Genomic DNA, 144179 nt, shown 5'->3' on the forward strand with positions numbered 1-144179 from the left:
ACACAACGCAACTGTTGATGGTGGTTTAAAAATTGTAGAACACAATGAGCCTTTGGTCACAGGAATTTTACTTTGTTTAAAAAAAAAAAAAGTATTTCACATTACATGTGAGATGCCAGAATGCTAATACAAAGTTCTGGCATGAAACTAATAGGTCCTTTAACTGAACCTGTTTACAATCATATCATTATCTATAGGACACAGATGATTGGTTCCTGCTGTATTAGTAGCCAATGAGCTTGCGTGCTCAATTTTCAAATACATGACTGGCAATTGTCTTAGCAGTGCAGCGTGCTTCAGAAATCATCTAAGATAAGTACATGGGTTTTTATACTATATCACTTTGTGTTTGAGTAGTCTGCTGTATCTATTCCTATGTCATGTCAACAGTCCTGTTTTAATGCTTAGAGAGAATTACTAAGCATATTAGCAGCTAGCGCATATACAATGTTTTATAAGGATACAGAGACAAGCTTGCTGAACTTTAAGTGGAAACAGGCTTTGCTTTCATATTTGCATATCTAACAGAGCTACAGCAAGAATTCTGTACATCGGCAGCAGCAGCACATGGATAACAAATTCAGATAGCAATGTAGCGAATATCAACAACAATAGAACGCAGCAGATGTTGCAGTTAAGACACTGTGTACTCTAATGCACGCTTACTTCATATATGATGCAACTTTTTGAATGAAAGAAAACAGGAAGAAATGCACTTTCTCTAAGATACTGCCTAATAAATGTATCATTTATGCTGCGCAGCGATTTTCACTTGCAGGTATCAGAGGATTACAAAGGCAGCTGACGTTAATGGAGGAATTTGCAGCTTTACTTGCAAACTACAATTCCTGTTCATCAATAAGGCGAGAAGCAGACCCATTTAAAGACCGAATACACTAATTAATTACATGAATTGATAAGTGTACTAACAGATTAGTAATAAAGATGTTTGCCATCGTAATGCATTGCATGCAAACCGCACTCGAGCCCAATTGAATCGTGCTCTGGCCCACCTCTTTCAAGCGGGCCAGGGATGGCTAAAAGAACCGTGCCCAGGCATGGAACAGAGCGATCACATTTGTCAAATGAACCAGGCTTTGGGGGTCAAGCGCGCTCGGGCACGATTCAGAGCACCTAGTGTGAGTACACCCTTATGCATTGTCGGTATGTTACTGTCATCTTATTAATAGATTTAACATAGAATGATATTTATCATTTCAACTTATGTAGAGTGTGCCAAGGCAGTTCGATGTATTCTCAAACGAAACAAGAGCTCCTCAGTTGATACTTTAATATGTAAATTTGTGTTATAATCATTATTATATAATCTGTGTTTGTGCTCTGGATAACACCAGGTGTTTTCTATATGTGGTGTGTTTTGAAGTGGCGGGAAGTGTAGCTGATTCATGGACACGCATTTGCTGACCGGAGCTGTGGCTGCATGCGTCAGAAATTACTCTCTCTGCTTAAAACGCAGAGGTATTCATTTAACAACAGGAGTGTAAAAAGGAGACTCTTGCAGTGCAGACAGCTCATTGATGTAGCGGCACTTTCTGAGTTCGCTACTGAGATGAGTGAACTGTTTTTGCACGCTCTTGCAGCCATACGTTTTCATATTGTTTATGCTGTAAGGACCAACAGTCGGTTGCACGCTGTGGAATTTAGAACGTGATATCATGGGATTCACTGTCAAATTGCATCGAATTACGTAACCATTGAATGGGACAAAGATATAATATGCCATAGTAATGCATTAGCATGCAAATCAGACAAAATATGTAGAAATATTGATTTTTGAGTTTCTATTAAAATATTATTCAATTAATGACTCATAAATCTAAATGTTTCACAATATGTTGCACTTCTTATGTTGGAGACGTTGCTTGCACAGCATTTGTATTAAAGCACCCTCAATAAAATCTGGGAAATTTCTGGATTCTGGAACTGGGCTGGGCATTCATGTCTAAACACAAACCATTTCTTTTAATCTACGAAACATTAACTATGCCTTATTTGTTTTAGAAAAGTGTTTACAGTCTTGAACTTGATGTAGGAGTAAAATACAAGCATACAGCAGTAGCGATACGTATTTTATACAGCAGCAAGCCATCACTGCAACTAAGCATAGTGGACTTGACAAATGTATTGCCATTTAACAGGGGCTCACCTTATTTGCTAAACTTTCAAGAACACTTCAAGGCTGATGTTTTCATGTACCTACGTGTGTTTCGGGCTGAGTCAGCCGAATGCGTGTTAGAGTCATGTTCATTATTTTTCAGTTTGTCTGAATGACTTTTGAATGACTGATTCACTTTTATAATAGGAGTATACAGGGTTTGACTGGCAATTATCAAATGATACTACATCATTATACTCTTCATTTGCAGGTGGTTGTGGAGGGTTTCTTTTCTCATCTCTTTTAGCCTGCAACGTGTTACCATTTGTTAAAGTCACACATAATGTGCATTCTAATTGGTTATGTTTGAGCCTTTTGGCTCAGGCACACATAGTCATAGGCCACTAGTGTTAAGCCGTTCAGCGTGGTAGCCCAGGCACACATAGCTAGCACACACATGGTTCCTTTGGCTCTTCGGAGCAGCAGCAGTACATATGTTTTTGCGGTAGATCTGCTGGTGGGTGAGGGTGAATCATAATCTTGCCTTCTGAGTGATAGGGGATTTTCTGAAATACAGTACACTTGGCTTGTATTGTTCAAATATCATGTCAACTGCTCTGTGGAGGGTAATTCATGTACGCTATTGTACAGCAGCAGCATGTCTTACTTGCTCACAGCAGCATGTCGTGTATGTATTGGCAGTAGCAAGTCACGTACCTGCTCTGCAGCAGCAGCAATAATCAACAGCAGCAGCAGCAGCAGCAATAAAGCAGCAGCAGCATAGAAGATCTATTCTGCCAAGACCAAACACATCTACATTGTCATACCCATTACCATGCTAAACACTCCAAGAGTTGTCATGACAGAAATACAAAGTTTTGGCATGAAACTATAATGGGCAGGCTATTAGGTCCCTTAACTGAACCTGCTCATAATCACATCATTATATACAGGACACAGATGATTGGTTCCTGCTGTATTAGTAGCCAATGAGCTTGCATGCTCAATCTTCAAAAACATGAGTAGGGTTTGTCTTAGCAGTGCAGCATGCTTCAGAAACCCGCCACCTTCCCAAGCTCCACCTGTATAGATCTGCTACGGGTAATTCATGTACGCTATTGTACAGCAGCAGCATGTCTTACTTGCTCACAGCAACATGTTGTGTATGTATTGACAGTAGCAAGTCCCGTAATTGCACTGCAGCAGCAGCAGTAGTAGTAATAATCAACAGCAGTAGCAGCAGAAGCAACAAAGCTGCAGCATAGCAGATCTATTCCGCCAAGACCAAACACATCTACATTGTCTTATCAATTATCATGCCAAACACTCAGAGAGTTGTCATGACAGAACTATGGTTATGAGGTGTCAATTATTGCAATTTCGGGAGTGAGTCATGTTACACATACAGAAATGATAACTAAAGGGATTCACTCCTGAATCTTTGCAGTGTGTATGTGGCCACTATGTGTTCCATGTGTGAGTCACATGATCTTACCTCAGTATCTCCAGTTTACAGTGAGGATTCTGTAGTACATCAGAGAGGTGCTTCACTCCTGAGTCTCCCAGATTATTGTCAGATAGATCCAGTTCTCTCAGGTGTGAGGGGTTTGAACTCAGAGCTGAAGCCAGAGTAGCACAACTTTCAGCTGTGATTCCACAATCACTCAAGCTGCAAAGAGATGAGAATCATACTTTTTCAAGGCTTGTTGATAATTCTTGAACTGCAAAAAAACAGAATTTTTCAGCAATAATCCATAGCATTTTTCAGCAATATAATATATAATATATAAAGTGAATGCAACTTCACCAAGTACAACATGACAGGAACATATCTCACTTGGCAAAATCAAAGTGACCTTTAGTTAAATGTTGATCTAATTAAATGTAATTAATTTCATTAATAGGCTTGCTTAACATTAATCAACATATTAGGGGATGAGCTGGCAAAAAGTGCATATTTAGATTTAGGTAGAACTATTGTCATAAGCGTTTTTTTCATATATATATATATATATATATATATATATTATATATATATATATATATATATATTATTCCCATTTATTGATTAGATTAAGATTAAGAAAAGATAAGAATTTTGATAAGATTTGTGACCTTTTAACTTTAGTTTTCTTTTTCTTTTAAATGGTGAAGTGGTTGTTTTCAGTGACACTTACTGAACTGATCTGGATTCTTTAATCACGGGCAGCAACTTCTTAAAAAATTCCAGTTTTTCAGATTTATTGTTACCTCCTAAAAAATTGTTAATATTAAACTCATCCAGCTGCTCCTCTGATGTCAACAACACAAAAACTACAGCTGACCACTGAGATGAAGAGAGTTTGGTTTTCCGTACTGCTCCAGATTTCAGATAGTATTTCATTTCCTCCACTAATGAATGGTCACCCAGTTCATTCAGACAGTGGAACAGATTGATGGATTTCTCTGGAGATTCGATAGTCCTGATCTTTTTCTTGATGTACTCAACTGTTTTCTCATTGCTGTCAGAGCTGTTTACTGTCAGTGTTGTTAGATTTCTTAAGAGATCCTGATTATCAGTCACTGACAGTCCCAGAAGGAAACGCAGAAAAAGGTCCAGATGTCCATTTTTACTATGTAGAGCCTCATCCACAGCTTTCTGATGCAGATAAGACAATAAAACATGTTTTTCTGCAGGATTCTGAAACCAATCCAAAACTTTTTTTGGTCTTTGTTTGGTGATTTGGTCAAACACATTTATGCTGCTGTCTGTAAAGGAGAGGTGCGCATATAGAGCCGCTAAATGTTCCTGAATGCTCAGATGAACGAAGCTGAAGACTTGCTCATGATACATGCCAAACTCCTCTCTGAAGATCTGAATGCACAATCCTGAGTACACTAATGCTTCTGTTGCATCAATGCCACACTCTCTCAGGTCTTCCTCATAGAAGATCAGGTTGCCTTTCACAAGCTGCTGGAAAGCAAGCTTCCCCAGTTTGTCAATCATTTCCTCAGCTTTCACTTTCTTCTCATACTTCTTCTCTTGTCTGATGATGGTCTGAAGGATCAGGAAGTGTGTGTACATTTCTGTGAGAGTCTTAGGAATCTCTCCACTCTCTGCTTCGCTCAACATCTTCTCTAGAACAGTGGCTGATATCCAGCAGAACACTGGGATATGGCACATGATGTGGAGGCTCCTTGATGACTTCAGGTGTGAGATGATCCTCTCAGCCAGACTCTGATCACTGATTCTCTTCCTGAAGTATTCGTCCTTCTGTGGGTCACTGAAGCCTCATACCTCTGTCACTCGATGGACACACTCAGAGGGGATGAGTTCAGCTGCTGCTGGTCTGGAGGTGATCCAGATGAGAGAAGAGGGAAGCAGATTTCCCACAATGAGGTTTGTCAGCAGCACGTCAACTGAGGCTGATTCAGTCACATCAGACAACCTCACATTGCTCTGAAAATCCAGAGACAGACGACACTCATCCAGACCATCAAAGATGAAGAAAATATTATATTCACCACTCAATGGTTTCATTTTTTTTATTATGGGGAAAAAGTTTTCAAGAACACCGGAAAGACTGCATTTTTCTTTTTGCATGTTGAGCTCTCTAAAAGGAAGTGGAAATATGAGCTGGATGTCCTGATTCTCTTTCCCTTCAGCCCAGTCCACAATGAACTTCTGCACAGAGTTTTCCCAATGCCAGCGACTCCCTTTGTCAGCACAGTTCTGATGGGTTTGTCTTGTCCAGGTAAGGTTTTAAAGATGTCATTGCATTTGATCGGTGTGTATTCTGTTGCTGCTCTCCTGGATTGAGTCTCAATCTGTCTCACCTCATGCTCATTATTGATCTCTCCACTTTCACTCTCTGTGATGTAGAGCTCTGTGTAGATCTCATTCAGGAGTGAATGAGATCTTTGGTGAGGTGTTGTTCCGTCATACAGATACTTAAACTTCTCCATTAGATCTGATCTAAATGATTCGAGGACTTCTGTGTCTTTCGAGTCACGGCTGTAAAATTAAAATACCACATTAGATAAAGAAGTAAATGTATAATGTCATACAGAACATATCATCAGATTAGTGAATTGTGTCAGTTCTTAATAACGTAAAGAGCATTGTGTCAGTTCTTAATAATGTAAAGAGCCACATTTTTGCATCTACAACAAACAAAACATGCCTTAAATGTAACTGACCGGAAATCAAAACCCAGTCTTGAAGGCTTCTTAGGGACAGGTGGTGGCAGATCTGACCTTCAACATCATGAAGAAAAATTTAGATTGATAAAATTGTTCTCATTACCTTCATTCTACCAACAGATTTTACACTGTTCTGAATGAACTTATTAAAGGTGCTCTAAGCGATCCTGGGTGGAGTAACTTCCTGTTGATGTTCGAAGTGTTGTCAAACAAAACAGAGGCTAGCTAGACCCTCCCTCCTCCTCCTCCTCCTCCCCCTCCCCTCCGTGCTTCCTGAAACAGTCATGAACGCGCATTTAAAATCATTCTTGTCGGTTATTGGCTGGAGCATGTTTATTATGTTTCATGGTCCAGGCTGCACAAAGTAGTTTTTGTTGCCATTTTTGGAGCTTGTGGCGACTACAGAGACTGCGGGTTTTTTTTTACAGTGTGTGTTCAGGGGACAGGCAGCTAGCGGATAGTGAGGAGACGTTTGCTGTATGTGACAAAAAATGTTTTGGCCTAAAAACGCGTGAAATCACTTAGAGCACCTTTAACAATGTGCTTGCTCAAAGACATATTCACAAGTCACCTTTTACATACTTCCACACTATGGAAAACTTCACTGGTAAGATAACAGAACTTCAGTTATATTGTTTTTAACTTTAAATGTAAAACTCTTCAACATCAATTCATCTAAACAGCCCTACTCAGTTCTTGATGATTTTCCCAGAGATGATGCAACAAAGAAAATCATTTTACAATTTCCAATTAGAGGGTACACACCTGGAGGGTACACACCTGTTCTATTTTGGGGAAAGTAAAAAAAAGAAAGGAAAAAAGTAATACGTATTGCTTTTGTATTCTTTCTATTTCATATAATTCTTTTGTATTTGTATTTTTTGACTACTAAGAAATCACTGGTTAAATTATTTCATGAGCCAATTAAGAAAATGAAAAATGCAAAAGGAAGATTTGCAAGCAGCCACTGCATCAAAATAAATTAAATGAACGTTTGTTGTCAAATTCAACTAAGGTAGTGTAATCATGGCAGGAAAAAAGTGGATTTTTCTTCATATAGTGGACTTCACTGGGGTTCAACGGGTTGAAGGTCCAAATGTCAGTTTCAGTGCAGCTTCAAAGAGCTCTACATGATCCCAGACGAGGAATCAGAGTCTTATCTAAAGAAACCATCGCTCATTTTCTAAAAAAATAAAAATGTATATACTTTTGCAACACAAATGCTTGTCTTGAACTGGTCTGTGATGCTCCACGCATAACGTAATCATGTTGGAAAGGTCACACGTGACGTAGGCAGAGGTAACGCGGTAGGGCGAAAAACTCCATCTCATTTTCTCCTCCAAATTTAAAATCGTCCGACATCGTTGTTTTACCTTTTTTTATAAATGCTGTTTGACTTAGTCTTTGTACATTCGCTTTGTAAACACTGGATCGGTACTTCCACTTACATCATGCGTGATCTTTCCAATGTAATCACGTAATGCATGGAGCATCACAAAGCAGTGCATGACGAGCATTTGTGGTTAAAATGTATATAAAAGTAGCTCTTTGAAACTGCACTGTAACTGACATTTGGACCTTCAACCCGATAAACCCCCTGAGGAAAGAAAGACATAAACATCTTGGATAAAATGGGGGTGAGTAAATTATCAGGAAACTTTCATTCTGAAGTTAACTAATCCTTTAAGTTTGTACTCTTGTTTACCCAGGTCCACTAAGGTTTAGTGGTTGATCCATAGACCAGTCACTCTTCAGAGACAGAGCTGAGTTCAGATGAATCTGATGTTTTAGTGTAAAAATGTTGTAATTATCATATCATTTATAGAAATGTTATACCTGTTACCAGGACATGTGTCTTCACTAAATGTTAATGGTTGACCCATAGAGTTGTTACTCTTCAGAGACACACAACGAAATTCTGAATCAGATGATTTCCTCTGCTGGACTGAACTGTAACAGAGGCAAAAAGTAACATAGACCATTAACTACTTAATGATTAAAAGACATTAACAATTTGTTGATTAGTGCCACTGGTTAAAAATGATTATTATTATTTTATTTTAGGTATTTTGATGGGTTCATGATGCACCCCAGTTGTGGATACATAAGGGTGCTGTTTATCCTGGAAACCACTATCCTCCACTCAGAAGATCAGAAAAAGTGAACAATTGTAAAATATGAAGCATTCAGCTACAAAGAGCACTGTAGTATTAAACATAAGTTGATACTTTGATGAATGTTTATTTATTTTACAATTTTATATTCTCCATCCTCCTGCTCAAAATATTTGGGATCTAAGTGGTGTCTGCAGAATAACAGGTTTTATGGATAATTGGACACGTTTTTGTGGCAGACCTGACCTCTGATAGCCACGGAGCTTGGCCCATATTTATTACCAGCATATACTGTTTTAAACTATTACTAGCCCTGTGCTATATGCCTCTTCCTGCCCTGTAATTATAATAATAATAATAATAATCCTTACATTTATATAGCGCTTTTCTGGGCACTCAAAGCGCTTTACATATTGAAGGGGGAATCTCCTCAACCACCACCAATGTGCAGCATCCACCTGGATGATGCGACGGCAGCCATACTACGCCCACCACACACCAGCTTATTGGTAGAGAGGAGACAGAGTGAGGAAGCCAATCAGTGTATAGGGATGATTAGGAGGCCATGATGGACAGAGGCCAATGGGCAAGTTTGGCCAGGATGTCGGGGTTACACCCCTACTCTTTTCGAAGGACATCCTGGGATTTTTAATAACCACAGAGAGTCAGGACCTCGGTTTAACGTCTCATCCGAAGGACGGTGCTTTTTGTCAGTATAGTGTCCCCATCACTATACTGGGGTGTTAGGACCCACACAGACCACAGGGTGAGCACCCCCTGCTGGCCTCACTAACACCTCTTCCAGCAGCAACCTAGTTTTCCCAGGAGGTCTCCCATCCAGGTACTAACCAGGCTCAGCCCTGCTTAGCTTCAGTGGGCAACCAGTCTTGGGCTACAGGGTGATATGGCTGCTGGCTATGATTAATTATAATTGCCACGCTTGAGCCCTCCACTAAGATGTCTGCCACGCTTGAGCCCTCCGCTAAGATGTCTGCCACGCTTGAGCCCTCCGCTAAGATGGCTGCCACGCTTGAGCTCTCCGCTAAGATGGCTGCCACGCTTGAGCTCTCAGCTAAGATGGCTGCCATGCTTGAGCCCTCAGCTAAGTTGGCTGCCATTCCTGAACCAAGTCAAGTCACAGTTGATCTTGCTGAGTCAAGTCACAGTTGATTCTCCTGAGCCTTTCGACGAGATGGCTACCATTCCTGAGCCCCCAGAGATTGCAGCACTGGCCATTATGGCCACAGCCATCTGGTGTATGTGGGGTACACATCGGTTCCAGCCCATGAGCCCACTCCAGTCTGTGATTCCGCTCCAGCCCATGAATCTGCTCCAAAGTCACGTCACGTCTCCGCTGATCTTCCAGAGCCACGTCACATCTCCGCTGATCTTCCAGAGCCACGTCACGTCTCCGCTGATCGCTCAGAGTTTCATCCTGTCATGACCATCAATCCAGTGTCTACGGACAATAATGCCACTCCGCCAGTGTCTACGTACAGGATGGCCGCTCCACCAGTGTCTATGGACAAGATGGTCTCTCCTCCAGTGTCTACGGACAGGATGGCTGCTCCACCAGTGTCTATGGACAAGATGGTCTCTCCGCCAGTGTCTACGGACAAAATGGCCACTCCGCCAGTGTCTACGAACAAGATGGCTCCTCCGGCAGTGTCTACGGACAAGATGGTCTTTCCACCAGTGTCTACGGACAAGATTGCCTCTCCGCCAGTGTCTACGGACAAGATGGCCTCTTCGCCAGTGTCTACGGACAAGATGGTCTTTCCACCAGTGTCTACAGACAAGATGGCTGCTACGCCAGTGTCTACGGACTAGATGGCACCTCCGCCAGTGTTTATGGACAAGATGCCACCTCCACCAGTGTCTTTGGACAAGATGGCACCTTCGCCAGTGTCTACAGACAAGATGGCACCCCCCCCCCCCCCCCACCAGTGTCTACGGACAAGATGGACGCTTCGCCAGTGTTTACAGACTCCGCTTCAGTCGTCAAGTCAGCTCCAGTCTCCGCCCCGAGCCCAGAGGGGACACCTGTCTCTGTCCCAAACCCAGAGGGGTACATATCCGCCACCTGCTGGTTCCTGCTACTCCCCACCAGAGGTCGCCGGTTCACCATTTCATTGCACACACAGTCATACCTCACTCTGGACTACATTTCCTATAATCCCTCACTAGGAACCAATCACACACTCGCACCTGTTCCCCATCAGTGGACCTTTTATAAGCTGCACCCAGATACACACACAGGGCTGAGTATTGTTTAGCCTTTATCCGACCTTGTCTCCGTGTTTCATTTTCCCAGTTACTAGCCTTGCCTTGTTTTTTGACCCTGGACTGTTTATCTCTTGTTTGATGATCATTTGCTGCCTGTCTTGACCATTGCCTGTGACTTGGATTACTCTTCTGCCTTGCCCTTATGTTTCTGTTTGCTGGTGTTTGAGCGTAGTCATACAGACAAGAGTCATTCTAATAAAGCCTGCGTTTGGACCTACCCCTTGTCGCCATGACTCACAATGTTACAAACTGGGGCTCAGGTCAGGAAGCAGACAGACTGTCTGAACTGACCAACTTCTAGCTGTCTCATGTCACAGAAGTCAGATAAATCCCAACAAACCTAGATAATATAATATAGAGACTGTGTCTATTCCCCAAACTAGTAAATATAAAATAATAAAATTAACAATAATAATACATTTTATTGATGTCCAAGAAATGAAAAACAGATATAATACAGATGAACAAATAATAAAGCTTGGGGTGCTGAATATTGGCTGCCTATCCACAAAAGCACTTTTTGTATATGATCACAGATCATAACCTATGTGCTGTGTTTGACAGAAACCTGGCTGTAAACAGCTGTAAAATTAAAATACCACATTAGATAAAGTAGTGGATGTCTCATGACACAGAACATATTATCAAATTCATAAATTGTGTCAGTTCTTAATAATGTAAAGTGTGATGACCCATTTTTGCATCTACAACAAACAAAATGCCTTAATGTAACTGACCTGAAATCAAAACTTGAAGGCTTCTTAGGGACAGGTGGTGGCAGGTCTGACCTTAAACATCATTTATTGTAGAAGCTTAATCGTCCATCCAGTAATAGGTCCAGGAATGGGCATAAACCAAAACAACAAACAAAACAGAAACTAACTATTTTTAACGATCTACCTTAACCTAACAAAGAAAAAATTAACAAAAATACATCAGACTTCCCTGTCTCCTTATCTGCTCAAAACCAGGAGAAAACTCTAAACAAGAATTGGTGCCCACTCCCTACAAAATGTGGCATAACTATTTACAGATTACCTTTTAATACCGACACATGTTAAGCAAATAAATAAGCTTCTACTGGATGGTGACGTTTACAGATTACCTTTTAATACCGACACATCTGAACCAACTAAAACAAACTCCTACTGAGTGGTGACATTTACAGATTACCTTTTAATACCAACAACATAAGAAAATAACCAAGAAAGATATGGTGGGAAAACAGTGGGTCAATATCGTACACAAAGTGGAGTATTAAAGACAATTTTACAACAGGCCGGAGGAACGCTGACAACAACGCGTTCTCCCGCAGAACACACACACAGAGCCGCGCCTCCTTTGCATTGCGCAGAAGCGCGCTTTTAAAGGATGCGATCACCAGCGAGGAGCCAATCCACTTTCCCAGACAATTAGAAGCCGGAACCTGGAGCAGAGATGAGAAGGAAAGAAAGAAAAAAAGAAAAACAAACACTAATCGCAGAATATTACATACGTCGGGCGTAACAAAAGACACATTCACACCTTTTCCATAGTTCCACACTGTGGAAGACTTCACTGGTAAGACAACAGAACTTCAGTTTTATTGTTTTCAACTTTAAATGTATAACTCTTCAGCATTAATTCATCTAAACAGCCCTACTCAGTTCTTGAATATTTTCCTAGGGATGATGCAACAACAACAACAACAACAACAAAATAATTTTACAATATCCAATTAGATGAAAGCACTCATTTTAATATTTCGAGGAGGGTACACACCTGGAGGGAACACACCTGTTCTATTTTGGAAAAGTAAAAAAAAAAAAATACATATATATATATATATATATATATATATTATATATATATATATATATATTGCTTTTATATACTTACTATTTCATATAAACCTTTTGTATTTGTATTTTTTGACTACTTAGAAATCACTGGTTTAATTGGTTAAATTATTTCATGAGCCAATTAAGAAAATGAAAATTGCAAAAGGAAGATTTGCAAGCAGCCATTGCATCAAAATAAATTAAATTAATGTTTAATGTCAAATTCAACTAAGGTAGTGTAATCACAGCAGGAAAGAAGTGGATCTAAATGAGACCACAGTGGGGCCGTCTGTAATGAGGAGGCAGAAGCCATGTTGAAATCCATGTGCTGAAGTTTATTAGGAACAGTCCAAAAGGAGCGTGAAGCCAGGCAAAGGGTCAAAACCACAAAAACAGTCCAACAGGCAAACAGTTCAAGGGGTAATCCAAAGGCAGGTGTCAAAAAGGCAGGCAAGATGGTCAAACACAAAGGCAATCCAAACAGGCAGCCAAGTCAAAAATGGAAATCCAATAATCAGTAATCAGAGAAAGCAGGCAAGGTAAACAGACAGTAGATACAAAACGCTCGGTAAGGCAGTAGAACTGGCAATACTTCGCAAGACCTATTTGGTCATGCCATGCTTAAAATGGCTGCCAAACAGGAAGTGACTGTAGAATGAGCAGAGGGAGTGGCACACAGTCAGAATTCAGACGAGGGCTCCCTCTGCTGGTGTGGTATTACAGAACCCCTCCCTCTAGGAGCACCTCCTTGTGCTCTACGTGGATGTCCCCATGGTCGTGGTGCTGGTCGATCGGGTCTGGCTCGATGAAAGTCCTCAATGAGAGACAAGTCCAGGATGTCGTGGGCAGCTACCCATGACCTCTCCTCAGGTCCATAACCTTCCCAGTCCACCAAGTATTGGAGCTGACCCCCTCTATGTCTTGAATCCAGCAACTCGTTCACCTTGTAAGCTGTTGAACCATCTACATCCAGTGGTGGTGGTGGCTCTTGGTTCTCGGCATTGGGGTCAGCATCCGGGTGGACGGGTTCAAGGAGTGAGACGTGGAAGGACGGAGAGATACGATAATTAGCAGAAAGCTCAAGTTGGTACGTGACATTCCATCTGTCTGAGAATCTTGAATGGGCCAACATACCTGGGACTGAGCTTCCTGCTCGGTAGCTGCAGTTAAGGTCCCTCGTAGAGAGCCAGACTCGCTGTCTTTTGGCCTGGAACTCCTGTGATCTGACGGCTCTCTGTAGACGGACATGGGCACTATCCCACACCCTCTCACTACGCCTGATCCAGTCGTCCACAGCGGGGACTGACAAGGGTTCGCCAGACCACGGGAACAAGGGGGGGTTGGTATCCCAAGACGTATTGGAAGGGAGTCATGCCAGTGGAAGAATGAGTCAAGGAATTTTGGGCATACTCAGCCCAAGGGAGGAATTCTGTCCAGCGGTGTTGTTCATGACTGCAATAGCTTCTAAGGTACCTGCCGATCTCTGGATTTAGGCGTTCTACTTGTCCATTTGACTGTGGGTGGTGACCCACAGATGTGAGGCTTATATTGATATCCAGGTGCCTGCAGAAGGCAGATGTGAATTGGGTTCCTCTGTCAGTGATAATGTCGTCTGGTAGGCCATAGACCCAAAAGACATGATGAAATAGGGCTTGTACTGTCTCCATGGCTGTAGGAAGACCTTTTAAGGGAACCAAACGGCAGGACTTAGAGAAGCGATCAATGATTACCAGTATAGCCGTGAAACCATTTGAGAGGGGCAGGTCAGTGACAAAGTCTATGGTCAAGTGTGACCAGGGACGTTGTGAAGTTGGCAGTGGTTGGAGGAGGCCCGAGGGCAAATCCTTGGGGGTCATGGATTGTGCACAGACATGGCAAGATTTAACATAGGTTGCAACGTCTTTAGTCATTTATGGCCACCAGAAGGAGTTTTGTAACAGGCGGAGGGTACGGGAAATTCCAGGGTGACCTGAGCTTAGTGATGTGTGGAACCACTGCATGACTCATAGACGAAGAGCTTGTTGTACCCTGTTGGCAGGTAGTGGTTCTTGTTGATGGGCCTGTTGGATCTCTTCCATTAGGTCCCAGTTGACTGGATACTGTCAGTGGGGGGGATCATGGCATCTGGACAGGGCATCAACCTTACTGTTCTTGCTGCCTGGTCTGTAGGTGACTGTAAACTGGAAGCGAGTGAAGAAAAGGGACCAATGAGCTTGACGTGGATCCAGACATTTAGCACTTTTAATGTACTCCAGGTTTTTATGATCTGTGATGACTTGAAAAGGATGAATAGCCCCCTCAAGCCAATGTCTCCAATCTACAATGGCTGCCTTCATTGATAACAGTTCTTTGTTTCCCACATCATAATTGCATTCGGCTGAAGTCAGTTTTCTTGAAAAAAATTCGCAGAGGTAGAGTTTACCTGGTTGACCGTGACGTTGTGAGAGCACGGCGCCAATCCAGCAATCTGAGGCATCTACTTCAACCACAATGGGGAGATTGGGATCAGGATGCTTAAGGATAGGAGCCATAGTAAAACTATCCTTGAGTTTGGTGAAAGCTTTTGTGGCTTCTTCAGGCCATTTGAATTTAGCAGGTTTTCCTTTTAAAAGTGATGTCAATGGGGAAGCAATCTGACTGTAGTTTCTAATGAAGCGTCTGTAGAAGTTTGCGAAGCCTAGGAACCTCTGTAATTCCTTTATCGTAGTAGGTTGGGGCCATTCAGTGACTGCTTGAACCTTGGATTCATCCATCTTAACACCTTGATGGCTGATTTTATATCCCAAGAAGGTTGTTTGTTTCACATGGAACTCGCACTTTTCAGCCTTGACATACAGCTGGTTCTCCAGAAGATGGGTGAGCACTGTCTTGCCATGACTAATGTGGTCGGCTTCAGACTTGGAATATATTTTAGAATGTCATCTATGTAGGCAAACTACATACTGGTTCAAGAGATCACGAAAAATTTCATTGATGATGGACTGAAAGACTACAGGTGCATTAGCCAGTCCATAGGGCATGACCAGATACTCATAGTGCCTCTTAGTGGTGAGGAAGGCAGTTTTCCATTCATCTCCTTCACAAATTCTGATCAAGATGTAAGCACTTCTGAGATCAAGTTTTGTATAGATCTTGGCTTCACATAGCTGTTCTAGGGCTGCAGGAACCAGTGGAAGGGGGTAACGGAACTTGACTGTGACATTATTCAGTCCTCTGTAGTCAATACATGGGCGTAAGCCTCCATCCTTCTTTTCTACAAAGAAAAACCCTGCAGCAGCTGGAGATGTCGAGGGGTGGATAAACCCATTGTCCATGGCCTCTTCTATATACTCCTCCATAGACTGGGTTTCACTACGTGATAGAGGATACACTTTACTTTTAAGTGTTACGAACCCCTACTTTAAAGGGAGAAAAGGGGAAACGTAACATAAAGAAGGACACGCGAAACCCAATACATCGTTAAATATTTATTCAACGAGCAACAAGGAAAATCGGGAACACGTAACCTATCATACCAAAAAAACAAAAACAAATCAATGCCCAAATATAACCAACAATTAACCCAAATGGAAAATAATAAAGAAATAAATACCTAACTTAACTAAGACAAACAAAACAACTGATATAAAGAAAGACAGAAAATAAAAACAGAAAGAAAAGCTTGTTTGCTGGTGTGTCTCCTCGCTCCAGTCTTCTCAGCGTCCTCCATATAAGCACACGCAACTAGAAGCAGGTGCACAAAGGCGGACCTACAATCAGAACTCTCAGGAAGAAACAGAGTCATGACGTCACACAACACACACAAGGCACAGGCCGTAACACTCCCCCACCTAAAAGAAGAACCTAGTCGAATACAAAAAGAGACAGGTTCTGGGTGAAGCATCAACAAGCAAACAAGAGTGAGAAAAACAAAAACAAACGAAAATGAAGTTACATTAACTTACTTATCCCCGTGAAAGAGCATCTGCAACGATATTATCAGATCCCCTCTTGTGGCGGATCTCCACATTATAATGTTGAGCCATTAGAGCCCAGCGCATCAACCGTTGGTTATGATTATACATTTTATTCAAAAAAACCAACGGGTTATGGTCCGTATAGACCGTAACAGGAATGGTGGTACAACCGACATACACATAGAAATGCTGCAAAGCAAGCAACATAGCCAGTGTCTCCTTTTCTATAGTAGAGTAATTCATTTGATGACGATTGAATTTAGCAGAAAAGTAAGACACTGGATGGGAAATGCCGTCAGCACCATCCTGAAGTAAAACGGCTCCAACTCCAGTAGCACTGGCGTCGACCTCAAGTTTAAACGGGCGATCCATCTCAGGAGCAGACAAAACAGGGGCACTACAAAGAAGAGACTTGGCACATAAAAATGCATTTTGACATTCATCAGTCCAGTTAAAAGCAACTTTTGGACTACACAGTTGTGTTAATGGAGCGACGACAGTCGAATAGTTTTTACAGAAACATCTGTAATAACCGGTCATCCCTAAGAATCGCCTTAACTCACGACGTGTAGTAGGCACGGGATACGCAATAATTGCATTTACTTTTGCCTCAACAGGACGTACTTCGTCATTTCCAACCTTTTTCCCGAGGTACGTAACAGAAGCTTTTGCATACTCGCACTTCGCTAGATTTAACGTTAAGGAAGCGGTAGCCAATCTACTAAACACATCATACAGCGAAGAAATGTGATCAGCCCAGGTATGAGAATAGATAACCACGTCATCTAGATAAACATTACAGTTTGGGAGGTCACCCAGCACCATAGACATCAACCGCTGGAAAGTAGCGGGCTCTTTTCGGAGCCCGAATGCCATCCGCGTATATTGGAGAAAAGAATCGGGAGTCACGAAGGCGGAAATTTCAGAGGCACGATCAGTCAAAGGCACCTGCCAGTATCCTTTTAAAAGATCTAATTTTGTAATGTACTGAGCAGTGCCAAGATTATCAATACAGTCCTCTATACGTGGTAAAGGAAAAGCATCTGGCACTGTAACAGAATTCACCTTTTGAAAATCTGTACAAAAACGGAGCGACCCGTCTGCCTTAGGCACTAAAACACACGGTGAACTCCAAGGACTGTTACTCTTTTTGGCAAAACCATTTTGAACCAGATACTCCACTTCACGCCTCATGACCTCCCTCTTACTTACTAGACAGCGATATGCATGCTGTTTAATTGGACGGGCGTCGTCCACCACAATGTCATGCTGGATGACAGGAGTACCTGAGGGTACATCATTAAACAGGTTAGGAAAACTTTTCACCAAATCAGTCACATCTTGTCGCTGATCATTAGATAAATAAGACAGTTGAGATGGCAATACTTTCAGAATTTCAGAATTTTTCAAACAACCACCATTCAACAATTCTGTAGACATGGACAAACCGTCATCTACATCTTCACTAGCGAGAGTGTGAGACAACATGGACACTCGCTCTGCCTGGAATTTACACTCGGAAAGGTTACTCGCCTCAGTTTTACCAGCACGACACAGGTAAGGCTTCAACATATTCACATGACATAACCGCGTCTTTCGTCTGCGTTCTGGGGTATGGATTATATAATCCGTATCACTCAGTTTACTTTTAATCACGTATGGTCCTGCAAACCGTGCAGCCAAAGCAGAACCAGGCGCAGGAAACAACACTAAAACTTTCTCACCCGCCTTAAAATTGCGTACAACAGCTCGCTTGTCAAAGCAACCCTTCATTTTGTTTTGTGACCGAGAGAGCGCTTCTTTTGCAACAGCACAAGCATTTTGTAAACGCTCACGGGTACGAGAAATAAAATCAAGCACGTTGCTTTTCTCAGACGGATTAGTGGTGAAGAATTCATCTTTTAAAACCTTTAAAGGACCACGTACGTTGTGTCCAAAAACCAATTCGGACGGGCTAAAACCAAGTGATTCCTGTCGCGCTTCACGAAGAGCAAATAAAACTAAAGGAACGCCCTCATCCCATTCATTATCAGTCTCCATGCAATACTTTCGCAGAGCAGATTTCAGAGTTTGATGCCAGCGTTCTAGAGCACCCTGCGATTCAGGATGATAGGCGCTGGACACAACATGGGACACTCCTAGAGCTCTCAGAGCACCTCGAAAAACTCTAGATAAAAAATTCGAACCTTGGTCAGTTTGAACCGTTTTAGGCAATCCGAACGTGGTAAAAAAGATTGTCAAAGCTTTAATGACAGCTCTAGCAGTTATTTTCCGCAGCGGTACTGCTTCCGTGTGGCCGTGCACATAATAGTTCAAATAAACTGTGAACCAGATTTTGTTCGTGGAAGCGGACCAACGCAATCGACAAGAACTCGTTCAACTGGCTCACCTAGAGCCGGAATAGGACGAAGGGGAGCAGGTGGCACAATTTGATTAGGCTTCCCCACAATTTGACAAGTATGGCAATTTTTACAATGTCGGGACACATCAGCTTTTAAACCGGGCCAAAAGAAATGTTGCAGCACCCGATTATATGTTTTGGTCACACCAAGGTGTCCAGACCAAGGGTGATCATGAGCCAGATTTAAAATATGCTGTTGAAACTGAAAAGGTACCACAATTTGATGGACCACATTCCATTCATTCTGAACATCCTCACACAAGGAGTGAGCACTCCAGCGAGGCATTAACACAGTGTTACTCCAATAGAACTGATGGTTACGTAACGGTAACATGTCACTATCAGCACTAAGACGGCATTTTTCAAGTGTTGGGTCACTCTTCTGAGCCTCTGTAAGAGCACTACAGGAAATAGGCAAAAAAACATCAGAACCTGGACAGATAGATTTCGAAACAAATCTAGGAGCCTCTGAAGACTCAGCAAATACTTCCTTCTCTAGAATCTCTTTAAAAACAGAGTCACCTAGATTTATTTCATTTTCTTGATCTAAATGTTTTGCCTGCGCACGTGTCGTAACTGCACTAACAGCAATTACGTTCGGAAAATTCTCAGCCAACCCATCAGGTTGTGGATCAGTAAGTGGAGTATTAGTAACGTGCATAACTGGCATTACCTTACCTCCAGCAATGTCATTGCCCATAATAAAATCGACGCCCGGTACAGGGAGAGAAGAACGGACCGCAACGTTAAAACATCCAAAGACCAAATCAGACGATACCCAAACAAGATAAAGGGGAACAGGTACAAAACCCATTTCTATTCCCTGTACAATAGTACTAGTGCCACACGCAGACTGCCACATGCAGACCAAAAGGTAGAGAATTAGACAATATAAAAGATTGCGATCCCCCAGTGTCACGTAAAATTTTTACAGCCCTCTGATCCTCATCACGACCAGTCAAAGACACAAGACCGTCAAACACGAAAGGCTGAAAGCATGCATCAGGAACTTCAGAAGTCACAGGCTGCGGTGACAAAACTTTCACCAATACTGAACCCCGAGGTTGATTCACCGAAGAATCCGGACGCTCTTGTTTTCGTTTTAAAATTCTACACTCGGCGATCACATGTCCCATTTTATGACAATAGCCGCATTCTTTTCGAAATTTTGGGCCAGACGGACTAGGTTTTATTTGATCATCATAAGAACTAACCTCATTTTCCTTTTGTGAGGCATGTCCAGCATCAACCGAACACTTGACAAACACGGGTTTATGCAACACAGCATACTCGTCTGCTAAAACGGCTGCTTGTTGTACAGTACTAACCTTTTGCTCATTTAAATAAACCGCAGTTCGCTCCGAAACACAATTCTTAAACTCTTCAATGAGCAACAATTCACGCAAAGAATTGTAGTCAGTCACTTTACAAGCCTTCACCCACCTGTCAAAAAGTATACCCTTCTCACGGGCAAATTCGACATATGTCTGTGTATTGGATTTTTTCATCGTACAAAACCATTGTCTGTAGTGTTCGGGCACTAACTCATATGCACGAAGAATCGCATTTTTCACCATTTCATATTGAACACTCTCTTCCAAAGGAAAAGCGGGACACACTTCTTGTGCCTTCCCGGTCAATTTACATTGTAACATTAACGACCAGACCTCATTTGGCCATCTTAACGCAGTAGCTATTCGCTCAAATGCCTGAAAATAAGCCTCAACCTCTTTCTCACGAAACGGTGGAATTATCACGATATTCTTCGCCACATTAATCTGAGGAGACAAAGGAACAGTTAAGGAATCCGTTAACACGTTAACTGAATCACTTCGAACGGAATCATTTGAAACAGTCGTAGGATTCAAACCCACAGCTGCCTCAGAGACTGCATCATCTTTCAGCGCAGCAGATATTTTTTTTTCTCTCGAGTCTTTACTGACCTGCAATTCAAGCTGTCGTATTTTAACTTTCATCTCCGCGTCAATACGATAACGTTCAAGCTGATGCTGCAGCTCATCCCTTCGTGCTTGAGCCTTATCTTGCGTCTCTAATTGTAAACGTGCTAACCGCACTTTCAAACGCGCGTCCCCACGCGGAGCAGATGAGGTTCCCGTCGACAGAGATAACGGCTCAAACTTTGGTAAAGAATATGAAGGTCCTACCTCTCCCCGAGCAACAAACGGAGTAACTGGCTCGATAACAGATGAACTCGATGGAGATTGTTCATCCGCAACAGCTGCCAACGATTCCGTTGATTTCTCCGGGACATTAACCTCTGGAGGTAACACCCCTTTACCAACTAAACCAGCCACCAAACAAGCTTTTAAGTCTTTTTTAAGTAATGTTTTAGAAACGGGTATATCAAAATGTTGGGCAATAAGAAACAAATCATCCTTTCTACACGTTTCTAATTCTACAAGACTTGGTTGTTTTATAAACGCATTTAAATCAAATGTCGCCATAGTTGAGCACCAAACAAACAAATATAATAGCGCAAACAACTCCAGACCTAAACCTACCTAGCCAAAAACTAAATAAGACCTAACTAGTCTTCAGAGGGTACCGATTGAGAGAAACCTCCCCCCCGGATTACCTCCAAAAATAACAAACTAAACTAACAAAGAAAAACAATAAATCAGTAAACCGTAGTAAGGGCCGGCGCTAGACACGGTCCTCATGGTTTACTCTACCTATCCGGAGTTTGTTTTGCACCACTATAATAATTTGCTCAACAAAAGAGAAAAAAGAAAAATCCCGGACGAGCCCCCAATTTATGTTACGAACCCCTACTTTAAAGGGAGAAAAGGGGAAACATAACATAAAGAAGGACACACGAAACCCAATACATCGTTAAATATTTATTCAACGAGCAACAAGGAAAATCGGGAACACGTAACCTATCATACCAAAAAAACAAAAACAAATCAATGCCCAAATATAACCAACAATTAACCCAAATGGAAAATAATAAAGAAATAAATACCTAACTTAACTAAGACAAACAAAACAACAAAACAGAAAGAAAAGCTTGTTTGCTGGTGTGTCTCCTCGCTCCAGTCTTCTCAGCGTCCTCCATATAAGCACACGCAACTAGAAGCAGGTGCACAAAGTCGGACCTACAATCAGAACTCTCAGGAAGAAACAGAGTCATGACGTCACACAACACACACAAGGCACAGGCCGTAACATAAGGGGGCATGGCATTGGGCAACAGGTCAATGGCGCAGTCCCATGGTCGATGAGGTGGAAGTTTTGTGGCTTTAGCTTTACTAAACACTTCGGTCAGGTCATTATAACAGGCTGGAATCTTTGTGGTATGCTTGGTGTCTGGGCTTTCAATGCTTGTAGTGAGACATGGTTGGGTTACAGTGGAGTGCATGCAATGGGCTAGGCAAAATTCAGACCAATGAGTCAGCTCACCATAATGCCAGGAGATAACTGGATCATGGATAGATAACCAGGGAAAGCCAAGGATGATTTCATGTCTGGGTGAGTCAATGACATAGAGAGATATGGCCTCTTGATGGAACAATCCAATATGAAGTGTAAGGGGTTGTGTTTGTTGGGTGATTCCATCTCCTATGGGTGCATCGTTAACAGCGCTGATCTTGATAGGTGATGTGCACGGTTGAGTCGGAATGTTGAATTTAGTGATGAGGTCTTTATGAATAAGGTTCAGGGCTGCTCCAGAGTCGATCAGCACTTTTGAAACAATACAAATATTTTCAGTAGTCAGCCGAACAGGAAAGGTAATTGACTTGATATGGAGGAGAGAAAACTGTTCAATATTTACCCAGGTAGTATTCTTGTTGGTTTTCTGGGCCTTGTGAGGGCATTCCATGCTGTGGTGGCCTGCTTCACCGCAGTAATAGCAGAGGTTGAGCTGTCGCCATCGAATTCTACCCTCCTCAGAGAGCCTGGAGAACCCCAGTTGCATAGGTTCCTGACTTGGCCTTGATTCAAGTAGTGAAGTGAGCTGAGGAACATGGTGAAGCTGATGTGTGGTAGGAGTGCTTGACTGGGACCATCGAGCCGATTTCCTCTTGGGAGCATTTCTCATTAAGTTATCAATTCTGACTGCAAATGTCACATACTCAGAAAATGAAGAATTCTCACCCATACAGGCCAGTTAAGTTTGTAGATCAGCATTGAGACTTTGTTGAAACACAGCCTTCAATGAAGCATCGTTCCACCTACTATGAGCCACGAGCGTTCAGAATTCAATGGCATACTCTGCAGCGGTACGGTTTCCCTGAGACATTCGAAGTAGTTGTGCTGATATAGCCCTGCCTCCAGCGGGATATTCAAACACATCTCGTAGCTGATGAATAAAGTAATCATAGGAAGTTCTAAACATGAAATCAGTCTCCCAAACCGCTGCGGCCCAATCGATCGTTTTCCCAGAGAGTAGTGTCATCAGAAAAGCAAATTTTTTTCTCATCAGAATTAAACTTGTCCTTCTGGTTATCAAAAAAAAAATCTCCACCTGGTGAATAAACCCTCTGCACTGTTCAACAGAACAGTCAAACTTATCAGGCATAGCAAAGCTTACCATTTTGATGTGGGTGGAGGAAGCGTTCAAATGTAGTGGGTCAGGTATTCGTTGGCAGACTGGAGTTTGTCGAGCTGTTCCTGGTATCCTTTAAGCACTTCACTTTGATAAGCAAAAGCTGCTTGAAGCTCAGAAACTTCTGCTGGATTCATTGTAGCCGAAGTATTCTGTAATGAGGAGGCGGAAGCTGTGTTGGAATCCATGTGCTGAAGTTTATTAGGAACAGTCGAAAAGGAGCGTGAAGCCAGGCAAAGGGTCAAAACCACAAAAACAGTCCAACAGGCAAACAGTTCAAGGGGTAATCCAAAGGCAGGTGTCGAAAAGGCAGGCAAGATGGTCAAACACAAAAGCAATTCAAACAGGCAGCCAAGTCAAAAATGGAAATCCAATAATCAGTAATCAGAGAAAGCAGGCAAATGGTCATACACAAGGTAAACAGACAGTAGATACAAAACGCTGTAGAACTGGCAATGCTTGCTCCACAAATTCTCGAAAAGTTCCTTGAGGACCAACACAGGAAAGTTGTGTTCTGACAGGTTGAAGGTCCAAATGTCAGTTTTTGATTTTTCGATTTTCTCCTCCAACTTCAAAATAGTCCAACATTGTTGTTTTACTTTTTTTTGTAAAGGCTGTTTGACTTAGTCTTTGTACATTCGCTTTGTAAACACTGGATCAGTACTTCCACTTATGTCACGCGTGACCTTTCCAACATGATTACGTAATGCGTGGAACATCACAGAGCAGAGCAAGACGAGCATTTGTGGTTCAAAAGTATGTAATTTTTTTATTTTTTTTTTTGGAAATGACAAAGGGTTTCTCTAGATAAGACTCTTATTCCTCATCTGGGATCATGTAGAGCTCTTTGAAGCTGCACTGAAACTGACATTTGGCCCTTCAACCCGTTGAACCCCAGTGAAGTCCACTATATGGAGAAAAATCCTAGAATGTTTTCCTCAAAAACCATAATTTCTTGTTGACTGAAGAAAGAAATACATAAACATCTTGGATGAAACGGGGGTGCGTAAATTACCAGAAAATGTTCATTCTGAAGTTAACTAATCCTTTAAGTTTGTACTCTTGTTTACCCAGGTCCACAAGGTTTAGTGGTTGATCCATAGACCAGTCACTCTTCAGAGACAGAGCTGAGTTCAGATGAATCTGATGTTTTAGTGTAAAAATGTTGTAATTATCATATCATTTATAGAAATGTTATACCTGTTACCAGGACATGTGTCTTCACTAAATGTTAATGGTTGACCCATAGAGTTGTTACTCTTCAGAGACACACAACGAAGTTCTGAATCAGATGATTTTCTCTGCTGGACTGAACTGTAACCAAGGCAAAATTAACTTTAGGTAACGTAGACCATTAACTGATTAATGATTAAAAGACATCAACAATTTGTTGATTAGTGCCACTGGTTAAAAATGATTATATGTTGTACCTGTTACCAGGACATGTCTCTTCGCTAAATGTTAATGGTTGACCCATAGAGTTGTTACTCTTCAGAGACACACAACGAAGTTCTGAATCAGATGGTTTCCTCTGCTGGACTGAACTGTAATAGGGGCAAAATTAACTTTAAGAAACGTAGACCATTAACTGATTAATGATTAAAGACATTAACAATTTGTTGATTAGTGCCACTGGTTAAACATGATTATTATTATTTTAGAAAAGAGGTATTTTGATGGGTTCATGATGCACCCCAGTTGTGGATACATAAGGGTGCTGTTTATCCTGGAAACCACTGTCCTCCACTCAGAAAAAAACGGAAGATCAGGAAAAGTGAACAATTGTAAAATATGAAGCATTCAGCTACAAAGAGCACTGTAGTATTACATTTTTAAACATAAGTTGATATTTTGAATGTTTATTTATTTTACAATTTTATATTCTCCATCCTCCCACTCAAAATATTTGGGGTCTAAGTGTTGTCCTCAGAATAACAGGTTTTATGGATAAGTGGACAAGTTTTTGGGGCAGACCTGACCCGTTAAAAAGAAATGGTATTCATCACTCCTGGGATGGTGCTGCTCATCTCTCTAGTAATATGGCACATGAGGGGTTGTCTACATGACACTGTTTTCAGCTAAAAACTGAAGATTTTTATGCGGATCTGTAAAAATGGTGACATGCATATTATGTATTTAGTCTATAAGAATGCGTGTTTGCCGTGCTGTGTAAAACATTGCGTATGTGCGCAGGCACATCTTTCTTTTCAAAGTGACATCGCCAACTACTGGCCTGGCATGCATAATACAGCATTTTTAGTTGTTTTCGCATATCTGTGTGAACAGGGATCTTTTTAACAGCACTGTCGTGTAAACGTACCCTTAGCATTGGTGCTTAACTAACTGGGTCTCAGGTCAGGAAGCCGACAAACTGGCTAAACTGACCAACTTCTAGCTGTCTCATGTCACAGAAGACAGATAAATCCCAACAAACAGAGACTCTTGTGAGGACCCATTTTTGCATCTACAACAAACAAAATGCCTTAATGTAACTGACCTGAAATCAAAACTTGAAGGCTTCTTAGGGACAGGTGGTGGCAGGTCTGACCTTAAACATCATGAAGAGAAATTGAGATTGATAAAATTGTTCTCATTACCTTCATTCTACCAACAACTTTTACACTGTTGTGATTGAACTTATTAACAATGTGCTTGCTCAAAGACACATTCACAAGTCACCTTTTCCATACTTCCACACTGTGGAAGACTTCACTGGTAAGATAACAGAACTTCAGTTTTATTGTTTTCAACTTTAAATGTATAACTCTTCAACATCAATTCATCTAAACAGCTCTACTCAGTTCTTGATTATTTTCCCAGGGATTATATGAAACAAAATATATATATTTTTACATTTCAAGGAGGGTACACACCTGTTCTGACTATTTTGGAAAAGTAAAAAGTAAAAAAAAAAAAAAAAAAAAAAAAAAGTAATACTTATATTGCTTTTATATTCTTACTATTTCATATAATCCTTTTGTATGTTTTAAATTTTACACATCTTTATGACCGTACTACGGAAGCCCTGAATCGCATGGTGGGGGGAAAAAAGGAAAACTTATTTCGACATAGCTTATTTGAGATATTAAAGGGGGGTATAATGCTATTTCATGTATTCTGACTTATTTCTGTTAAAGAGTTGGATTCTCAAGCTAAACATTGCCAAAGTTTCAAAACATGAGTTGGACGTATGACGGAGCATTTATGTTCCAAAAATTCTCTTCTAAATCGTCACAGCTTTTACATTTTCTTTTTCGAGTATCAGTCTGAGTGACGTAAATGAGGGCGGAATTTCCTTGTACAGGCACTTCTCCTGGAAGGGCTCGCACACACGCCGACCAGAGCAAGAGAGCAATAGCACGCCTAAAACGTGCAGTTGGATTTACGGAAGTCGTCGACAGCACTACACAGGTCATAGGACTTCATGAAATCAACAATGTCACCAAAGAATTGTGTTTTTGGTTGTGAGGGAATGATAACCTTGTTTCCCAAAGAACCCAGTGTTAAGAGGAGCTGAGAGTTTTGTTCTCACGCAATACATTGATGCGCTCTTGATATTTGTTATTAAAATAACCATAGAAACTGATAGTTACAATCGTGTTTTTATTGGTTAAAATTAATGGAGAATTTCTCGTGTTTTTCTGTGGCTGTTCAACCCCTTTGGGATCGGCGCTTATGGTTTCATAAACAAGGCCCAGTTCCACACTGGATTTACAGATCGTTTGAAACTGAAAGACGGAGTGGTCACAGCGGTAATGATCCGTTCGAAACATCAGTTGGTGAGTAAAACTGCTTCAAATGTCTGTTTTGTTGGCAAAGGCGCCTAAGTGCATATAATGTAAACAATACGAACGTAGTGAATTCATAAATTCATTATTCATTATACGCAATGTAATGTAGTTCGTATATACGGGAAAAAGGAGGCGGGAACCGGCGAACGTTCAAACAATAATCTTTAATAAAATAAAAATAGAACAAAACAAAAGTAATGCCGGCAGACCCTCGCGGACGTCTGCCGGCCACACAAACATAATAAAACATAAAATAAAGTCCAGACCTGGTCCTCTCTCGTCCTTCACTGTCGTCGCTCCTCCTTTTATGCTCCCGGATCTCCTCCGTGAGAGACTCAAGGCCGGTGCGCCTCCCAGGTGAAGCTCATTAACACTCGCGCCACCGGCCTCGCGCCGTTCCCTCACGGCTCTCGCCCACCCTGGTCGCCACATGCAATATTCATTATAGTGATTCAAAAGTTATTCATGGATAATGCGATGGTCTATTGTGTGTTTAAATACAGTTGTTTAGCTGACCAATGATAGCTTGTGGACGATCTCTACACAAAAGATGCACGTACACGTGACAGCTCGGCACTCTATCTTCGCTCACAATGACACGCCTCCAGGGTGTTTTCGGAAATACTCAGTACAGCGTATTTATCTTTAATAAATATGATTAAACTAAAGACTTTTTGGATACACTACTACTCTATAGGTACTCAAGATTAACATGACAGGCAGAAACTGTGTGTGATACCCCCCTTTAAGTCGTTATTTTTACATAAAAAGATGTTCACCATAAGTTTCTTTTTTTCCCCCTCCACCAATGCCAAATGAAGATTTGCAAGCAGAAACCGCATCAAAATAAATGAAATTAATGTTTATTGTTGATGTTTACTGTCAAATTCAACTAAGGAGTGTAATCATGGCAGGAAAGAAGTGGAAAAGAAGGACAGGTAAGAAGCGGATCTAAATGAGACCATGGTGGGAATAGTTCAGTGTGATTTAAGAAACAATTTTACCGGTGAATTAAAAAGAATCAGCTTGTTCACAAATCAGACACAGCTGTCGCATCTCAGTAATGATTTCATCAGGCATACTCGATGATGCAGCTCATGCTCAACTATTAAGGGAAATACTTCTTAAGGGAATACTTTATATTAGAATCAGCAATCAGAATATGTATGCTGTTTGAGTGTCTGAAAGGGGTACTAAGGAGCTCAAGAGAGAGAGGCTGAAGTGTTTGCAGTGCAGCAGAACAAAAGGTGATGTAACAATTGTTGGGGTGAGCACACTATTGAGCACAACAAATGCCCAGCTTTTAACAAACACAACAACTTTTGCAACAAATAGAATCACCATGCCAAGTGTTGTAGTTCCAAGCCTCAAAATATAGGTTCCAAAATATAGTCACCATCTAGTGGAACTGGTGAAAAAAAACTACAGAGAGAAAAAGATTATTGTCATTGTGAAAGTGTGGACCTGCATGCAAACAACGGTGAAATAGTCGCCACTCTCTCAACAACCTGTAACATGTAGAAAAAGCTGAAAATAGACACTGGAGCTAAATGCAATGTTATGTCTTCATCCACATTGCAGTGCGTTGACCTCAATGCCCAAATCGATCAGTCAGAGTAAATCTTTGTGATCAAACAATTCAGACACTGGGCAATTCAGACATAGTTCTTTAAGAGGGAAAATTGCTATTACACATAGTGGATTGAGATGTTAAGAAAGGTGTCAAGCCTGACCCAGAAAAAAAACATGGCCATCAGCCAGATGCCTACCCCAGAAGACAAACAGAGGTTGCAGAGGTTTCTTGGCATGACCAATGCTGTGGACACAAGTCCACCTGTCCTATTTTGATGTGCACAAGCCAGTGACATTGTCTGTTGATGCTTCCAGGCATGCTCTCGGAGCAGTCTGTCTTCAGGATGGCAGGCCTGTTGCATGTGCATCAAGATCTCTCACTGACACTGAAGCGTGCTATGCACAGATTGAGAGCTCTTGGGATTAGTCTTGTGTAAAATTCCATGATTATATCTATGGCCGCCCGGTGACTGTGGAGACGGATCATCAGCCCCTCCTAACCATCCTGAGAAAGCCTCTGCACACAGCATTGGTGCTCAATGTGCATCCAGTGAATGATGCTCAAGCTTCAGCACTATCATCTGAATGTGATCTATAAAAGAGACTGTGAACTGTTTGTTGTGGATGCACTTTCATGTGTACATCTCCCCACTATAAACAGTCCCGAAGCCATTGAGGACTATACCTGCATTTCCACTGCAGGAACTTTTCCCAGGAACTGGTACTCAGTGTGTTTCGGCTGCAAAGTCTCTGCTCGTGAGGTAGTATTTTTTCAAAGTTCAAAAACTTTCTGGGGTGGGACTTGGGCACTGAATGGTTCAGTCTATGCAGCATTTTGACTGGTTGACTCCACGCATAGTTTTATTTCAACCACCGTTTTTTTTCAAGTCTGTTGCAGTGCGTGCAGTAAGAGTTGTTTACTATTCAAATCAACGAAGGAGTTTAAAAAATACGACCAATGGACCTACGATGAGGTTCAGGCTTTATTAAGCTTATACATCGCACACAGTTTTGCGTACATTTGCATACATTTGCCTAATCTTCATGGTACTTTAGACCGCATCATGACGAGACATCCACCCGTTTTATGCTATGACGGATGAATTGAAAGTGGATGATGGCTTGATTCTGCGTGAGCAGAGGTATGTAATTCCTCACTCTCTCCAGAAACACTACTTAACAAATCTTCATCAAGGTCTTCCTGGCATTCAGTTCACTAAACGACGGGCACATGAAACCACATGGTTAGGCATTTAGCCTATTTTTGAACTCGACTGGAGACTAACGTAAACAGTATTGATGTGTGCACAGCCTGTAGCCCCGCAGTCGGTCCGGAAAAATCCCGGTGTCCTGCTGAATAATTTGGCCACTGGCTGCTCTATTAGGCTACTTTCATTTATTTATTTAGCAATACTTTATATTATTGCCTGCCCAACGAATGCACGTTATTTCTGAGATCTGAAAAATAAACATGATAGCTTGATAAAAATTAAATTGATAGCCTAATAAATCATGGTTTTGCTAATGTTGTCTGCAGCTATTTGACCTCATCCCCAGCAAAGGGCTTCTGCACACAAAAAAGAAAAGCCCTGCATGAAGTGTAATGAAGCGAGTGGCTTTTCCTGATGGATCTCATAGCTATAAGATAGATTTCTGTGTGCAAGGTTACAAATGTTTGTTCCTATCACTTTTGGCGTTATGTTTTTTGCCTATGATTAAGGTTCGGGTCCATTCAGAAAAAGGACGTTTATTTTAAATTATACCCGAGACCCGATGCCACTAATACTGAACCCGACCTGTGTCCAAGGCACTTGTTGAAGTTTTGGACCTGAACCTGCTTGAGTATCAGGTCGGACCTCAGGTTTTCAGATCCAAGTGGACCTGTGAAGACCTCTAATTTGCTCACCAGTGGGAATTTCAGCATGTCACAAGGAGTCCCAATTACCCTAGATCCAATGGTCTGGCAGAGCATGGTGTCAGGTCTGCAAACCATCTCCTAGAAAAGTGTGCATGTGATGGTTCTGACATTTACGCAGCCTTGCTCAACCAGTGCAACATCTATTGTCCCGACACACCAGGTCTCTGTTCCCCATGGTTCCAATCCCAACTCACTTTGAGAGTTAAGACTAATGTCCAGGTGGCTTTGTTCACTCTTAGACAAAAGGGAAAGATAAGCCATGACAAATCTAACAGATGCCTTTTGCCTCTGCAGCCTGGGCAGACGGTAAGGATGGCGATGAACTGTGGGTTTGACAAACTGGCCAAGGTTTCTGAAAAGGCCCTTCAACCAAACAGTTATATTGTCCAGTCTAATGGTAAGACCTATATAAGGAACCAACGCCACCTTCTATGAATCATACTGTCCTACCACTACCATGTCTGTGCCCATGTCTCTCTGCGGTGCTACATGACACTTCAAAAGATGGGTGACATGCCATCACCACAAAACAAAGACAGTTCCAGGCAAGAGGATCCAGTTCCACTGGGTGTCACTCGATCAGGAAAGGTGTCCAGGCCTAATTCAAGCTTCAAAGACTATGTCACACTGTGATTGCTTACACAGTGCTCCATGTTGATAATAGATCGGGGCACATGTTACATGTTGTTAGTGTTTATTTCTATATTGCACTTGTAAAAAAAAAAAAGAATATGAAAGGTGTAGAATATGGGTGTGTCGCACCTATTCATATATGTATGGGAGCCGGATGTTTTGAAATGGACATGGAGGTTTAGTTAAACAAACAAAAGTAATCTTGTCATGAAGCAGGAGCAAAAAAGCAGAAACAAAAGAGCTGGACTATTTGCGAGCAGTTTTCTTTTTAAATCAAGATAAACTCAGGAACGTACATCTTAGGCTATAAGGAAACAAATCTCGAGAAACAGAACAACCACTAACACAATGACAAGATCAGACAAAGACTGAACCAAACACAGGGCTATAAACACTCCAGGACACACGGGGATAAACAAGATAATTAACAAGACACAGGTGGAACACATGACAACAAATCAAAAACCATAACAACAGATGAACTAGGACAAAGGAAACACAGGAAACTAAACTAAGAACAGTGCAAAACCAACTCAAAGTCCAACTCAAGCTAAACACTAGTACACATCAGACGTGACATTACCCTGCCTTCAAAAAAAGTGTTCTTGAAACAAAGTCCAACAGAGGAGGGCAGGAGGGGCGTAGAAGGAGGATGTAGGACTGGCGGACAGGACAACCCAGGACGAGGGAGAAGTCAGGAGGAGATGATGGTGGGAGGAGCCAGTGATTGACCCCAAATAGTGCTAACATGCTGAAGGCCCATGATGGAGCCGATAGAGGGAGGGAGGCCCGGACAAAGGCGTGGAAATGTGGTGAGCTCAGAGCGATAACTGACCAAGGCAGAGCCGGAGGGATGAGGAAGCCCTGTGGAGCTGATAGGACGACGGTCCCATGTGGAGTTGAGGGAGCGAGGAGCCAGGGTGGAGCCGAAACTAAACCACTAGGGGACACAGAAAAGCTGTGGGGAACCCTGTCAAAACTAGAGATATGCCCAAAGCCGAATACCTTATTTGTGAAAGGCACAAATAATGGTTTAAAAATGTATAATTCTACCATATAATTGGGAAAACACATGAGGGGGGACACAAAAACCATAGCAACAGATGAACTAGGACAAAGGAAACACAGGAAACTGAACTAGGAACAGTGCAAAACCAAAAAGATCAAGCAAAACACTAACACAGATCAGATGTGACAAATTTACCTTTTTATGTAACTGATTTATAAAAGTTATGACCAGTCTTGAGCAAACATTTAGATGACTAACATGTAAGACTAGTCTAAGCAGTTTGTGCGACTGGCCCTAGTATGCTAAATGGTACTGATAGTTGGTACTGGAAATATTAGTCGATTAAACATTTTATTTACACATTGATAAGTTTTTAAAATAAATAATCTGGTACAAAATTAACTCATTTGCATTTATTTCTGAAGATATTTTAAATTCTGCACTTACAGTTCAGTTAATTTTGACCACAGTGGCCAGTCTCTCTTTTTTAAGACTGGTCATAATTTTTTTTTAAATTGGTTGCTTAAAAAATGTAGATTGGTTTAATTTGATAGTTGGTAAGATTAGTTCTTAAGACACAGTCTTAGCATAGAGGTTGAGTTTATGCAGCTCGACCCAGAACTGTACAAACGCAAGATAGCATGCAGCCACCATATCAACAAATTCTACCGTTACCAAAGTTAAAAGTAAACGTTTATGATTGAGGTTTATTCGCTAACTGAACTAATATTTATTAAAGCTGATGACTGTCCATTGACAAGAATGCAGTCTGAAATTTGTGTACCCAGGTCCACTAAGCTTTAGTTGTTGATCCATAGAGCCATCACCCTTCACAGACACTGAGTTAAAAATACAGAACAGATTGAGTTTCTCCATTTAAATCACTGGATCTTTCTTCATATTGAGAATGTTTTACTTCTTAATAAAATTAAAGAGGTAAAATAACATTTTGAAACACTGGAAAGTGTATGTAATAAAGTGTTTATATACCTGCATCTTGGAGAATTTTTTTCATTTCTGAATGTTTGTTTGACATCCATGATGGAGCTGGAGCTGAAGAGCAGCCAGTCTGATCTCCAACACTGACTCGGGATTAAAATGACAAACAAAAACTAAAGTAATGAAACACTTTTAGGTGAATGCAGCTGTCTCGTGACTCTGTTCACCTGAATTAAAGAGACATGTTAGTCGTATTTTAACACATGCTGTTTAGACTTTTGAAGAGTCAGGCAGATATTTCTGTTTAAATACTCAAGAAACCACATTAATTATAAGATGCAAAAAAATCCTTCATAGAAAATATTAATATGGAAGTAAATTGTAAAGTGTCTCGACACTCACCTTGATCAAAATCCTTTTTCGTCAAGTGTAAATGATTAAACACGTGAATTCCAACCTAAACTTATAAATGTTTCTATTAATCCCTTCGACGTTTTGTATTGTCTTTTCTTAAAATGGCTAAAATGAACTCTGAACTTGTACTTTGACTTTTTATTTGTGAGGAGATGACAGTGAGGTTTCTTGTGACGTTACGCAACACGATCCAAAGACAGCACAGTGACTCAGTGAATGATGCCATTATATACGGTTTTAATTAAAGAAGAGAAGAGGTCAAACGGTTATGGAATAAACTTTCTCATGTAGACCTCATTCATTTTACTCACAGTGTTTCAAGACTGTAGCCTCAGAAACACATCATATGTTGATGATGGACATAAACTCTCAGTAATGGAGGGCCAGTGTCATGTAGACTTTAGCTTTAATTAACCTAATGTCACAGATCCCTTGTCTCCAGAACTCCAATTCCCATGATCCTCCTGTTCTCCACACCTGCACTCACTTCCCTCGTCATCTCCCCATCATCACAGATCATCGTCACCTGGACTCCCTCATCAGCACTCCCCATATAATGGACTCACTCCCTTCACTCCCTGTCGGATCTTGATGTTGTTTATGCTATGTTAGGTTGTGGTTTGAATACTCCTGTGTGTTATCGCCTACGTTTCTACATTAAATACTTTTAACTTTGGATATCCGTTTACGTCTTGTCTCTACAACTACAGCGTACCGTAACACCTAACTCAGTCACTAGCAATCCTGAAGACCTTGATTATCTTGCTCTAGTGTGTTTAGTTAGGGTTGAAGCTAAAGTCTGCAGTATAGATAATGACAGATTTGAGCTTTAAATACTTCAAAGTTGTGACTTTTTTTACATGTTTCCCAAAAATGCATTAAACCCTGAACAGTCTTTGCTGTATGTTCATGAAGTGCTGAAATGTCCTAGGCTTATGACATTTTGTGTACAATTTGCTTATGGAAAAGGTTTAATGTTCGGTTTCTTTTACTTGATAAAATATATATATATTTTTTTTACTGCATACAGAACAAAAATTATTCAGACTTTTTTAAATATATTTTTACTAGTGGGTGCAGGACACTATAGTTCATTTATATAAGTGATGATAGCCACATCTGTGACATATTATACCCAAAAATTATTCATACAGTGGACTACTAGTAAAATTTATAAAAAACAAAAATTATTCAGACACTTTGACCTGACCATGTTTTGCTTAATTATTATCTGACATAATTAAGATTTTTCTTTTTTTCTGACACAGTTTAAAGCGGACCTCAGTAAGATTTGCGAAGCTCCCCCTACAGGTTCCTTCAGTGAATCACACTGTCGTAAATTCTCCAAGCGCAGCTCTGGACTACAACGACTACAACGCTCACCAGCGCAGTAGTTTTGCAAATACAGTACAAGAAATCTCGACCGAGGTGGGTAATTTACGAAATTGTCTTATAAAGTCATAATATATACATTGTTTCTGAATTACCGTAAAGCATTTTGTCACTCTCGCGTGAACATGAGGCGAGATTGTGTCGGGTCGGCGCAGCTCAACTTGCTGTTTTCTGGCGTAGACGTGCCCAGTGTTGCCAGATTGGGCGGGTCACGTCCGACCGGAAAAAAATGCATTGGGCGGGTCTTTAAAATTTGGGCTGGTTTTTGATGCAACAGGCGGGTTTTTATTTTTGACTATAAACAGTATTCTTTATTATTTTTTTAATGAAAACTAACTATAAAATAAATTATATAATTTAGGATGACATTTAAATTAGGTATGGTTCAGGTTAGCCAATAAGGTTCAGGGGAATCCTGTCCAATCAGAATTCAAGCTTGATTGGCGGGTTGTTGTAGGCTAATTCGTTATATCGTCAAAACTGCATTATCATCATCAGTGATCATCATTCATCATCATCATCATGCCAAAGTGGGGTAAATATAAAAAGTCCTAAAGGAATGGGAGAGCGGATGAGTCAACAATGCTGACTCATCTCTCATCTCCGCAGTAGTGGACGCGCCTATATACAAGTTTCATATGGATTACATAATCTGAGAATATTTATTTTCCATTTGAATTGGCTCGTTTAAAAGTAGACATTCCAAGCTATAGATATATTTCTTGTGTCTGTGAGGAAAGCAGCCTATACGATGAGTTTCGGTTCATGCTTGTTACAAGCTCAAGTTCACCGAGACCGAGATCAGAAAACGCATCCTGATTGCTTTCATTGTTTTACAAAAGCACAACGTTTTGCTGTTATTGTGAGTTTACAGAAATAAAAGTACACCCTTTACATTTTGCATTACTCTTATCTATGACCAAAAATGACGGAGTATTTTAAGTTAAGTGCAGTGATCACACCGGCGCCTCCATGTCATGCAGTAAACACGCTCTCCACACAAACACTTGGATATGCGCCAAATAATAGCGCACATTTATCTATAGGCAAACATTAAAGAGAATGGACTAAAGTGGCGACTTACATGTTTCAAGTGATAAGCCATATTTGAGGTCGATAAATGATAGGTGAATGTTTGGATTTCCTGCAGTTAATGATCTGTGCCTCTAGGACTGCGTGACCTCGCCACTTCCTGTGGAGATTTTTTTTTCTGCGACTAACCGATTAATAAAATCTTGGTCGACCAAGCCTCTTCAAGTTGACTAAGGGTCGACTATTAGGGGGCAGCCCTACTAGTGACGATTCAGTGTATCATTCAGTCATTATTTTATTTAAAATTAAAAGAAGGAAAAAAAAACGAGAATTCATGTTGAATCGCCCAGTGGTCTATAAGTTAAATAATAATAATAATTTTAATAATGATAATATAAAAAAAATTAATTAGTTGGTAATTAAGCACAAATTTGTAAGTAGCCTACTAAAACAAAAAGAAAAGTATAATGAAATGATTTGAGAATTGGCCTATTAGAAAAGAACTGTAGTTCTGACAATAGTAGCACAAGAACAATAAAAAATGTTGTCCCCTTCTGAGGTTTCCGATGTAGACCTTGTGTTTTAATAAAATTATCATTTATATTAAAAAAAAAAAAAAAAAAAGATGCACTGGATATACTTGAGGCGAGCCTGGTGCTCTCCAATGTGCGATGTGTTAGTCTGGTTGTTTAATAATAATAAAAAAAAATTGTGTGTTTTATTCTATAACAGTTTTAATAACAGTATGTATTTTGGGCTGGTATTTTTTGAAATGGGCGGGTTTTAAGCTGTAGTTGGGCTGGAAATCTTTAGTCCAATCTGGCAACACTGGACGTACCAGAGGGAGTTAGTGCACGCCTCAAACACACCACTACAAGTCAATTAACCATCGTAAGGAAGGACTTAGAAAACTATCCATGAAGGTAAAAAAAGTTACTTAGTTTCTTTAACTCTGAGATCTTGTCATGTTTTATTACCATTTTTAAACTACAGTGAATAAAACTGAATGAAATGTTCAAGGTGTCTGAATAAATTTTGGTTTGACTGTAGTCATAGGCCTATGTTTATTATTTTGAGTAGAGTGATCTACTCAAACAACACACACACAATCACTACTAATTCATTGGTTCCCTCGATTTTCTAAAGCGTGCACACGATTTAGCCTACTATTTTTTTCTGCATGTCATGTGCGGGGCTCCTTACTAAAGGGATAGTTCACCCCAAAATGTAAATTCTGTCATCATTTACTGAAAAAGTCAACGCGGGTTCAAAGTTTATCTTTTGAGACGCCGCAGCTCGTTCACGAGAATCCATGCACGAGCGCTAACTGTCATGAATATGGACGTTTTTCTCACATTCTCGCTCGCTCTCTAATAAATGCACAGCAAATGTCCAAGCCACTCTAAAATTATGTTGTTTCTACAAGGTAAGAACGCATTTCTCGACGCAAAAGTATCCCAAGAAAGAAAACGTCTTGAGATTTGTTAGCTAGGTCAGCAGAAAAGCAATGACTTAATGTTTGTTTAATCACTGTTGAAACGGACTGCGGGTTTCAACATCAACTTTCCACCAATAGCATTGCTCGTCTCAAGACGCGACACGTGTTGCATTCAAGACGTGTTGAACCAAGAGATGTGATTGGTGGAAAGTAGCAAGTACGCGCATGCGCGTGTCCTGTTTTCATTTCAGCGGACTCGTGCTGTTTGTGACGGTCAGTTAGCACTTATTTCTGTTTTAATAGAAATGTTTCTCAGTTTGAGTCCTGACCTGTGTCTAGTGTTTACTGTGTAACTGCGTTCATCTGAAGAGCCTGATGAAGGTGTTTAAAGAACTTCCGCTAGTTTTTGTTTCAAAGGTGTCATTTTCTACATCAACACCTCACTAAATATATATGACGTAACGTTACCCGTGTTACATTTATTGAGTTCTGATATTTTAATTTAGAGATACTTTATGATACAAATGATCACGGTGGCTCGATTTATATTCAAGTCTTGACTACAATAAAACACATATTCCACCGTTATTGTGCTTTATATACATGCAGAAACTCACTGATGTAAGAAATGATGTCATAATATACCATAAAATATAAATGCATGTTCAAAACACAAATATTTAAATGCATATTTCTTCAGTTATACTTTTGGCTGTAGACTTTGACACTGAACTCTCTTGAAATAATTTTCACTCACACTAATTCTGTTTGTTTACTAACATTGTGGCCATTAATGAAGCACAGGCACGTGACTGAACGTCATTTCCACATCATCTCAAACCACCCTTCATTCTTAGGCTGGAAATGACAGGAATAAAACGTCAGACTGCTGTCTTTGATTCATTTAGATGAGTAGAGTTAAAAATAAAGTATGGAGATATATATATTATATATATAAAGATTCTTGGACCAGGATAAAAAGCATTTAAAAAGCTGCAAAAATGAAGACAGCATTGTAAAAAGATGATAAAAAAAAAAAAGAAAAAAGTTGACTGAAAAAATGAAAATGTAAATTCGGTCATCATTTACTCTAATGTAGTCTGAAACCCACATGACTTTCATTTACCTTCACAACACAAATGAAGATATTTTTGATGAAACCTGAGTGTCAAGCAAGCTTGTTGACCATAATTGATGTGTGTGTGGGGTTCGGATTAAAGGGTTAGTTCACCCAAAAATGAAAATTCTGTCATTAATGACTCACCCTCATGTCATTCCACACCCGTAAGACTTTCATTCATCTTCAGAACACAAATTAAGATATTTTTGATGAAATCCGAGAGGAATATAACACTTTCAAGGTCCAGAAAGGCACTAAAGACATCGTTAAAACAGTCATGTGACTGCAGTGGTTCAACCTTAATGTTATGAAGAGATGAGAATACTTTTTGTGCGCAAAAACAAAACAAGTAACTTTGTTCAACAAATTAGTCTCCCCTGTAATTTACGTTGCAGCGCTTCCAGGTTCTACGTCCGAATGCCGGCTCAGTATTAGCCGAATCCTGATCACGTGATCAGCATGACGCATGCGTGTGACGCTGACGCAGGAGTCGGCCAATAATGAGTCGGCGTTCTGAACCTGGAAGTGCTGCAACATAAACAACATATGAGAATGACACAGAAGAGATTGTTGAATAAAGTCATTATTATTGTTTAGTTTTTACGCACAAAAAGTATTCTCGTCTCTTCATAACATTAAGGTTGAACCACTGCAGTCACATGACTATTTTAACTATGTCTTCATTAAGATGAATGAAGGTCTTACGGGTGTGGAACGACATGAGCGTGAGTAATAAACGACAGAAATTTCACTTTTTGGGTGCACTAACCCAGTTGAACAGCCTTGAAATAGATGAACATGCTGATCCATCAGTCTTTATTGATGATTCACAGACAGAGTTCATGAGAAAGAACACAAAGCACTTACATCTGTGTTTGCCCATAATTACAATTCAATATCCCTTTGCAGGAAGAACAGCTGTCGCCTACGCTTGCCCCGTCATGGATAATCTGGAGGAGGATCTGACGTGTTCGGTGTGTTACGGTCTCTTCACAGACCCGCGGGTGTTGCCCTGCTCCCACACCTTCTGCAAGAGCTGCCTGGAGAACGTGCTGCAGGTCTCGGTCAACTTCTCCATCTGGCGTCCTCTCCGCCTGCCGCTCAAGTGCCCCAACTGCCGCAGCGTGGTGGAGCTCCCCACAAACGGCGTGGACGCGCTTCCGGTCAACGTGTGCCTGCGCGCCATCGTGGAGAAGTACCAACGCGACAGCCAGCCCCGTTCACCCGCCTGCCCCGAACACCCTCGACAGCCTCTGAACGTCTACTGCGTTCAGGACCGCAAGCTCATATGTGGCTTTTGTCTTACCATCGGCCAGCACCAAGGCCACGCCATCGACGACCTCCAGACGGCCTACGTGAAGGAGCGCACCGGCCAGGCCGGACTGATGGAGAGCTTGAGAGGCAAGCGCTGGGAGGACATCTGCAGCCTGGCCGAACGCCTGGAGCAGGAGAAGGTTCGGAGCGAGGCTTTGGTTCAGAATGACCGCGAGGTCGCATCTCGGTTTTTTCAGGGCCTTGACCTCATCTTGGCCCAAAAGAAGGAGCAGTTCATGCAGGCTCTGGACCGGGCGAGCGTGCTGCTGGCGTGTGCCTACGACCCGCTCATCGAGCAGGTGAAGGACATGCAGGAGGAGCACAGCGATCTGATCTCCCTCAGCTCCAGCATCGAGAGCGAGGAGTGTCCTCTGGTGTATCTGGAGAAGGTGCATCAGCTGAGGCAGCGCGTGAACGCCTTGAGCCAGGCGGCGCTGCCCGAGATCCCCGAGATTCACATGACGCCGCGGGCAGAGCCGTTCTTCGAGGAACGCTGGTCTGACGTGACCATCAGAGGTCTGAGGGACGGTCCTCTTCCGGAAATCTCCTGTCATGCGCACAGGTCGGCTCAGGCCGCGGATCGAACTCAGTCCCGGCTTGTCCGTTCATCTTCAGACGTCGTCGTGATGGTGCTGCTCGTCCTGGTGCTCACAGCTCTGTGTTTGCATTCAGTGGGTGGAAGCGCTGGTGTGTTTTCTGTAGTAGAAAACATTTCAACTGAGCCACTCCGTGACATCGGGACGTTCTTCTTTTGTCTGCTACACCACAGCGTCATGAAATTCAACACTTTTACGTCTACTTTAGGAGAAAACACCTACCAGTATCTGCTCTCCTTTCTCAAAACATTACACTTGTGTTAAATACTCAAACATTCAGCCTTCCTGAAAAACAAACAGAATGAATTTCTAGGTCAAACTGGTACAAACCATTTACACAAATTTGTTCTGCTCATTTCAAGAATGAGGCCAATAATGCACTAATACTGTAATACATGTTTGATCAGAATGCTCATTATTTTAAAGCGGTCACAACATTAACATTTCAACATGATCTTTGAGCTTCACTAAGGGTGTTTTCACACCTGAGCGTTTGTTTCGGAACCTGGTACGTTTTCTCTCTTGGCTCGGTTCGTTTAGGCACATGTGAACACAGCAATCGATCGCCTGAACGAGGTGGTCTCGGAATGATTGCAAACAAACTCTGGGGTGGTTCGCTTGAGATGTGAAAGCAATCCGAACCAAACGATATCATAATTCATAATGGGAAATGTGTTACATAAAAAGCAGTAGTGTGCAATTCTGTGAGTGAGCACATTAGTTACTGCAGTTAAAGAAACCAGAGCGCCTCTTCATCTTAATGTTGTGTAATCGCACTTCTCGGTGCAAGAATGCTGTCCCGATGATGCCTGCATTGTAACATTCATATAGTGTTTACGTCTCGACACAGTTCGCCTACTAGACAGTGCTGGGAGATCCAGAGAGAGCGTGTTTGTATTTGCAGCAGTATTAATATGAATGTAGTATATAATTTAACAGCGGGAATGACGGCTACATTCGTATAGTGTTTGTGTGGGTCTCGATAGTTATAGTCATTTTGATGGATAATGCTGGGAAAACTGACCAACAAGAGGACATTTTGGTATGATTTGAAATTTTGGCATGTGAAAGCAATCCGAACCAAGAAGAAAATGCAGCATTTTAACAAATTTAGTCGCTGTTTCTGAACAAAAAGGATCCATAGGTGTGAAGACACCCTTAAAAATGTTACAAAAGTTAATAAAAACCATCTGATATCATTTGATAAGAAAAAAAAAAAAAAAAGTTAATAATGGACATTAGTTACAGATGTTATGAAAACCTCTATAAACATAAAACCATTATTTATAGACAAAGTGTTATGAAAGTGTTTACTCAAGCTTTGCGATGCAGCAGCAGTCCAATTCAGTACAGTTCGCCTCATCTTCTAACAAACATTTTGTGAACGCTGCATTAAATTGTGCATGAATTACAAAATGTTCATAATCCTCGAACGTGATCCAGGACGTTGTTAAAACACAATCCGGGAGCTTTGGAAGGCACTGAAGTCTACTATCTTTATCCAGTGTAGTCAGTGTCATTGATTAGAGCATCTATTTGCTTGACACACAGTGCGCTCTGCAGTTTTCCACATCCAGACAGCACAATGTCTGGCGATCTTCCCCACAATCTCAGGCCGTTTTCATCTGGTATTGAGATGTGTTTTGGCCAATCGGATCACAAGTGGACGACACTAAATACAGGTGTAAATGGGGTGTAAAACGTTTTGAGCTTGTCTACTTTGGATCACTTCCAGAGGTAGATGAAAACACATTCGACTGGATTATTTTCGTAGTGGAAATGCTCACGTGGTCAAATGAGTTCAAACAGCCACAAGAAGAACACCTATTCTCCGTCTACTGACCTAAAGCATTAACATTATGGGACAGACGAGATTCAAACTTTCTCGGATGAAGACCCAAGTTTGGTTTGAAGATGAGAAATGTACCAATCACAATGTTCTCTCACCATTCCTGATTTCTAACACACACACACACACACACACACACACACACACACACACAGTGCTCGGTCGGTAAGTGTGGATGTGTGATTGTGGAGCTAGTCAGATTCAAATATGTTCCAGTGTGACGTCACAATGTGGAGAAAGAACAAAACGAGTCGTTCTGGCAGCTTGATATCAACAAATGCTGTTTTTGAGGTCTTGAACTTAGTATTTTGGAACAATGACCTCACTCGTGACAGAAGATCAAAGCAATGCTGATTCCTCATATCATGAGTTCTTTAACATCAGCTGTTCAGACAACAAATGTACTTCAGTTCAGAAGAACCTTTTCCAGTCTGTTGTAACAGTTTTGAGAAAGTCTATAACTGGAGTACAAATAAACTACATTACCCATGATGCCTTATTCCCAGAGTTCCATAGATGGCACTGCAGCCGGTTTTAGACATGGTCCGTGTAGATGTATGGACCACACGGACTACTTTAGCACAATGAGACGCCCGAATCAGACATTTGGGACCTACTTTTCATCCTAATTTTATGAACTGTTTGTACATTCCTATTTTTTTCCATTGTCTTTACTAAAAGCACTTTGCTATTTGCACCTAGAGAAATATGAATGATTTTAACCCTTTTGGTCGCTCAGATTAATTGAATACCTGATTTTGTTCAACAGTTTCAGAGCTCAAGATGAATAAAACACTTCTGTACTGAGGCTTTCTTCTGGTTATTCAACAAACTCAACTGGAACTCTAAAAGATAAAATATATCAAGTGTAGTTAAGATGTAGTCACAAATCAAAACATCAAATTTAATGTTTATTTAAAACATTCATCTGCAGTGCAGTGAAAACATGATAATATTGCATGTTACACCTACAATAATATAGAAAAAAGGTCATTTTATTCAAAGCTGAAAAGGGGACACAGAATAAGTATGAGGAGACATGTAAAAGGTGAACAGTGATGTGGAAACGGACAAACCATCAGAAAGCGAGTGATATATGCAGTACAGGGAAACACTCATGCCGTCTCAATCTCTCGGAGGACGATGGTTTTGGGGTTGATGGCCACATTCTTGGTGGTGTTGTGAGTCTTGTAGATGCCAATGAGACGGTCGGCCATTTCAAACATGTTGTTCCTCAGGGAGATGATGATGAATTGAGCATTCTTGGTTTGCTCCTGAAATAATGAGGGAAAGTTGACAATTAGAATTGGAGGGCAAAAATCTTTTATTTCCTGTGTAATTGATAGTACATTTTTCTTCCTGAGTGACACACAAAAGTAAAGACTCATAACTACAAAACTATGGCAAGGAGAGTCAAAAGGTAGGTATCATTTGATAAACTCTTTACATTTTTAGAGACAAAAAATTGATTACATTTGGACATTCTCATGCTGAGAAACTGCTGAGAAATCTTTTTTTGCATGCATTTTAAATTTCAATAATTGTTTTTTCTTATTTGACATTCAATAACTCAGGAAGGACATAAAGTTGGATGAAAATTCCCCCACATGTGAGCCGTTTCTGGATCAAATGTTGTGGTGATAGCATAAAGTAATCAAAAGTTACAGCATTTGGAATCAAAGGACGCATCCAGGATGGATGAGCGTTTCCGCTACATATGCAATGTCGTCACAAGAGTTTGACTACTACTGTACATGGTTTCAGTGATCTGATCACAAAAGTTTTTACACCGGTTTATGCCTTTAAGGCACATTAACAGTTTGTGATGTCAGTTAATAGTTATTTATTAATTTACAACTGGTACTATGACTTTTCCTCCTCAATAAACTCCTAATTTACTGCTTATTAATAGTAAGGTAGTTGTTAAGTTCAGGTATCAGGAGGATTAATATGGTCAAGCAGAATAAGGCATTAATATGTGCTTTATAAGTACTAATAAACAGCCAATATCCTAGTAATATGCATGATAATAAGCAACTAGTTAATAGTCAGAATTGGAGCCTAAACTAAAGTGTTACCACAATACATGTAGTCAGGGACAGAGTGGGATCACTATCATGCATCGAACCGAATCATGAAACGAGTTTGTGTTGCACCCCTACATTTCTTATAGCTTAAATATCTGTATAATCGAATGGCTTCAGAAGACTTGGAATATAATGCAAAAACTAAAAAGTATTTAAACTGGTATATCTCCGATCCACTGTGAAATCTCATTGATCTAAAATCTACCACCATGTAGCTGAATAAGACATCAAATACGTCGACTGCCACATTAAGCAGCAAACAGACAATGTCTCGTCGCATCATGTTGGGAGTGGTATAAAATGAAGCGGGTAAGTGGACATACATATATGTAGCAGGCCACGATGGAGACGTTCTTGAAGTCGAGGGCAGCATCGATCTCATCCATGAAGTAGAGCGGCGTGGGCTTGAAGTGATGCAGCGCAAACACCAGCGCCAGAGAGCTGAGCGTCTTCTCTCCTCCAGACAGATTATAGATCTTCTTCCAGCTCTTCTTAGGAGGACGCACACTAGGAGACACAGGACAAAACAAGGCTGTCAAGATATCACTCAGCTAGACTGGGACCATATATTGCTCTGTAGTTACTGCTGTATGCTTTAAATTGATCCAGGTCATAGTAATAACTGACCCAACAGAACAAGACGCTTATGCTTGAACCGATTCAAAAAGCATGAGACACCAGTTTGTACCATGTTTGTGGAAAGTGCCTTCACATATAGAGCTCACAGTAAAGGCTGGGATTCACTACATTTTGTCGACGCTAGTTGCTGAAAGTCATAGCCAGTCTGCAGATATTGGGCAGTCGGAGTTTGCAGTGCATCATTAGCGTAGTGTTTTTTTACCTTTCAGACTATGAATCCATCCAGACAGAGATCATCAAACATGTCTGATATTTTGAGCTGATTATAGAATGAACATTGTTTTCATTTGTCATGTGTCTCGTAGCAAGGATACGTTTGTACCTCTGTGAGTTTGATGTGTTCGGCGTAGTGTTTCTCTGTAAACATTTACAAGTGTATGATGCCCAGTGTTCGAAAACCTGTTTAGATCGTAAAAGTGTGTTCCATGCCGTAGCAGGATGTGAAGATGCACACCTGAACATGATGCCCTCAGAGAAGGGATCCAGACTGTCCACCAGCTCGAGCTCAGCGTCTCCTCCTAACGTGAGCATCTGATAGTTCTCCTTCAGTTTATTAGTGATGATGTTGAATCCAGCCATGAACTCATGCAGTCTCTGCTTGCGCAGGTCCTCACAGCCTCTCTTGAAGGCGTCTCTCTGTGTGGTGATGTCATCAAGCTCCGCCACTCTCTGCAGGTACAGTTCCTCCTACACACACACACAGTCAGTCTTTGGGCTGTAGTTTTTATTCACTCACCTGACCAAATCACTGCATTTGATTGAGAAAAGGAAAAAATAAATAAAATAATTATAATCCGAGGACAGGAGCATGTACCTTCTTCTTGAACTCAGCGATGGATCCCAGGTTGGGCTTCATGTTGGCACAGCGGTCCTCCAGCAGAGCGATCTCGTTCTTAATGACGTCTGGGTTGCCGATGTCTTCCAGCTGTTCTGAGTTCAGTGCGGGCAGCTCTTCTGATGGCGCACCATCGATGGGGTGCAGCGTCAGCTTGCTGGCCTGAGACAGACATGAACGTGAGGCGAGAGAGAAGATCAGGGCGCTTTTATTAATTAACACTCTGAGCTCTGAAAACGCGCCGGCGCGTTTTGCAGGTTTTTTTTCACATTGCAGCAAAACAGACTTAAAATACTCCGTCATTTTTTGTCATAGAGACATAAGTAATATATCAATTGAAACTATAGAATATATTCTTTTATTTGTATACACTCAGAGTAAAAACAAAATATGATGCGTGATCTCTCCTCTCCCTCTGAACGAAGTCCAATCTGATAGTTCTCAGAAAATGAACTGTAACAGTGAATACTAATCACAGAAAAATTAAACTTATGTCTAAAAAAACGTTATGATGTCAGGTTTTAAATCATGTAAGTCAAATCGAAAACAAACCTTCTGTGTTTATGTAATCTGTATGAAAAGAGAGCCATGTCAGAAGACTGTGATTCAGCTCATTATCCGCTAATGCGGCCACGCCCACGGAGCCAGCGCTATTCAGACGCAAATTCAGAGGCAATACATGCATTCATCATCTCAATCGTGTATTTATTGTCTTGAAAAGTGTTTATCTGGATGTAAAAGTCATGGTTAGCGATCTCTAGAAGACATGCAGTTAGTTCCTGTTTACTTGTCTTCTACAGATGAAGTTTAGATGAGTTTTTGTTTCTTTAGCGCCCTCCTGCTGCTGTATGAATTGGAAACTCCATTCATGGAATAGCCTCTTCTTCTTTTAGATGAATTTGTGGACTAAAAATGCACACAGCGCCCTCCGACTTCAAGGATGAATTGAAAACACCAGCGCTCATAGTAATGACAGTGAATATTAAATTAAAATAACTCCTCTGTATAGAAAATTGACATAAGCATATGAGAATCCAATATTTCTCCAAATGTGCATGCTTTTAAACTAAAAGCCTATATTCAGACTCTTTGCATCACAGAAATACATTATATTTTAAAGTATAATATAAAACCATTACTTTATATTGTAATAATATTTTTCTGTATGTTTCATATATCATAATGAGCTTGAGACATCACAGACATCACAGAAGGTTTTCATTTCAGCTCATTACTATCCAATTCTTTTGTCTTCTCAGTTGAGAATGGCCCATTTTCAGTGGTGATTCACGCCTCCTTGCATACTGTGTTTCTTGGCAAAAAGTGTCTTACAAAAACTAAAAATTTCAAAATTATGTAAAAATTATGCTGCCTACTCCATATAAAACAATATATTGATTATATATTGTTTTATATGGAGTAGGCAGCATAATTTTTACATAATTTTGAAGCAAAAACTCTAGTTTACAACCTCCAATACCCAAAAGTCTTGTGAACACAGATTTACTATACTTTTTTTGGCCTTATATCAGTGACTTAAGTTTTTTGTTTTTTCAATAACCACGCATAAATGTTATTCCTTCAAAAACACAAACATGTACATACATGTTCCTCACATATTACTGTAGCCTAGTTTGTGCTGAATACAGTGTATTGACACTTTTTCCATTAATATGTTTATGAACAACTGAAAAAAGCACAAATGTCAGGGCATGTCAAAACTTCTCCAGGCCCCAAATCAGCCTCAGACTCCAGAGGGTTAAAAACAAACAAACACCCTATAACAGGACCAACAGCAGACTAGGGCTGCGTCCGAAATCGCATACTTCCCTACTATATAGTATGCGAAAAACAGTATGCGAGGAGAGTAGTATGTCCGCATTCATAGTATTCGAAAAACAGTAGGCGAGAAGTACCCGGATGACCTACTGCTTCCGCCCGAATTCTGTAGTACGCATTCGATGGACGCTGCGCTATCCCGTGATGCCACAGGAGAGGATTCTTCATATTCAAAAATGGCGGAAAGCGGCGATATGCAGCTCATTCAAGTCCTTAAGTACCTCAGGGAAAAACGGTGTTTATTGTGGTTAAATTGCACTTGTTTAACATTAAGTAAACGGCTGACTTATTGAAAGTTTAAACAATGTAATGAGAAGATTAGAGTTGGCTGTAAAAAGATGTTTAATCATCATTATTAACAGCACATCAAGCTAACGAACAGGTCGAGATAATGTTAACGTACATCCGCTTGTTAACATTGTTATTTAACAGAGACGTTCGTTGTTAAGCAGTTTAATGAGATTAGCAAATTTAACGGACAGCAACATTCAGGCGGCAGTAGTTTATAGGGCTCACAGTTTGTAGTTTTTTTTTTTAGAATACGTACGTTATATTATTATCATTGTATTTATTTGTATATATTGTATACAATATTTAGGCCATGTGTATTTCTCTTGCCCTCTCTGTCTATCTACACATTATTTATATATAATGTATTCAAGTTTGTTCATTGATTCATGTCTTTTGTTTCTCGTGTATTTTTATATGCATTCATTGTTAACAATAAATTACTTAATTTCGTTGCTTCAAATCAGCCTCTGTCGTGATATTCACAGATGTATTTTTATTCTGAGGTAAAATTCTTGCTAAATAGGTGATTATACTTTGACATATTTAACAAGCTGTTGAAGAAAGCGTGATCTGCGAGCAGCTTCCCGATGCCTCCTTTGAGCTGTTGATTGAATTGACGTTAAAACAACAATGAAAGCGGTAAGCATTAATAAAAAACATTGCTGAGTGACGACGCATGACACGTGACAACATTAACATGGCGGATGTAGTACGTCCGAATTCCATTCATACTACCCATATTCATACTATATAGAACGTACTGTTTTAACGGTCGGGAAGTACGTTCAAATTTAAATGTAGTACCTACTTATGTAGTATGCGATTTCGGACGCAGCCACGGTCAACAACCACAACCAAGTAGGAAATGAGGAGGGCAGGTGGGGCAAATAAACTAATAACAAGGGGGAGAAGCTAAAACATGACAGACAAACAACAGAGGCCATATTGCTGCACAATTAAACAATATAGCGCATATATATTGGTAACTAAAATGACATCAGTATAGGCCAATGAATCGGCCGTACAAATCCACATCGTTGCAGCTACAAAAATAATAGTAGTCAAAGGCTGTTGATATTGTAGTCACGATTCATCATGTTGATTAACATGAATAAAATATTAGTTTTGTGGGGAAGCTTCACGCTTACGGAGTCTGTACACTCCAAAACTCCTATTATAATGTTATAATAGAGTGAAAATTGCAAAAATTACAGCATTTAAAAAGTGTTAAATAAAACAGTTTGTTCAGTTCAGTGTTATTGTTAAACATAAAATAAATAAATATTGGGTTTATATATTGGTTATCGTGTAAATAAACATGAAAATAATCAGTAATAAAAATAAAAATAATAATAAAAAAAAAAACCTCAATATCGGTCGATCTCTAATCATCAGCACCGGGAACATATGGCGAATGTGTGCTTTATTTGGAGCTCCAGATACTGTATGAGGCGTGTGTGGGCTCAGTACCTCTTTCTCCCAGTGTTTGATCTTGGTGTGGCACTCAGCGATGGCCGTGTCGATGTGCTCCACCTTCAGCCGCACACTGAGAGACTCTTTCTGCAGCGCGTGCTCCTGCTCCTGTAGGGCCTTGATCTCCTGAAGGACACCACGATGCTGTTCCTGAACCTCCGGCAGAGCTTCCTACACAAACACACACTCTCAGAAATGAGCGCCATCCCAGCCCTTGATGTGTTCACAGTCTGAGCCAGAGGATGGGAACAGGAAGTACCTCAGCCTGCTGGTACGTCTGCATGATCTCTCCTGCCTGCTCCTCCAGCTTCTTCAGCTGCTCCGTTAGCTCCTCGATCAGCTTCTCGTTCTCGCCGATCTCCTTCTCCAGCTGAGACACGCTGTCCTCGGACTTCTTCAGATTACTGCAGCATCAGAGGACACAATGCACTTCTGAAATCGATCAACTGGCTCTCCACAAACTCAGTTCCTGTTCTTTAGTCAGTCGAGCTCATCCCAATTTGTGTCACATTGTTCTTATCGCTTGAGACACTACTAATGTTAATGTCCTCTCAGCCTTGTTGTCAAACACACTGCTGTTCTCTACTTATGCAGCATCTAGCCAACAAAATTATTATTTTATATAAGTATGATGCGTTCTGTAGTGTTCATCTCTTTTCTTTATCAAAGTGTTACACCAGCATCTGATTCCGCTCCGATACACCATGAGGCATGATGGTTGTTAGTTGGCCTCTAGAGGCCGCTCTTGTACTGTGTAATGGCAGCTTAGTCTTTTCATCTGCTCTGGCAATAGACACAGCCAGGAGAAACTATCAGATTATTGCCAATAACCTTTAGATCCATAAATCGGTGCGGTCGACCTCTAGTACCAACTGGTTTACAGCAATAGCCAAGAGATTTTTTTCTTTGAGAAATTTTCTATGTACTGCAAGTCACATATATCCAAAACAATCCATATTGAATCAAATCATGAAATTGTGTCATTACCCAGCCCTAATGTTTATAGTTAACCATTTAAAAACTTAAATAATGATAATAAAACCCCATAATCAGTGGATTTGGTGACTGACCGCCCGGCAGTCTTGATGGCCACCTGGGCTTTGGTGACGGCGGAGGAACATTCATCCAGCTGTGTGTTGATCTGGTCCAGTTTGTCCTGCTGGGCCTTCAGCTTGTGACTGTTGATGTCCACGATGAGCGTGTGCAGCCTCTTCACCTCAGCCTCCACCTTCCCTGCTTTAGTGGATGCTGCCTCGAAGTCTTCAGCAGGAAACAAACATTGCATCTAGTGATCATTTCTTCAAAATATCAATAAAATATAAATGCATCAGCAAAACGAACACACCTTTCCTGAAGACTTCCAGGCTCTTCTCCATCTGCTTCTGCTTGGCTTTATCAGGAGCGGCAGAGATGACGTTGGCCTCCAGATCCTTCATCTGAGTCTTGAGATGGAGCTCCTGCTCTGTCAGGCTCTGTAAGACACATGACTGGTTAACAGAAGGTAGCGATTACATGCTCATGTTGATGTGCCGTCAGGGCTCGAGGGCTGTCTGACCTGGATGGTGGCTGTATATTTCTCCAGCGTGTTCTTCATGTCTCTCAGCTCACGTCTGGCTTTGTGCACCTTCTCCTCCAGCTGCTGTTTCCTCTGCTGCCAGTCCTGTAGCTGCGTCACCTCCTTGTTCAAAGCGCTCTCCATTTTATCCAGCTGCACACAATCACAGGTCTTTAGCTAGAGAAGCACTGACATGATTTTTTTTTTTTACTGAAACCAAAGTTTTCTTTGTCAAATTGAAACAAGAAATAAAGTTGATTTAATAACCAATTAATAAAACATTTGTTATGTTACTATATGTTTATACTCAAATTCGTTGTTGAAATATATACACATTTAAAATGTGGCTTTAACAAACTGACACAGCTGACACTAACGTATTAAAGCACAAAGATTGTGATTATTGAATGGCAGGTGCTACAGAATTTTAAGAAGTTTTGTTCATGTATTGACTGAAAACAGCACAGACTAAAAGATCTATTTGGGATTTGAGAATCGGTATCGTCTGTCCAAATGAAGATAGATTAAAATCGAGAAATTAATTTTGCCAACCCAGCCCCTAGCGTCCACACAGCTGACAGGTTTATCTGCTGTAGATTATCCACATTGTGTGCAAGAAACAGACACTGATGCAGTCAAAATGCACCATTGGAGAAGCGCTAGTTTCGGCTGATTGTTTTTGTTTGCTAAAATCAACCGTCTGGATACATCACCTGATGTGCTCAACAAAAGAAAGTTTGGACCCACACATTGAGGGTGAGCAGAAGAGTGTTTTTAAATGTTTAAGTGAGAAGCTTCTGACCTGCTCCTGAGTGACATCAGCGCAGACGGAGGAGCCCATCCTGCCCTTCATCACACGTCCTCCTCCTCCGGTCATGGTACCTGAGGACCATCACACCACAGTGAAAGTGAGAGAAAGCTCCTCATTACCAGCCATACATGTGGAAGTTGAAGAAACCATCATAGAAATATATTACTGTTGTACTACAAATGCACCAATCCTATATTCATTATTGGCTTTGATCCTGAAAAAAGATGGTACCGTTCCAAATCTGATACGGTGTACAGTCATGGTTGTAACTGTTTAGCTCCACAAAGAGCAGAAAACATTATGAAGCACCATAAAAAGTTCTCATGCACTATATTCCAAGTCTTTCGAAGCCATTCGATAGCTTGATGTGAAGGATTTATTTAATGACGTAAATATTATAATACATAATTATAAAGTTCATGGAAACTCATGCTCCACTGCAGCGGTCAGTCATTCTCCATTCAGTCACTCAAACAGCACGTGTTCAGTTACAGAATTCAGCGTGGAAAACCTCTGTGTTCCCATTATTATACTTGATCTGTAGATAAAGGTCTGTGGATTTGCATTAAAAGGCTTTATCTTGCCAAAGTTTAACGCTTTGTTTAAATGATGTGACATTTGCTACCAGGTGTCTGTTAGATCATGACACTGTGCATGATGCCAGTTCATCTCTACTCCAGTGACTGGAATTTAAAACTGTGAAGGTAAAAGGCTAAAACTCTTGGATGGATATAACACACTAGGAGCTGTGCACACAACATCTCTTCTTTGTGCTAGTGTTAATTTCGTCAGACGAGACGAGACGAGACTAGACGAAACGTTCGTCAACGACCTTTTTTTTCATGACTAAGACGAGACGATGACAAGACTGCACCACTGTCCAAAAACACTGACTAAGACTAAATTAACATGCATTATTGTTGACGAAAAAAGACGAGATGAAAATGTTTTGTATAAAATAAAAACTAAGATAACATCTCTCTTCTTTTTCATCTACAATCATCTCTGCTTTTTCATCAGCTATTACGCCTTTAAAATATTCAGAACGAGTTCGCGGCTTCGCGCTGTTGCTCAAGTTAAGCCTCGTTGAAGCCTTGTTTACACTGCATGTGTGTGCGGCTCGTTACGGCTCCGGCAAGGTGTTGTTCCGTCCTCTGCGCGATGTCAACTCAAACAAAGAAATTTCAAGTTTTTCAACTTCGAATCTCTTGTCATCAGTTTCTAGTGATGTAAAATATGAGCGGGAGTTTACACAGGGTGATTATTTTGACTTTGTTTTGTATTTGAGCTGCGCGTCTTGGAGGTGAGGCGCCTATCTTTAGTGAAGCGGCGCGTCGAGCCGCTTCTCAAACGCACCGCGGCGCGGCTGGTGTAAACACAAGCATTGACTAGAGTGGCCGTGTATCAGCTCCGGTAGCCGCGTCGCAGCTTTAACGAGCCGCACACGTGTGCAGTGTAAACAAGGCTTTACAGGTCTCATATGCCTGTGGCTGCAACACGAAACTGCTGAACACACAACAACCAAAGCGAACACGAGTGACGACGACATGCTAGCTTTTGAATTGTGTTGGTTAAAATAAAATACTCTTCAGAACAACAGGTTAATTTATATTTTATATTTATATTTATATTTATGCATTTGGCAGACGCTTTTATCCAAAGCGACTTACATTGCATTATACTATACATTTGTATCTGAGTATGTGCAATCCCTGGGATCGAACCCATGACCTTTGGCATTGCTAGTGCCACGCTCTAACCACTGAGCTACAGGAAAGCGTTACAGGTTAATCATTTGTGAATGTGTCTCCTAAATCAGAAATTGAAAACCAGACACGTTTAACATTTGCATTCAACAAAAATCTTTCAACAAGTGTATTTTGTCAGGTAATTATGACATTTAACCAATGTTTGAAATATGTGAAACACTTTTTTTACTGAAATGTTTATCAGTAATAATCTCAGTAATAATGTGTTATTTTTAAAAAAAGACTACAATTTTTTTTGACTAAAACTAGACTAAAATTAAAAGACTTTCAGTCGACTAAAACTTGACTAAGATACCTTGAGTTTTCTTTTGACTAAAACTAGACTAAAATGACGTTTAGTCGACTAAAACTTGACTAACAAAAAAAGATATGTGAATGACTAAATATGACTAAAACTAACAAGGACATTTGGCACAAGACTAAGACTAAGACTAAATTAAAAATAGGTGACGAAATGAACACTACTTTGTGCACTGTGAGTCGTGTTGCTTTCAGCACATCATTCTGCACCTGGGATGTTCTTTCATATTATGATAGTTTTGAGCATTGAAAGATTATTAATAACCTATCTTGCTTTTGTTGCTCTATTAAAAAGCTTTGCAATACATACATAAAAAAAAAAAAAGTTTTATAGTATTTATTTCTTACAAATTGTTTTCAGATTTTATACCACCACAAACAGTATAGTATTGGTATTTCTTTTTAACATTTCAGATTTAGCACTACTCTTGCATTAAGTTTTATTTTTTCCCCACTAAATGTTTAGATTCGATATGTGGTGAATGTGTGAAAAAGATTGCCAGTTCCACACAATTTTTCTCCGTTAATTTTTTCTGGATTTCGCTTTTTTTCTTCTTCCCCGTTTTAATTTCTTAGACTCCATTTTAATGGTAAAATTACATTTTAGTAATCAAAAAGCTTGTCTAATTAATTGAATTCAAGAAACTTGTACAATTTAACAACAATTTATTAAGTCTAACAGAAATCCATGAAATACGCATAAAGGCATAAAACATTAATTTAATTAATCTTTCAGTCATATGACATTCAACAAACATTTTTGTCAAACAAAGTGCTGCACGAAAGAGCTTTACTGTTAAAATTAAAACATGGAAGAAAACATTGTGATTATTCCTTAAAAATAATAAAGTTTTTACTGTACAACAGTAACATATGTGTGTCACAATTTCTTTAAGTTAAACCAAACGGGTTATTTTGACGGGTTGCCATGAAGACTTGCTTTGAGTGTGTGCGTTTATGATATGACAATAGTTTTTGTCAAATGAAACAGTAAAATGTTGATGAAGTGACTGTCAGAGCGGCTCTGGAGATGAAGTTCATGCATTCATGTCCTCAAACAGTGATGCGGCAGAGGCTGAAAAACACCACGAGCGTCATGTGTGCTTCAGTGTGTGTGTGTGGTATATGAAACCGCGCTAACAGAACATGCAGAATTCATATTTAAATGGTCTTTTTAATATTCACACTAGTCTATATTGCAATTTAAGTGTTCTGACCTACTTTTCATTTGTTCTTCAAAAATTTTAAAAAATACCGAGACATTCCACGTTATACAGTAAATTCTGTTTTTATGACTGGAATCTGTGATTCCATCTGTGTAGGGCCCTGTGATTTCCATGATGCAGAAAACACACTCTGAGCTATAGATATTCTAGTGATGAAGAAAAAAACTGCACTGCTATCAGATCATGTTGGCCGACGCTCAGGATTTGGGTCTCGGTGCATCCCTAAGTGAAAAAAACTCACCGGCCTGCTCGATGATCTGCCCCTGCAGTGTGACCACCCTCCAGCGCTTGTCCTTCTGGAAAGCCACTCGCGTGGCCTGCTCCAGGTCTTTGGCCACCAGCGTGTCCCTGAGGGCGAAGTAGAACGCCGGGCGCACGCTCTCGTCCTTCAGCCGCACCATGTCAAACAGACGAGGGATGTTCTCTGGGGTGGAGATGGAGCCCATGTTCTGCTGCCACACTTTCATCTGAACAACACCACCAAACATCATCACTACAGGACTTCACATGGACCGTGATAAAGGGTTCTGCAAGGCAATATGGATCTGATACTGGCACACTTTAGTCATGAGGTTTAGAAGCACTGAGCCACATCAATTTTCCCACCTTGTCCAGACCTATGAAAGTGGCCACACCGATGTTCTGGGCCTTCAGAAACGTGACGCACTTCTGCGCTGTGTCAATGGTGTCCACTAAAATATTATCCAGGGAGCCACAGCTGGAGGAGATGGCCACGTCATACTTCTCATCAATAGCTCCCAGATCACCCTGTTGAGACACCATCAGGAACATGAGGATGTTTAACAGCATAAAACGATTGTCTGGTTGAGGTGAATGCGAGTGGACGTACCAGCCGTCCCAGGATGCCTGGGATCTTTCCCGAGCGCTTCTGCTGCATGAGGGCGTCCAGCACTTTGCTGCGGCTGCGGTTGGTGGACAGAGAGCTCTTGGCTTCAGCCACCTTCTGTCTCATGTCACCAACCTGCACTCGCTTCTGCCTGTCCTGCTCAGAGATCTGCTCCAGCTCCTGCTCGTCCTGCAAAACAAACACACACACAACTTCATTTTACAATCAAAGCCACATAGATCCATCGCATCCTGTTTTTTGTATCCATCTCATCAGCTGTTTTTCTAGAGCTGATCACAAAATGAACTATTTTTATGAGAGCTCTCTGAAGCAAAGACTCTTCACCTTCTTGAGCTGCTCCTCACACTGGGGTATTTTGACGGGCAGGTCTTTGATGGCGGCTCTCCTCTCTCGCAGTGTGTCCACAGCTTCCTGCAGGGCGTTTTTGGCCTGGTTGAGTTGGTTCACAGCGGTGTTGTGCTGACTCAGGTAGATGTCCAGCTCTGACTGTGCCACGTCCATCCGTGAGCGCGTCTCGTTCACCGTCTTACTCAACTCCAGCAGCTCCTGCTCCTTCTTCTGCAGGAACACCAGACACAAGGAGCAAAGATTGAGACCAACAGAACACGTATGGAAAATATAGTGCCATGTTATAAACATGTATTATTAAAGCCAAGCCTGAACAATCAAAACCAGTTCTCAGGATTTTATTTCTGCACTATAAAAATAAGTAGCACCAATGCAAATGTGTGTGCTTTGCGCATGTTTTGCTTGCTGATAATTGCATTATAGACACTTTGCGTCATACATAATCCTGTTGTGTTGGCGTACCTCTTTATCTTCCTGTAGGCCGCTGGTCTCCTCCTTCAGGCTCTCCATCACCTGAGCCAACTTCTGCTCCTCCTCCAGCTTCTTCTTCTCCAGCTTCTCCTTCTGAGCCGACGCCTCCGTGATGATCTTCTCACTGCTCGCAGGAACGCTCCTCACCTCCTCCAGCTGGACAGAACACAAATGTTCATAAAGATCTAGAGTCATGAAACCACCTGAGCGGCTCAACTATTCGCCCAGCCCGAGTGCTGCAGATGAACGTCCAAGACAAAGCTGTCTGCAGTATCAGTCATCTCACCTTCTCCTTGTCTTTCTGAAGCTGTTTCTGCAGTTTCTTAGTTTTGCTCTTGGTGTGTTTGAGTTTCTCGCGCACCTCCACATCCTGCAGGTCCAGCTGGGTAAATTTCTCTTTCTGACTCTCGATGAACTTGGTCAGCTTGGTCAATTTCCTTCAGAGGAAAAACATCATAAGCCAAATAAACAGACTTCTGAGCAGAGGGTGACACCCAAACTTGCAGAACATTATGCGAGCAGCTGGTGTACATGCTAAAGATTCATCATCAATAGTTTTTAGGGGAATGGAAACATTTCTCACTTCTCCACACCCTTCAGCTCCTCATTCTTGGTCTTCATCTCCTGCGTCAGCTGGCTGCTTTTGTCACTCAGTTCCTTTGTGTCCTCCTGAATCTGCTGTTTCTCAGCTTCTTTCGCTGATGCACGCTTCTGTAGGTCATGCCTGTAAAACACAAACGTCACTCTGAATGACCAAACCCTTCTGCAGGAAACCCATCAAGAACTGCTCACAGTGTGAAAGCATTTCCCACAGGATTTTGAGACTATGGGTGAAGAGGGGCATGCCTTCCCCGGAAGAAAGTTTTGAACATTTTTCAAATTAAATGCATCAATCTGGTGGTGATTGATTGTCATGACAAATAAAGCATTATAGCTCATTTATATTTGTTTAATTCACTTTAATTGAAATTTAAAAAAAATAAATTGTGAAGTTGGCATATCGCGGGCCGCATTTACATTCATGACGGGCCACATGCGGCCCGCGGGTTGAGAACCACTGGTCTAGGTAATTAATGGGAAATGACAACGACAAATATTTATAGTGTGCACGTGATCGAATGTATACTTTGAATGGAAAGGCTAATCATTCAGCTGTACTCATACACCAAGCATGTGTGTCAAAACTGTGTCACTCAGTTGATCATGTGTTCAGGGTCTTCAGGGGTGTGAGTGTCTTACACGTAGAACTGACAGAGGAGGTTCCTCTTCTTAAAGATGTCATTCTCTAATGTGAGGAACTCCACGGCTTTATTCTTCTCTCCCTCCAGAGCGCTCTTCTCCTTCTCCACCAGCTTCACTCGATTCAGCTGCGCACACACAGACGCATTTCACTAATTACAGCAAAATCACATGAGCTACAACATGAGCTTTACATAAGCTGGGATACATGGCTTAAAAAAGGATAATATAAAAAGGAATTAATTGGTGATTTTTTTTCTTCCATTCCAAAATGTTTGAAGTAGAAAAGTAAGGGGTGAAAAAATCTCCTGTGAGATACTGGAGTACATGAACCTGCCCAAGACACCTGCAGATGAACGTTTCCGCTGCCCATGATCACGTACCTTCTCTCCTCGCTGCTCGTTCAGTAACTCCACCCGACGGCACAGGACGTTGATGGGTTCTTTGAGACGGCACGAGCCGATAATGTCCTCCAGGTACTCCAGCATGCCTTCGTCGTGCTCCGTCTGTCCTTTGGGCTTCATCATGGCAATCTGCTCCACCTCACCCTGACAATGACACCACATGACACAACCGCACTTACACAAACATACTGATGCATCTCGTATCTCTATACAGATTTAATCAAATGTGGTGAACCAGATTGAGGGGAAGACAGCCATTACACACACACACATACACAAAAAAAAGTTCTGAAGGCCCGTCAAGCCAGGTGTGAAGAATAGTCTGTGCGTTTATTTAGATTATTATGGTAATCAGCAAGCAACGCAAAAAGACGGCCTTTGACTTGATCTGCAATATTGTCCATTCAATCAGTTAAAACCAAAGTCAGTTTCTTCTTAAGGAAAAAAAAAAAAAATGTCGTCAAGAAAATATTTCAGAACTTAGGAACATTATGAAGTTGTCAGAATTAATCTTAAGTGCAAATATTAAAATCTCTTTAAGATTAAGATTTAATGATTATGTAAAACAGTAAAAAGTTGCTGATGCGCAAATATACAGATGATACTTTTGCACCATGTTCTGATTTGAAAAACTGGGAAACATCAGTAAACTAGAAAGTGCCGGTATACAGTAATATAATCACAGAGGCATGTGCACGGATGTAAACAAGACCAACGTGCATGAGCAGCATGCTGGAACGAGTGAAGGAGAATGAAATGAAAATGAACTTTCACCAAAGACTATAGAATAACATAAAGGGACTTTACTTTCACTTTCTGACAACAGATGGCGCTGATGGAACAGCAGAAATGCAGCGGTTACCCCGGTAACCCCATAAACAAAGCAGCTGGCTATAGCTACTACAGTATTTAAAATGTTTTATACAGCCATTCAGATTTCAAATACACTTACACTTCAGATACAATTTTCAAACTTAAACATTTTATATTTTAATCTGGACTACAACACGCCCTTGTTTTAATATGTTGTGATTATTTATTATCCAGTCACACTTTACAATAAAGCTCCATCATTTGACATTAGTTAATTCATTAGTTAAACTGAAAATGAAAAATACTTCTATAACATTAATCTTAATTTCAACATTTAGTAACACTTTATTAAAATCAAAAGATGTAACTGCATAATTTAATGGACCTGAGCTAACATGAACAGTCGCATTTTTTTAGCTAACTTTAACAACTTCTGTAACAAATGAAACTATTGCTCATTTTTAATGTTAGTTAATGCAATAATGAACTAATGAGACCTTATTGTAAAGGGATACCTATTGTTCTTTATTATTCTTTAGCACTTTAATACGTTTGAAACAAGTTTACTTTATAATTTTTTTTGTGTATTGCTTGATTGCTTGACAGGTCTTGATTTACCAAATCACAGTTGAAACTGCACTAGAAAAATCACTCAACAACCAGGATCTTCTTACTTATTCTATGTAATTCTAAATATTTTTACACATGCAAGCAGTTTTTATTAGGGCTGGGCGATATGGCAAAAAAAAAAAAATTGTTTTCTTTTTCCAGAACGATTGACCGATTCAGGATTTAGTTATTTTTTTATCTAGTCAACTTAAAAACGTAAACAATGATTCAAGTAACATTCTCTTTATCAACAATCTGATTCAAAAAAAGTTCTATTTCAAGTGCGCCACACCTGAAGTGATGCTGTCAACCTGCTTAAATGCAAAACAATTGATTTGTTTGCTAAATATTTTTGCAGAAAATATGCATGAAATATGAAGGCAAATGTTGTACAAACTTATCTTAAACATATCCTATATACTCAGAGATCATATTAAAAGTTACAAAAATTCTAAATATGTCTGCGAAAAAGTAATAGCAATAAATAACACCATTAATAGGCCATTATTGACAGCAAATGGTTTGTAAAAACAGAAAACAACAGCAGCTTTCAGCCTGTCACCATCATGCAAACATGAAACACAACACAAATACAGTAGTTCTTTACAGGTTTTTTTTTTACTGTTTTTATGTTTGCCAAACGTTTGGCTGTTGCACTCGTGTCTCGCGTCTTTTGCAGCATCTCACCCATGAAAGAGTCAAGTAAAAATAAAAAAAAAGTAATTAAGCAATTGTTTAATTACTTTGCATTTTCTCCATTCCACTGCCCACATCTTGATTTTTTTCATTGTAATAACGCATTAGTGAGTGAACAGCCGCTAAGACTAGCAAACAAATAGCTAAGAATAGCTACATTCATAGTGTGATTAATCAGGCGTGCCATCATGTGATCAGATTACTTTCTTCTCTCAACGGTTATCATTGCTGAATTGTCTGATTTTATAATTTGCTAACATTTTTACTTAAAAATCATGATTTCTTAATTTACAAATAATAAAATCAGGGCAAAACATTACATTTGAATTAATTGGGGAAGTTTGGCCCAGATGCAGTTGACATGATTGTGAATGAGCCCAAACTTTGCTTCAATGTTAAAAATGATACAATCTAATTTAAATTAAAAACGGCTCATGCTGCATGTATGCAGCATCTTTGTTGGGATCTTGATTAAAATGCAGCGGTTGCCTCTTAAATGGCTACAGATAGTTCAGCCTGTAATAGAGCAATTTTTTTTTAACATTGTTCATGTACTCATATGAAGAGATTTCTTTTTTAGTACCATTTATATATTTGATTTAGGATTTATTTTAAAATTTAGTTTTGTTATAAAGATATTTCAGTTTCACAAAGAAATATGCTGCATTTTGTCTGAGAAATAATAAATAGACACTCATTTAAATCTCATATGGTTAAATCGTGAGAAAATTGAATCGTGAAACCAGTGAATCGTATCGAAGTGTGAGTTGAGTGAATCGTTACATCCCTAGTCATATATACTTTCTAATAGTCATCATGTCAAGCATGAATAATAAAATAAATCAAATTGTTTTTTTTACAATTATAATTTGAAACCAAAAAGACACTGATTGCCCTTGACTAATCACAAGTTGGTCATACTAATACTTAAGACACAGTCTTAACATATTGGCTATGTTTATGCAACTGGCAGCTGAATTCAGTGATATAGAGGGATGTCCCAATACTTTTGGCAATATAGTGTACCATGTATTTTTTGTAGAATTAAGCTTTTATTTTTAACTATGTCACTTTTATCCATTTAAAGCACTTTTGGTCAACCTCGGTTGTGTTTAAATGTGCTCTATAAATAAACACTGAAATAATGTGAATTCATTACAATGCCTTCAGAGTGTAAAGTGTTTACAGTGAAAGCTCGCATTTCATTTCGGGATTATTAGTTGATCATGATGACAAATCGGTAGTCTGTATCAGCTGCCAAAATCCCTAATTTATACATGTTTGGTTACGCTGTATTAAAACTAAATAACAAAACTACTTGCATATATCGAAAGCATCCCCACTTAGCTAAACAGCATATTCCATCGGCAAGTGAGCGACTGTCCTTGTGAAAAATCACAAACCTCAGAGCGTACATGCACACACACACACACACACACACCACATGACCCAACACACCAGTTACATTTCACTGTACAATGACAGGGTTGATAAAGCTGCTCTGATAGAAACACATGTGAGATACTTCTACTGTCTCCGGTTTATCAACCACACAGAACAGAATGAAACAACTAATGTCAAACTGAACAAAAGTGTGCGTTAACAGCGCAAAAGAAGTCCAAAAACAGGCGCTCATTGCTTTGGCCCAGGATGACATGATGGACCAGCACTACTCAAAGTGAATAATGATGTGAAGGAAGTGAAAGGAGGCTCGCTCCTGCCTCACTGAAGCAGCACACATAATATTGGGGTTGGCCTTGACTTTAACACACCAATATTTACGTGCTGCTAAAGCGAGGAAGGAAGAGTGGACAGATGTTGACCTCTGACCTTTTTGGACAGCCCATGTTTACAAACCGTGTTCAATTGTCAGGTTTAGCGTATGTTAGCCCTTAAAACGCTAGAGCAGCAAATGATGGTTTGCACCTTCCCTCGTGTTGAAAACCATGACGCGCTGCTATAGCAGTCCAAGGTTGACTTTATTCACGACTCTCCAGAAAACACGAGAGGCCAACAGCAATGACGTGAGCATGCAGCGTTCGAGAGAGGTGATGGCCATTACCTGCAGAATGAGGAAACGGTTGTGGTCCAGATCGATGCCGTGGCTGCGCAGTAGTGCGCCCACGTCTTTGAAGGTGGCTTTCTTTCCGTTGATGTGGTAGCCAGAGGAGTTGTCTTTTCCTGCGGTTCTCGAAACATAGAAGGAGCTGTTAGGGATGACTTCGTAGTCGTCTCCTTCCTGAACACACAAGTACAGAAGAAGAAACACCTTTACTTCTCAATGTACTGAGGAGAAAGAGAAAATCTTTGATCTTCATTAGGCTTATTTGGCACATTTGTATAACACAACGACTGCAGGTAGTCATGTTGGTTCACCTTATCGACGATCTTCTGAAAGTGCACCTCTACAGTGCAGCTCTGGATGTCCGGATGCTCGTCAGAACTGTGGATCAGAACCGACAGCTTCTTGGAGCGGATCTTCTGAGCTCTGTATCCAAACACGAAGAGCATGGAGTCGATCACGTTGGACTTGCCACTGCCGTTCGGACCGATGATGCAGGAGAAGCGCTGATGAGAGAGAGAGAGATCAGACAGAATGTGATGGTAAGACACAACCTAAGAGCACGCAGACAACTATTACACCACTCTTGTTGAGGTGCTGTAGTACAATACTCACAGACAGCATGTGTCAAACATCTTATCAAATGATTGATAGATAAAATGTAATCTTTGTGTCAAGCACATCTAATTAGGTCCAAAAATACACCTAAAATCACTCTGAAAAATCTGAAGACATGATTTCACTTATGATAAGAGATCAATGAAGGCCAGATTTTAAAGTCAACAGTCCACAAGAGGGCGCAATAAATTTAAATCAAACAGCAGTGTCTTATTGTCTGATGCAAAATGTTACATGTTCATTGGTTCACTTTCCATTCGGATCCTCAATAAATGCATATTTTGCACAACAGATATGAGCGATGTTTGAATTACTTCCATTGTGGAGCATGTTGACAGTACATGTGAAGAACTATACTTGTGTGAACCATTATCACTAAAACACCAGCTGATTCAAAGACACTGAACAAACAAGAAGAAGAAAAGTGAACTTTGAGACACTCAGGCCCCTTTTCCTCCTGGTATTGAGATGTGTTTTGGTCGATCGGATCACAAGTGGACGACACTAAACGGGGTATAAAACGTTTTGAGCTTATCCACTTTGGATCACTTCCAGAGGTAGTTGAAAACACATTCGACTGGATTGCTTTCGTAGTGGAAACGCTCATGTGGTCGAATAAGTTCAAACAGCCACAAAAAAACATCTATTCTCCGTCTACTGACTTAATGCATTAACATTATGGGTCAGACGAGATTTAAACTTTCTCAACAGAAGACCCAAGTTTGGTTTGAAGATGAAAAACGTACCAATCACAATGTTCTCTCACCATTCCTGATTTCTAACACGCACACACAGTGCTCGGTCGGTCTCGCGGCTGACAGAGCAGAAACGAAAGCCGATTCTCTCCGTATGTTTTCTGTCGTCTCCGGTCACATTCGTATGTAAATTGTGCAATGTTATTTTGCCCGTTAGATCGAAAGATCTGAAAAAACCCATTTACCCGCTCATAGACCCTCCACTCGAAGAAATCAGGACAGAAGCAGTTGAAAGTGGACAAAAGAGACAACAAGAATGTGTCTCCATCCACTTGTGATCCGATCAACCAAAACAAATCTTAATACCAGGGGCCTGATGTATAAATGTGTACGCACAAAAATGGCACTGAAATGGGCATACTCAATTTTCCACACACATATTGGGATTTATAAAAAAAATAAACTTGCCGTAAAAATGCTATCACCGTACGGGAGCTCTAGACCATGCGTACACACTCTCTTACTGAAGTGAGCGAAGTAATGAAGTAAACAGTGTGATTTTAAACTCTGTTTTACATTTATATTAAATAAGTCACTCTCCTTAATTGAGTTAAGCACTGAAATTACATGAAATCTTTATCCAGAAGTTACATTATACAGAAGTAACATTTTATATGAATGTACGCAGACATGTTTGTAGTGGATGCGCTGCTTTGGAACACTTTTCCTGTGGCATAGTGTGTTTTAATGTTTTAACTACAGCGAGGATTGCTTTGCGCATGATAATTACACTTTAAATGGTGCTCCAAGCAGCAGGACTCATGTTCTGAGAAAATATTTTCATGCAAATAATGATTAATGATGCACACTTCCAAGCAGATAGCTTAGCAACATAATGCATGATGACAGACAATGAAGGAGTCTGTTTAAAACACTTAAAAATACTATGTGGCCAGTGGAAAAGAATAAGAATAACTCTTCATTGAAAACTTTGAACAATATTTCAAACATATTTGATTTATTTATTCTAAAACAAGATGAGAGTGAATGATTTTTAGCAACGTAATGTGATAATTTACAAAGAATTTTAGTCCTATTTTCATAATGTCTTGTACCGTTAAACATGGTGTCACATGAATGGGGATATGCATGGAAATGATATGCAGATGATGTAATGCATAGTAAAACTAGGAGCTGTAAGCTCCATATATGGTGATTTCAGGGAGGTTATTTCAAAATCTGTCTTTTGTGCATATGCACACTTTTTCCCGTATATGTTATCCTAAGTTTTCTACTTGAGGCCCCTGGTGTAAACAGAGCCTCAGATCCGGACACCTGATCACAATGTCAGAAGGGTTTGTGCCGTCTTCCATACCTTATGGAAGGGGCCCAGAATCTGTTCTCCAGCATAGGACTTGAAGTTCCTGTTGACGATGTGTGTGATCATGAGGCGAGGGGCGCCGGGCTCGGAGCTCATGGCAGGGGGCGGCGGTGGGGCGATGCTGCCCAGGATCTCCTCCAGACTGCGGTTATCAAGCACCTCGGCCGGCTCGCCCGGTGACACATCTACAGCAACAAGAACAACAACAATCAACACACCAACCTGCAACAAGGTCACGCACTGCATCTGATTTCACACGAGGTTACGGTGAGGACATTTTTACACTGATGGTGGGGGTTCATTTTTGAATTTGCAATCATGTGTACTGTGTGCCGCTATCGGGGTACTGAATGAGTGCTCGCTGTTCACCGCAGACACCTTCAGCTTATCACTGTGGCGTCTAGAGTTGTCAAAAGTACTGAAGTTTTAAAAATATGATGCTTTATGCGCTGTTGAATGGATTCATAAACACCTGATTGGCCATTGTGTTGACACGGACATATCCGATGAGTACGTCAACACAATGGCCAATCAGGGGTGTTTACGAATCCAATCAACAGTGCTCAAAGCGTCACATTTTTTAAATTTCCTCAGTACATTTGACAACTCTAGACTTTCCCTATTCAACTTACGGAACGAACGCGGCGCCAGTTTCATTTGTTCCGCAAGTAGAATAGGGAAAGTGTAGGACATACAGCGTAAACTTTCTGAAGAATATGGAAAGCGGAAGCACGTGCAAGGTGATCATTTGTGATTATAAAGCATATACAGTTGTATTTTTTTTAGAAAATGGCCGATTGTTTCTCTAGATAAGACCCTTATTCCTCGTCTGGTATCATTTAAAGCTATTTGAAGCTGCACTGAAACTGTAATTTTGACCTTTTGGAGTCTACTGAAGTCCACTATAAGGAGAAAAATCCTGGAATGATTTCATCAAAAACCTTCATTTCTTTTCCACTGAAGAAAGAAAGACATGAACATCTTGGATGACATGGGGGAGAGTAAATTATCAGTAAAAGTTTATTTAAAAGTGAACTAATCCTTTAACTTGCACACTTTCTGTTATTCCTCGCTGAATTCTGCTGATTTACATATCAAGTTGTGTAAGATAGCCACACTTTTGTTAAAGCTAAGAGAATGAGGTGAGCATCGCTTTGATAGTTTAAAATTATAAAGCACAATGTAAGTTATAATAATATATATATATATATATATATATATATATAGCGGTCAGTGTCACATTACAGCTGTAAAGTTTCCAGATGTTGTACCATGTTTACAGCCATGCCTACATCATCTTAAGCATCTAATAATCTGTGAACATTAGCAGTCAGCTAACTGACTTCACTAAACAAAACACCCGTCTCGAGATGAGAAAGAAACACGGCCACATCTGACGAAACAAAGCTCGCGTCAGTCACGCTCGAAGCTCCGCTGAAGAAACTTTCCCCGGCTCTTACCGTGCTCGCGGGCCGGTGGCGCGCTGCTCGCCGCGGGCGCGCTCACATCATCGTCGGACTCGTCCCGCGCCTCCGCCGCTCTCCGGGCAGCCGTCGAGCTCTTGCTGGTCTTCGCAGGCATGATTCACGGCACCTGAAAACACATCGTGTCGTTCTTTGAAGCATTATAAACAATAGTGTCGAGACAAAAACACCACCACAGACTCGACTTCACACCAGTGTGTGTGTGTGTGTGTGTGTGTGTGTGAGGCGAGCCTGATGACGAGCTCATACATGACAACACTGAGCGCGTCACGAGTGTGTGAGTGTGTGTGTGTGTGTGTGCTGACAGCTGAACTAAACCCTCACCAGCCGCTTTACGTCTTTTGAGGACAAATGAAGTGAAGAAACCCGACTGAAAGAGTCTTATATATCGACTGTGTTGGACACAATGATAATAATGACGGCAGACCGCGTTCAGACACTCTCCTAATATACAAACCAACCCGCCGGTTAATAACGACAGCAATACGTCACGTTCTTTCAGGAAATTAATCACTTAATGTTGATTATGCTGCAGCTCAAAACTAGTTCACACTATATATCCACATTTATGAACCCAAAGCGTGACTGTTAATCGACTAGTTTATTCATAAACGCGTTTGTTTGCGTTTATGCGATCTGACACTTGACTTGATCCGCATTATTTACCTGTGATTCGGCTGTTTTCCTCACGCTCGTCGATGTCACTCCGAATCTCGCGCTCCTGTGAAACGGATTGGCATATATATATCGTGTGTTTAGAGAGTAAACCGGAGGAGATCGGCGCTTGTTCACTTCCCTGCGCTGAACTCTCACTCATAAATGGCGCGTAAACTGAGTGTGACGAACCCGAGTCCGTTGTGACCCGCGCGGTGCTTCATGGGAGCGCGCAAGCCCCCCGCGCGTCACGTGACCGGGCAGTTTTATCTGTTTTTGCGGTTTTGTTTAGTAACAGCGAGCACACTGAGCATGTACAAAAGTCAATGGCCATTTATTTAAAAACAGTATCAGTTCAGTTTCAAACGAACGTGTCGTAAAAGAAAAACAAATATTTATACATACACACAGCCTTTTTTCTTCAGTCATTGAGTACTTTAACAAATCTTAAATAAATAAATACATTCAATTTGTAAAACAAAAAAACAAACAAACAAACAAAAAAAACACTGAGAATAAACAACAAAATACAAATTATTTAATAATATGCACCGCTACATCTCGCGAGAAGTGAGTCTGTAGGTTTGAAGCAAGGAGTTAAGTCTCGCGAGATGTGGGCTGGCGTTGTTTTAACGTCAGAGCAGACTTCCTAGCAAGGAAAGCAACATGTAACATAACAAATAATAATAATAAGAAGAAGATTGGGAGATCATGTAAGCGACTAGTGTTTACTCAGAAGTGTTCTTCCTCAGCATAGTCTGCGTCAAGATCATTTGATGTTTCTGAAGTGATTTTTATCAGAAGTAGCTCGCGTTTCCGTGGCAACGGCGCCTCCAGTCAGGTAAACAATGCTACTTTACCGCTACAGTCTGTAGGATATAGGATATATGATATATATAATATATGTCTCTTTTCAGTGGATTTTATTCGCTTCTTCTTATGATCAGGGAACTTTATCACATTTGAAGCACCAGAGACGCTGGAGGATGCGACTGAAAACATCTCTGCTGAAGGAACCCAAACATATCCTTTACTGTATTCACAGTCACATAATGTAACGTTACATCCTGTATGTACTCATATACATGTTAGCATTGAACATGTGTATCATGTCTGTCTAGAGTTTACACTGATTACAGCTCTTATTTTGCTGTGATTATGATGTTTGGAGCACACACTCTTGGTCACAAAAACATTTTTGGCTCTTTTACGAATTTATTAAGGGTCTCCTGGAAATGTGACCAAAAATATACTTACAACAACTTGAACTTTAGTGCTGTAAAAGTTACATTTGCTTTGTGACACATTTTGTGAATAATTATGATCGATAACATTACTCTCATTGGCCATGAACACTACCGTGTGAAGGTCTGAGGAGCTCAGCGTGGATCATTGACTTGATCAAGTCAGGAAAGTCACTTGAAGCCATTTCAGAGCAGGCACAGTTAACTGTTCAAACTGAAGTACTGACAGCAGTCAATACATGCTGATCACGAGGAAAAGACCTTCTGAAGGAGAGTTCTGTGGTCAGAGGAAACACAAACTGAGCTGTGAAATCTGGCCTCTAACCCAGAGAACAGCATACATACCCCTATACCAAAATCTATACCAACATGTATTTAAAATGGTCCCGCACACTATCAGAGCTAACAAAAGTATAAAAAAAATATTTATCGCAATGTTTCGGTCCCATGACCTTCATCAGGCATATTCAAAGCACAAAAATATATAAAATGTACTCAACTCATGACCAATCACCGCAAAGAACCATCAATTATCAATCACATAATTACATCTTCCTCATCAACATCAACAACCCACATTGAATAATAATAAAACATTCATACCAAAAGAGGATAAAGCCTCAGGTAGGGGAAAAAAATTGTATATAACAAGATGATATATATATATATCTCATCACAAGAGAATTATAACACTCTATAGCATCACATATGTGAATAATGCTTCATTATTCATTCCCAAAAGTGATAAGGTCTGTAATAATCCAATGTAACTCACTTTTTCAGTCCCACAAAAACATAAGTAGGAGACATCATGATTCAGAGGGCGCATAGTTAACATCTTCTGATCGAACTCTTCACTAATTCTTTGTTTCAGATTTTGTGACTTTGTTTCAACATAACACAGACCACATGGACAACGAATCAAATAGACAACATGAGTGGAAACACAAGTAATAACAGAATTGATCAGATATTTTTTACCAGATCTTGGATGACAGAAAAAAAGGATGTTTTGAATGGATAATTGCACTAGGCACAATATTAAGTATAGTAACATATTTACTGACATATCGCTTGAGTCTTACTGATATAAATGTTATAATTAAACTTTATTTGGAGTACTTCTTTATTGCACAGTGCACATTTCTTAATGTTAAGCCTAAAATGTGTTTTAATATCACTATTAGTATGAATAATATGATCACTGTATAATAAATGCAATATATATAAAGTATATTTGCAATATTTCCACTTTAGCATAATCAGATATACTTAAGTATATCTTTAGTTGCACCTAAGCACTACTTCTGGATAACTGAGTACAAAATTAGTTGCTCCAGTTTAGCAGACTTTAAGTATATCAGTTTAGTATACCAAAAATACAATAGCAGGGTATTTATATTAAGTACATAAATATGTAACTGTATTTGTAGTATGCTTAACATAAAATAAATGTATTTCAAATACATTTTGGTATATTTATTTTTCACTAGGAACAGTCAAGTCTGGTAGCTCTTATGGCCAGTGGAGCTGGTGCTTTACAGAGAGTAAATGAGAAAAAAGAAAAGAAAAGAAAAAAGAAAAAAAACAGCCAGAATCAGCCAGAAAGTTGGGTGTTCCAACAATACACCAGCTATCCATAAACCTATTTTTGTGCTCATTGTGGGATATCGCATTAAAAGACACAGGATCGCAACGCCAAGATGCGCATTAATTCTAAAAATGCACATAAATAATATGTGTTCAGTTGAGATGGGTAATTTTTTATTTGAAAAGAAGACATGTACATAAACTACGACTGAAACTCGTTTACTGAATAAATCCCTCAACGTTGAACAATAAAGTCATGTGACTTTGCCTCAGCAGAGGCTGTGATTGGATAACTATGACTGACCAGTGGACCAATCACATCGCAGCATCTCAAATGTTGGTTTGGTGTTTCTGAAAGTCAAAGTCTGTCATCAGAATGATTTGGTTTAATTCCTCCAGAAGCGTCTCACATGATTGTGTTCGAACGCAAGATCACATGACAGTGTTTACTGTGTTTCGTCTGACGCTCTGAGACAAACTCATTTATGATGGAGAAAAAAGAGATTCTTCCATTTTTAGTACTGATATTTTGCACCAAGTGATGACTTTGTTTTCTGGAACACATGGGATAGAAAGGCTGCTTTATTCACAAATGTTTTATGCGATTTTCCAATTTTTGTGCACGAGTTAAATTGGCAACTTTGGATGGAAACACAGCTAATGATCCCAAAAACACATCAGAAGTGGTAAAGGAATGACTCAATCAGGCTAGAATTAAGCTTTTGAATCAAGAATGTCCTTCTCAAAGTCCCGACTCAAACACTGTTGAGAACATGTGGACTGTGTTGATTGTCAACAAATGTAGTTGAACTGCAGCAGTTCTGTCAAACATTCATTCAGAAGCTTGTGGATGATCAATGCCAAAAGTGCTTTAACTGAAGTAATAATGGCCAAGGGATCTGCATCCAAACATTGTTTTTGACCCTGCCGATTTGGTCACATTTCCAGAAAATCCTCATTAACTTATATGCAAAAAAATGTATCATTTTAAACTGTTTGTAAACTTTTGACCAGACCTGGTTATATAATAAACCTATGTTATTACTTGCTTGATACACAAATCTCATCTAATACACATTATAAATGATAATAAGCATGATAACGTCAAACAGTATTTTACTTCAGACCCCCGTCTGTATTAATTTTTCATTTCCAGGGGCGTTTTTACCTTTATGAGGTAACTTTGAAACACTGCATGCCGTACATAAACGTAAATCTAAATAATTAATGGATATCCCAAAGTAGAAGAAGGCAAAAGTGCTACTTATTTTTATATTAGTGCCCAAATGAATCCTGAGAACTGGTTGTGATGGTGGCAGATGTACTAAACCCACAGGTCTAGAGTGGAATAATATGAAGTATAACAAACTAAAAAGACAAGTTCACTATGGGAAGTTTTTGCCATTATTAACGGGACCCTTTTTGCAATATTTAAGTTTTTTTGGCTTTACTAGTTTTTACTGTATATGTACATTTGTCTGATGCTGTCAGCCTTAACAGCTGCGCACACAGAGAGCTGGTGAGCTGTGTGGGATGGACGTCAGCTGATGAGCTGTACTCCTGCAGTGACGACCATCAGATCCTCAGGTGGAACCTGCTCACCAATGACACCAGTGTGCTGGTCAAACTCCAGGATGAGATCTATCCCATCGACCTGCACTGGTTCCCTAAGACCGTGAGCGGCAAGAAACAAGCCGTGGCTGAGATCTTCGCCCTCACCAGCACTGATGGTAAAACTTCTGTTATGATCGGCCCGCCTCTTCACATGTGACATGAATAACAGCAAGTTTTAACATGTGACCTGTCAGGCGTTGTGCTTTGATTCTGGGGTGAAATATGGCCTCCAGTTCTTGAATATGGCCCATGTTCAAGTACTGGCTTTACAGCTTTTGTTTAGAGCTCTGCAACAGATCTGCTGACCAATGGCAGAGGTGTTGACAGCTACTGTACAGAAACTGTATTTCTGAGGGCCTGCTCACACACATCTCATTGGCACAATATTTCATGCACTTCTAACCTGCACTCACATGCACTAAATATAGCACAGCAAAGGGCAGCTACATGCTGATTTGCAGTTTTAGGCGACCACAAATTACACAGAACACTCAGGGTTCTTTTAATACGCGCCGCCACTAAGTATACGCTTGGCTAGCGTCCTCAATATCTGTCTCCATGCCTGACTGCCGTCTGTCTGCAGCACTGCTCTGACCTGCACAGCACAGCACACACACACACACAGGAAAGCAGCACGCAGAGGAAATCAACTACTGCTCATGGCGAGTTTTGGACAATTTGATAATTTATGTGGTGAAAAAGTGAACAGCTCTATTCAATAATATCTGGCTGAAACTCACGCAAACATTTCTAGTTCATATTTCACCCCCCAAAAAACAGAAAAACATTAAGAAACTAAAACGAAGCTTGTGTTATGACAACAACGTAACAATATTTTCATCACAGCTAAGCTGATATTTCCCACAACTTCTTTTGTTGTTTTATATTCACCACTAAATAAAAAATAAAAAAAGTAATTGTGACTTTTTGTCTCACAATTCAGATTTTTTGAGATTTAAAGTTGCAATTACGAGTTATAAAGTCAAATATGCATGACATAAAGTCGAAATCGAGTTATAAAGTCAGAATTGTGAGTTATAAAGTCGGAATTGTGAGTTATAAAGTCGGAATTGTGTGATATAAAGTCAGAATTGAGATATAAAGTCTGAATTGTGAGTTATAAAGTCAGAATTGTGAGTTATAAAGTCAGAATTGTGTGATATAAAGTCAGAATTGAGTTATAAAGTCGGAATTGTGAGTTATAAAGTCGGAATTGTGAGATATAAAGTCAGAATTGAGTTATAAAGTCGGAATTGTGAGTTATAAAGTCGGAATTGTGAGATATAAAGTCAGAATTGTGAGTTATAAAGTCAGAATTGTGTGATATAAAGTCAGAATTGAGTTATAAAGTCGGAATTGTGAGTTATAAAGTCGGAATTGTGAGATATAAAGTCAGAATTGAGTTATAAAGTCGGAATTGTGTGATATAAAGTCAGAATTGAGTTATAAAGTCGGAATTGTGAGATATAAAGTCAGAATTGTTAGTTATAAAGTCAGAATTGTGTGATATAAAGTCAGAATTGAGTTATAAAGTCGGAATTGTGAGTTATAAAGTCGGAATTGTGAGATATAAAGTCAGAATTGAGTTATAAAGTCGGAATTGTGTGATATAAAGTCAGAATTGAGATATAAAGTCTGAATTGTGAGTTATAAAGTCAGAATTGTGAGTTATAAAGTCAGAATTGTGTGATATAAAGTCAGAATTGAGTTAAAAAGTCGGAATTGTGAGTTATAAAGTCGGAATTGTGAGATATAAAGTCAGAATTGAGTTATAAAGTCGGAATTGTGAGTTATAAAGTCGGAATTGTGAGATATAAAGTCAGAATTGAGTTATAAAGTCGGAATTGTGAGTTATAAAGTCGGAATTGTGAGTTATAAAGTCGGAATTGTGAGATATAAAATCAGAATTGAGTTATAAAGTCGGAATTGTGAGTTATAAAGTCGGAATTGTGAGATATAAAGTCAAAATTTAGAGATATAAAGTCAGAATTGTGTGATATAAAGTCAGAATTGAGTTATAAAGTCGGAATTGTGAGATATAAAGTCAAAATTTAGAGATATAAAGTCAGAATTGTGAGTTATAAAGTTGGAATTTAGAGATATAAAGTCAGAATTGTGTGATATAAAGTCGGAATTGTGAGTTATATAGTCGGAATTGTGAGATATAAAGTCGGAATTGGGAGTTGTAAAGTCGGAATTGGGAGTTATAAAGTTGGAATTGTGAGATAAAAAGTCGGAATTGTGAGATATAAAGTCGGAATTGTGAGATATAAAGTCGGAATTGTGAGTTATAATGTCTGAACTGTGAGTTATAATGTCTGAATTGTGAGTTATAAAGTCGGAATTGTGAGTTATAAAGTCAGAATTGTGAGTTATAAAGTCGGAATTGTGAGATAAAAAGTCGGAATTGTGAGATATAAAGTCGGAATTGTGAGTTATAATGTCTGAATTGTGAGTTATAAAGTCGGAATTGTGAGTTATAATGTCTGAATTGTTAGATATAAAGTCGGAATTGTGAGTTATAAAGTCGGAATTGTGAGATATAAAGTCGGAATTGGGAGTTATAAGAATTGTGAGTTATAAAGTCGGAATTGTGAGATATAAAGTCGGAATTGGGAGTTATAAGAATTGTGAGATATAAAGTTGGAATTGTGAGTTATAAAGTCGGAATTGTGAGTTATAAAGTCAAAATTTAGAGATATAAAGTCGGAATTGTGAGTTATAAAGTCGGAATTGTGAGTTATAAAGTCGGAATTGTGAGATATAAAGTCAGAATTGAGTTATAAAGTCGGAATTGTGAGTTATAAAGTCGGAATTGTGAGATATAAAGTCAAAATTTAGAGATATAAAGTCAGAATTGTGTGATATAAAGTCGGAATTGAGTTATAAAGTCGGAATTGTGTGATATAAAGTCAGAATTGTGAGTTATAAAGTCGGAATTGTGAGATATAAAGTCGGAATTGTGAGTTATAATGTCTGAATTGTGAGTTATAATGTCTGAATTGTGAGATATAAAGTTGGAATTGTGAGTTATAAAGTCGGAATTGTGAGTTATAAATTGAGAATTGTGTGATATAAAGTCAGAATTGAGTCATAAAGTCGGAATTGTGTGATATAAAGTTGGAATTTAGAGATTTAAAGTCAGAATTGTGTGATATAAAGTCGGAATTGTGAGTTATAAAGTCAGAATTGTGAGTTATAAATTGAGAATTGTGTGATATAAAGTCAGAATTGAGTCATAAAGTCGGAATTGCGTGATATAAAGTCAGAATTGTGAGATATAAAGTCAGAATTGAGTTATAAAGTCGAAATTGTGAGTTATAAAGTCGGAATTGTGAGTTATAAAGTCGGAATTGTGAGATATAAAGTCAGAATTGTGAGTTATAAAGTCAGAATCGAGTTATAAAGTCGGAATTGCGTGATATAAAGTCAGAATTGTGAGATATAAAGTCAAAATTTAGAGATATAAAGTCAGAATTGTGTGATATAAAGTCGGAATTGTGAGTTATAAAGTCAGAATTGTGAGTTATAAAGTCAGAATTGTGTTATATAAAGTCAGAATTGAGTTATAAAGTCGGAATTGTGAGTTATAAAGTCGGAATTGTGAGATAAAGTCAGAATTGTGTGATATAAAGTCAGAATTGTGTGATATAAAGTCGGAATTGACTTTATAAGTCGGAATTGTGAGATATAAAGTCAGAATTGTTAGTTATAAAGTCAGAATTGTGTGATATAAAGTCAGAATTGAGTTATAAAGTCGGAATTGTGAGTTATAAAGTCGGAATTGTGAGATATAAAGTCAGAATTGAGTTATAAAGTCGGAATTGTGTGATATAAAGTCAGAATTGAGATATAAAGTCTGAATTGTGAGTTATAAAGTCAGAATTGTGAGTTATAAAGTCAAAATTTAGAGATATAAAGTCAGAATTGTGTGATATAAAGTCGGAATTGAGTTATAAAGTCGGAATTGTGTGATATAAAGTCAGAATTGTGAGTTATAAAGTCGGAATTGTGTGATATAAAGTCGGAATTGAGTTATAAAGTCGGAATTGTGAGTTATAAAGTCGGAATTGTGAGATATAAAGTCAGAATTGAGTTATAAAGTCGGAATTGTGAGATATAAAGTCGGAATTGTGTGATATAAAGTCGGAATTCAGTTATAAAGTCAGAATTCAGTTATAAAGTTGGAATTGTGAGTTATAAAGTCAGAATTGTGTGATATAAAGTCGGAATTCAGTTATAAAGTCAGAATTCAGTTATAAAGTTGGAATTGTGAGTTATAAAGTCAGAATTGTGAGTTATAAAGTCAGAATTTAGAGATATAAAGTCGGAATTGTGAGTTATAAAGTCGGAATTGTGAGATATAAAGTCAGAATTGAGTTATAAAGTCGGAATTGTGAGTTATAAAGTCGGAATTGTGAGTTATAAAGTCGGAATTGTGAGATATATAGTCAGAATTGAGTTATAAAGTCGGAATTGTGAGTTATAAAGTCGAAATTGTGAGGTATAAAGTCGGAATTGTGAGATATAAAGTCAGAATTGAGTTATAAAGTCGGAATTGTGAGTTATAAAGTCGGAATTGTGAGTTATAAAGTCGGAATTGTGAGATATAAAGTCAGAATTGAGTTATAAAGTCGGAATTGTGAGTTATAAAGTCGGAATTGTGAGTTATAAAGTCGGAATTGTGAGATATAAAGTCAGAATTGAGTTATAAAGTCGGAATTGTGAGTTATAAAGTCGGAATTGTGAGATATAAAGTCAAAATTCAGAGATATAAAGTCAGAATTGTGTGATATAAAGTCGGAATTGAGTTATAAAGTCGGAATTGTGTGATATAAAGTCAGAATTGTGAGTTATAAAGTCGGAATTGTGAGATAAAAAGTCGGAATTGTGAGTTTTAATGTCTGAATTGTGAGATATAAAGTTGGAATTGTGAGTTATAAAGTCGGAATTGTGAGTTATAAAGTCGGAATTGTGAGATATAAAGTCGGAATTGTGAGTTATAAAGTCGGAATTGTGAGATAAAAAGTCGAATTGTGAGATATAAAGTCGGAATTGTAAGATATAAAGTCGGAATTGTGAGATATAAAGTCGGAATTGTGAGATATAAAGTTGGAATTGTGAGTTATAAAGTCAGAATTGTGTAATATAAAGTCAGAATTGAGTTATAAAGTCGGAATTGTGAGATATAAAGTCAGAATTGTTTGATATAAAGTCAGAATTGTTTGATATAAAGTCAGAATTGAGTTATAAAGTCAGAATTGAGTTATTGTCACAGATCCCTTGTTCTCCTAGACTCCATTTCCCAACATCCTCCTGTTCTCCACACCTGCACCCACTTCCCTCGTCATCTCCCTATCATCACGGATCACCTGCACCTAGGACTCTATTGTTAGCACTCCCTTTATATGACACTCACTCCCTTCACTCCTTGTCCGTTCTGAATGTTGTTTACTGTATATGTTGGCGTTCCTTACCTTTGTTTGATTAAAGTTCTATGTTCATTGTGGAAATCCGTATCAGCCTCATCTCTACACCAGCATATCATAACAGAAGAACGGACCCAAAAACTTTGGATTTCCACAGTATGGAGACTTCCACCAGCTCCCTGGCTCCTGCTCCTCCAGCGCCTCTCACTCTTCTAACAGCCAGCGAACGCATTATCGGGCTCCTGCAGGTAGGACGTTCGCTGGAGAGGTATGTGGAGGAGTTCGTGGAGCTTGCTTTCTTGTCTGACTGGCCTGATGCTCAGTTGATCTCCTTGTTTTTGGATGGATTGGATGACGACACTATCCGTTTTGATGAACCTGTTTTTTGTTTCTCCTTAAGCGACACTATCAATTTAATTTTGTGGTTGAATGGCTCCAATTTCTTAGTAGAAGAGGTTCAGGATCAGTGTTGTCGTCCGGTCCATCCAGAAACACGGTTGGCCGGGCCAGTCAGTCAACCTCCGGCTTCCTCCGCATACCGCTCCAGCGAACTCCCTGCCTGCCCCAGGCTGGACCCATATTCCGCTACTGGGCCCAGTAAGCGGAGGAGGAGGAAGAAAGCGGCACCAATGTCTCCAGAGCCCGCTCCAGTATCTCCAGAGCCCGCTCCAGTATCTCCAGAGCCCGCTCCAGTATCTCCAGAGCCCGCTCCAGTATCTCCAGAGCCCGCTCCAGTATCTCCAGAGCCCGCTCCAGTATCTCCAGAGCCCGCTCCAGTATTTCCAGAGCCCGCTCCAGTATCTCCAGAGCCAGCTCCAGTATCTCCAGAGCCAGCTCCAGTATCTCCAGAGCCAGCTCCAGTATCTCCAGAGCCAGCTCCAGTATCTCCAGAGCCAGCTCCAGTCCCCACAGAGCCAGCTCCAGTGCCTGTGGGGATTTTAATTGTATTTGAGGGGATGAAATGGCCCTCAACCCCAGTCTCCGCCGAGCCAAGTTCTCCAGTCTCCTCCGAGCCAAGTTCTCCAGTCTCCTCCGAGCCAAGTTCTCCAGTCTCCTCCGAGCCAAGTTCTCCAGTCTCCTCCGAGCCAAGTTCTCCAGTCTCCGCCTCCGAGCCAAGTTCTCCAGTCTCCGCCGCCGAGCCAAGTTCTCCAGTCTCCGCCGCCGAGCCAAGTTCTCCAGTCTCCGCCGCCGAGCAAAGTTCTCCAGTCTCCGCCGCCGAGCAAAGTTCTCCAGTCTCCGCCGCCGAGCAAAGATCTCCAGTCTCCGCCGCCGAGCAAAGTTCTCCAGTCTCCGCCGCCGAGCAAAGTTCTCCAGTCTCCGCCGCCGAGCAAAGTTCTCCAGTCTCCGCCGCCGAGCAAAGTTCTCCAGTCTCCGCCGCCGAGCAAAGTTCTCCAGTCTCCAACGCCGAGCAAAGTTCTCCAGTCTCCGACGCCGAGCAAAATTCTCCAGTCTCCGACGCCTACGAGCCCTCAGCTCCAGCCGCCGCCGCCGAGCCCTCAGCTCCAGCCGCCGCCGCCGAGCCAGCCGCTCCAGCCGCCGCCGCCGAGCCTGCCGCTCCAGCCGCCGCCGCCGAGCCAGCCGCTCCAGCCGCCGCCGCCGAGCCTGCCGCTCCAGCCGCCGCCGCCGAGCCAGCCGCTCCAGCCGCCGCCGCCGAGCCTGCCGCTCCAGCCGCCGCCGCCGAGCCAGCCGCTCCTAGTATGGTCTCTGTGATTGAACTCTCCAGCCCAAAGACTGTTTTCCCTCCCTGCCTCCCTCACCCGCCTCCTCCAAGTCATGTCTATACTGCACCTCCACCTCAAGCCCCCTCGCCACCTCAGATCTCCACCTCGGACCTCTGGGCGATTACCTTCACCCCGGCTCCAACCTCCCTCTGCTCCACCGTTGCCCATCAGTCCTCCAGCTTCACCAGTCTCCATCCTGCCTCCACTCACACCTTGGTCATTCATCAGCCTGCCCTCCCCTCTGGACTTCACTCCTCCGTCTCCGCTCCGTCACTCCGTCCCTCGGATTCAGTTGGCCTCCTCACTCCCCCCGGTGTTCGTTTTGTTGGCTGTCCTTCTGCTTTCACTGCGGCCTTCTGGAGCCCCGGCTGCGCTTCGGTCGGCGGAGCCTTCGGTTCCGCCATCACCCGCCAGTCCTTCAGCGACGCCTGGGCTCAACGCCTCGAAGGCTTCGGCTCCTGACCCGCCATGGCTGCCCGCTGCACCTGACCCTCCATGGCAGCCCGCTGCACCTGACCCTCCATGGCAGCCCGCTGCACCTGACCCTCCATGGCAGCCCGCTGCACCTGACCCTCCATGGCAGCCCGCTGCACCTGACCCTCCATGGCAGCCCGCTGCACCTGACCCTCCATGGCAGCCCGCTGCACCTGACCCTCCATGGCAGCCCGCTGCACCTGACCCTCCATGGCAGCCCGCTGCACCTGACCCTCCATGGCAGCCCGCTGCACCTGACCCTCCATGGCAGCCCGCTGCACCTGACCCTCCATGGCAGCCCGCTGCACCTGACCCTCCATGGCTGCCCACGGCTCCAGACCCGCCATGGTTCATGGATCCGCCCTGGAGACCTCCGTTCCTGTCCGCTCCTCTCCCTGCTCCTGCATGAGGTCTCCAGGGCGCCCGCCCCCCCTCCCGGTGTCTCCATCTACGGCGCGAGGTCGCGCCTACCGGGAGGGGGGAGTACTGTCACAGATCCCTTGTTCTCCTAGACTCCATTTCCCAACATCCTCCTGTTCTCCACACCTGCACCCACTTCCCTCGTCATCTCCCTATCATCACGGATCACCTGCACCTAGGACTCTATTGTTAGCACTCCCTTTATATGACACTCACTCCCTTCACTCCTTGTCCGTTCTGAATGTTGTTTACTGTATATGTTGGCGTTCCTTACCTTTGTTTGATTAAAGTTCTATGTTCATTGTGGAAATCCGTATCAGCCTCATCTCTACACCAGCATATCATAACAGTTATAAAGTCAGAATTGAGTTATAAAGTCGGAATTGTGAGTTATAAAGTCGGAATTGTGAGATATAAAGTCAGAATTGAGTTATAAAGTCGGAATTGTGAGTTATAAAGTCGGAATTGTGAGATATAAAGTCAAAATTCAGAGATATAAAGTCAGAATTGTGTGATATAAAGTCGGAATTGAGTTATAAAGTCGGAATTGTGTGATATAAAGTCAGAATTGTGAGTTATAAAGTCGGAATTGTGAGATAAAAAGTCGGAATTGTGAGTTTTAATGTCTGAATTGTGAGATATAAAGTTGGAATTGTGAGTTATAAAGTCGGAATTGTGTGATATAAAGTCAGAATTGTGAGTTATAAAGTCGGAATTGTGAGATAAAAAGTCGGAATTGTGAGTTTTAATGTCTGAATTGTGAGATATAAAGTTGGAATTGTGAGTTATAAAGTCGGAATTGTGAGTTATAAAGTCGAATTGTGAGATATAAAGTCGGAATTGTAAGATATAAAGTCGGAATTGTGAGATATAAAGTCGGAATTGTGAGATATAAAGTTGGAATTGTGAGTTATAAAGTCAGAATTGTGTAATATAAAGTCAGAATTGAGTTATAAAGTCGGAATTGTGAGATATAAAGTCAGAATTGTTTGATATAAAGTCAGAATTGTTTGATATAAAGTCAGAATTGAGTTATAAAGTCAGAATTGAGTTATAAAGTCAGAATTGAGTTATAAAGTCGGAATTGTGAGTTATAAAGTCGGAATTGTGAGATATAAAGTCAGAATTGAGTTATAAAGTCGGAATTGTGAGATATAAAGTCAGAATTGAGATATAAAGTCAGAATTGTGTGATATAAAGTTGGAATTTAGAGATATAAAGTCAGAATTGTGTGATATAAAGTCAGAATTGTGTGATATAAAGTCAGAATTGAGTTATAAAGTCGGAATTGTGAGTTATAAAGTCGGAATTGTGAGTTATAAAGTCGGAATTGTGAGATATAAAGTCGGAATTGTGAGATATAAAGTCAGAATTGTGAGTTATAAAGTCAGAATTGTGTGATATAAAGTCAGAATTGAGTTATAAAGTCGGAATTGTGAGTTATAAAGTCGGAATTGTGAGATATAAAGTCAGAATTGAGTTATAAAGTCGGAATTGTGAGATATAAAGTCAGAATTGAGATATAAAGTCAGAATTGTGTGATATAAAGTTGGAATTTAGAGATATAAAGTCAGAATTGTGTGATATAAAGTCAGAATTGAGTTATAAAGTCGGAATTGTGAGTTATAAAGTCGGAATTGTGAGATATAAAGTCAGAATTGAGTTATAAAGTCGGAATTGTGAGTTATAAAGTCGGAATTGTGAGATATAAAGTCAGAATTGTGAGTTATAAAGTCAGAATTGTGTGATATAAAGTCAGAATTGAGTTATAAAGTCGGAATTGTGAGTTATAAAGTCGGAATTGTGAGATATAAAGTCAGAATTGAGTTATAAAGTCGGAATTGTGTGATATAAAGTCAGAATTGAGTTATAAAGTCGGAATTGTGAGATATTAAGTCTGAATTGTGAGTTATAAAGTCAGAATTGTGAGTTATAAAGTCAGAATTGTGTGATATAAAGTCAGAATTGAGTTATAAAGTCGGAATTGTGAGTTATAAAGTCGGAATTGTGAGATATAAAGTCAGAATTGAGTTATAAAGTCGGAATTGTGAGTTATAAAGTCGGAATTGTGAGATATAAAGTCAGAATTGTGAGTTATAAAGTCAGAATTGTGTGATATAAAGTCAGAATTGAGTTATAAAGTCGGAATTGTGAGTTATAAAGTCGGAATTGTGAGATATAAAGTCAGAATTGAGTTATAAAGTCGGAATTGTGTGATATAAAGTCAGAATTGAGTTATAAAGTCGGAATTGTGAGATATAAAGTCAGAATTGTTAGTTATAAAGTCAGAATTGTGTGATATAAAGTCAGAATTGAGTTATAAAGTCGGAATTGTGAGTTATAAAGTCGGAATTGTGAGATATAAAGTCAGAATTGAGTTATAAAGTCGGAATTGTGTGATATAAAGTCAGAATTGAGATATAAAGTCTGAATTGTGAGTTATAAAGTCAGAATTGTGAGTTATAAAGTCAGAATTGTGTGATATAAAGTCAGAATTGAGTTATAAAGTCGGAATTGTGAGTTATAAAGTCGGAATTGTGAGATATAAAGTCAGAATTGAGTTATAAAGTCGGAATTGTGAGATATAAAGTCAGAATTGAGTTATAAAGTCGGAATTGTGAGTTATAAAGTCGGAATTGTGAGTTATAAAGTCGGAATTGTGAGATATAAAGTCAGAATTGAGTTATAAAGTCGGAATTGTGAGTTATAAAGTCGGAATTGTGAGATATAAAGTCAAAATTTAGAGATATAAAGTCAGAATTGTGTGATATAAAGTTGGAATTTAGAGATATAAAGTCAGAATTGTGTGATATAAAGTCGGAATTGTGAGTTATATAGTCGGAATTGTGAGATATAAAGTCGGAATTGGGAGTTGTAAAGTCGGAATTGTGAGTTATAAAGTTGGAATTGTGAGATAAAAAGTCGGAATTGTGAGATATAAAGTCGGAATTGTGAGATATAAAGTCGGAATTGTGAGTTATAATGTCTGAATTGTGAGTTATAATGTCTGAATTGTGAGTTATAAAGTCGGAATTGTGAGTTATAAAGTCAGAATTGTGAGTTATAAAGTCGGAATTGTGAGATATAAAGTCGGAATTGTGAGATATAAAGTCGGAATTGTGAGTTATAAAGTCGGAATTGTGAGATATAAAGTCGGAATTAGGAGTTATAAGAATTGTGAGATATAAAGTTGGAATTGTGAGTTATAAAGTCGGAATTGTGAGTTATAATGTCTGAATTGTTAGATATAAAGTCGGAATTGAGTTAAAAAGTCGGAATTGGGAGTTATAAAGTCGGAATTGGGAGATATAAAGTCAGAATTGAGTTATAAAGTCGGAATTGTGAGATAAAAAGTCGGAATTGTGAGATATAAAGTCGGAATTGTGAGTTATAATGTCTGAATTGTGAGTTATAAAGTCGGAATTGTGAGTTATAAAGTCTGAATTGTGAGATATAAAGTTGGAATTGTGAGTTATAAAGTCTGAATTGTGAGTTATAAGAATTGTGAGATATAAAGTTGGAATTGTGAGTTATAATGTCTGAATTGTTAGATATAAAGTCGGAATTGTGAGTTATAAAGTCGGAATTGTGAGTTATAAAGTCTGAATTGTGAGATATAAAGTTGGAATTGTGAGTTATAAAGTCTGAATTGTGAGTTATAAGAATTGTGAGATATAAAGTCGGAATTGTGAGTTATAATGTCTGAATTGTTAGATATAAAGTCGGAATTGTGAGTTATAAAGTCGGAATTGTGAAATATAAAGTCAGAATTGGGAGTTATAAAGTCGGAATTGTGAGATATAAAGTCAATTGAGTTATAAAGTCGGAATTGTGAGTTATAAAGTTGGAATTGTGAGTTATAAGATCTGAATTGTGAGTTATAAAGTCTGAATTGTAAGATAAAAAGTCGGAATTGTGAGATATAAAGTCGGAATTGTGAGATATAAAGTCGGAAATGTGAGATGTAAAGTCGGAATTGTGAGATATAAAGTCGGAATTGTGAGTTATAAAGTTGGAATTGTGAGATAAAAAGTCAGAATTGTGAGACATAAAGTCGGAATTTTGAGATATAAAGTCGGACTTGTGAGATATAAAGTTGGAATTGTGAGTTATAAAGTCTGAATTGTGAGATAAAAAGTCGCAATTATCTTTTTAATTTTTTTTATTTCATAGCGGAAACAATTTTCCATACATTTGTAATACTGAGTATTTGAAAATTGCAATGATATGCTGTCTGTATTTGTACTGAAGCTTTACTTCTTTAAGCCCCGTTCACACTGAGGATGATAACTACAACTATAAAGGTTTATTAGTTATTCTATGAGAATAGGGAAGTCCACACCACAGCTGCAGTGATAACAACACAATATCATTGGATCACTTTCAGCCAATCAGAATCCACTAGACTTCAAAGGCTCAAGCATTTAAAGCAGCAGGTGACGTAAGTGCAGAGAGCACTTCAGATCGTTATTGTGCATTGATGTGTGGGCACTAATATAGTTATGATTAGAGTTATTGTTCTGGTGTGAACAGGCCTTTACAGTACTGTTATTAAGATTTCTGTCCTCATCTTCTTTGGTTTGCTACGCTCGTCTAGTGTTTGTGAGCAGAGTGTGGTGTCCTCTCTCTGCAGACTGACTGTGTGCTGTTGTGTTGTGTAGGTAAACTCCACCTGGTGTCTAAATCGGGCCGTATAGAGAAGAGTGTGGAGGCCCATCGAGGAGCCGTTCTGGCTGGACGCTGGAATCATGACGGAACCGCTCTTATCACAGGTTCATCAATACACACCCTCAACAGACTTCATCTGAAGACATTCAGCTCCATACAACACACAGAGCTGAAGGAAAAAAATCAACAGTAAAACCGCACAGAGCTGCTTACTCTCACAGACTAAGAGCAGACCAGTCAAAATGAAGTTGTGTTGATGAAAATTAGTAATTGTTATAAATTACACATATTCTGGCCACGACAAAAAAAAAAAACATTTAGCTTATTAGTCTCACATTATTACCTGTTTTTGAGTTCTGAACAGTAAGTTACTCTAGGGCAGTGGTATTCAAATGGCGGACCGCAGGACATAATTGCACCATTTTACCGATTCTACAGATTAAAGTGAGCCATGCATCAAAACAGCGGAGCGGTACACATCACAAGCGCTCAGCGTTGTTTACGATAATGATCTTTTGGCACTACTTCCTCTAATATTTATCTAGAGCCAAACACGCTTCATTCAAGCCCTTTCCGCTCCGTGCATGTTCTCTCTCCAGCTAAAGACGTAAAGCGCCGCATTAAGACCTGCAGATGACGCGATATCTTAACAATGGTAGCAGAAGCACTGTAAGCAGAAAAATAGATACTTTTGCTTAAATGCTGCAGAAAATGAGAATGCAGCAAAAATAGAGACTGGAACTTTAATTGAAAACCACTGCTCTAGGGATCTGTTTGTGTGGGAAGTGTGACATTGCAAAATTTCACCCGAAAAGGCCCTTTTGTTCCAAACCTGTATGACTTTATTTCTTTCATACAATTGAGAAATTAATCCCCAACATGAGCCAATATATGCTATGTTTTGTATAACACTTTTCTCAACACACATTGTTTCAAAGCAGCTGTAAGGGAAGTGATATCGTTACAGACAGTCATAGTGTCGATTATGCCTCTAAAGTCCCTATTTGAACAGTTAATGAAAGAAGCCACCTGTATGTGTAGCTCTTGTTTTCAGCCACCCGTCGAATAGAGGCACTTTTCATCATCCAATAATTCCTCATGGATAAAGTCCCACTGTTTAGTTTTGTTTCCTTGTTGATTATCCTGAATATGAAAGTAAAATGGGTACAAGCTGACTTTAAGCACACAGGTCAGACTTTTTGTGTTTTTCTTTGTGTGTCAGCTGGTGAAGATGGACAGCTCAAGATCTGGTCTAAGAGTGGGATGCTGAGGTCAACTCTAGCCCAACAAGGTACACACACACACACACAATCAAACTTTCTTTTGCATCTCTCAGAAATCAGCTTTGTCAAATAGCAGCGTTGCTGTCTCTCTGAATCATACACTTTTTCTAACACTTGATGTAGGCTCATGATTTTCCAAACCTGTATGACTTTCAGTCTTCTGCAAAGCACAAAAGAAAATATTATTTGAGTGTTTTATTCAGTGAACATTGTGCTTGACCCCGCTGACCAAGCACTTAAAACATGAACTGTAGAGAAACCTTCTTTAGTGTCTTGATTTGATTTGCTGTGAAAATCCAATATCAAACATGAGAGACACATTCTAATGAGGTTATTACGAGAAGTCTGTGTAACACAATCCACGTATAGGCCTTCTGTCCATTAGCTGGACATTTAATTTCCAGCACAAACATGCTCACAGTGTTTGAGAGTCTCTCAGTGAGAGGTCTTCACGGCTTTGATCTGAAAACCGAGGTCTGACCCGAGACACGAGCGGATTTAGGTGCAAGACTGGTTGGGACTGACATTAGTAGCATTGGGTCTCAGGTAATTATCAATAAATGTGTTTTACTGAATAGACCCGAGAAACTCAAATTCTTTTAAAATATGTCAACCTTCCATTCTGTTCCGTTCTGGACGTCTAATAATATTTTATAATTTAAAACAAATGTCATTCTATGATGTCTGAGGCATTGGAAACAATTAGTGCGGGACTTTCTTTTTTATATTAAAGGGGTCCTTGATTATGATTTAACTTTAGTTAGTGTGTAATGTTGCTGTTTGATCATAAACAACATCTGCAAAGTTACGACGCTCAGGGCCCTATTTTAACGATCTAAACGCAAAGTGTAAAGCGCACGGCGCAGGTGCACTCAGGGCGTGTCCAAATCCACTTTTGCTATTTTAACGACAGAAAAACGGTCCGTGCGCCGGGGCGCATTTTTGAAATGGGTTGTTCCCTATTCTCTTAATAATGGGTGTAACGTTCAATAAACCAATCAGAGTGTCATCTCCCATTCCCTTTAAGAGCGAGATGCGCTCGCGCCATGGCGGATTGCTATTTACATGGTGGAATTTGTTGGCGGAAAAGCTGAACGCTTTTCAAGCGAAGAAACCGATCTGCTCGTGCGCGAAGTTAAACGTTTAGTTAGAAGGTAAACGAAGTTACATTTTTATATTTATGTAGCCTACACAATAATATTCTTTTACACTGTAATCCTTTTGTTTTTAATATTTGGCATGTTTGTGTGATGCGCATCCCTGTGTGTAATAAGCAAAGTCGACGCGCCCAGAGGCGCAGTTTCTACCAACGCACTCTAACAAAAAAATATTGCGCCATTGGCTTTAGACTTTAGACCAGGTTTGAGTTGGTCTATGGCGCAGTCTATTTTCAGCTCCTTAATATAGCAATGCGCCGGCAATGCGCCTGAACACACCTCTGTTTTAGACCAGCACGCCCATGGGCGCACTAACTGGCGCAAATGCATTTACTAATTTAAAGACGTGGCGCTGAACGGGAAAACGCGAACGGCGCCGGACGCAAACTAGCAAACACACTTGCGCTGCGCCTTGCGTCGCATTGCGCCAGGTGTATTATAGGGCCCTCAAAGTTCAATGCAAAGAGAGATATTTTCTTTTACAGAAATCACTTTTTAAGGACTACAACAAACGGCTGGTAGGGACTACAACAAGCTTCTTCCTGGGTTGGTGACATCACTAATCCACTTTCATTCTAAAAGTTGTAACTTCTTCCTGAGTCTCTCCATCAGTGTCGACTCCGGTTTGAACAATGTAAGGCTGAACACCGTTACTGACAATCCTCATTTTGGCTGCGTGAGACTCTCCAGCTTTGTTGTTGTTGAGCTGTTAAAGCTCCACCCTCTTCTGGAAAGGGGGCGGAAGCAGCAGCTCATTTGCATTTAAAGGAACACACACTAAAACTGTGTGTTTTTGTTCACACCCAAGTGAGCATTATCAGTCCCCTTTAAAGTACACATGAAATCCTTGTTTTTTGAAGTGCAATATTCAGCATTTTATCCTTGGAATTGCTCTTCCAAGTGGAAAAAACTATGTACCATGGCCAAATATCGATTATAGAAGACCAACTAAAAGCAACTGATGCCAAAATAATGAACAAAATCAATTGAACAAAAATGAAAACTTTGTGAAAATCCAATGAAAAACATTTTCTCTCACATTTTCTACATAAAGCTTAAGCTGCATTATCTGACTTCTGGCAACATGGGTTAAAAACATAGCTAGAGTAAGGATCAGAGATGAATTGTATGTACTAATAAGCTTGGAAGATCTACACCTACACCTGCCGTGGTGTTTCTTATTTGTCATCTCTGATTTTAGTCTGTTTCACACCCAGTTGAAAAAGTCCCCTCTTGCCACGTGTAGGGCTGTGGGTTTGAAAAAAATGTCTGACTCGTGTCTGTTTTTATCGTGTCTGTTTCGGGTCAGGTTTTTCTTTTTAAAAAAACAAAAGGTCACACTTTAGATCAGGGTCCAGTTCTCACTATTAACTACAACTTTTCCCTCAATAAACTCTTAATTACTGCTTATTAATAGTTAGTAAGGTAGTTGTTACGTTTAGGTATGGGGTAGTATTATGGGATGTAGAATATGATCATGCAGAATAAGGCATTAATATCTGCCTTATAAGTACTAATAAACAGCATATGCATGATAATAAGCAACTAGTTCCTAGTGAGAACTGGACCCTAAACTAAAGTGTTTATATAATTTATGCATGTCAGGTTCAGGTAAGAAGTGGGAGATCTTGTGAGCCGAGAAATTTCAGGCTGGACTGAGCCGTGTGTTTGAGTATGGGTGGAGGAGCCAGCAGAGGAAACTCATTACAGCCTCATGACAACACGAGACAAACCACACACACCTGGAGCGGCTCAGATGTCAACATCTCTGGCTCGCTCTCTGGGTTTGTTTACATGCACACCAGAACAATGTTTGTCACAAGAAAGCTGCTCAAGACATGGAAGCGGTGTTCAAGTTTACATGCGTTGTGTTAGTGGAGTGCGGCGTCCGTTTGCAGCTTACTTTAGTACACACTCCACACACACTCTTGTGGGTTTACGTGACCGCATGTGTTCTCCAGCAGAAGCCCAGGTGTGCTGCACCACTTCCTCCTGATCTCTTAATCAGTGTAAGCCTGAAATGAGCTGTTTTCTTAACGTTCACATTTCACACACTGGTCATGTGTTGGTCAGTGTCTGTTCATATGCGCTCTGAGCGGGTTAACTCATGTTTTGAACTGTGTTTTTCACAGGGACGCCCGTGTACTCGGTGGCATGGGCTCCAGACTCCGGACGGGTTCTGTACACATCAGGTCGGCAGCTGGTCGTGAAGCCACTGCAGCCCAGCTCCAAAGTCCTGCAGGTACTCACAACATTCACACAGAGCATGATGACTGACACACACACATTCAGGTACACAGCATTTCAGGTTATGTCATTTAGCTGACATTGTGACAATACAAAGGTGGTTGAAAATTGGTAGACTTGTTTAAGTCAAGAAAAAACAAAAGAAATGTAAGACTTGTAATCATTTTCTCATGGCAGTTAAGCACAGCCCATCACATGTAGGATGTGTTTTCAGTTCTATATTATCTGTAAACGGTTACATAATCTCTGTTAGGTTCATCTCTGTTAAAACATAAAAAGAACATTCCTAGAATGTTATTATTTAGTTCCCAAAAATAACCAAACATGAACCCAATACTAGCATTAGGCGAATGTTCTGTGTTTGCTGGGTAAACGGTGATGTGGTCATGTCACATGACTCATGTGAGGTGTAACTAATCATGATGATTGAGTTGGAAGGGATGGCGAGAGATTTGTCTCTATTTCTTTGTTATAGCAGTATTACTGCAAAGACCCCCTCCCTCTCATGACCCTTGACCTCCTCGGCTCAAGCTGAGGTCAGACCCGAGGGGTGGGGGTTGGGAGGGATGTCACAGCTGGGTCACATTTACTCAGCAAAAAACACACAACGTGATGCATTCAGATCTCTGGAAACAAAACAGACTGAGAAAGAGAGAGAGACTGTGTGTGTGTGTGTGTGTGTGTGTGTGTGTGTGTGTGTGTGTGTGTGTGTGTGTGTGTGTGTGCATATTTTTGTGACATATCAGGACACAAATGTGTATAATGACATAGGTATTACAAAAAGAGGTGACTTGTGAGGACATTACTCCATGTCCCCACTTTTCAAAAGGCTTATAAATCACACAGAATGAGTTTTTGTGAGAAAGTAAAAGTGCACAGTGATGGTTAGGTTTAGGGGTAGGAGTAGTGTAGGGGGATAGAAAATACAGTTTGTACAGTATGAAAACCATTACACCTGTGGAATGTCCCCACATTTCACAAAAACAAAAGTGTGTGTGTGTGTGTGTGTGTGTGTGTGTGTGTGTGTGTGTGTGTGTGTGTGTGTGTGTGTGTGTGTGTGTGTGTGTGTGCTCAGTGTTCCTAGAGAGAGCAGAATATAGACTTCACACTTCACATCAGAATCATATACTTGTCCTAGAACTCATTCCCAGGGTCAGATGATTCTTAAAGGGATAGTTCCCCCAAAAATGTAAATTCTGACATCAATTACTCACCCTCATGTCGTTCCACACCCGTTAGATCTTAATTCATCTTCAGAACACAAATTAAGATATTTTTGACGAAATCCGAGAGCTCAGTGTCCCTCCATTGACAGTCTACATAACTACCATGGCATCGATTCCCAGCAAATGCATCAACTTACGACAAAACTGAAAATATACTCTGAATAAAGTGTGAGTCGCTTTAGAAAATAGCATCTGCCAGGAATGTAATAATTATAATAAATAACTGGCCTCTGTGTCTGCAGTGGAAAGCTCATGATGGAGTCATTCTGAAGGTGGACTGGAGTGCCGTCAATGATCTCATACTGTCAGGAGGAGAAGACTGCAAATATAAGGTGAGCACATGCTGATAATGCAATGCAAACGAGCTTAACGGTTGTTATTTCGCTTTCTATGAAGACAGTAAAAATACTTTTTTGCTCACACTTAAATAGGGGCAAATTTGACAAGCTATAATAAATGATCTGTGGGGGATTTTGAGCTGAAACTTCACAGACACAATCTGGAGACACCAGAGACTGATATTACATCTTGTAAACGGGGCATTATAGGTCCACTTTAAGACTGTTTTTGCGCTCACGATCTTCTGACAGTACACTCTGACACACCACATCACACTCTTTTTACACATATGTGGCACCTCCTATTGTTGCGGGTGTGTTATTGACATGTAAAAGTCTAGACCCTGATTATAAGGCGAATATATATATATATATATATATATATATATATATATATATATATATATATATATATATATATTTAGTTGAATGTCCATGCAGTCAGTGGTCAGTGGTGACCAGTGTTATCCTCTGTGACATCCAGGTGTGGGACAGCTATGGGCGGCTCCTCTTCTCCAGTTCTCCTCATGATTACCCGATCACCGCAGTGGCCTGGGCTCCAGACGGTGAGCTCTTTGCCATGGGCTCCTTCCACACGCTCAGACTGTGTGATAAGACCGGGGTAAGTGTATGATCCTCCTCACTGCCCGTGAAATCTGGAGCATTAGTGCCTTAACTGTACCACTAGTTGCTAGTTTTAGTGTATTAAATTGTTTTTAAGGAATCACATCATGTCACACAAAACAATTTCACCTGGGCGATCCTCTCAAACCTTATCCATACACCTAATGATGTTTTATTAACAAGATTCGGGAGGAGCGGGTTCAGATAATTAACCTGATTAGCTCAGGTGGAGAGCATTCAGTTAATCAACTCCACCATAACAAGAGGTGTAAATACAGCAGACTTGCCTCTGTTCATCTGAGAGTTTATCTGCACCCCTCCTCACTTCAGTTCTATCTATTTTCACCACACCGAGGGGAGTACTCTGGGTTCGGGCCAATATTCCAGGCTCGGAGACCTCCCCCCGGACAGCACGCCAAATACACATAACATTTATTATATTGAATTATATGTACATGTCAACTCGTGAATTGATCTAATAGTGAATTTCCACCTCATATTCTAACATGTCTAGTTATATTTGTGCCTGTAATGAGTGTGTGTGTGTGTGTTTGAGCAGACTGGTGAAGGGTTAAAGCTGTGAGGGTTTCATACGGAGTGCTGTGTCAGCGGTTCACTGCATTAACCCCCTCAGTAAAACACACACGGGTGCCAGAGCACTTAAACAAACACGCGTTTGCAGTTTTTCAGCTCAATTCAGAGACAAATCACAGATGCGGTACAGATGTGTGTGCACGTGCAGTGCCTTTACTCCTAATGTAACACATTTTGAATTATCTGTGGATGAAATGTGGTAAATCAGAGCATGACGTCAGTGCCTGGGGATTGTCAGTTTAGTGAGATGATCTGAGATGAGCCCTTTACCTTTATTCGTCAGGCTGTGTTTTATCAGCAACAGGTTCTCTTTGCTCAGTTCCTGCGGTTGAAATGAAGCATCAGTGACAGTGGCAACATGTCTCACTGAATTTATACTGGTATTTCATTCATTTTGTTAAAGTGGTAGACACAGAATTGGATAAATAAAGGAGATTACAGTTTACAGCTACCATGATGAACTAATCATCGCTTTACATCAGATCTGTTATCAGTTATTATCAAGCTCTGTAGTATCTGAAGTATACATGAGTGTGATGTTGTGTGAGCCCACATGCTCATATACCAGTGGACAGCAGTGTATTTATGAGTGTTTGCAGCTGGTGTGTAGCGTCAGTGTGACTCATTCCCTCAGACCACTGCTGCTGCCATCATGTTTGATTCAGACACAGTCAGAGCCCAGATGATATTGGCTTCTTCCCCAGCCATGACAGAATTAACCCACTCAGTTTCCAAGGACTTACTTGAGCGGACTTTGATTGCCTTGCTTTGTGTTGTGTTGAGCTTGACATGAAATGAGTTTCAGAGTAGGTTTAGAGTTGACAAAACCAAACCAGTCGATCTTTACAAAACATAAGTATACTTCAAGTTCATTTCATTATACATGCTTAAGTCAATTTCATGTGTTTGTAAGTATACTAATGCAAATGAAGTAGTTTTATACTTGTAAGTGTACTGTTTCAGTACTTGGGACTAAATGTAAAATGTTTAAGTGTAACAGTAGTAAACTTTGAGTACGCAACTAGCTTACAGCTAGGTTTTTTATTTGTACTGCAACTATACTATAAGTGAACTTATAGATATACTGATAGTTTACTAGTTAAATAGTTGTAGCACACTTTTTAGTTTATGAAAGTACACTTTGAAGTATACTCTCAGTAAACTAGTAGTTTTATACCGCAAGCATACTTTTTATTTAAATAACATCATACTTAAAGTTTACTATTTATATAGAATTTGTGCATTTTTAAGTATACTACTATTAATTAAATAATTTTTTCTACTTTAAATATATAAGTATATATATATAAGTTGCCAGCCAGCACCAGAATTTATAATTTTCACAAAACTTTCATGTCCCTCAGAATAATTTGGTGTATGATTATCTCAACATGCAATATATCAGAAGAAAGAACTGAAAGTACTGCAATTACATTCACTTTCCCTTGTAATAGACTTAATACAGTATACATTACTATATTAATATAATAACATTCAGAATGTACAAACCCGATTTCAGAAAAGTTGGGACACTGAACAAATTGTGAATAAAAAAGGAATGCAATCATTTACAAATCTCATAATCTTATATTTTATTCACAATAGAATATAGATAACATATCAAATGTTGAAAGTGAGACATTTTGAAATGTCATGCCAAATATTGGCTCATTTTGGATTTCATGAGAGCTACACATTCCAAAAAAGTTGGGACAGGTAGCGATAAGAGGCTGGAAAAGTTAAATGTACATATAAGGCATAATAGGCATAATACATTATACATTTGCAACTTATTAGGTCAATTGGCAACATGATTGGGTATAAAAAGAGCCTCTCAGAGTGGCAGTGTCTCTCAGAAGTCAAGATGGGCAGAGGATCACCAATTCCCCAATGCTGCGGTGAAAAATAGTGGAGCAATATCAGAAAGGAGTTTCTCAGAGAAAAACTGCAAAGAGTTTGAAGTTATCATCATCTACAGTGAATAATATCATCCAAAGATTCAGAGAATCTGGAACAATCTCTGTGCGTAAGGGTCAAGGCCGGAAAACCATACTGGATGCCCGTGATCTTCGGGCCCTTAGACGGCACTGCATCACATACAGGAATGCTACTGTAATGGAAATCACAACATGGGCTCAGGAATACTTCCAGAAAACACTGTCGGTGAACCCAATCCACCGTGCCATTCACCGTTGCCGGCTAAAACTCTATAGGTCAAAAAAGAAGCCATATCTAAACATGATCCAGAAGCACAGGCGTTTTCTCTGGGCCAAGGCTCATTTAAAATGGACTGTGGCAAAGTGGAAAACTGTTCTTTGGTCAGACAAATCAAAATTTGAAGTTCTTTTTGGAAAACTGGGACGCCATGTCATCCGGACTAAAGAGGACAAGGACAACCCAAGTTGTTATCAGCGCTCAGTTCAGAAGCCTGCATCTCTGATGGTATGGGGTTGCATGAGTGCGTGTGGCATGGGCAGCTTACACATCTGGAAAGGCACCATCAATGCTGAAAGGTATATCCAGGTTCTAGAACAACATATGCTCCCATCCAGACGTCGTCTCTTTCAGGGAAGACCTTGCATTTTCCAACATGACAATGCCAGACCACACACTGCATCAATTACAACATCATGGCTGCGTAGAAGAAGGATCCGGGTACTGAAATGGCCAGCCTGCAGTCCAGATCTTTCACCCATAGAAAACATTTGGCGCATCATAAAGAGGAAGATGCGACAAAGAAGACCTAAGACAGTTGAGCAACTAGAAGCCTGTATTAGACAAGAACAGGACAACATTCCTATTCCTAAACTTGAGCAACTCGTCTCCTCAGTCCCCAGACGTTTGCAGACTGTTATAAAAAAACATGGCCTTGTCCCAACTTTTTTGAGATGTGTTGATGCCGTGAAATTTAAAATAAACTTATTTTTCCCTTAAAATGATACATTTTCTCAGTTTAAACATTTGATATGTCATCTATGTTGTATTCTGAATAAAATATTGACATTTGAAACTTCCACATCATTGCATTCTGTTTTTATTCACAATTTGTACAGTGTCCCAACTTTTTTGGAATCGGGTTTGTATTTGCCACATTTCTGTCAAAAATACCATGGTTACTACTACAGTAAATCCATGATAAATGATGATTTGTGGATGGAATTACTGTTTAGAGATCATGCGTGAACAGGACCTTTTCAAAAATACAGCTAAATCAATTTCCTAGTATGAGAAGTAATATTACCAGTAAATTACTGGTATGATGCTGTGTATAAACAAAAATATGAAGCATGTACAAGCTCAGGATGCCCTGATGTAAGAAGTCAGCTTTGGGCCAGTAAAGCCCCGTCAGAGCTGTTTACAGTGAACTATCAATTGTCTTTAATTGTTTTCAAGCACTAGATGGATGTCTGACCGCTGCTCTGTGTCTCTCGTTTGAGACCAGTCCTTCTTTTACATTCATCAGTGCTGTTTCTATTGTGCATTATAGTAACTGCAGTACTATTGTAACTATTGTGCTTCTTGTGATTTAAGAGCAAAAACACGTTCTGCACATTGTGGATTTACAGGAGAAGTGTTACCGTGTTTAAATGTGTGAAAGATTCTAATGTCTTTCATGTCAGTGCTGTTTCATCAGGCTTTAAACTAGTTTAAATGACAGAGACATTTGGGTTTTGTAACAGAGAATGAGTTACGCTTCTGGAGCATTTGCCATTTGATGTTTCTCATATGCTAACAGAAATGGCAGCACATAATCAAAGAGAGTTGGGCAATAGCACAAAAAATGGCCGCAAAAAGCAGTCTGGAGCCCTTTGTGCAAACAGGATCTTTTGAAAAATATCGGTAAATCAGTTCTGGTAAGTTTCCTAGATGAGAACATTGTAACATTACCAGTAAATTACTGTCATAATACTTTGGGCCAATCATAAAGTTCTGGTGAAGATGACACGATAACACTCTGCTGTTTTTCTATGTAAACATTCACTAAACATTCACTTTGACTGCTCTCGCCTGTCTCAGTTTAGTGTTGCCATTCAGGAGGACGAAGCAATGAGGGTTACTGAATACATCTGGCAAGCTTTTTTATAAAATAAATACACTGCCACAAAACAGAATATGTTATTGATAGCAAATAGTAATTCTTCTAGCCAGCAATGTAATTAACACCACTTCCACTTGACTGCTTTTTTTTGTAAACGTGCTCTACACAGGCATGTTTGACCATTACACTTGCATCTGGCATCTTTTGCAGTGTCTCGCACAACACATCGTTCAAAAAAAGTATTTTACAATGGCTAGAATCCAGCTTAGCCAATCGTAATCAAGGATTGGAACTAACCGTTTTATAAATTAGCATTTTAGCACAATTGATTTGTGCTTTTTACAGTTCAAATAAAGAAAAAAAAAACACAACTACACTTTTATCACAGGAAAAATAAAGTCAGTAAATTCAGTCTGATAGAGTTGTTTTCACACCGGTCACATTGCAGGTGAAGAGCAAAGGGGAAAATGAGGCAGCTTCTTTATTTAAAGTGAAAGGTCAAACTAAGGAAACAAGGAGTAATCCAAATGCAAACATCAATGAGACAGCAAGTTAAACACAAGACCAGACAATGACATGAGGAAACTAAGGGCTATAAATACACTGGTAAAACTAAACAAGACTCAGGTGAACATAATTAGATAAATAAACAAGAACACATTAAAAACTACAGAAACCAGGCAAAGAGGAAATCAACACAACAGAAACAACATGATGAACCTAACATCAAAATACCAAAGCCAATACCACCAAAATCCACGACGGATCATGACAACACTAACAGATGCAGTATATTACTGAAGGCTATATCATAATCAGAGAGACTGTTCCAAGAGTTTTTATTATTATGATGATGATGTGTTTAGCTGTTAAATCCCGCAAAACTAACATTAAGATCTGTAACTGTCTAGTTGCATGCGAGGGATTATAGATATCTCTCATATCGTCATTTAATGAGCGACTGATGGAGAAACTCCTGACCCGCACAACACACACACACACACACACACACACACACACACACACACACACACACACACACACACACACACACAGCTCAACTTTCACATGTAGGATCCCAGCTTTACAGTTATCAAGTATTATCACTCGTTCAAAAACAATCAAAACACATCACGCATTCACTGTGATGGAGCCTGTTGTTAGAACTACTCAAAAAATTCAAGATGTGGGAAAAATATGCTCCCATCTTAGTTATTTATTATTATTTGCTGTTTCGCCAACTATACTAAAATAGTACCAAACAAAGCCAGAGCAGAGCTGGTGTGCAAAAGACAGCCGTGAATCTCTCTTTTTGGATGAATCGTTTAAGTGAATGATTCAATGACTTATTCATAGTTTTCACATGACGTTGCACTCTTAGAGGAACGCCCACCAGGAGGGCAAAACAAGGCTTTCCTCCACTGCCCACCTGTCATTTTTACCAGGTTTGTGCTAAGTACTAATGTAGTAAGACTGTGATATTCAGTATACACTTTATTGATGATGCATGCTCTGTACACACAAACAGGTGAGCCCAGAATATAAACACGATGCACAGTTTCTCATTAAGCGTTTTTCCAAAGAAAACCATTATAAAGAAACCGCTTAAACATTCAGCATGTTGCGTTCATATTCTGGGCTCATCTGGTTGTCTGTATTTACTTTGCATCTTCAATAAGGTTTATACTGAATTTGGTCTTTTAATATCACTGTTTTAGTACAATAAAGGACTTAAAGGCCGTGTGTCCACCAAAGCGTTTTTTTCCAGCAGCTAGTGTACTTTTCCAATTATTTTCAATGGGAGCGCCACGTTTTTTAAACGCCAGGAGCGTAACGAGGCGCTGAGCATCTTTTTCACGCTTAAGCACTGAGAGCTGGGCGTTTTTTACTGGTCGCCTCGAGCTGAAGAATGTTCAACTTTGAGTAAAACGCTGCACTCATCACTGTCACTTTTTAGCCAGCTGTCCAATCAGAGTGAAGGAGGGGCGGGACAAATACAACACCGGCCAACAGTCACAAAATTCTTGCTGTACAACAACATCAACAAGCAGAGAACGAAACAAAACGGATGAGAAATTAATATTGCTGCTCTCCGAACATACATAGCAATTATTCCACATTGTGTCGACATTTTTAGTCTTAAACAAATTACCTGCAAAGTCAGTTATAAGTAACAGTGCCGCGGATATTCCATATCATAACAACAAAGCGTGCTTGATATGGATCACAAGTGCCCAAAAGTTGCATTTTGTTCATTTTTTTTTTTTTTTTTTTTTTTTCTTCTTTTGAGTTGGAAAATTGACAAGTCTATAATGCAGTTTTATGCATGTTTTGCCCTCCAGGTCTCCATGGCAGTCACATGACTGAAAACTGTGAATTTAAGTTTAAAGTATCATAAAGTGTCACCTAAGTATTAAACTTTCAGAGTTTGTTTTTTTTCTGAGTGACACACAAAAAAGTAAAGACTATAGCAAGGAGAGTCAAAAGGTTGATATCGTTTGAAAGAAAACTTTTTAAATTTTTAAATTTGGACATTCTCATGCTGAGAAACTGCAAATTAAAAAAAGTGGAAAAAAAAGGAAAATTTATGTATCTTTCTAATTTAAAATGGAATATCTCATGAAGGAAATAAGCTGGCGGGTTCATTCAAAGGTTACAGCATTTGGAACAAAGGTAGGCATTTTTAATTTGTTTTTGTTTTCTGAGTGACATTCAGGAAAATAATGACTCATAACAAATCTCTGGCAAGGAGGGTCAAAAGGTTGATATTGTTTCAAAGAAAACCTTTTACATTTTAAAATAAAAAATAAATAAATTTGGACATTCTCATGCTGAGAAATTGCTGATAAAGACAAAAATTAAAAATGTTACATATATTTCATATTTGACATGTAATAACTCCAATAAATAAACCAATAAATAAGGTAGGAGGACAGTTTTTTGGTGATGTTCCTCTATATGTGAGCTGTATCTGGATCAAATTGCGGATCCCATAAACAAATCAAAAGTTACAGCATTTGGAACCAAGGTAGCCTTTTTGTTTATCCATTGGCATCCCCTGATGGGCATTATTAAAATCATTCTTTCAAGTAACTCGTGATCAGCTTATTGGATTATGATGATCTTGGACTCATTTCAATCGGGAGAATCCACTACAAGTAATGATTAGGACTACGCAATATATCGCACAATACGAAAAATAACATTGAACTTGAACGCAATTATCGCTAAACGCGATTCTTAGTGTGATTATGAAAATTGCAAAAATATTTTTTATTTATTTATTTATTTATTTATTTATTTTTTGCGCAGCTTGTCAATGAACTATGGCTCCAAATGCTAATCCATCTGAAAGCACATGTACTCACACAGCCGTACAGCTCTGACAAGCCACACATTAAATAATCGCAGCCTTTGCCATATCGCGTGCGATTATATCGCGATAAACCGTGTAGCCCTAGTAATGATGCCATTTTCTACAATCTGTGCATGTTTCATGAAGTTATAAGCGACAATGCCAAGTGATAGCTACATTTTAGTTTAAGTTAGCATCTGTGCGCCTGTGGGGTTTTATGTGTCGTAATTTTGTGATCAATATCTCATGATCGGCTTACTGGTTTATGCTGGGTTATGAATGTTGGACTCATATTGATCGTGGGAATCTGCTGTAAATAATGATGTCAAATTTTCCACAATTGGAGCATGTTTATTGAAGTTACAAGCCAAAACATGATATAAATGCTGCATTGGTTTATTATTTAGATATGGGTCTTGCGCAGCTTCACATACAAAAACTTGTTCAAGTTTAGTCAAAGCCCAAAACAATTATACTCGTATTCAAATTACATATGACACATGATTATCTGAGCTGTATGATGCTTTTGACACATTGGAGTACATAGTAAACTTTTTTTTTTCCTAAATTATGAATTTTTTTTAGTATTATTTTTCAGCAAATAACTCAGCAGTACTTAGATTTAATCAAATTGGCTACATTCATTGTAAAGTTCACAGACTCTAAACTTTAAAATGATACCTGTTTTGTGTTATTGCTGTCAGTGGTTGCTCAGTAATTTGATTATACATTATTTTGCGGGACACTTCAGGTTTAAGGGGTTAAAGTATCATTTCATTTTTTCCACAGCATAATTTATGTGATTGTAATTGCTGTTTAAATGCATTCAGGTCACCTCTGAGCTGCATTAAACAGCCTGTAAAGATAGGCCTACCTACACACTCCACAAAATACTGTCTGATTATTATTACTGACAATTTTGCACACCCCTAATGTAGATTCACATATGCACACACACACACTGTCACTGCGCATGAACTCTTACAGTGTGTGTAGCATGTCAGAAGGTGTGTGTGGATGTGTACACCAAATCTGTCCTGTGTGTAACTGAATAATAGCAGATGTAAGTGAAGCCAGCTGTGCCAGATGTACACAGCTCACCTCCCTACTGCCTGACAGCATGTGTAAACACTCGCTCTGTGTGAGTGTGTGTGTGTGTGTGTGTGTGTGTGTGTGTGTGTGTGTGTGTGTGTGTGTGAGTGGGTCAGGACAGACATATCTAACGTGTCTGATGTAATGGGGCTGATTCAGCACATACATCCACAGGGAGTCATTACAGCACAACATATGTCACTGACCCTCCCCCAAAACACACACACACACACACACACACACACACACAGATGGGAGGGCAGAGAGATGGTCGGCTGTTTTCTTAGCACTATTTTTCATTCCCGTGACATAAAGTTTTCAGTGTGTGTCTGTTTGGTCTGTGTTTCTTTGTTGTGTGCTGACTCTGACTTCTCGCTGTCTGTATATGTACATCAGGTGAAGAAGAGGTCACATGCTTCACAGCACAGTACAACACTTTCTGTCTCTGTTCATCCTGACTTGGTGGCAGAAACTACTTGCTTGTTTTGTATATCGTTTTGTAAATGTGTTAAATTAGACCAGGTCATCACAACACAAGAAATGTCCCTACACTATCATACAGTTCCTCCCGTACAGTCCTGTAACATGAACAGATCCAAGACGCTTCATTCCAAGAGGAATAGAAAGAAGCGATTAGACGAGCGAGGAGTAAAGTTAGTGGGGATGTTTTATGAGGGTTGGCAGAGTTGTGCAGCTTTTTGTCCTCCACACACACACACACACACACACACACACACACACCTGCACCTCAGGATGACCCAGCTCAACTGACTCTAAATGACATGTCCACACACACACACACCTGCATGATTTATCTCTCTGTTCTTCTAGAGGAGTGTGTTGAACGCATTGAGCTCAGCTCCAGAGGTCTCGTGTGTCGTTGTATGTGTTGCACACATTGAGCCCAATGTGTTCAGCTGGAGGAGAGATTAGCTGTTACTGCAAACCTGCTCACGCACTTAACTTTACTAATGTTTTTACTAGGCTTAACATTACTACTTTTTCCAAAAAAAAACCCTTTATATCACCTTGTTTTATGCAGCCATATCTTATGCAACTGTGTTCTTCGCCTGTGTGTGTGTCGTGTTACATCCGGGGCTCTACGCTTACATTTCTTTTTAGAAGCACCTTATGATCAATGACAGAAATTAACCTTCCCAATATGAGGCAATATTTGACTCCTTAAAATGACGTGCCACGGATCTTTTTGCTTGTTTGTTTGTTTGTTTATTTTTATAAGGGCATTTTTTCTAACCTTATCAAATGTCATCTTTTATGTCAAAGTCATATTTTTTTTCATATTTATAATTTGAGTTAGAATAATAAGACACAATAAGGAAGAATAAATTACTGACAAAATTCATCTTTGCACTGCAGAGGACGCACAGAAGAACATTTACAGACTGTTTAATGAGGCTCAGAAGTGGCATGAATGCATCTGAATTCATGATTAATGTTTCAAATAGAAAGTTTTGAATATAGAAATATTAAATGAGTTAAATAACTAAAATGATGCTTTAAAAATGAATCTAAAACCACCAGTAGGGGGTGGCAAGTCACTGTCTTTATCATTGAATCATTCATTCAGTTGATTCGTTCAAACGGCTGATTCATTCAGGAAAAAAGCAAGTGTCTTTATGAATGGGTCATTGAATCATTGACTCAATAGATTAGTTAGAAAACACAGATTCATTCAGATGTGCAGTGGTTCAGTTGTGATTTTGTTTGAAACTATTTTCATTGACGAAATCTGGCAAAATCTGCAATACTGCATCTAGCAAAATACTGTTCCTAAAATGTAAGTCAAATTTCATGTTTACTGAATTGTCGTATAAAATCAATATTACATTTGCAATCTCCCTTCATTAAGAAGCTGTCACTCATCTCAGTTCATCGCAATATCACAAACTCCCACTATAATCAATGAAGACTGCACAGTGAATCTCTTATTTACATCATGCACTCTGTTATAATGAGAGGATTAAAACGTTTGAGCAGTGAGTAGATTTGAACTTAAACGCCTCTGATTGGCCATTGTGTTCAAGAAATCATCAGATTTGCTCAATGCTGCAAAAACGCATTCTCTCTCCACGCTCTCCAGAGTTCAGACACAAATACTGGTATTACACTGGAGCATTTGCATCTGTTAGGCCAATGTGCTGTTATCAGTTTCAGCTGAGGGTGCTTCTCTAGCACCCCACAGAACCGGACCTGATCGGGTCAGTCACACTGGTGCTCCTAAATACTTCTTCACAGTTGCACACAGTCATTTTGAGTTGCAAACATGAATGAAATGGCCTGATGTCCACACACAGAGAAAAGCAGCTCTGGCTACGGTTAGCGTGAAGCTGAAAATCAACCATGGATCATTGAAAACAGCAAACCTCTAGGGAATTTATCTGTTCATCTGCTGTAATAACATGACCTGTATCCACGTGCACACCGAAGCACAACCAAAACAATGCTCACACAGGCCAGAAGTTATGCAGTGTAGCTTCAAGCACTTGATAGAAGTGGATTTGACAGCCCGGGCCTTCAGGCTCTATTTTTACCGCAGTCCGCTGGGTGTTTGAATCAAACACTTAAGTCAGTCCAGACACAGTTTAACTACCCAGCAGGCTTCACTTCTTCTGACCAAAGCAAAAATAACAGCTCAGACCAGCCTCTGGTGCAGCAGCTTTTATTTCAAAACTGGTGCTCACAGCACATCTTCTCCCGTCTCTGCTTCTCTGCTCTCTGTGGGCTGTGGCTGTACAGTTTGACTGTACATTCACATCAAATAGCTTCAATATGATATGTTTATTAAATATGTTCAACATGACCAAATCTTGCTTTATCGTAATGTTGAATGAATTGTTTACATCACTAATTTTTGTGTTTGTATTTTAATCTGGCATGCTTGAACATGCATATCCTGATCATGATTAAAGTGACGAACAGGTCTTAAATTTGGAAGGTCTTGAAAAAGGCACACTATTTTCAAGTCTTCTGAAGTCATGTGATGGGGCACAGGCCAACTTTAAGTCATTATTCACTAATCTTTGTGGATCTCCAAATGCTTTAAAACTTGGCACAATATAGTTGGCAGATGTTATGCTAAAACATCAGATCATTATAGTTGCCAGGTAATTGGCCTTAGTGGTTTGATCACAGCATCACCTCACTGCTCTAAGTGTCCAGAAAGCATTGTACCTTTGGGAAACTCATCGTACTCACGCGTCCTCTCTCTGTCTGTCTCTCAGTGGTCGTACTCTCTGGAGAAGCCGAGCACAGGAAGTTTGTTCAGCCTGGCCTGGTCTGCAGATGGCACTCAGCTGGCGGGAGCCTGTGGAAATGGACACGTCCTGTTTGCTCACGTCGTGGAGCAGCGATGGGAGTGGAGGAATTTTGAAATCACACTCACAAAGAGACGCACGATGCAGGTACACAGTCTTATCGGTGTCAGTCACATTGCTTCTCCCATCAAACCTGTTATGAACACGTCTGGCTCATATTGCACTTCAAAATCAAAGGAAATAAGACATTTTATTTATGAAGTAAACTAGAAACAGGTGAAGGACAGAATCATTTACAGTGGTGACAAACTAGGGTCAATAAGAGTCTTGTGACCTGCTGAACCAGACGTGACATACATAGTGCACTATTTGAGGGCACAGCCGTCTGTATTAATGTCTGAAGCCATAGGGGAGTGCATTCATTCGATCCCATAAACACTGGTGCAGGGAAGCACTGCGTTCTGGGTTAGGAGATGCACCGGGGACCCGATTATAGCGCTTAAACACAGAAAGAGTCAGATTTTCATGATATGTCCCCATTAATACAAATGTAGCATTTCTAAAGCAGTATGAAGATGGTGCGACTGCAGTGCAGTTTGTTCCTATTAATCGAGCTGAGCGGCTGTGATCGTATGTACCGTACACATGCCGACCTAATGCTGTTATATCAGTGCTTCAGACGCCAATCACTATCAGAGTCTCAGTTTTATAATATTAGCTTGACTGTTTTGAGTCTTTCGTTTTGAAATCAGATGTTTTATAATGTTAAGCTGTTTTTTCACTGATGAAGGGTTATTATCGTTAATGAAAACTGAAAAAAAACAAACATTTCTTTACTTGAAAAATATATATATTTTTTTTATTTCAGCTAGTTAATGAAACATTGCTCATCTTTATTACGTTTAAGATGAAGTACTGAAATAAAAACTGTATTAAAAAAACTATTAAAAATCACAAAAACACATCAAAATTGCTAAAACCTTAAGTTAAAATGAAAACAGAAAATCTAAAAATAAAATCAGTGATTGTAAAATAATGTTGCACTGATGTCAGACTGATTCATTCATTTGATATGAATAATCTGATGTTTTTCTTAATTGACATGAAGTTACAGGTAAAAAGAGAAAATGAAACTCAGTTGTAGTCGATTTCATCCACAGAATTATTCAAAAATAGCCATTAACACCTGATTATTAAAATATGAACCATTTTTGATTATATATATGACCATATGACTATAGTCATGCTGTTACTCTGATACAGAATTTTTAATTTAATCATCACATCACATGATATGATTATTATCTTATCATGTTGAGCCTGTGATATAAGATTTTGGGGTAACACTTCAATATGGGGAACAATTCTCATTTTAAACTAGTTGTTTATTAGCTGCATATTGGCTGTTTATTAGTATTTATAAAGGACAAATTAATGACCCAATACCTAAACTTAACAACTACCTTACTAACTATTATTAAGCAGTAATTAGGAGTTTATTGAGGCAAAAGTCATAGTTAATAATGAATATGTGTTCCCCATAACAAAGTGTTACATATTTGGATGATATTGGCCACCTGTAATTAGAAGAGAAATGCTGAGATACATGTGCTCTGACAGTGCTGTGAGTCCTTCATACAGTATTCTGGAGAGCACGGACAATGAGCCGCTTGTCTGAGGACTCCAGAGTGTGTTTACATTGAAGAAAAATGGGGCGTACCATATGGGCGCACACACACACACACACACACACACACACACACAGACTCAGTATAGACAGCCATTGCAGCTGTTGATTGTCTGTGTACACCCTTCTCTCTCTCTGTGTGTGTGTGTGTGTGTGTGTGTGTGTATTTCCTGTAGGACGGTCACTCAGAGCACCAAGATTTACCACTTCACAAAATGTGTCCAAACTGAACTTCACATTCAGCATTTGCAGTTGGATGTAAACTGAACAGTATCAGTTATCTTCCCACTGATATCATGACATAGTGCTGGAGATGATGAATGCTCATTACCTTAAAGGAGAGTATCTTCACACGTCATTTTAAAAAAGACTCACACCAAAAAGGGCTGTTTTACGCTAACTCAAATGTTCGGCATGAAGATTGGGTCTGATTTTTGGATGCGATTTGTCTGTTCAGACTCATGCTTAAAAAACAGCTGAATGAAAATGCAGTTTCATTCTCAGACAGTAGGTAGTGCTTATAGAAAAGCGAAAATACCTCAGTTACCCAGTACACAAAGTCCTGCTTGATGGCATGTTTGTGTTTGGTCTTTTCAGGTGAGAAACGTGTTAAATGATGCAGTAGATGTTCTGGAGTTCAGAGATCGGGTCATCAAAGCCTCACTGGCTCACGGTCACCTGGTGGTCACCACCTCTCTGCAGTGTTACGTCTACAGGTGCTGCTGCTTCCTTTCATTCACTCCCTCACGTGTCAGTTCTGGGACCGTCCTAATGCTCTGTTGTGCCGTTTCAGTGCTAAGAACTGGAATACTCCTCTGATCTTCGACCTGAAGGAGGGAACGGTCAGCCTTATCGTGCAGGCGGAGAGGTGAACTGTGCTGTTTGATTCAGTTATCATCATGGAGAGTGTCACAGTCCACCACTCTCTCTCTCTCTCACACACTGTTTCTGTGCTCTTCTTGCTCCAGGCACTTTCTGTTGGTGGATGGAGCAGAGGTCTATGTGTACTCATATGAGGGCCGTTTGGTGTCGTCTCCCAAGAGTCCCGGCATGAGAATGGACATCCTGAACACTCAGTCCATCTCCCTGAGCAACGACACCATCGCCATACGAGACACAACTGATGAACGAGGTGCGGACGAGATCTCTGTAGTGCTGTCAGCCTCATGTGCAGAGAGAGAGAGGTTTAGTGTACTGTAAAGCTCTGTCTGCACACCAGACCACTGCTGTAGGGAGGCCAAACACTGCAACGCAAGCTGTGATTTTACATGAAGACCTTTGTGAAGTTCATGCTGAACTCTGAGCCTGTGTCTTCCTTCTCCTCTGCAGTCGTCTTTCTGTTCGAGGCCCAAACGGGAAAAGCCATTGGTGACGGCAAACCTTTCATCCACAAGGTAGACCCACTCAAACAAACACTGTGTCATTCAGGAGTGAATTTGGAATGCCTTTTCCATTTCGCTTCCCAAAACTTGAATCATCTGAAGGAAAGAGAATTAAGGTGAACTGAAATTTGCAATAAGTGACTTTAATAAACTGCAGAGTCTGCATCTCCAGTAGTTTGCTGTTGTTCTGTCTCTTTTGTTTCCTTTTCCGGACTGTGAAAAAATGGCCCGGGACAGTGACGCCACCTTGTGGGCCAATTGATGTAGTGCATGCAGAGCATGACATTTACGCCATGTGCATAGTTCACTAGTGTTTGCATAAAAAACAATGTATACTTTGGCTTCAGAAGGAAGCAGCCTAGGACGACAGTAGACAGCAAGGCAGCGCACTAGCTTTGGATTAGAGCTGGAGTGGGGTTATTTAGCTGTATCATAAACCAAGTTTGGTGACTTTATGGAGGTGCATGAAGTGACACATCTGTGCTCGTCTCTCTGTGTAGATAGAGGTGGTGTTCATCGCTCTGGATCAGTGTGGCCCGTCTAATGACAGAAGGATCGCTTTGATCGATAAGAACCGTGACCTCTACCTGACCTCTGTGAGAAAGCTGGGCCGAGCTCACAGCATCTATAAGATTGGTGAGAATCCAGAAGGAAACTCTGTGAAGTCACACTGAGTTCAGTCAAGCATCTGTATTACGGTTTGATTCATTTGAACTGAATCTTTCTGGTCCAGGTTCGATGGTCGACACTGTGGCCTGGAACGACTCTGCTAACATCCTGTGTGGAATCCAGGACAACCAGTTCACAGTGTGGTATTACCCTAGTGTGGTGTTTGTGGACAAAGACCTGCTCCCCAAAACCATCTTCAGCAAGGACAGCAGGTGCGCGCACACACACACACACACACACACACAGACACACACACACACACACACACACACACACACACTAACTTCTTTGTGACCACATCAGTGTCTGCTATATAAAAGCTGTCAGATCTGAGAACATTCAGAGGCAAATGCACAGGCATATGTAGAGGGTTTCACCCAGCCTCAAATGAACCACCAACTCCAGGCTCTTCAGGGAACCACGTCTGAGGACACACAATTAACACACACTCCCTCAGGTTCACTCTCGTTCAGCTGACTCTCTCCAGTCACAGGCTGTTCTGAGAATGATTTCTAAAAAATATACACTACCAGTCAAACGCTTGGAAAAATTACTATTTTTAATGTTTTTGAAAGAAGTCTCTTATGCTCATTAAGGCTGCATTTATTTCATAATAAATACAGAAAACACAATAATATTGTGAAATATTATTACAATTTAAAATTATGGTTTTCTATTATGATATTCATAAAAATATAATTTATTCCTGTGATCAAAGCTGAATTTTTAGCATCATTACTCCAGTCTTCAATGTCACATGATCCTTCAGAAATCATTCTAATATGATGATTTATTATCAATGTTGGACACAGTTGTGCTGCTTAATATTATTTTATAACCTGTGATACTTTTTTCAGGATTCTTTGATGAATAAATGGTTAAAAAGAACAGCATTTATTTAAAATATAAATATTTTCTAAAAATATAAATCTTTACTATCACATTTTATCAATTTAACACATCCGTGCTGAATAAAAGTATTAATTTCTTAAAAAAAAAAAAAAAAAAGAAAGAAAAAAAAAATCACTGACCCCAAACTTTTGAACGGTAGTGTATATTAAAAAAGATTTATATTTTAAATAAATGCTGATATTTTTAACTTTTTATTCATCAAAGAATCCTGATAATAAATCATCATATCAGAATGATTTCTGAAGGGTCATGTGACACTGAAGACTGGAGTAATGATGCTGAAAATTCAGCTTTGATCACAGGAATAAATTATATTTTAAATTGTAATAATATTTCACAATATTATTGTTTTTTCTGTATTTATTATGAAATAAATGCAGCCTTAATGAGCAGAAGAGATAGTCAAAACAGTAATGTTTCCAAACGTTTGACTGGTAGTGTAGTCTTGCATCACATTCACAGTAGTCAGTTTCACACAAAATATAAATTAAATTATAAAAATGAAATTACATCAACAGTACATTCATTTACAATTAATATTATAGCCAATATATCTCAGTTTGTTAGATCATATAGTGTTTTTCTTTTCTTGTGTTATTAAACATACCTGCATTTTATTGACAGAGGACAGACATTTAACACAGACATTTAACTTCAGGTTCACTCTCTTTCAGCTGAAGGATGTAAAAAAACACATCAAGTCCTGTCCTCAGCAACTACAATTCATTTACATAGGCCACAGATTTGGCTATAAACATAGATTCTGCCATAAAAATAAATATTACACGTTTACTACATTAAAATACATTTCTACAGACTCAATCCACCAAGAATAATATTTTAGAAAACGTATTAACACTGAAATACCGTGCTCAAATTTGGCTCGCGGGCGGCAACATCAAACGAACATGTGCGTTCAACATGTGAATAGACATCAAACCGCTAGCAGGAAAACACATACATACTTTTTAAGTTTCACAACACTTTTATGATTGATATTAACTCAAAGCTTTATTTAATAAAGCACATTTTTGCTGTTTATTGAGAAGCACTAATGAATCTCTCCAGTCACAGGCTGTTCTGAGAGAGTCCATTACTGATGATGTCATTCACAAGATAACTCAAAATACTAATTATAAATAAAAATACACATTTTTCTTCTGTTCCACAAAATAAACAAATAAAAAAATACGATCCACGGACATTACTATAACTAAAACAAATCGTTCAGAAACCATTTCACTATTTCAATATATAAGTTATAAAAACTCTCAGCACTACACACAGTCATCAGTCACTGGTGATTTGTGCATTTCCAGGACCTGAATTAGATGGCTGAAAACACTGTTTCTACTCTTAAAGAGTTAGTTCACTCATTAATTACCGTCCCTCATGTCGTTCCACACCCGTAAGACCTTTGTTCGTCTTCAGAACACAAATTAAGATTTTTTTGATGAAATCTGAGAGGTTTCTGTCCCTCCATAGAGATCCAACGCAACTACCACATTCAAGCTCCAGAAAGGTAGGAATGACATCATTACAGTACTCCATGTGACTCCAGTGGTTTATGCTCAATTTTATGACGCGACACAAGTGTAAAAACACAATTTACCACTTTACTGATGAAAATACTGATCTGTGACGTGGGTTCACTAGAGCATCCGGACGCATACGTTTTGTGTTCACATGAGCGCTGACATTGTTGCGTGAACACTTTGGATAATATTATTTTGCAAGAAAAGTAGTGGGCAATTCCACGCAAAGGTCATCCTTGCCATGAAAAAAAAAAGTTTAAAATAAAAGAACAAAACCCTATGTAAGTTGTTAATTTAGGTCTGTAATATACTGTATTAATGTGCTCTATTGGACATTTTAAGAAAATTGCCTTGTTTATCCACAATATATGAGGTAAGCAACAATGCTTAGATAACATTTTCAACCAACCATATTTCATGCTCTCAAAAAATGGATCAAAGACCCCCCTTTTTTTAAACTTTATTTTAACAGTAAGCATTGTGTAGAAAGATGGAGGCATGCCTGAGATATAAATACACTCATTTCGTCATAACAGCACTGCCTGTGTAATTTATAAGGGCTGGAATAAAGAGGTCATGACGCTTCAGTGCTCTGTCACGTCCATAACGTTTTAAAGATTAAGTTTGTGTCATATAACAATTATAAATGCAAATAACTTGAAACTTCATATGCAAAGCTAAATTATGTTTATGCTTATTAGGATCAACAATTCATTTTACTACGTTGTTTTGAACAACCATAATAAGCGTTACGGACGTGACCGTTACGGACGCTTCATATTAAATCCTATGAGTTTTCTTCTTTATATTGCTGTGATCTGTTTCAGGCTTACCGTATCAGAACATATCCAATAATAGCAATCATCTTTGTGCTTCATTAGTTTTAATATGAAAAAATGTCTCAACTTTTTAGTTCATTCGATTTTATAACAAAATTCAAACAATACCTATAGATATCACTCGTGAATAAGCGGCAGATCAAGCGGATCAGGCGACATGAAATAATCTTTGCTCTTTTCCAGTTACAGAACGAAATATCAACATCAGAACGTCGGCCTATATGATAAAGTAAAAGTACAGAAGAGCATTGTGTCTCATAGGACACTTCCCTCGGGATGTTACGTTTTTACCTATTGGTTAATTGAACAGGCAACTGATGATAATCTCGCGGTCAAACTGACAAAATATAATAATATTGCAATAATTTTGACTTGAAATAAAATGTGATCATTTTTACTCAAGGCTTTGCTTTAAACTGCATAAACTAGCCGAAAATCGTGCGATCATTTAGACATGATTGAAAGTGACAATAGTGTCAATCGGTTCACCTGACTGTGGGAGAAATCTGTGATTTTAAACTGCTATTTGATAAACTTTAATATTTGTTAATGTATTTTAGCAAGCAATGCTGTAAGAAAGAAAATCTGTATTCTGTTATCGTCCTTGCTGTAATGTTACGTCTGTGTTTATAGTAGCCTATTCACTTCACTGTAGAGAGGCGTCCTGAAAGTGCACGAGGAACCTGATTGGTTTAGGCGCGAAACAGGCGCCCTCTAATTCGCTCGCGCTGCCTGTCATTCAATCTCAGGTTTTGACAGCTCGAAGATAGCGTTATCGACAGACAGATAAAAATGGTAAGATGTCACTAAAACAGCACACAATTAAGTTAAATAGATATCTAGTTATTATAATGTATCATATCAAGTAACCTGACCTGATACCCCAGCTCTTTCATCACCTCAGATAGGATGGGTTTTAGAGATGCACTGATCGATCGGCCAGGGATTCTGAGCCGATCCGTTTTGTTACCAGCAGCACAGGCAATCTTGGTATAAACACAGTTTTGAATCGTTAAATAACTAAGAAAGTGAACCCATGTTGTATTTAACAGTATTGAGTCCGTTGAACACCGTTCATAAACTCTTAAAGGGACAGCAGTCCAATATCCCTGCTGCTGTCTAAGTTAATCAAAAAAAAAAAAAAAAAAAAAAAAGACAAAGAAAATCACTTTCTGCTCTTGACTGAATACGTTTTATAACTTTAATGGTAAGAATTTATCTGTATTAATATTTACAATAAAGACTACAGAAATTAAGGTAACCCATGTACAATAACACTGAACTTTAATTTCTATTTCTTACCTGAATAAAAACCCAGTTAACCTGAAAAACTTTTGAAAATCGGAATTGGCAAAAAAATCGGAAGTCGGAATTGGACAAGAAAATTGCAATTGGTGCATCTCTATCAACATATGACAATAACGACCTCTATATATGACAAAATTTATAAATGCCTATTCAATTAACCTAATACTAGTAATACTATAGGCTGCTACATGTTTGAATTTAGGTAAAAGGTATGTCCAATGCTGAACGTCAGAAAGCTTTCAGGGAAAGGCACAAAAATGATGAAAACTACAAAGAAAAGGAGAGGAAAAGAAAGAGAGAGGAAAGAGCCAGAAAAAAATACAGCAAACTAATGAGGAGAAAGAAAGAGTCCGCACTCTTGCAAAAGAGAGACAGAGGAAAAGGAGACTCCGTCTTAAACATCAAAGTTTAGATGTTCAACTGGCTCCTGTCCCAGCATACAAGTGTAAGCAGTCTCTTGGAAGGGCGGTCAAACGAGTTCTTACTGCTCTTCCTCAAAGTCCAAACAAAAAAAGCAGTGATTAAAAAGATTGTTGACGCAGTTGGATTCATTGAGCACAGTGAAATTAAACAAGTAGACCTATCAGGTACAACAGACCACACTGAAGAAAAGGTCAAGCAGTTTTATGTGCGGGATGACATCTCACGACAGGCACCTGGCAGAAAAGATTCTGTCACCATAAGAGAAGATGGAGTTAAGAAGACATGTCAAAAGAGGCACTTATCTATGTCTGTTTTAGAGGCATATAGAGTCTTTCAGGATGAGTACCCAGAGATTAAAATAGGAAAATCAAAATTTGCAGCACTGCGGCCAAGAGAGGTCTTCACAAAAGCAGAAACACCTCATAATGTTTGCCTTTGTAAATACCATGAGAACACACAAATGCTGCTTGAGAGTGTTCATAAACACATACCACGACATGCCTTCCAAAGCGTATCAGCATTTATCAGAGCTCTGGTCTGCAGTCCTGACTCTCCGGAGTGTATGTTGAATGGATGTAAAACTTGCTGTAATGCAATTCTCCTTCAGAACATCATTAGCAACATCCCAGATGAAGATAAGAACATCCAAACAATGTGGCATTCATGGGAATCTGAAGGAGGGTTTCAGGTAAAGATAATGAAGAGAGGAGAATTGAGGGATGTATTTGCATTGCTGTTGGCATCAGCCACAAAATTTCTTAAACACTGCTTCATAAAAAGAAATCAAAGTGCAGTTTTCCAACAGAAGATGAAAGACACAAGTGAGACTTCAGCGGTGTTACAGATTGATTTTGCAGAAAATTACACTACTGCATATCAAGATGAAATCCAGGCAGCCCACTGGACCAGCAGACAAGTCACACTTTTCACTGCTGTTGCATGGGGCAAAGCAGATGTGCAATCCTATGCAATTGTCAGTGATTCACTGGAGCATGAAAAGAAGGCAGCTGTAACATTTCTGTCCAAGGTGGTGGAAGACCTGAAGAAAAAAAAATCCAAGAATGGAAAAATTGCACATCTTCAGTGATGGAGCAGCATCTCACTTTAAAAACAAATTTATTTGGTCATTCATGTCCACAATCTTTGGGGAGATCTTTCCAAGCCTTAAGGTATTTATTCAAATGTTTTGTATCATAATGGACATATGTGTTACAAGCTTACATATGGTGTTCTTCAATGACAATCATTTGACTTTTTAGGTGGAATGGCACTTCTTCGCCACAAGTCATGTGGAAAGGGAGCTGTTGATGGAGTAGGTGGGACAGTGAAAAGGTCCGTTAGTTCAGCTGTGCTAAGCCGCAAGGTTATTGTGAACAATGCACAGTCCTTCGCAAAAACAGCTGCGCATTACTGCCCGAACATTAATATTAAACTTGTTATGGAAAGGGACATACAGACGTTCACACATGAACACCAGCTAGAGCGTCTGTGGACGGATGTAAAACCTCTCATAGGTAACTATTGGATAGCAATTTGTGCTCACTAATGAATGCGTGTAAATGATAAAGTTATTAAAGTGATATCTGTAGTATTATGACCTATTCACACTCTTTTCTTAGGAACCCAGAGTGTGCACCACATCGAGCCCATCTCTTGGGGCCTCATCAAACATAGTCAGTATTCGTCCTCATTAGAGGCAGCAACACACAAATTTCATCATTCAAATGAGGATGAGCCCCAAGCCCATCCAACTGAGCCACTGGTCAATATAAAAACAGGCGATTGTCTGCAGATCTGCTACAAAGGCAAAAAGTCTAGCAGGGAATTTGTCGGCCTTGTTACCGATTTGGATTCTGATGGGTTAGAAATTCAGTTTCTCAGGAGAAATGATGAAATGGGATTCGTTTACATCCTCCCTACAAAGGAAGACAAGTCATGGGTGGAAAAAGGACAAATAATCCAGCGCCTCAGTCCTTTCCTTGACAACAGAGGCCGTTATCATTTCAAAGAGGCAGTACTGGCAGAGTGAAAGAAAAAAATAATTAAGAAGAAAATTCATGAATTATATGAAAGATGAAAGTGTTAAGCATGAATGAATGAAATAAATAAGTTCCTTCACCTTTCCTCTTTCCTCTTTTCTCTCATTATCAATTATTTTACATATCGTATTATGATATTAGCCTGGTAATGTCTGGAATGGCATAATAGAGAAGTGTTTTCTCTCTGGCTAGGGGGCGCTTGTCTGAAGTTTAAAATCATTGGTTACCCGTAAGCCAATCAGATACGTTTAGTTATGACGCCTGTACAGCCGCATCGAAGCACAGACATCATGCATCGAACTCAAATCTATGATTGAACTTCCACTGTAAACCTGTTGTAAACACATGATGATGCGAGCGAAATACCGGAGTGAACATGGCTGTAAACGACTTTTTGCAGATTATGCGAAGTTAATGCATCCCGAAGTTTGCATCCCGTGTCTCGTTTCCCATTTCCGCGGTCGTTTCGGTTTTCGATTTCTCTAACCTACAATGTAAAACTCGGCGCTTAGCATCTACGTCACGGCTCTCAGCCCGCCCTCTGTTCGTTGATTGGCCCGGCTGTTTCCAGACCGGTGGCAAACAGAAAGCTCTGACACTGTATCAGACTGAGTACAGAAGTGAAATGAAATTGAGCGGAAGTAGGAAGTCTGACGTAGTCAGGCTATTATGATATAGGATCCAATCTAAAAAAAATAAACTTGTAATGCCATTTTAAAAATCTTCAGAATAATTTCAGACTGTTTTCTTAATGTTAAAACTGCCATTCAGAGACATTTTATGGGTCAACAAAAGAGCCATGATGGTTTGATTGTTGATTTCTCAAACATGTTTTATGTGTATTTCAGATGTGTCACATCCATAACAGAATTTTGTCACATCCATAACGTTGGTTTTTCCTCATTATACACTTCATAAAAAATGTTATATTTTAAACATTGATATTTTTGTGCTCAGCTAAGACCCCTTTATCATGTGAATATCAATATTTATACATTCAACTTAAAAGTTCACAGACTTTTAAGAAAGTTGCACAGTATACTGCAAATTCTGTCATTTTCTGTCACATCCATAACATGTGCCTATTTGCCTTTTTTGGGGGTGTTTAAAATTATTTTAGAAAAACATATTTTGTCTACAAATTTCCCAGATTGGGTGCTCTGAGAATATGCATTGACAATTTATATATTGTAAGAAATTTATTTTTACAGAGACATTTTATCTGTCATTATGAGTTCAAATGTCACATCCATAACGCTGGAATTGCCCTAGTAAATTATGTTTTTTTCCCACAAACAATGCTTTCACATCGCTTCGTAAAATTGAGCATAAACCACTGGAGTCACATGGAGTACTGTAGTGATGTCATTCCTACCTTTCTGGAGCTTGAAAGTGGTAGTTGCGTTGGATCTCTGTGGAGGGACAGAAACCTCTCAGATTTCATCAAAAATATCTTAATTTGTGTTCTGAAGAAGAACGAAGGTCTTACAGGTGTGGAACGACATGAGGGTGAGTAATTAATGACAGAAATTACATTTTTGAGCCCAAAGTATCCACTTTACTTTGATGACAAATTTCTGTGACTTCTGCTTCATTAACCGCTCTAGTAATCAACTAGAGGAATATCAGTTTGTGCAGTAAACACTAAAAGTGATTGTGCTGCAAACCAGCGTGTTTATGATTATGATCATTTAAAATAATATGATGATAAATACATGTTTGCACGATCAAGTGCAGCTGAAATAAGTGGAAGCGGCTGACACCGCTAGTCTTGCACATTCTTCTTAGATGTTAAATACACTAGGGATATCATGAATCCATAAGTTTAACTATTTTTAAAGACACATGCAGTATATACTCGATGGTCCACTTTAAACATTGTACTAACTATAAGAAACACATGTACTCTGGGTGACGTTTGATGAACGGTGTCTTCTGCAGTGAGTTGAGTCGCTCACCTCAGATCGTGAGCTATGTGGGCACTCAGGTGACTGTCAGACGGGTGGACGGCTCTCTGGTGTGCACCGCAGTCTCGCCGTACCCCACCTTACTGCACGAGTATACCGGCAGCGCCCGCTGGGAGGACGGCCTCCGCATCTGCCGCTTCGCTAAGGTCAGTGCTCTCTTGTGTGAGGAAACAGAGATGCTGTAGCTCAGTGGACTTCACTGTCCTGCACAGTCTACATCCAACCTGGATTTCACACCAGTGTGATTGTCAAGTGATCCTGAAGAGCTTGATCAGCTGGTTCAGCTGTGTTTGACTTGAGTTAGTGGGTTATGCTTCCTTCATGTGCAATCGGAAAACTCGTGATTACGAGCTGTTTGCATTCAAGTGCTTTTTTGTTGGAATGAACAGGAATCATGGAGAACTCCAGATTTATTCTTGCCTGTTTATTGAGAAAATCTTATTAAAGCCAAAATTATCATTACAATTAGTGTCCCATGCATTGATAACCATTCTGTAATTCCGGTCAAATGCAGGCTATTTTTGCTGTGTATAAAACACACAATACGCTAAATGATTATTCAGATAATATGCACTGCATTAATGACAAGACAAGTGTGTGTGTGTGTGTGTGTGTGAGCATGTGAAAGTGCAAACTGTAAAACTTGAAAGTGGCCCCCACAAGGAAAACAGATTAATAAGACACTAAATAATCAGTTTCAGTGAAAATGTAAAATGCATTAAAGGTTTGTGTCAGTTGTGTTGCTGTCTCTTACGGTTGTCATTTCTCCTCTCGTCTCTGTGCTCCTGAGGAGGAGGTATGTTCCTGTGTCTGTACCTGTCATTATTATCTTCCATTGTCATGTGACACCAGTAGAGGGCAGTGTTGTTGTAGACGGCAGCGTGAAATAACTCCCATTAATGACCACCATTCAAAGGCTTTAATATCCTTAAAAAAAAGGATTAAATGGATCAAAAGTGACAGTAAAGACTTTATAATGGTACTACAGATTTCTGTTTTAAATGAAATGTTATTTTGTATTTCCTATTCGTCAGAGAATCCTGATAAATGTATTATAACCACAAAAATATGAAGCAGTTTGATGTTGAACTGACCACCAAAAATGACCAATCAGCATATTAGAATGATTTCTTAAGAACCATCAAAAACCTGAATTATTCCAAACGTTTGACTAATTAGTGTACCTGTTGATTGATCTGACAGACTCTTACTCCTCAGACAATTAATCAATGTGGATTTGCTCCATTATTTTCCACTGACACGAGCGCAGCAGCTTTACACATCATTCTGCTTTTAAACAGGACCTTAAATCCTCAAGTGAACTTACTGTACATAAGACTTTATCAACAACATTATGATCAGAAACAGATTGGACTGTGTGCGAGAGAGAACACCATCACAGAACTGAGCGTGTTGAATGTGTCTCTGACAGGATCAGACGCTCTGGTCGTGTTTGGCCGGTCTGGCGATGGCCCACAGGGAGCTGAGCACAGCAGAAGTGGCGTATGCAGCGATCGGAGAGGTGAATCTGACAGAAGACCTCACACCAGAGTCTGCTCTCTGCCTCTTTAACACTCGTCTCTGTCTCTGGCAGATTGATAAGGTGCAGTACATCAACTTCATCAAGGACCTGCCGTCCAAAGACTCGTGTCTAGCTCACATCCTGCTCTTCAGCGGACACGTGCAGGAGGCCGAGGCCACTCTCCTGCAGGCCAACCTCATTTATCACGCCATCCAGATCCACATCAACCTCTACAACTGGGACAGGTGTGTGCCGTCGCCGACACGCGTCCGCTCCGAGTGTGTTTCGTGCTCACGCGCGTCTCTCTCCGCAGGGCTCTGGAGCTGGCGGTGAAGCACAAAACCCACGTGGACACGGTGCTCGCTCACAGACGGAAGTTCCTGCAGGACTTCGGAAAACAGGAAACCAACAAGAGATTCCTGCAGTACTCTGAGGGAGTATGTTCATGTCTGGAGCACTGTTCAGATGTTTGACTGTCCTCACAGGTGTTTTATGTTGTATTGTGTTCATGTTTCTGTCATTGTGCTCAGGTGGAAGTGGACTGGGAGAAGATCCAGGCTAAAATTGAAATGGAGTTTGCTAAAGAGCGGGAAAGAGCAGCCAACTCGTCCGTCAGAAGCAGCGTGTCTGTTCGCCGCTGAAGTGAGGTTTGGATCTGTTACAGCAGGCGTATGAATCCACATCTCATATCTCAGCACCTGTTATTTATATCTTATTCTAGATTTCATGAAGATTCTGTAACAAGAATGTCTTGCTTTTGTATAGCACAAGTTTGATTTATGTTTATGTAATAAATGCAGATTTGAAGTAAAGTTTGTGTTGGTGACAGAGTGAACGAGACCTGTTCAAATAAAGATTTAGAAAAGAAAGAACTTGCATAAGCAAATAAAAAAGATTCAAACATTATCATTGGTGGAAATTAAAGCAAAAACTGTGGAAATCTGAATGTCCAGAATATAATTCCATGTGCATTGAGTCATTGGAAGTAGAAAAACTAGGGATGTCTCGAGCCGGTCTCCAGGATCCGTATCTGGGCCAGTTAAGCATTAACTGATCCGTATCAGCTATCCTAAGCCAAGTCCGGACTCAAACTCAAGTCGCCTGAAGCACAAGCGCACTACATGTCACTGCGTATGAGACTGTCAGCTCAGACAATTATGGGCCAGCTGTTCAAAAAGTTTAATTTGGATCAGAATGATCTGGAAATCCCAGGATCAGGTCATCCATCTTACTTTTGTGCTGTTTTTTCAAAGCAAAACTGGATTGGATCACCCTGATCCAGATACACACTGTTTCAGATGACCAGATCTGGATTAGCAGTGCTCTACGGAGGCCCTAAAGGGACATGATGATAGAAAAAATATGAGATGGGGGAAAAAAATAAAAATAAAATGTTTTTGTGTCCTCTCAGAAAAGTTGAGCGTAGCGTTCACCCGAGAAACTTTGTGTTTGCTTGCACAGAACTTCTGACTGGTTCATCTCTCTTGATTGTGCCAATGTAGTTCACAAACCGTGATAAAAAAACATTTTGAATCAAATATAATATTTTTGTTTGATATTTACAGCTGTTTGGGGATTATTTTATGGCACTAAAATCTCTTTTTTACTGTACAGTAGGTTACCAAAAGGCTAAATATGGAGCCTGATGTCCACTTCTTATTTATTACTTTACCTGTTAAACTAATCAAGAGCAAAATAAAAGAAAAAGAAAAAGTGTATGTATGATAAAAATGATAAAAAATGTTGTATTTTTTGACCAGTTTTAAAATGATATAATTTTTGTTCCTGAAATCTAGATTTTTTGGATAAAAGGCATCACAATCTTACTAAAAAGTTAAGCAACACAAACTGATGATTTTATCCAGATCGAAACCACGATTGGATTTTGTGATCTAATCTAATTTCAGAATCCATTTTTCCTTTTGAACAACCCGGATTACTTCAGTAATCCGATTACTTTGGAACAACTGGCCTAGAAAATATTCTTTATCATAATTCTAAAGTTTCTTTAAATAATTATTTTATGAGTTATACAAGCATTATTAGTTGAATGAAAACTATGAAGGGAACAGAATTATATTTAAAACTGCCCACTTATTATATTTAATTATTTTTAAAACTGTTGTTATCAGAATACATTAGAGCACAGTTTGTGCTGAATACAGTGTAACGAGACTTTAGCCATTAACATGATTTTAAGCAACTGAAAAAAAGCATAAATGTCCAAACTTCTCCAGGGCCCAAAACCCCCTCAGACCCCAGAGGGTTAAGAGTTGAGACTCAAGCATCCCACTGAATCAGAGAACATATCAACACTCGACTTACTCTTCATATGAATTAATTCCCAACCGTTTTCATCAGGTAAGACTAAGGCCCACACGTACACAGATATTTTTATAAACAAAGTTTAAAAAAATAAAAAATATTATCCACACAAGCACAGTTTAAAGAAATCTGTCCACATGAAAATGCAAAAACTCGCTATGAAATGCTGTCAAGAGCATGCCACTCCAACAGATGGCGATATAACCCTCACCGTAAAGTCATGTTGGCCAATCAGAAGGTTATTGCTGGTTGTGGTAGGAACCTCACGTAAACAGTGCAGACAGCAGAGCACAATCTGACGTCAAACGAGATAATAGCGCACGCCGACGTCACAAGCCACAATCTGTGGTTTCACCGGCTACATGACAACACTGCAACTGGAGTTACTGAAAATTTTCACCCTGGGAGGAGTTTTCAAAATGATTTCGATTTCAGTGACCTGATACTGCAAAACAGTTTTTGGTTGAAAACAGTGTCATATAAACAGCCTCTAAGTTTATTGAAATCTTTCTCACACTTGGCAAGTGCTCTTCATCAGCCTCACAAGCACCTGCTTCAGTTTAATCCTTTTCAAATCACAGGTGTCTCTCCACATTTCTTATCTTGGGGGGCCAAAATGAGCAGGCGCTTTGGTCAGTCACCATTTTAACCACATTTGAGTTTTTCTATAGCAGTACCTACTTTGTCGCAACCCCACTATAACATTCAAGTATCCATGATATGACGAGAGAGAGCAAGGCTGTGATGGCATCAGATATATTGCACACACATTACTCAAAAGCTGTTGCCACAGGAATAAACGTGTGGAAAATGCTCTATAACATGTTTCTCAATGCAATCTTTTATAAAGAAGGGTTTTATGAAACAAATAAGGAGTAATTTACGCACCACTTTGTTAAAACAGTCATCTGTTAGAGCATAAACAGTTGATCTGCAGGCTTCCCAACAGCTCACAGATCACCATTCAAGATAGGCCTATAGTTAACCATCCAAATCATCTCTAATTTATGGATCTTCATCTTCAGTAATTTAAATACAGTGACAAAGACCTGTAACATCCATTTTCTACATCACTTTCCTCTCTAGGGTTGCAGAACCTACATTCATAACTATTCTTTAAATTGCTCAAGTGACCCTCAATGTCTACGAGTCAAGAGACAACGATGGCCTTTGTATTTATTTCTAACAAGTTAATAACATAACTTTTAATAAACAATAGTTGAAAACAATATTTAAAGGTGCCCTAGAACCAGTTTTCACAAGATGTAATATAAGTCTAAGGTGTCCCCTGAATGTGTCTGTGAAGTTTCATCTCAAAATACCCCATAGAGATTTTTTAACTGCCTATTTTGGGGCATCATTAACTATGCACCGATTCAGGCTGCTGCCCCTTTAAATCTCGTGCTCCCTGCCCTTGCAAGCTCTCGACTCTATAATACAGTGCATTTACAATGTTCACACAGCTAATATAAACCTCAAATTGATCTTTACAAAGTGTTCGTCATGCATGCTGTATGTATGCTTTGGATCATGTAAGTATAGTGTTTATTTGGATGTTTACATTTGATTCTGAATGAGTCTGATAATGCTCCGTGGCTAAGGCAAGGCAAGGCAAGGCAATTTTATTTGTATAGCACATTTCATACACAATGGTAATTCAAAGTGCTTTACATAAAAAAGAATAATAAAAATAGAACATAAGGAATAGAAATAACAGTAAAAACAGAGAATTTTGCTATCTGGATGGAAGAGCTAGGAAGTCTCAGGGAGTTTTTTGTTGTTGTCGTCCATCAGAGTTGGATCTAAACGGATCTATTCATCAGAGCAGATCAGAATGGATCTTCCTCATCCAACAGGACTGCTACCTGTTAGGGCACTTCAAACTGATAAACATAGTTTCAATCTCCCCTTTTGTCAAGACACCTCAAACTGCACCACACAGCCCTAATCCCCCTTCCGGAGACATCTTACCCATGGAACGCAGTTCAAATTTCCCCTTTGGAAATTTCCCCCTTTGGAAAGTGTCCTGACTGTAATCCAGAGATATCTTAACCATGCACTACAGCTTAAATTTCCCCATGGTTTGTCAAATTTACCAAATTTTAACCTAATCAATTTCTTCCTAATTCTCCCAGCTCTTTCAACCAGACAGCAATAATGCATTAAAAGTCAGAATAACAAGATGATACATAAAAGATATAAAAATACATTAAAAATGAAATAAAAACAGGAAAAGGAATTAAAAGAATAAAAAGATTATACGTATAAAATAAAGTGCAAACAGTTCGGACATAGCACAGTGCTCAATCAGCAAATGCATAGATAAAAAGATGTGTTTTGAGTCTGGATTTGAATGTGGCTACTGTTGGAGCACACCTGATCTCTTCTGGAAGCTGGTTCCAGCTGTGGCTGGCGTAACAGCTAAAAGCAGACTCTCCTTGCTTTGAGTGAACCCTGGGTATTTCTAAATGACTTGATTCTGATGATCTGAGTGATCTGTTAGGTTTATATTCTATGAGCATATCTGCAATGTATTGAGGTCCTAGACCATTGAGTGATTTATAAACAAGTAACAGTACTTTAAAATCAATTCTAAATGCAACTGGAAGCCAGTGCAAGGACCTGAGGACTGGTGCGATGTGTTCATGTTTTCTGGTTCTGCTCAGAATCCTGGCAGCAGCGTTCTGTACGAGCTGCAGCTGTCTTATGGTGTTTTTGGGAAGACCAGTGAGGAGCCCATTACAATAATCCACCCTGCTGGTGATGAAAGCATGAACAAGTTTCTCTAAGTCTTGACTGGAGACAAAGCATCTAATTCTTGCAATATTTTTGAGATGATAATACGCTGATTTAGTTATTGTCTTTACATGGCTACTGAAACTCAGGTCTGACTCCAAAATCACACCAAGATTCCTGACTTGATTTTTAGTTGTTTGACCCCTAGAGTGAAGGTACATGTTCACTTTGAGAACTTCATCTTTGTTTCCAAACACAATGACTTCAGTTTTGTCTTTGTTTAACTGAAGGAAGTTTAGGCACATCCAATTTTTAATTTCATCAATGCATTGGCACAGGGAGTCAATGGGGCTGTAGTCGTTGGGTGATAGGGCTAGGTACATCTGGGTCTCATCTGCATAGCTGTGATATGCAATTTGGTTCTTTCTCATTATTTGGCTCAGTGGCAGCATACATAGGTTGAACAGGAGGGGTGCGAGTATTGAACCTTGAGGGACTCCGCATGTCATGGATGTCCACTCAGACTTATGGTCACCGATACTCACATAATAACCTCTCCCTTCTAAGTATGACCTGAACCATTTTAGGACCATCCCAGAAAGCCCAACCCAGTTTTCCAGCCTGTCAAGAAGAATGTTGTGATCGACAGTGTCAAACGCAGCACTGAGGTCAAGTAGAACCAGCACTGATAATTTACCTGAATCTGTGTTAAGGCGAATATCATTTATTATCTTTATGAGTGCTGTCTTTGTGCTGTGATGTGGTCGGAAACCAGATTGAAAGTTATCAAAGTATCCATTCAAGCTTAAGAACTTGTTCAGCTGATTGAAAACAACTTTTTCAATGATCTTGCCTATGAAAGGAAGATTTGAGATTGGCCTGTAGTTGCTCAATATGGTGTTATCCAGATTGCTCTTTTTCAGGAGGGGCTTAACAACTGCAGTTTTCAGGGATTTTGGAAAAGTCCCAGAGAGAAGTGAGGCATTTACCACTTCTAGGAGATCTGCTTCTAAACAGTTTAACACTCTTTTGAAAAAAGATGTGGGAAGTGTGTCAAGGGCGCAGGTTGATGTTTTAAGGCTAAAGCTAACATTACACACTGTTGGAGAGATTTATAAAGAATGAAGTTGTGTTTATGAATTATACAGACTGCAAGTGTTTAAAAATGAAAATAGCGACGGCTCTTGTCTCCGTGAATACAGTAAGAAACGATGGTAACTTTAACCACATTTAACAGTACATTAGCAATATGCTAACGAAACATTTAGAAAGACAATTTACAAATATCACTAAAAATATCATGTTATCATGGATCATGTCAGTTATTATTGCTCCATCTGCCATTTTTTACTATTGTTCTTGCTTGCTTACCTAGTCTGATGATTCAGCTGTGCACAGATCCAGACGTTAATACTGGCTGCCCTTGTGTAATGCCTTGAACATGAGCTGGCATATATGCAAATATATGGGGTGTACATATTAATGATCCCGACTGTTACGTAACAGTCTGTGTTATGTTGAGATTCGCCTGTTCTTCAGAGGTCTTTTAAACAAATGAGATTTATATAAGAAGGAGGAAACAATGGAGTTTGAGACTCACTGTATGTCATTTCCATGTACTGAACTTTTGTTATTCAACTATGCCGAGATAAATTCAATATTTCATTCGAGGGCACCTTTAAACATGCATTTTAGTAATACATAAAAACATCATAATAAAGATAGTATTGTTCTCTACACTGAACAAAGAGTAATACAACATAGGAATGAATTATTTTTGTATTTCACTGCATTTTCAGCTAAAATTCTCATTACCGCAATGTGTCAAGCTGTGTCTGAATGTTCTAATTTAAACAGAAAAAAAATGAAAATTCTAAAATGTATATGGATGTTCTAATAGATGTTTTCAAATGACAGAAAAAAATATTAATGTATAATACAAAATAAAAATAAAATAAGTTGAAAAATTAAGTGTCCATGACTAATGTTCTCATCCTCCACAACATTTTTAAGGACTCTATACACACACACACACACACACACAAAATTTAAATAAATCTTGATTTTGAATTAAGCAACACGTGTCACACATGTGCTCTTTATATTAATCCAGTTAAATGTTAAAAAAAAACCCTCTTGTCCGACCACGTACACCACATTTTGATTACCGTAACAGGAAATTTTCCTCATTTAGAAAAACTTTTAACAATTTTCTGTGAAAAAAATGTACTTTATTAATGTCTAATTATGTACATTGAATAAAAATGTTATAAATCATCATGGCTTCTCTGAATTGAATAAAATATGCTAAGGAACCTCATCCTCCGTAACACCATTCTCACTTACCACAACTATTTAAGGCCAGTTGTGGTAGAGAGAACTTCTGTTTCGGTAATGAGAATTTAACCATTCAGGCTATTTTAAAATATATATTATGAGTAATTAAGTTAAATAATATTTACTAACTGTTGGAAAACTTTAGCAAAGGCTAGGGTGACAAATTTCAGAGAAAAGGTTTACAAAATCTACAGCAAGTCAAAACAGTATACACAGGGCTTTGTTGCACTATATTAGTAAGAACATCTTATACAGACTTCCAGTGTTTTTATATCAGGTTAGTGATATTATGCCCTAACCTGACACCTTACCCTCAACTTTTCAGAATGCCGCAAGGCAAGCACACCGAAGGTCATGTTACAAGAACCGACCAATCAGCTTTGGCCTTTCCATCAACATCGAACAACATCGAAAGCTCAGCTGAACAGCTGATCATAGCTGTACAAGTTTTTATTTCGCATCTCCATAAATATATCTAGTAGTAAAGCTAATGCTAGGGCTAAAAATCAATTAATCCTATGCTGATACTTCCTCGTCAACGTGGAGAGCACAGTTCATGGTTTACATAGCAATGACAGATGCCATGGGAGCGCAAGCGCTTGGGAAAAGGGAGAAAGACAATTTTAGACATGATATGTGAACAGCTCCTTATAGGTTTCTATTTACAATGTGTTTTGCTGCATTGAGCTCAGTAGCTAATCACAGATATATCTGTTGCTTTCTTGAACACAATGGCCAATCAGAGGTGTTTAAGTTAGAATCCACTCGCCGCTTGAAAAGCAGGTTTTTGTTCAGAGTTGAGCTCTGTGTGCTTAATTCACATTTATTTGTATAGCGTGTAGCGTTGCCACACAATATAAAGTTTCTGTGGGCGCCAGACAGTTAAATAACTGTCGAAAAGACAAAAAATAAAATAAATAAATAATGACCTCGCTCAGCGTTTAATTCAAAGAAAAGGACTCTCCACAAAAGTTTCAAAATCAGGAGAATTATTATTTCACTTCATTTTGGCATTCAGATAACAAAAGAAATACTTTGGGCATTCATAGAAACTAATTCACATGTGCACACAATGCTTTGAAGCACAATCTCACACCCAAGAATAATAATAACAATGAAAAAAAATAAATAAAAGTTTCTTAAAATAAAAAAAAAGAAAAAAAAAAAAAAAAAAAAAAAATATATATATATATATATATATATATATATATATATATATATATATATATATATATACAGTTGGCCTCTTTTGTAGGATTGTGAGATCTATGGAAGGTTTGAAAGCGTGGAAATGGGGACTGTTTGATCTTTTTTTTTTTTTCTTCAAAGATTCCAAGAGGGACTCAGCAGTCGAGTTTAAAAAGGAGTAGAATTAAAATCCCCAAACCCATTTGTTGTGCCGATATATTTCCTCAACTCGTCCTTGTGCCGTGTACACATTCAAAGATGCGAACGTGATCCTCCGGTTGTACTCCCCAAGGATTAATCTCCAGCGATCTTGGTTAGTAGGCTATGCACCAAAGATGATCACAGTATCCAGTTGTCACGGCCTACAGGGTTTCTCCACAAGTTGGCGTTGTTCCGTGTTCTCCGTGTTCTGGAATGAGCGTCTGGAGCAGGTGTGGTGCGTTACCGTGATTGTGCTTGTGTCAAGAGACCACGAGTATAAAGAAGAATGGCGGAGTTGGACTGGGGCCGTTCATCTTTCCCTCTTCAGTTCCAGATTGTTTTCTTTTCTTTATTTTTTCTTGAGTTGTTGTATTATTACTTTGACTTATTTTTCTATTAAATGTTTTTTTGTTAAATTGTGTTCCATGCGTGGCCTTCCCTTTTCTTATGTTGCTTCACCCTGAGCCGGGTGGACGTAACATAATGGGGGCTCGTCTATTTAACTGAGAGAGTCTCAGTCAAATTGTATTACGCCTATTTGGTAACAGTTATAGGGAAGTTAATTGGAGCCTAATGAGTTGAATAAAATTATTTTTGGGGATAAAGCAACATGGAACATTTGAAAGTTATTCTTTTTGTTTTTTGATTTTGTAATTTGCTGGAGCTGGAGAGGAAAACAACGTCCTGCAGTTAAGGTATTGGACTTTGACGGGGTCGATTTTTGCTGTGCATGACTAGAGGTAAGACAGATTTGTACTATAATTGCCAAGAAGGATTAATGAGATAGATACAATTGTCGGAGCCACTTGAACTCCCGTGTTAGGCGGTAGAGCGGTAACGCTTTTTTTATTTTAATTTTTTGTTTTAGTTTGTTGTTTTTTGTACGTCGGACGCGGGTAGACGGATTAGCCGTTGAGCTGCATGTGGGCGTACTGAAGACTAGGGTTGAGTTTATTTAGTTGATTACGGGACGGCTCTTTTCTACTTCTGGCATTGTGGTCTCATCTGTCTTGCGCTGGTCTTGGTACATAGTTGTCGTCTGAGTTGTGATCTCAGGAAATTGGGTAGAGATAACGGCACTTAGTTGTATTTTTGAAGTGATAAAATATGGTTATATCTGAAGTTTAGATAAAATGGATCAACTACAGGATTTCTTGGCTGCTCCTACGGTGGAGAAATTGGATGGTCTTTCAAAAGATCAATTGTGTAAGGTAGTTGAGCATTTTAATTTTGAGATGGCGGTAACAAAAGGTTTAAAAGTTAAACATTTTCGGGATTTGGTAAAAGAGAAATTAGTAGAGCGGATGATTTTAACTGTAGATGCACAATCAGAGGAAATGGTTTCACCAGACGGTACGTCAACACCGCTTGTTATGACGGGAGTTCAGGGCGGGTTTACATTTGAGCAACAGTTAGAAATTTTGAACCTGCAGAGTAAGGAACGCGATCTAGACAGACAATTAGAACTGGAAAAAATGAGAATTCGAGAACGAGAGCGTGAAAGGGACTTTGAGAGGTTTAAGAGTGAGCAAAGAGTTCAGGAGGTTAAGTTAGCTCAGGAAGCCGAACGCTTAAAATTGATTGCCGAGGGGAAAATGGGGAGCATTAGTGTTGACTCGGGTGATCAACTGGTTTCAGGTAGGGCATTAAATATTGCAAATATGACTAAGTTGCTGCCTAGGTTTAATGAGAAAAATCTAGACGTTTTTTTCTCTCTGTTTGAAAGTGTTGCGGATGATAGAGGTTGGAATGATGCCGAACGAACTCTTTTACTTCAAAGCGTTCTTGAAGGCAAAGCGCAAGAAGCGTTTATTTCAATCTCAGCAGCAGATCGTAAAGTATATAAGATTGTCAAAGACACTTGTCCCTGAAGCTTATCGTCGGCGGTTTAGGGGATGGAGAAAGGGAGAAAGGCAAACTCATGTTGAGGTGGCCCAAGAGCTTATGACCCACTTTAATCGTTGGTGTAAAAATATTATTCCTGAGCGGATAGCGACGTACATAAATTAACAAAAGGTGAAAACCGCGACTGAAGCTGCAGTTTTAGCTGACGAATTGGTGTTGATTCACAAAAATTCTGTTTTTTATCAAAAAGATCATCATTTTGAAAGTCACTTTGAGAAACAACCGACGTTGGTAAAGGCAGAGTATAGACCTAATAGAAAAATAGATCCAAATTCCACTTGCAGGTATTGCCTGGAAAAGGGCCACTGGAAAAAGGAATGCCCGGTGTTGAAAGGCAAGTATAAGGCCAGTTCTAAAGCTGTTGGGCTTGCGTCAGCTCTTATTCCTAATGAAACATCATGGGTTGGGGGAATCTCTGATGAAAGGAAAAATCAAAAGGCAGATAAAGACGGAGGGTCCCAGGCAGATTATAGTCCCTTTATTAGCACAGGGTATGTTTCTTTGGTTAACTGTTCAGTTAAAGTACCCGTAAGGATTTTGCGTGACACAGGGTCTTCTGAATCCTTTATTTTGGATTCGAAGTTGAATTTTTCTCCTCTATCTAGTACAGGGAATAGTGTTCTGATCCAAGGAATTGGGTTAGACATATTCTCCGCTCCTTTGCATAGGATTCAGTTGGATTCTGAATTGGCGCGTGGGGAGGTTGAAATTGCGTTGCGACCTTCATTGCCTATGGAAGGTGTAGATGTGATCTTAGGAAATAATTTGGCCGGAAATCGTGTGTGGGGTGGGGTGATACCACCAGTTGTGAAAGCAAAGACAAAAAAGACTTTGTCTGCAGAGCCAGATAAAAGTGTCCAAGATTTTCCCGATGTTTTTGTTTCCTGTGCGGTAACTCGAGCCATGAGTACTAGACAAAATGTGTCCCAGGAAAATGGTGAAATAGAAAAGCCTTCCTTTGATCCGGTAAACTTGTCTGTGTTGCCTTCCTCGATTTCCCGTGATGAGCTAATTTTGGCTCAGGGAAAAGACGCCTGGTTGACAACATTGTTTGCGTCGGTTAAGTCTCCTCAAGATATTGAAAGCATGGCTTCTGGTTATTTCTTGAGTAATGGAATTCTAGTCCGCAAGTGGATGCCTTGTAATGATCGTGGTGTGGGCGAACCCATATTTCAGACTGTTATTCCGGATGGGTTGCGTGAGCTGGTGCTGAAAACTGCTCACGGGGATATAGCTGGGCATTTAGGAGTCAAGAAAACTTACCATAGTGTAATGCGCTATTTTTTCTGGCCTCGACTAAAAAGAGATGTGGCGAGTTTTATTAAGACATGCCACACTTGTCAAATGGTAGGTAAACCAAATGAGGTTTTGGCTCCAGCGCCGTTGTTTCCAATTCCTGCTGTGAACAATCCCTTTGAGTATCTTACCGTTGACTGTGTTGGGCCGTTAAATCCGTCGAAGGCAGGTTCTAATTATTTATTAACTGTCATGTGTCAAACAACATGCTATCCTGCTGCTTATCCCCTGCGAACAATTTCCACCAAAATAAAAAATAAGCTCTGTCTCAGTTTATTTCTGTTTTTGGCATTCCAAAAGTTATCCAAACTGACAGAGGAACCAACTTTACCTCTCGTATGTTTAATCAGGTTTTGCAGCAACTGCGTGTGAAACATCATAAAAGTAGTGCGCGTCATCCTGAAAGCCAGGGAGCTCTCAAACGTTTTCATCAAACGTTAAAACAACTTTTGAGAGCGTACTGTAATGAACTGAATAAAGACTGGGAAGAGGGGCTTCCTTGGTTGATGCTAGCCGCACGCGAAGTTGTTCAAGAGAGCCTTGGTTTTAGCCCTAACGATTTGGTGTTTGGTCACAAGGTAAGAGGCCCATTGTCACTTTTAATGGATAATGTGACCGAAACTGAAATGCCTGTAAATATCTTGGATTATGTAAATGTTTTTCGACGTAGATTATATCTGGCAGGTAAATTGGCCAGTAAAAATCTAACCAAAGCACAGCTGAAGATGAAGACCTGGTTTGATCGTCGGGCCGAGTGTCGCGAATTTAGTCCTGGCGATCAGGTCTTACTCTTGCTTCCTGTTACTGGATCATCATTCATGGCCAGATTTGCAGGGCCTTATAGCGTTTTGAAACGGGTAACGGATCAAAATTATATTGTTTCGACGCCAGATAGGAGAAGACCTACCCAACTTTGTCACGTGAACCTGTTGAAACCGTATTTTTGCCGCTCACGTGAAAACACTGTCCCTGGTGCTGAAATAAAGTCTGTGGCGGTTGTTTCAGGGGTGAGTGGGGATTCCTCTAGTGCTAAGTCAAATTGCATTGATGACGAGAGCATCACGTCTGAGTGTATTATCCAACCCCGACTTTGTAATTCTGAACAGCTGGCTAACTTGGATGTGATGCTGGAACATTTGCCCGTAGAACGGCGTGGGCAACTGATCAATTTGATAACGGAATTTTCGTCACTCTTCTCCGATACACCTTCATGTACCGATCTGATATATCATGATATTGATGTTGGAGACTCTTTGCCCGTTAAACAGAGATTTTATTGTGTTCATCCTGAAAAGCAGAACTTTTTGGAAGCTGAGGTAAAGTACTTGATAAATGCTGGGCTTGCGAAACCATCTCATTCCAGCTGGTCGTCACCATGCATTTTGGTCGCAAAACCCGACAAGACGTATAGATTTTGTACTGACTATAGAAAATTAAATGGCGTTACGAAGCCCGATTCCTTCCCTTTTCCGCGGAAGGGAGATTGTGTTGACTCCGTAGGGTCAGCTAAATTTGTAACTAAAATCGACCTTTTAAAGGGGTATTATCAAGTTCCTTTAGCTCCTCGTGCACAAGAAGTCTCGGCTTTTATTACCCCTTCTGGGTTATATTCTTATAATGTGATGAGTTTCGGTCTCCGAAACGCTACGGCTACCTTCCAGCGCCTAATGAATCGCGTGGTCTCAGGATTGGAAGGATGTGCCGTGTATCTAGATGACGTGGTAGTATATAGTCAGACGTGGGAGGAACAGCTTTGTCGGTTGCGCGCTCTGTTTGCTCGTCTTACAGACGCCAAGTTAACTATCAATTTAGCGAAGTGTGAGTTCGTGAAAGCCACGGTGATGGGACAGGGGGAAGTAAGGGAAAAGGTGCGCGCGATCGATAATTTCCCCGCTCCTACTACTAAAAAGGAGCTAATGAGATTCCTAGGCATGATTGGTTATTATCGTGGTTTTTGTGCAAACTTCTCGACTGTTGTTGCCCCACTTACTGACCTGTTAAAGGCTAACAATAAGTTTGAATGGTCTCCAAGTTGTCAGGGTGCGTTTATGAATGCAAAACTCCTGCTGAGCACTGCTCCGGTGTTAGTGGCACCTCGGTGGGATCGAGCGTTTCAGATCCAAGTAGACGCAAGTCAGGTTGGTGCAGGAGCTGTACTATTGCAGAAGGATGATAATGGGGTTGATAGGCCAGTTAGTTACTTTTCTAAGAAGTTTAATTCATATCAATTAAACTATTCAACAATCGAAAAAGAAACATTGGCTTTGGTGTGGGCCGTGCAGCATTTCGATGTATATGTGGGTGGTGGTTCAATGCCCGTGGTCGTCTTTTCAGACCACAATCCCCTCACTTTTTTACAGTCGTTACGAAGCCCTAACCAACGACTTCTTCGTTGGGCTATATTATTACAGCCGTATAGTTTGGAGATTCGCCATATTCGGGGGCGGGACAATGTCATGGCGGATGCTTTGTCCCGTGCTCCGGTGGATGAATAAAATCAAATGTGCAAAAGATCATCTGCCCTTAATCTTCGCTTTATCAATTTTAGTGTTTTCAAGGCGCCTGGAAATACTGAAAGATGGAGTATGGGTAGGTGATGAGAAGAAAGGGGGTAAGTGTAATTTGTACATGAGCCATGAGTTTGTGCAACCTTGTTGTAGTTTTTGTTTTGTTTTGCAGAGTTCCCTTTTAGGGGCCTCTTTTTTTAGAGGGGAGGTGTCACGGCCTACAGGGTTTCTCCACAAGGTGGCGTTGTTCCGTGTTCTCCGTGTTCTGGAATGAGCGTCTGGAGCAGGTGTGGTGCGTTACCGTGATTGCGCTTGTGTCAAGAGACCGCGAGTATAAAGAAGAATGGCGGAGTTGGACTGGGGCCATTCATCTTTCCCTCTTCAGTTCCAGATTGTTTTCTTTTCTTTATTTTTTCTTGAGTTGTTGTATTATTACTTTGACTTATTTTTCTATTAAATGTTTTTTTGTTAAATTGTGTTCCATGCGTGGCCTTCCCTTTTCTTATGTTGCTTCACCCTGAGCCGGGTGGACGTAACACCAGTGCAAACACGCACGCAACAGTTTTGCCGTTTCCACCTGGCTCTCACTTCCGCGACTCGTCCTCCTTCCTTTCCCCTACCGGTTCTTACGTTCTCCTTTTTCCGACCACACCCTTTTTTCATCATTATCTTTTATGATTTTCGTTCAGATAAATAAACAACGACAATTATCATCATCAATTGATTCCAAAATTTGTTATTTATTTTGCATATTCGTTACTTAAAAGGTGATAATGTGAATGAAAACTGACAACGTCAAAGTGTAATGATCCGTTACACTCTCTTCCCCCCTTGGGAATTCAACCCATGGTTGGCATCAAATTCAAGGAAATCCTCCTCATCTGAGAATTCCAGAAATAGTTCTAGAATTTTCTGTTTTTCTTTTCTTTCCAGATCTTCAGCGGTAGGGTAGCAAGGTTTTAAATTACACACGTGAACATTTCTGACATCTTCACCAGTGCTTTCTAAGACCACCTGATAATTCACAGGTCCCAGTTTACGCACAATTCTGTAAGGTCCTTTCCACTTCTTTGCCAGTTTAGCGGTAAAAATGATGTAGTGCACTTGATTGTGGAAAGTTTCTTACCCAGACTCGATCTTGGAACTTATAGGACACTTCTCTTCGATTTTTATCATAGTTTCTAAGCTGACGAAGGCGTGCTTTCTTAGAACTGATTTCAGCATTCTTCTGAAATTGTTTCAGTTGGTGGACAGTTTCATAGGAAGGAGTGTCTGGAAGAACGTCAATATCTGCCTGAAGTATTCTATCCATAGGACTCTGAAGTTTCCTTCCAATGTGCAATTCTGCAGGTGTCAGGCCGATGGTTTCTTGTACAGCAGAGTTCAATGCAAATCTGAATTCTGGAAGATAAACATCCCATTTTTTGTGATTCTCTTCAACATAAGCTGCTATCATGCATTTCAAAGTTCGATTGACCCGTTCGGTCATATTAGTCTGGGGATGATACGAGGTGGTGAGTTTTGGAGTGATGTCCACTGTCTACAGAGTTCTTGAAACACAGCTGAAACAAACTGGGAACCACGATCTGAGAGGATGTAGGTTGGGACTCCCTATCGTGTCAATATTTCTGTTCTGAGGATACGTGCAATGGTTGGAGATGTTGCAGCACGCATGGGAAAAATCTCTACCCATCGGGAATGATAGTCCACGGTCACTAACACATACTCATTCTGTTGAGAGCTGCGAGGGAAAGGACCCATAATATCAACTCCTAACATCTCATTAGGATGGTTAACTATATTTTGTTGCATTTTTCCTGCAGGTTTTTTGTTGTCATGTTTCAGGACCTGGCATTTTTCACAACTTTTGATGAACTTTTTCACATCCGACCACATTCCTGGCCAGAACGCAACAGCACGGAGTCTTTTGTAGGTCTTAAATATTCCCAGATGACCACTAAGAGGATTCTTGTGGTAAGCTTCAAACACCTGGGCCCTCATTTATCAATGGTGCGTACGGACAGATTTGTGCGTAGTGAGTGCGTAAGAACAGTTTCACGCAAAGTGTGGGATTCACCAACTTGTACTTATACGTAGAAATGTGTGTAAATATAAGCACACCTCTGAGCATGCTTACGCAGATAATCTAGTGGTAGAATAGCGACACTACACATAAAAAGCATTTAAGAGTGTCACAGTAAGCATTAAGCAATCCACATATGTCCTGTGTTTCCTTTAGTTAAAAAACACTCAATTTATAATTTGTCTAGTTTTAAACACGATGCTTAATTGGTGTCAAACCCTATAAAAGACAGCTGTGAAATATGTTTGTCTCAGTGCAATGGCTTATCTTACGTTATTGGAAGACTTGGCAAACAATGCGCTCCGCAGAGATCGCGCTGATCTGCTTGGCGAGAGCACAGAGTGGCTTCTAAGTAGGTACCGCTTTCCCAAAAATGTACTGCTGGATTTGTGTCGTGATTTAGGACCAGTGTTGGAGAGAGAAACAAATCGCACAAAAGCCATTCCCGTGCACATCCAGCTCCTGTCCACCCTTGGATTTTTAGCTACTGGCACATTTCAGCATGAGGTTGGAGACATATGTGGTATATCCCAGCCATCAGTGAGTAGGATCATGCCGGCAGTGTTGGATGCAATTATTTCCTTGGCCCAAACCTACATCCAGTTCCCTTATAATAAAATGGGACTTTCATGCTATTGCAAGATTCCCAAACATAATTGGAGCCATAGACTGCACCCACATCGCCATAAAAGCACCATCAACTAACGAATTTAATTATGTAAATAGAAAAGGGTTTCATTCTGTTAACGAGCAAATAATTTGTGATGCAAATTTGTTGTTATTAAACGTTGTTGCGCGGTGGCCTGGAGCAACACACGACTCGTTCATTCTGCAGAATAGCTCTGTGGGTGTGCGTCTCCAAGAAGGCGCTGTTGAGGATGGCTGGCTCATTGGTGAATTTAAGGCTACAACATGTTTAAAATGCTATTGTAGGGCTATGTACAATTAGGGCTGTGTATCACCAACAATGTCACGATACGATACGCATCACGATACTAAAGCCACGATACGATACATATCACATATGGTTCAATTTAGAATTTAAATTTCTTTTGAGCAGAGTTTAGTAACAGTAATGTGTTTATTGAATAACCAGTGTTATAACAGTCATGATAACTGAAAAAAATATTTTGTTTTTGTCATTAAAAAAAAAATGATTTAAATTAAATATAAAAAAGTCACAAAAAGCTTCTTTTAAAAGCTTGCTTTTAAAGTCACTCCCTCAGTAACTGAATTGACAATTATAGTGACACTGAAGCATATCAACAAAGCTCAATGACTAATTTCACTTGCAACAGTAAGTTGACTTTTAAGAAAACTAAGTTAGTTAATTATATTGGCTATAATATTATAATAATGTCTATACCACCTGTTTTTTTGTTTTTTTTTTTTTTTTTTTAATCTGTAAAAATGATTTTTTGGGATATCAACTAAAAATATGTTCTATAACAACATACGTTTTTATTAACGTGGTCTACAAAATATGGCCTACATGAGTTTACAATACACACTTAACAATAAGGTTCATTTATTAAACATCATATAATTTATTAACATGAACCAAACATGAGCAATACATTTGTTACTGTATTAGTATACACACACTAATTAAATGCGCAGGTCTCCTCTCGTGCGTCCTCCCCACTGGACGAGGCCAATATCACTTTCGTTTCGCTTTCAGATATCTCTATTATATATGCCATCACTGCTTTTAACTTTCTAGATGTAATTACCGAAATCAAAACAGTCCATAAACTATATCCTCACGAAAACGTCAGTCAAGCCAGCTCGCGCCTCAACCTGAGAGATCGGCCTTCAAATTTCTCGGTTTCTGAATGGACGGTTTGGCTTGATTGACAAACGCTAACGTTCGGCCATGATTTATATACCATCGACCTGTCCTAAAACGTTAGCGCGCTTTGATCGATGATTTGGAGATTGCGTGTTTCTCTGTTCGAAAGCGTCACGTGACGTCACGTGATTGGCTAGATTTAAAAGCAAGACAGACACGATACGGCAGCTGCTGTATCGATACGCGCATCGTCAGGAGTTCATGACGATGTATCGTTGTATCGATATTCTGAGCACAGCCCTATGTACAATTACTTAAAACTATTTCATCATTAGGTGATCAAGGTTACCCGCTAAAGCCATGGCTAATGACCCCCCTAACCAATCCAAGGACCAGGCGTACAACCGTGCCCATGCGCACTCAAGGAGCACAGTTGAGCGCGCAATAGGCCTGCTGAAAGGACGATGGCTGTGTCTGTCAAGCATGGGAGGGACACTGCAGTATCAGCCAGAAAAAGCGTGCAAAATCATCATGGCTTGCAGTGTGCTACACAACTTGGCCATCAGACAGGGCATCCCTCTGCAGGAACCCCCAATACCAGACGGCCCTATGCCCGATGCCGCTGGCATTCAGACAAGACAGAGGATCATACAGACATTTTAAGTAAGTCTGGCCTTTGCTCGAGTGCAGAAACATTACAGTGATTTTGTTTTGTGTTTTGCAGCTTCTTGGAAACAAATAACTGAAATCACATTAGTCAGCGGTTTATCGTTTATTAGCAATTGTATTTGTGCAAGAGGCAACCTGTTTCAGAGACTCGTTGATTTGAATCAATACATTCGTTATGTTGCTCAGTTGATCCTTTAGGTCATTAATGGATTTTGTTGTTTCCTCTTGATTTTGTAGCACCGCCTCACTCAGCACTCTTGGCGCATGACGCATGGGCAATGGATGGGCCCGGCTCCTCAAGCTCCTCAGGCACAACGGGTGTCGCTATTAAGGACAAACATGTTCACATTAATTTAATTGAGTTTATCCATGAATGATTTCATTAAAAATTTACAAATTGAAATAAAATGTATGCAAAACACAATATCCTATTCCAGTTGGTTTGTTTTAACTTCACTTTGGGTGTTAGATGGCGCAGTTTGTTCTGTCTCAAGAGCATCAGTGTCACCGTCCTTAGTAATCCCGGACAGAGCTGTGTCTCCGATGATGCAGGCTATGCGGTTGTCCAATGGGGAAAGTTCCGTTGTTGTCTGTCCTCCTCCAGTTGCGGACATTTCTCGTCTGTGTGCTGTGACACATTTTTTAGCCAATACTTTAATGTCAAACCATTTTTTTTTTTTATTTCTGGGACAGTTCTCTTCTCAGACCCCACGGAATTAACTGCATTGGTGACATTCTCCCATGCAGCATTTTTTTAAATTTATTTGTAATTCCTCCTGCAGTGAATGAACTAAACAATATCTGTTGGTTGGATTCAACTTCGTTTACAAGTATCTCTAATTCTGTGTTTGTAAAGTTCCTCTTCTTTGCTCTCTTTGCCATTATTGTGGTGAGGAAAAAACACAATCACATAATTTTTAAAGGGAAGTGTTGTCACCATATATGGTTCATTGGAGGCGTTTCCGAATGCTAATGACCATGAACGTGAACGAGCATGGTACTTACGCACATGTGGTATTTATCAACAATGATTGCTTACTCATGTGCGTAAGAACTGCGTGCGCACATTTGATAAATGTGGATTTTCTTGTTCTTAGGCACATTCTAAATTTCATTCGTAAGACAAAATATAGAACCTTTTCTACGCACTGTTGATAAATGAGGGCCCTGGAAGGTAAGAGAGGATGGAATGTATATGCGGTAGTGCAAATGTTGATCAGTCATCTTTGTCCTTCTGCACAGTTTATCCTCCAAGACTGTATATTTTTCCTCAGCTTCTTTATCTCCCTCTGCCACTGCCTTAAACAATTTCTCAATCTCAGGATCCTTATGTTGCTCTTCCCAAATGAGTTCGGCAGTAAAAGGAAGATCATCCTTCTCTTTCTTCAAAGAGAACAGAACACACCCTGGGGTGGTAGGAATCCATGAGAGAGCGTCAGGAATGACGTTGAGCTTACCCTTACGGTACTCTACTATGAAATCAAATTTCTGTAACCTTAGGGCCCATCTTAACAGACGACTTGTGGTTTTTTGGGAAGTCAGGACCCATTGCAAGGCCGAATGATGTGTAACCACGGTGAATAATTTTTGTTCCAAATAGTGTTGCCACTTTTCTAGGGCCCATACAACAGCGAGACACTCTTTTTCTGTAGCAGAATAGTTTGTTTCTGATTTAGTTAAGGTTCTGCTAGCATACGCTATCACTTGTTCAGTGTCAGGCCCCGTTTTCTGTGCAAGAACTGCTCCAAGACCTGTCTCGCTCGCATCGGTGTAGACAGTGAATGGAAGATTTTGTTTGGGATGGCCAAGAACTGGGTGTGAAATCAAACATGCTTTAAGTTGATCAAAAGCCTGTTGACATTCAGAAGACCAAATGAAAGTACGCCCCTTCTTCTTCAAGTCATTCAGGGGTTCTGCAATTTTGGAGAACCCAGGAACAAAACGATGGTACCATCCAGACATACCAAGAAATCTTTGTACCTCTTTGAGATTTTTGGGAACTGGATAAGACTGAATGCTCTGTACTTTCTCAGGATCTGCAGTGACACCTTTGGTACTCACAATGTGTCCCAGAAACTTTATTTCCTCCAAGCAGAACTTGCTTTTTTTCAAGTTGATTGTGAGACCTGCTCGATGTAATTTGTTAAACACCTCTTCGATGTCTAAGAAATGTTGTGACACAGAAGCGGAGTAGATGATAATGTCATCCAAGTAGACAAGACAACAGTGACCTCGTAAATTTCCCAAGACCAACTCCATCAGCCTCTGGAAACTAGCTGGAGCATTTTTTAATCCAAAGGGCATCAAATTAAAGTGATAGAGGCCAGATGGGGTTATGAAGGCAGTCTTGGACTTGCTCACTTTCCAATACCCACTGTTTAAGTCAATTGTTGTAAAAATGACTGAACCAGCAAGAGACTCTAGAATCTCTGCAATTGAAGGAAGTGGGTAAGCATCATTTTCAGTGAAGGAGTTAAGCTTCCTGTAGTCCACACAAAGTCTATGTCCACCACCTTTTTTAGGTACTAGTACCACAGGAGAAGACCAACCAGAATGTGATGGTTCAATAATACCTGCGGACAACATCTCCTCAAGCTGTTCCTTGATTATGGCCTGTTTGATTGGAGACATCCGATAGGGTTTTTGTTTTATCGGGACATTGACTGTGGAGTATATTTTATGTTGAAGTACATTTGTTCTGCCAGTTGTGTGAGTACATACCTCAGGATTTGATTGCAGAAGTTCTCGCAGTTGTGGCTTTACAGATTCAGGTAGTTGAGCAGAAACAACAGCCTGATCTATATAATCTTGTACATTTAGTCTAACCACATCCAAAGAACATATAGGCGGTGGAATAGAACTGATAAGACCAAGCTGATGGTTTTGTTCATAACTTCTTTTGCTGTTTTTATTTCCAGACCCTTTCCATCCAGACACACAGGCATTACCAGGTTGGAAGGGATGAACAACAGAAGGTGTATTTTTGAACCCATACACTTGATCTGCTACATTTATTTGCAATTGGCTGCAAAAAATGAAGTCAAGGCCTAGGACAATTCCATATGCAAGGGCTTTGGCTGGAAGCACAGCTGCAGGGATGTTGATAACATTTCCATGTAGATCAATTTCTAAAACCAAGAGGTCCAACCAAGAGGTGATTCTGATTCACCATTGGCCAAATACAAAAGTCCATGAGTCCAGGGGCCTCATTTATAAAACTTTGTGTAGATTTCATCCTAAAAGTGTACGTACGCGCAAAAGCTAGATTCTGCGTACGCACAAAAAAAATCTGATTTATAAAACCATGCGTACGCCAGATCCTGCGCACAAATCCCTTTATAAATCCCAGTCAGCGGAAGATTGTGCGTACGTGCATCTCCACCCTGTCTCCTCCCTGACATCACCATATATGGAGCTTACGACGCCTAGTTTTACTATGCATAACCTCATCTGCATATCATTTCCATACATGTTCCCATCCACATGACATCCACGGTTGACACCGTCAAAGGTACAAGACATTGGAAAATATTAGATATGGACTATAAATGCAATTTGTGTCACACCTTGTTGATAAACATAATCCAATATCCTCTTTGTTTTAGAATAATTAAATTAAAATATCCATAAAACAAAATTGTATAAAATACTTCAGAAAAAGGTTTTAGAATAGAGATGATTCATTCATTTCCACTGACCAGATAGTATTTATGCAAATTTATGCAGTTTTGCTGATAAGGTGAACATATCTTTTAGGAAGTTTATAGGCTATTATTTATAGGCACTTATTTATTGCAGTGTAAATACAATTGTCTGAAACGGCGCGTCACTGACAAAGTATTTTTAAAAGAAAACATGCAAATCTTACCGTTTTACTCAAATTATATCCTTCAAATGGTAATTATTTGAAGATCCTTCACACGAACATGCAGCTGTGGTTGTACAGTAAGATATTATTGGACCTATTCAAACTGGACAACGGACCGTTCGACCACCGAATCCAGCAGTGTCTTCCATAATATCTAAGTTAAGTGTGCATCACTGATCGTCATTCTCGAAAAAATATTTTGTCATAACATCTGCAGTGTGGTTTAAAGAGGAATTATTGTGCTTCCAGCGCTCCTCGCTGTCATTAAAACAGCGTGTCACTGGAAAAGTGATCGAAAGTAGCACATCTACTATCTCAATTCATATCACTTTGTCTCCACTGAGGGGGAGCATCCATTATGATGATATGTTATATACACACATACCGTTTTATAGCCCATTCATTTAAAAAAAAAAATTGTAAATTCAAAGTATTTGCACCTGGTTTAGAATGCTGATAATGATAATTCAGGTTGATGCAATTTGATTTATTGGGTGATGAAAAAGGATAATTTAGAAGTTTTTCATTTTAAATAGTTATTGCTATTTGGGCCAGTTGGTGTCGCCAAAACACATACTCTTCTAAAAGAGTGCGTACGCACGGTCAAGAGCATCCTTACGGTGCGCACTTATTTACGGCAAGTTTATTTTTTATAAATCCGATATGTGCGTGGAAAAATGCTTACGCATATTTCTATGCCCATTTTGTGCGTACGCAACGTTTATACATCAGGCCCCAGGGCTTAAGACCTTCTTTTGAACTATTCAGTTCAGCCCAGAGATTTTCATGTAGTAAGGTATAGCTGGCTCCTGTATCAAGAATAGCCTTTCCATACCAAGACTTGATACGTATGGGCACAAGAAGTTGTGGTGGAGCAGCCATTGAATCAAAAGGAGAAGTGTGTGAAGACGTCAGAATGTCTTTCCTATGAGCTTGCTTGGAAGTCATTGCTGATGCTGAGGATGTACCAGAATGTGTACTGTTTTTTGAATTGTCAGATCTTTGCTTATTGGTTTGATTGAGAAATTTAGAAGAGGCAGAAGTATATTGAGGACATGAACCAGGAAAATGCAAACCCTTGCAGCACCAACACAGAGGGGACTTATCACCTTGCTGATTTGCAGGGTATGATCCTTTCTGCATTGGATTTACTTTTCTCACATGCAGGTTACGTTCATACTCAAGCTGTTGATCATGGTCTCTCTCCAATTGATGACCAAGACGTACAAGCTCATCCACATCATTTACCCTTCCACCGAGCTGACTGGCGAGGTAAGGTTTAATGTGTTTCACAATTAACTTCACAGTGTCTAACTCAGTGAGATCAGGATTCCATCTTGTGCAGAGAGCTCTATATGAATATGCAAAATCTCTGATGGATTCATTTTCACCCTGTTTTTTAGTCCGGACACGTTCAGCAAGTTCGTCTTCATAATCTTCAGCCAGAAATGCTGACACAAAAGAGGTTTTGAATTCTTCCCAAGATCTTACTTTGGTGGGAGATAACTCGCACCAATCTCGAGCCGTGCCATGGAAAACAGTTCTGAAGGTAGCAAGAATGTCAGTGTCTGATAAGAGATGTAAAGCAAGAAAATCCTCACACTTGGATAAATAAAGTAATGGATCAGGATCATCGCCAGGTCTACCATATGTAGGGAAAGTTAATCTGATGTGATCAGTTTTGGAAACCAGTAACCAGTAGCAGCAGGCATTACTGTTGAACTGCTTTGTGGAAAGGAGGCTGCTGGCAGAGTTATTTGTGTGAGTCGGTCTTGTATTCCTTCTATTTCACTCTTGTGCAGCGATTGAATTCACTTTCCCGCTTACCTCATCCATTTTTGATTTTAATTTTGATTCAAGATTAAATCGGCTACGTTGTACCTGTTTCGTCAGCTCATTGAAAACTTTATCCTGTTTCTGTTGCAGTTTGTCTAAATGGTCATGGGCCTGATCAGTTAACCGACCCAATTCCCTTCCAGGGGTAGGAAGCACAAACGGAAGTTCACATTGAGCAGAGTCCGTAGAGGCACCTTCACGGGTAGAGAGCACCCCAGGAGCTTCATTTTGGTGCTCCCAACTTGGTTTTGCAGACTCAGGGGATACAGGATCCATTTCCAAAGACTGTGGAAAGGAGGAATTTTGAGAATGATCATGACTTATGATCCGGGAGGGGGGCAAAGTGGGCACATATACAGGAGTAGAAATGTCAGGGGGAAAATATTCTTCTAAGTCTAATGAGGCAGAGAAGGCCGGGGGACGTATAGGGGTAGACATGGCCAGGGGAAAAATAAAGAAATAAAGAATAATACAATATAAAGCAGCACAGGCAGCAGTTTGTTCAGAGGACAGAATGCATGCACATAATCAACAACATCAACCAGCATGTATCCCAACATGTACAGAGAAAATTATTATTATTATTATTATTTTTTTTTTTTCCAAAATCACCAACTTTTGGATATAGTGTTCAGGCAGTTTTCTCCTCTATTAGTTCAACCGAAAACACAGCTCAAAATGTCTAGTTCAAGTTCAAGTCCTTGTTCGGGCGCCACTCTGTAGCGTTACCACACAATATAAAGTTTCTGTTCGTTCAGGCGCCAGACAGTTAAATAACTGTCGAAAAGACAAAAAAAAATAAAAAAAATAATGACCTCGCTGATTGTTTAATTCAAAGAAAAGGACTCTCCACAAAAGTTTCAAAATCAGGAGAATTATTATTTCACTTCATTTTGGCATTCAGATAACAAAAGAAATACTTTGGGCATTCATAGAAACTAATTCACATGTGCACACAATGCTTTGAAGCACAATCTCACACCCAAGAATAATAATAACAATGAAAAAATAAAAAATCGAAATTATATATATATATATATACAGTTGGCTTCTTTTATGTAGGATTGTGAGATCTATGGAAGGTTTGAAAGCGTGGAAATGGGGACTGTTTGATCCTTTTTTTTTTTCTTCAAA

At 39.8% G+C, this 144179-nt stretch overlaps 4 protein-coding genes, 1 long non-coding RNA gene and 1 pseudogene across 9 annotated transcripts; 3 read left to right on the forward strand and 3 right to left on the reverse strand.

Moving 5' to 3' along the window:
* Positions 1–9211: 9211 nt before the first annotated feature.
* LOC137005594 (5S ribosomal RNA) lies at positions 9212–9328 on the reverse strand (annotated as a pseudogene).
* Positions 9329–9852: 524 nt separating this feature from the next.
* LOC137004274 (variable charge X-linked protein 3B-like) lies at positions 9853–10242 on the forward strand. The gene has a single exon (XM_067364455.1). It carries the CDS (start codon positions 9853–9855, stop codon positions 10240–10242), a length of 390 nt encoding a protein of 129 aa, XP_067220556.1.
* Positions 10243–11640: 1398 nt separating this feature from the next.
* LOC137004584 (uncharacterized) lies at positions 11641–33837 on the reverse strand. The gene is made up of 3 exons (XR_010892146.1): positions 33710–33837; positions 33359–33450; positions 11641–12124 (listed from the first exon to the last, which is right to left on the reverse strand). It is a non-coding gene; the product is annotated as an uncharacterized lncRNA (long non-coding RNA).
* A 3131-nt stretch (positions 33838–36968) lies between these two features.
* On the forward strand, positions 36969–43284 carry trim59 (tripartite motif containing 59). 2 transcript variants are annotated; one of them, XM_067365451.1, is made up of 2 exons: positions 36969–37068; positions 39613–43284. In XM_067365451.1, the coding sequence occupies exon 2, from the start codon at positions 39645–39647 to the stop codon at positions 40875–40877; it is 1233 nt and encodes a 410-aa protein (XP_067221552.1). In that variant the 5' UTR covers positions 36969–37068; positions 39613–39644; the 3' UTR covers positions 40878–43284. The 2 variants fall into 2 exon arrangements, with proteins under 2 accessions (XP_067221552.1, XP_067221551.1); XM_067365450.1 differs by lacking the exon at positions 36969–37068 and adding an exon at positions 37753–37856.
* Positions 43285–43403: 119 nt separating this feature from the next.
* On the reverse strand, positions 43404–67793 carry smc4 (structural maintenance of chromosomes 4). 2 transcript variants are annotated; one of them, XM_067365448.1, is made up of 24 exons: positions 67642–67793; positions 66952–67084; positions 65486–65676; positions 63112–63303; positions 62798–62974; positions 58597–58761; positions 58214–58341; positions 57558–57698; positions 57261–57411; positions 56966–57130; positions 56480–56713; positions 56138–56323; positions 55894–56055; positions 55529–55754; positions 51984–52063; positions 51182–51334; positions 50972–51098; positions 50697–50886; positions 49886–50030; positions 49624–49797; positions 46003–46185; positions 45643–45875; positions 44873–45056; positions 43404–43736 (listed from the first exon to the last, which is right to left on the reverse strand). In XM_067365448.1, exons 2-24 carry the CDS (start codon positions 67070–67072, stop codon positions 43578–43580), a joined length of 3867 nt encoding a protein of 1288 aa, XP_067221549.1. In that variant the 5' UTR covers positions 67073–67084; positions 67642–67793; the 3' UTR covers positions 43404–43577. The 2 variants fall into 2 exon arrangements, with proteins under 2 accessions (XP_067221549.1, XP_067221550.1); XM_067365449.1 differs by lacking the exon at positions 67642–67793 and having other exon boundaries at positions 66952–67197.
* A 465-nt stretch (positions 67794–68258) lies between these two features.
* On the forward strand, positions 68259–119212 carry ift80 (intraflagellar transport 80 homolog (Chlamydomonas)). Of its 3 annotated transcripts, XM_067365050.1 has the most exons (20): positions 68259–68470; positions 68577–68650; positions 71970–72193; positions 84783–84893; positions 86012–86080; positions 89362–89471; positions 90945–91034; positions 91525–91662; positions 103987–104166; positions 106304–106422; positions 106500–106574; positions 106675–106838; positions 107036–107100; positions 107589–107724; positions 107822–107969; positions 116755–116926; positions 118213–118302; positions 118375–118547; positions 118616–118739; positions 118833–119212. In XM_067365050.1, the coding sequence occupies exons 2-20, from the start codon at positions 68616–68618 to the stop codon at positions 118941–118943; spliced, it is 2334 nt and encodes a 777-aa protein (XP_067221151.1). In that variant the 5' UTR covers positions 68259–68470; positions 68577–68615; the 3' UTR covers positions 118944–119212. The 3 variants fall into 3 exon arrangements, with proteins under 3 accessions (XP_067221151.1, XP_067221150.1, XP_067221149.1); XM_067365049.1 differs by having other exon boundaries at positions 68547–68650; positions 118213–118547; XM_067365048.1 differs by having other exon boundaries at positions 118213–118547.
* The last annotated feature ends 24967 nt before the right edge of the window (positions 119213–144179 follow it).

The sequence above is a fragment of the Chanodichthys erythropterus genome, chromosome 17 (genome assembly GCF_024489055.1).
Source record: "Chanodichthys erythropterus isolate Z2021 chromosome 17, ASM2448905v1, whole genome shotgun sequence".
Lineage (NCBI taxonomy): Eukaryota > Metazoa > Chordata > Actinopteri > Cypriniformes > Xenocyprididae > Chanodichthys > Chanodichthys erythropterus.

Coding starts and splice junctions, on each gene's coding strand:
- smc4 (XM_067365448.1), bottom strand. CDS start 67,072: ATGCCTGCGAAGACCAGCAAGAGCTCGACGGCTGCCCGGAGAGCGGCG. Junction 58,342..58,596: donor ACGAGCAGCGAGGAGAGAAG/GTACGTGATCAT, acceptor GTGTGTGCGCAG/CTGAATCGAGTGAAGCTGGT. Junction 51,099..51,181: donor AATATACAGCCACCATCCAG/GTCAGACAGCCC, acceptor TGTGTCTTACAG/AGCCTGACAGAGCAGGAGCT.
- trim59 (XM_067365451.1), top strand. CDS start 39,645: ATGGATAATCTGGAGGAGGATCTGACGTGTTCGGTGTGTTACGGTCTC.
- ift80 (XM_067365049.1), top strand. CDS start 68,616: ATGCGACTGAAAACATCTCTGCTGAAGGAACCCAA. Junction 91,035..91,524: donor GAGAAGACTGCAAATATAAG/GTGAGCACATGC, acceptor TGTGACATCCAG/GTGTGGGACAGCTATGGGCG. Junction 104,167..106,303: donor CAAAGAGACGCACGATGCAG/GTACACAGTCTT, acceptor TGGTCTTTTCAG/GTGAGAAACGTGTTAAATGA.
- LOC137004274 (XM_067364455.1), top strand. CDS start 9,853: ATGACCATCAATCCAGTGTCTACGGACAATAATGCCACTCCGCCAGTG.